This window comes from Hemitrygon akajei, chromosome 8 (assembly GCF_048418815.1).
Source record: "Hemitrygon akajei chromosome 8, sHemAka1.3, whole genome shotgun sequence".
NCBI classification, from domain to species: Eukaryota; Metazoa; Chordata; class Chondrichthyes; order Myliobatiformes; family Dasyatidae; genus Hemitrygon; species Hemitrygon akajei.
Genome location: NC_133131.1, coordinates 81,815,195 through 81,959,373, shown reverse-complemented (window position 1 = coordinate 81,959,373; position 144,179 = coordinate 81,815,195). Strand labels below are relative to the sequence as shown.

Below are 144,179 nucleotides of genomic sequence, written 5' to 3'. Positions count from 1 at the left end.
TCCAGGTTCAGTAATTTTCAGTTTTTTTTGTTGCTTTGAAAGAACTTGGGCGATTGCACTGAAACCACACTCCACTAAATATGATGTTGAAAAGGCACTAAAGAACTTACCTGACCTTTTATTACAGATAGCATTCAGAGATTTCTTTCAACAACCTTGATATGATTTTTAACCTCAGCTTCAGCTCCAATTGAAGATTGATTTATTAAAATTAGCAAATAAATTCTGAAAAATATGCAAATGTCTGATATTCTTGAGTTGATTACTGAATAAAGCATTTGAGTCTTAAAAGAATTTTATCACATTTTCAAAAAGCCCATACAAGCATCTCAGGCAATTTTGTTTTGAGAGCCATCTGACTTCTCTGTGCAACAGCAAGCATTCAAACTGTTGATAATTCTCAATGCAAAGCTCTTGAAATAGTTGAGAATTAAGAGCATGGGACTTGCATTTATTTACCACTGTGATAACAGTATTTAATGACTTGTGCAGTTGATCGCATAGGTTGTTTTTGCAACGAGATGCCTGTGAATTACACAGTGACTGGTAAAAATAGACAATAGACAACAGGTGCAGAAGTAGACCATTCATCCCTTCAAGCCCGCACCGCCATTCTGAGATCATGGCTGATCATCTACTATCAATACCCGGTTCCTGCCTTGTCCCCATATCCCTTGATTCCCTTATCCATAAGATACCTATCTAGCTTCTTCTTGAAAGCATCCAGAGAATTGGCCTCCACTGTCTTCCAAGGCAGTGCATTCCAGACCCCCACATCTCTCTGGGAGAAGAAGTTTTTCCTTAACTCTGTCCTAAATGACCTACCCCTTATTCTCAAACCATGCCCTCTGGTACTGGACTCTCCCAGCATCTGGAACATATTTCCTGCCTCTATCTTGTCCAATCCCTTAATAATCTTATATGTTGCAATCAGATCCCCTCTCAATCTCCTTAATTCCAACGTGTACAAGCCCAGTCTCTCTAACCTCTCTGCGTAAGACAGTCCGGACATCCCAGGAATTAACCTTGTGAATCTACACTGCACTTCCTCTACAGCCAGGATGTACTTCCTTAACCCTGGAGACCAAAACTGTACACAATACTCCAGGTGTGGTCTCACCAGGGCCCTGTACAAATGCAAAAGGATTTCCTTCCTCTTGTACTCAATTCCCTTTGTAATAAAGGCCAACATTCCATTAGCCTTCTTCACTGCCTGCTGCACTTGCTCATTCACCTTCAGTGACTGATGAACAAGGACTCCTAGATTTCTTTGTATTACTCCCTTACCCGACTCTACACTGTTCAGATAATAATCTGCCTTCCTGTTCTTACTCCCAAAGTGGATAACCTCACACTTATTCACATTAAACGTCATCTGCCAAGTATCTACCCACTCACCCAACCTATCCAAGTCACCCTGAATTCTCCTAACATCCTCATCACATGTCACACTGCCACCTAGCTGAGTATCATCAGCAAACTTGCAGATGTTATTCTCAAAGCCTTCATCTAAATCGTTGATGTAAATCGTAAACAGCTGTTAGGTACAGTGGCATCATGTTACTGATGGTACCCCATCTATTGCACAAACAAGATTTTTGGTGAGAGGAATAATTGAATAATTGCTCAACAATGTGAAATATTGAGTCCCCCTTCATCTGTTTTCAATAACCAACTCTTAAATTCTTTTATGGAGCAAACATAACCAAGAAGCAAAGATTTATTGCCTGGCAAAGTCGACTTGTCCAACTGTAGATCAAATTCTGTTGTCCTAAGTATGTTGCTCAATTTGTTTTCCACATTCTCAGATATTCCATTATTTCATCTTTGAATTGATTTGTTGCTGAGCGGCATCACTTTAGTTATTTGGTCTGGGCACTTATGCAATAGAGTTCTCCTGATTTGCTGTCTGGGTTTAACCCCTGTAGCCTTCATCTCTCCGAGGCTGCCCATAAAGTAGTGGAGCTATTTACCCATGGCTGGAGATCCGACTCACAAGCACCAGGGTGTGTCCACACACCGGTGGGTCTGCACCTCCTCCCCGTCCTCTGTAGTTCGGCCTGAGTCCTAAAGGAGTTCAGTTTCTGTGTTTCACCAGTGAGGAGGAACTATATGAGGCTTGCTGTTGGAGAGGTTATGTACTGGCAGGAATAGGCTTACACGTTCAGCTCTCCTTTCCTGAAGACTGCTAGCCAGTGGTGGAAGCTAAAAGTGAGAATGCCAAGCACTACCCACTACACCACCACACTAGATGCATAACAACAAGCATTTTGACATTGAGAAGTGCAGCACAAAAACAGGCCCTTGGGCCTATCTAGTCCATGCTGAAACCATTTAATCTGCCTACTCCGGTTGACTTGCACCAGGATCATATCTCTCCCGTTCCCTACTATTCCTGTACCTATCCAACTTGTCTCCGATGTTGAACTCGAGCTCGCATGCACCAGTTGTGCTGGCAACTCGTTCCACAGTCTCCCGACCCTCTGAGTGAAGAAGTTTCCTCTCATATTCCCCTTAAACTTTTGACCTTCCACCCTTAACTCATGACATCTCATTCTAGTTCCACCCAACCTGGGTGACCAAAACTGCACACAATACTCCAAATTAGGCCTCACTGAAGTCTCAAATAACTTCAGCAGAACATCCCACTTCCTGTACTCAATAAATTACTTTATGAAGATCAATGTGCCAGAAGCTTTCTTTACAACACTATTTTCCTGTGATGCCACTTTCAAAGAATTATTTCCAGATCCCTTTGTTCCACCACACTCCTCAGTGCCCTACCGTTCAAAGTATAAGACCTACCCTGGTTGATCCTATTGAAGTACAAAACCTCACACCTGTCTGCATAAAATTCCATCTGCCATTTTCAGTCAATTTTTCCAGCTGATGCAGATCCCTCTGCCAGACATGACTGCCTTCCTTACTGTCCACTACACTCCCAAACTTGGTGCCATTTGCAAATTTGCTGATCCAGTTAACCACATTATCATTCAGATCATTGATATAGATGACAATCAACAAAGAACCCAGCACCGATCCCAACCTCACTCCACTAGTCACAGGCCTCCAGTAAGAGAGCCAACCCTCTACTACCACTCTCTGGCTTCTCCCACAAAGCCAATGACTAATCCAATTTACTACCTCATCCTGAATGCCAAGCGACTGAACCTTCTTGACCATCCTCCCAGGTGGGACCTTGTTAAATGCCTTACTAAAGTATATGTAGATAACATCCACTCCCTCACCTTCATTCACTTTCCTAGTAGTGTCCTCAAATGAGCAGGAAACTATGCTGACAATCCTTAATCAGTCTCTGTCTATCCAAATACTTATATATCCAGTCCCTTACAATGCCTGCCAATAATGTTCCCATATCAGACTCACTAGCCTATAAATTCTTGGTTTATGTTTACAGCCTTTTTAAAACAGTGGACAACATTGGCTACCCTCCAATCCTCTGGTACCAATCCCGTTGCTGAAGATGTTTTAAATACCTTGATAGGGCCCGGGAATTTCTGCACTTGCCTCCCGTAGGGTCTGAGGGAACACATTGTCAAGCCCTGTGAAATTATCCACCCTGATTTGCCTCAGGGTAGCAAGCACCTCCTCCTCTATAATCCATAGAGGGTCCATGGAGTTGATGCCACTTTGCCTCACTCCTATAGACTCTGTATCTGTCTCCTGAGTAACTACAGATGCAAAGAATTCTCCCTCATCTGTTTCAGTTCCGAACATTGATTACCATTCTGGTCTTCCAGAGAACCCGTTTTGTCCCTTGCAGTTTTGTCCCTTGATATCTTGCTTCTAACATATCTGTAGAATCCCTTAGGATTTTCATTCATGTTGTTTGTAGAGCAGATTCATGCCTTCTTTTATCCTTCCTGATTTCTTTAAGTGTTCTCTTGCATTTCTTATACTCCATAGACACCTCATTTGTCCCTTCTTGCCTATACCTGCTATGCACCTCCTTTTTTTCTTTTAACCTGGATCACAATATCTCTTGGAAACCAAGGTTCTCTATATCTGTAATTTCTACCTTTTATTCTGGCAGCCACAGAGAAGCTTTTTACTCTCAAAATTTGGTTTTTGAAGGCCTCCCATTTGCCAAGGACAATGTTACCAGAAAACAGCCTATCACAATCGACACTAGCCAAATCATCAAAATTGGCCTTTCTCCAAATTAGAATCTCAGCCCACAGACAAGACCTATCTTTCTGCATATTTACTTTGAAAGTAATGGCATTGTGGTCACTAGATGCAAAGTGTTCCTGCACAAAACTTCCTGTCATGTGCCCTGTCTCATTCCCTCATCAAATATCCAGTACTGCATGCTTTCTTTCATTGGTACTTCGAGAATGGTGGGTTAGCAACAGATAGACCAGCCTATTGAACGGTTAGAGGCCCTGATGGAGTGAATGTGGAGAGGATGCTACCTATGGTGGGAAAGTCTAAGAACCGAGGGCATAGCCTCAGAAAGATGGGCATCCTTATAGAATGGAGTTGAGGTTGGATTTCTTTAGCCAGAGAGTGGTGAATCTTTGGAATTCGTTGCCATAGGCAGATGTGGAGGCCAGTCTTTATGTAAATTTAAGAAAGAGCTTTATAGATTCTTAATTGGTCAAGGACATGGAGGGATATGGGGAGAAGGCAGCAGATTGGAGCTGAGAGGAAAATTGGATCAGCCATGATGGAATAGCAGAGCAAACTCAATGGGCCAAATGGCCTAATTCTGCTCCTATATTTTATGGTCTTATAAGGTAATTGCTTGATTATTGTAATCAATTATGAGGCACTGAGGACCACATGCTTATAATATGTAATTCACTTCTTAAATTAAGCCTGTAATCCTTAGGTGCTCCCTTACTAACAAGAGCCCCCCCCCCACCCCACCACCCCTTTTATGTTTATCGTCCCCTTAGAAACTCCCACCAACTCCAGGGCTGGGGTGGGGTAATATCATCCACAGATCTAGATTAACTTCCACCATTTATTTCAGTAACTTGGGATGCATTCAATCAGGACCAGGGATTAATCTACTTCTAGGCCCACTCACTTGTATCATCACATGGGATATATCATTGGGGAAAGAGAAACTGGAGTGATTAGAAGATCCATAAGGGAAGCTGGTGGGCATAAGGACAAATGTTTAAAATCCCAAGCCAGTCAGCAACTTAATATGTTATAAAAGATTCCTGTCAAAACATGAAAGAAAATATTTCCACTATTGCAATTATTAGCTCTAATTAGAATCAGATCTTATGCTGAGATCTGAAATATCTCATTTCTGTAGATGCTGCCTGAGCTGCTGGGTTTTTAAAGCATTGTCTGCTATTTCTGCAGGTTCAGATCCTCTTTGTTATAAATGGCTATCAAAGGGGGAATGAAGGTAAAGTGGCAAATGGAGATGGGAATGGATGATAATTGAAGGCAGCAATAGGTGACATTAAATGAAGGAAGAAAACTGCCACTGAGGTAGAGGAGAAAGACTTATTTTGAATGTGGTAAAAGGAGAGGCAAAGAAATATAAGAGCAAAAGTGAGTTAGGGTGTTCAGCATAGACTTGGTGGCAAAAGAAGATTAACTGGAGAGGGGAGGGGAAGAAAAATAATTAGCTTGAACTAAAGAAAATGACTAGCATTTACATTGAAAATTACCAAGTTGGATTGGTGGGCGAAATTGAAGAATATCGGTTTAAATTCAGAGAACCAGGAAGAGGGCATCTTTTTTAAGGGCTAAATGAAACAAAACTGCAGAAAGTAAATTGGCTTTGCAACTGGGTTTGGAGAAGGTGGAGAACATAAAGGATGGACTATTAAACTAATAACTCAATAGGGAACTTGCACTTGGTTTGTTGAAAATTAAAATTCACTTACACTTTGATTTACCTGTTTTTAGATGAAAAACCTATCAATCTTGAGGAACATAAAGAGAGTGAAAGTAGGTAATTTCAATGCGAATATTATTAGATTTTCAACTAATTACCTGGGATTTATGTATCATCAGAATTTAGATTCCTTCCTTCAGGCTTTCATCCTCCTTTTCCTTCTTCCCTTATAAAAATAAACAATTGAATGTTCTTCTTGCCAGCTGAAGTTGCAGAATCGTTGCACATATTTGTCTCCACAGATCAAAGGCATGCAAGAGCTGCCAATAGTTTTAGGGGCTGTGTCAGTGTTGCTGGACAGCTTTTGTTAATTTCCAAGGCTGCCTTATACATTAGCTAATCAGCAGTATTCAGCTAATCATACTGACATTTTCACTGATTCTGCATTGTATTCCAGCCACCGGGGAAACATGTGGCTGTCACTTTTGTGGTCAATACTGTTTTAATCACTAAACTGTGTTATAAATTTGGAGAGACAAGACAAAATGCAGATGTTGGAATCTGGGGAAAAAAACAACTGCCAGAGGAATTTAATAGGTCAAGCAGCATCTAGGGAGGCAAAGGGATGGTAGTCCTTTCAGGCTGTGACAATATATCAGGAATTAAAAAGTACAGAGAATACAACTGGTATAAAGAGGTGAGGCAGAGGCTGGTGGGTAACAGATGGAGCAAAATTGGGGGTGAGATTTGGTAATGATTCATAGGCCGAAGGAGTGAGATGAGAAAGCAGGACGGTGAGCATGTGGACAGAAGCTGGTGAGAGATAAGTGATAAGAAAAAGAAAGCAGCATCTCCAACACCATCACACTGAGCACGGGGGCCCCCCAGGGTTGTGTGCTCAGTCCACTGCTGTTCACTCTGCTGACCCACGACTGTGCTCCAACACACAGCTCGAACCATATCATCAAGTTCGATGATGATACTACCATGGTGGGTCTCATCAGCAAGAACGACGAGTCAGCATACAGAGAGGAGGTGCAGCGGCTAACAGACTGGTGCAGAGCCAACAACCTGTCTCTGAATGTGAACAAAACAAAAGAGATGGTTGTTGACTTCAGGAGGGCACAGAGCGACCACTCCTCGCTGAACGTCGACGGCTTCTCGGTAGAAATTGTTAAGAGCACCAAATTTCCTGGGGTTCACCTGGCAGAGAATCTCACCTGGTCCCTCAACACCAACTCCATAGCAAAGAAAGCCCAGCAGCGTCTCTACTTTCTGTGGAGTCTGAGGGAAGTCCATCTCCCACCCCCCCATCCTCAGCACATTCTACAGAGTTTGTATTGAGAGTATCCTGAGCAGCTGCGTCACTGCCTGGTTCGGAAATTGCACCATCTCGGATTTCAAGACCCTGCAGCAGATAGTGAGGTCAGCTGAGAAGATCATCGGGTTCTCTCTTCCCGCCATTACAGACATTTACACTACACAATGCATCTGCAAAGCAAACAGCATTATGAAGGACCCCTCGCACCCCCCATACAAATTCTTTTCCTTCCTGTCATCTAGGAAAAGGCACCAAAGTATTCGGGTTCTCACTACCAAACTATGTAACAGTTTCTTCCCCCAAGCCATCAGACTCCTCAATACCCAGAGCCTGGACTGACACCAACTTACTACCTTCTACTGTGCCTATTGTCTTGTTTATTACTTATTGTAATGCCTGCACTGTGTTGTGCACTTTATGCAGTCCTGGGTAGGTTTGTAGTCTAGTGTAGTTTTTTTCTGTGTTGTTTTTACATAATTCAGTGTAGTTTTTGTACTGTTTCACGTAGCATCATTGTCCTGAAAAATGTTGTCTTGTTTTTACTGTGTACTGTACCAGCAGTCATGGTCGAAATGACAGTAAAAAGTGACTTGACTTGACTTGACTTGAAAAGCGGCATATGGAGCCAGGTGGGGAAATGTTGTTCCCTTATTCAAGAAAGGGAGTAGAGATAGCCCAGGAAATTATAGACCAGTGAGTCTTACCTCAGTGGTTGGTAAGTTGATGGAGAAGATCCTGAGAGGCAGGATTTATGAACATTTGGAGAGGTATAATATAATTGGGAATAGTCAGCATGACTTTGTCAAGGGCAAGTCGTGCCTTACAAGCCTGATTGAACTTTTTGAGGATGTGACTAAACACATTGATGAAGGTAGAGCAGTGGATGTAGTGTATATGGAATTCAGCAAGGCATTTGATAAGGTACCCCATGAAAGGCTTATTGAGAAAGTAAGGTGGCATGGGATCCAAGGGGACATTGCTTTGTGGATCCAGAACTGGCTTGCCCACAGAAGGCAAAGAGTGGTTGTAGATGGGTCATATTCTGTATGGAGGTTGGTGACCAGTGGTGTGCCTCAGGGATCTGTTCTGGGACCCTTACTCTTACTCATAAGTGACCTGGATGAGGAAGTGGAGGGATGGGTTAGTTAGTTTGCTGATGACACAAAGGTTGGGGGTGTTGTGGAAAGTGTGGAGGGCATCAGAGCAGGACATTGATAGGATGTAGAACTGGGCTGAGAAGTGGCAGATGGAGTTCAACCCAGATAAGTGTGAAGTGGGTTGTTTTGATAGGTTAAGTATAATGGCAGAATATAGTATTAATGGTAAGACTCTTGGCAGTGTGGAGGATCAGAGGGATCATGGTGTCTGAGTCCATAGGACGCTCAAAGCAGCTGCGCAGGTTGACTCTGTGGTTAAGAAGGTGCACAGTGTATTGGCCTTCATCAATCGTGGAATTGAACTTAGGTAATGTTGCAACTATATAACACCCTGATCAGACCCCACTTGGAGTACTGTGCTCAGTTCTGGTTGCCTCCCTATAGGAAGGATGTGGAAGCCATAGAAAGGGTGCAGAGGAGATTTACAAGGATGTTGCCTGGATTGGGGAGCATGTCTTATGAGAAAAGGTTGAGTGAACTCAGCCTTTTTTCCTTGGAGCAACGGAGGATGAGAGGTGACCTGATAGAGGTGTATAAGATGATGAGAGGCATTGATATTGTGGATAGTCAGAGGCTTTTTCCCAGGGCTGAAATGGCTGCCACAAGAGGACACAGGTTTAAGGTGCTGGGGAGTAGGTACAGAGGAGATGTCATGCATAAGTTTTTTACTCAGAGAGTGGTGAGTGCATGGAATGGGCTGCTGGCAACAGTGGTGGAGGTGGATATGATAGAGTCTTTTAAGAGACTTTTGGATAGGTACATGGAGCTTAGTAAAATAGAGGGCTATAGGTAAGCCTAGTAATTTCTACGGTAGGGACATGTTCGGCACAACTTCGTGGGCCAAAGCACGTGTATTATGCTGTAGGTTTTCTGTGTTTCTATGTTTCTAACTGATAGGAAGTGGGGAAGAAACCAGGCTGTGAGGGCGATGGGCTGACGGAGATGGAAAAGGTCAACAGAAACAGAGAATGTAGGTGGACTGGTAGTAGTAGGAAAGAACACAAGGAGTGAAGGTAGCCTGAAACTGAAAAATTCCTTATCTATACAATTGAATTGGAGACTGCCCAAGTAAATTATTAGGTATTGATCTTTTAATTTGCAATTGGTTGGTGTGGGAAGGGGAAAGGGAGTAGAAGAGAGATGCTTTTAGAAGGTTAAGGTCTTTACCCACAAAATAATCAGCTAGTCTATCCTGGGTCCCTTCAAGGTAGAGCTGGCCTCATCAAGAGCAAGAATACAATAGGTGAGGTTGGAGAAGGTTCATATGAATCTCTACCTCACCTGCTTCAGGTCCCTGGATGTTGGTGAGGGAAGAGGTGTGGGGACAAGATTGAAATGACGACTCTTTTTTCCTTCCCATGGAAGTTGCCTGGCCAAGTGTGTGTTTCTCCAGCATATTATATATGTTACTTCTGTTGCAAGTGAATGTGCCAGGTGACAGGGAAAGGTGGAGGTGTGAGACTAAGGTTGAAGGGACTAAGGAGTCACTGAGATAGTGAGCATGAATGACTCTAAAGTAGCCACTTGGTAAGTTGGTAAACCTCGTTGGTTTGTACAATATAGACCCAAGTTTCATTGCCTATATATTGTGATGCAGTATTATCAGAACATCATGCATCTCTGATATTGACACTCATTTGCTTCACTCTATTGTTCATTCTACTCCAACGTCATAAAGGTAGAAGGGAGCTCTCCATCATGAAGGAAGAGGGAAAATCTCCATCGTGAAGATAGAGGGAAACTCTACATTGGGAAGATAGGGGGAAATTCTCCATAGTGAAGATAGAGGGATACTCCATTGTGAAGATAGGGAGAAACTCTCCATCGTGAAGATAGGGGGAAAATCTCCATCGTGAAGATAGAGGGATACTCCATCGTGAAGATAGGGAGAAACTCTCCATCGGGAAGATAGGGGGAAATTCTCCATAGTGAAGATAGAGGGATACTCCATCGTGAAGATAGGGAGAAACTCTCCATCGTGAAGATAGGGGGAAAATCTCCATCGTGAAGATAGAGGAAAATCTCCATAGTGAAGATAGAGGAAACTCTCCATAGTGAAGATGGGAGAATTCTCCATCGTGAAGATAGGGGGCAAATCTCCATTGTGAAGATAGAGGAAACTCTCTATAGTGAAGATAGAGAGAAATTCTCCATCATGAAGATAGAGGGAATCTCTCCATCGTGAAGATAGAGGGAATCTCTCCATCATGAAGATAGAGGGAAACTCTCCATTGTGCCCTATCAAATATGATGAAGAGAAAATGCCAGCAAAAGGAATAAAGACAACAATAACAAATGAAATGCAAAACAGAGTGGTTTAACTTTGAACTGATATCAATATTTTTTTGCTGTTGTCTTGAAGTATTTATTTTACTTCCTCACTGGTGACTTTATACTCATAGAAACATAGAAATAGAAGGCCATTCGGTCCTTCGAGCCTGCACCGCCATTCAGTATGATCATGGCTGATCATCCAACTCAGAACCCTGTACCTGCTTTCTCTCCATACCCCCTGATCCCTTTAGCCACAAGGGCCATATCTAACTCCTTCTTAAATATAGCTAATGAACCGGCCTCAACTGTTTCCTGTGGCAGAGAATTCCACAGATTCACCACCCTCTGTGTGAAGAAGTTTTTCCTCAACTCAGTCCTAATAGGCTTCCCCTTTATGCTTAAACTGTGACCCCTCGTTCTGGACTCCCCTAACATCGGAAACAATCTTCCTGCATCTAGTCTGTCCAATCCCTTTAGAATTTTATACGTTTCAATAAGATCTCCCCTCAATCTTCTAAATTCCAGTGAGTATAATCCTAGTCAATCCAGTCTTTCTTCATATGAATGTCCTGACATCCCAGGAATCAGTCTGGTGAACCTTCTTTGTACTCCCTCTATGGCAAGAATGTCTTTCCTCAGATTAGGGGACCAAAACTGCACACAATACTCCAGCTGTGGTCTTACCAAGGCCTTGTACAACTGCAGTAGAACCTCCCTGCTCCTGTACTCAAATCCTTTTGCTATGAATGCCAAAATACCATTTGCCTTGTTCACCACCTGCTGTACCTGCATACCCACCTTCGATGACTGGTGTACAATGACACCCAGGTCTCGTTGCATCTCCCTTTTCCTAATCGGCCACCATTCAGATAATAAGCTGTTTTCCTGTTCTTGCAACCAAAGTGGATAACCTCACATTTATCCACATTAAATTGCATCTGCCATGAATTTGCCCACTCACATAACCTATCCAAGTCACCCTGCATCCTCTTAGCATCTTCCTCACAGCTAACACCGCCGCCCAGTTTCGTGTCATCTGAAAACTTGGAGATTCTGCATTTAATTCCCTCGTCTAAATCATTAATATATATTGTAAACAACTGGGGTCCCAGCACTGAATCTTGCGGTAACCAACTAGTCACTGCCTGCCATTCTGAAAAGGTCCCGTTTATTCCTACTTTTTGCTTCCTGTTTGCCAACCAATTCTCTATCCACATCAGTATCATACCCCCAATACCGTGTGCTTTAAGTTTGCACACTAATCTCCTGTGTGGGACCTTGTCAAAAACTTTTTGAAAATCCAAATATACCACATCCACTGGTTCTCCCCTATCCACTCTACTAGTTACATCTTCAAAAAATTCTATAAGATTTGTCAGACATGATTTTCCTTTCACAAATCCATGCTGACTTTGTCCAATGATTTCACCTCTTTCCAAATGTGCTGTTATCACATCTTTGATAACCAACTCTAGCATTTTCTCCACCACCGATGTCGGGCTAACCGGTCTATAATTCCCCAATTTCTCTCTCCTTCCTTTTTTAAAAAGTGAGGTTAATTTAGCCTCCCTCCAATCCTCAGGAATTAATCCAGAATCTAAGGAGTTTTGAAAAACTATCACTAATGCATCCACTATTTCTTGGGCTACTTCCTTAAGCACTCTGGGATGCAGACCATCTGGCCCTGGGGATTTATCTGCCCTTTAATCCCTTCAATTTACCTAACACCACTTCCCTACTAACATGTATTTCCCTCAGTTCCTCCATCTCACTAGACCCTCGGTTCCCTACTATTTCTGGAAGATTATTTATGTCCTCCTCAGTGGAGACAGAACCATTTTCTCTGGGCAGGTCGAGATTCAGTACAATGAGCGACATTGTAGAAATTTTCACTTTAGTGGATATCTGGATTGTCACAGGAATGATAACACAAACAATGGCCCGAACTGCACTTCCCACACCTTCTCTACTTTATCAGAAAATAGAAACATTCCTCTCATTCTCTGACACAAAAGACTTGAGAGTGCATTCGGAAACAGTGAGTCATCGCTTCTTAAACCTTGTGATGTATCTCAATGTCTTATGGGTGGCGTGAGGCTGATTTCATGAATTCTTGACAACCATTATGCACTTCCCTTTTAGCAGCTGTAGGCCTGTTTTCAAGTTGTTCGTTTGTTTTAACAGGTGGTAGGCATTCACGAAGCTGGACTTCTGGTTACACAGTTATGCCAAAGATCAGCACCTCCTGGTGCTGACAGTGCACTGGACAGCACGACTTAGAATTTTCCCCATATACCCAAATCAACATATGAAGTAAGAGTAGCAGGACCACTTAACCCTTAGAGGTGGCTCTGCTATTCAATAAAATATTGACTTACTTCATTATAGCATCTAATCTGCCTTCTCATCTATTCGTGCTGATCTTTTTTAACTACTTGTAATCAAGAACTATCTACTTCCAAAACAACACAAGCAAAATGCTGGGGGAATTCAGCAGATCAGGCTGCATGTATGGAAAAGAGTAAACTGTTGATATTTCAAGCTAATACTCTTCTTCAGGACTGGAAAGGAAGGGGTACTTGGTGAAGCAATTTTCAAATCTATGTCGGTCTCACCGATATACAGGATGCCTCACCGGGAGCACTGGATACAGCAGATGATCCCTACACACTCACCGGTGAAGTGTCGTCTCACCTGGAAGGTCCGTTTGGAGCTCTGAATGGTAGTAAAGGGGGAGGTGGGCACTTGCTCTGGTTGCAAGGGTAAGTACCAGGAGGGAGATCAGTGGGGGGGATGAGTTGAGAGGGAAGTCGGGAGCAATCCCTGCAGAAAGAAGAAAATGGGGGAGGTAAAGATGTGCTTAGTGGTGGGATTCTGTTCGAGATGGCAGAAGTTACAGAGAATTATGTGCTGCAATCTGAGGTTAGTTGGGTGGTAGGTTTGGACAAGAGGAATCCTATCCTTGGTGTGGCTGCAGGAAGTTAGGGTCAGGGCAGATGTGCGTGAAATGGAAGAGATATAGATGAGGGCAGTATTGATGGTGGAGGGAGGGAAGCCCCTTTCTTTGAAGAAGGAGGACATCTCAGTTGGTCTGGAATGAAAAGTCTCATCCTGAGAGCAGATGTGGCAGAGACAGAGAACAGAGAGAAGGGGACGGCATCTTTACAAGTAACAGGGTTGGAAGAGGTATAGTCCAGTTAGCTCTGAGAATCAGTAGGTCTATAAAAGATATAGTAGATGCCCTGTCTCCAGAGGTGGAGACAGAGAGATTGAGAAAGAGGAGAGGTGTGTCAGAAATGGACCAAGCAAATTTGAGGGCAAAGTGAAAGTTGGAGGCAAATTTGAAGAAACTGATGAGCTCAGTATAGGTGCAGGAAGCAGCACCAGTGCAGTCCTTGATGTAGTATTAGGAAGAGTTGAGCTGATGTGCCAGTGTAGGCTTGGAGCATGGGCTGTTCCATGTAACTAACAAAAAGGCAGGTGTAGCTGGGACCCATGTGAATGGCCATGGCTACAGCCTTAGTCTGAAGGAAGTGGGGGTCCCAAAGCAGATATTAAGGAGTGTGAGGACCAGTTCTGCCAGACAGAGAAGAGTGGTGGTGGAGCGAGACTGGTTGGGTCTGTTAGCCGGAACGAAGTGGAGAACTTCATGGCTCTCCTCATGAGAGATGGGGGTGTATAGGGACTGGAAATTCCTAGTGAAAATGAGATGATCATGGCCAGGAAAGTTAAAATCATTGAAAAGATCAAGAATGTGTGAAGTATCACAGATGTAGGTAGGAAGGGACTGAAACAGGGGGGATAAAACAGAATTGAGATTTGCAGACACAAATTCAGTGGGGCAGGAGCAGGCAGAAACAATGTGTCTACCTGGACAGTCAGGGTTATGGATCTTGGGTAGGAGGTAGAAGTGGCAAGTTTGGAGCATGGGATCTATGAGAAGGGTGGCAGTAGATGAGAGACCCCAAAGTCGATAACATTGGAGATGCTGTGGGAGACAATGGCCTTGTGCTCCTTACTGGCACCCTGGTCTGAGAGTTGCCACCTGGCCTCAGCAAGGTAGAGGTCAGTCTGTCACATTACAACAGCACCCCCCCAATCTGAGTGCTTGATGTTGAGGCTGAGTTTAGGGCAGAGAAGAGCTGTGTGTTCAGAGGAAGTAAGGTTACAATTGGAGAGTGAGTGTTATAGTCAAGATGGTTGATCTCTCATCAGTAGTTGGTGATAAAAAGATCCTGAGCAAGCAGAAGACCAGAGAGGGGTGTCCAGGAAGAAGAGGAGATTTCAAAATGGGAGAAGGGCTCTTCAGTGCAGGCTGGAGAGTTCTTGCCAAAGAATTCTGCATAGAGTTGGAGGCAACAGAAGAGGAGCTGGAAATCATGGCAGGCTCAGAACTCACTGAGGCATGGGCACAGGGAAACAAAGGTGAGGCCCTTACTGAGGACAGAGAGGGGAAGATCGGCGGGGTGGTGGATGGGTGGGAATTGTGAAGACTTAGCATGGGTGAGAGTTGTGATCAGAGGTGGGAAGAGGGCTGGTAGTGTTCGAGGAGAGGGGAAGGTTGGGGTGTTCAGGGAAGGTGGGGTGGAGGGGAGATGGAGGCTTCATGGACCCCAGGGTTGACGGTGAGGCCTGAAAGACATGGGATTGCGGGGTGGTGGTGGGGCAAAGGGAGGCTGGGGTTCCAGCATCAGCACCTGAAGACTCAGCCTGGAGGTGCTGTCAGTGAAGATCCTGGCTGAAGCCGAAGTTAGAGGTGGCACAATTAGTATTTGGAGGGCTCTGGGGTCATTGGAACTGCCATTGGCGGCAGTGGAATTGGAACTGGTGTTGGCAATGTTAGGGTCACCATTGGAACCGGGGCTGGATTTGTACTGATTCGTAATCTGGGTGCATCTGATAGTATCGAGGCCGAAGTGGGTGGCATCAGGGATCATGGTCTCCGTACCAGTGACACTAACATCGCCAACATCAGTGCGACACGATGAAGATTGGGAGACCGTTTCACCAAGTAGTTACACTCTCTCTGACACAAAAAGCGGGATCTCCCAGTGGCAACCCATTACAATTCTACTTCTCATTCCCATTCTGACCAGTCAGTCCATGACCTCCTCTACTGTCATGATGAGCCCACACACAGGATGGAGGAGCAACACCTTATATTCCATCTGGGTAGCCTATAACTGGATGGCATGAACATCGATTTCTCGAGCTTTCAGTAATGGCGCTCCCCTTTCACCATTCCCCATTCCTGTTTCCCTCTCTCTCTTTATCTCCTTACCTGCCCATTGCCTCCCTCTGGTGCTTCTCCCCTTCCCTTTCTTCCATGGTCTTTTTGATGCACCATCAGTAACTCTAGGAGACTGGAAGTGAACGATAGGCTTTTATTAACAACGAAAATGGAGCACGACCATGTTGAAGACTGAGGGAGGAGCAGTGCCTCCAATCGCCTTTATACAGGGGTCTGTGGGAGGAGCCACAGGAGCAGTCAGCAGAGGGGCGTGTCCAGACAGGTATACATAGTTTGCCACACTTTTATCCTCTCCTATCAGATTCCTCCTTCTCCAGCCCTTCACCTCTTTCACCAATCAACTTCCCAGCTCTTTACTTCATCCCTCCCCCTTTCCCAGTCTCACCTATCACCTGCTACCTTGTATTTCTTCCTCCCCTCCCCCACCTTCTTACTTTGACTTCTCCCCTTCCTTCCCAGTCCTGATGAAGGGTCTCATCCCGAAACATCAACGGTTTACTCTTTACCATAGATGCCCCTGATGTGCTGAGTTCCTCTGGCATATTGTGTGTGTTACTCTGGATTTCCAGCATCTGCAGGTTTTCTTGTGTTTGTGATACTATCTACTTCTACCTAAAAAATATACACAGACTAATATGAAATTGAAAGAAATATGACACAAAGAGAAAAATGATTTGTGTCATTCCTATCTTTAAATGAGTGATTTTTAAAAAATGGCCTGTAGTTCTAGATTTTCCCACAAGAGGTATAATCATCTCAAGCCCATCTCCATGACTATATACACTAAGTGGCCACTTTATTACTTACAGTATTAGGTTCAAAGGGCATGTAAGGGGTAATTACTTTTTACTCAGAGAGTGGTGGGTATCTGGAATGCACTGCCTGGTATGGTGGTATAGGCAAAAGTATTAGAGGCTTTTAAGAGACGTTTATGGATGTGAGGAAGATATGAACACGGTGTCTGTAGGAGGGATTAGTTTTTGTTTTTTACTTACTTTTTAGCTGGTTCAGAACACCACTGTGGGCCGAAAGATATGTTCCTGTGCTGGACTGCTCAATGTTCTAAAGATTGCATGGAAGTCAAACTGCTATGTATTATTGGAAAGGGTACAGGAATCTTGAGATCAATAATATGACCACATTTTTTTTTTGCAGAGAGCTGAGGAAAGCAGTGAAAAACTTGCTTCATAAAGAATATGCCAATGGTGGAAAAGGGATAACGATTCACAAAAAGGTAGTCATAGAAAGCTGCAATCACAATCCTGAGATCTCCACATAAGCTCTCACTGTGTTAAAGAAAGAAAATATTGCCTGAAAAGCAAGTTGGCTTCACAATCCATCAACTGTTTGTTATGAAACAGATGTTAGAAAGATTTCCAGAACATAATCAATTGTTACAACAGTTGAGCAGCTGTTGACTGTTAGATGAAAGGGGAAAGCTATGTTTTCAAGATGCAGTTTTCATGAGAAACTTGCCAAATTAACAGAAAACATTTAATTTGATTCTTGAACAGCATTAGAGAGAGCAGGAAATGAATGGAATTGCTGAGATCAACAATTAGACAAAGCCAACCATGTGCATTAACAAAAACAAAAACAAGAGAAAATCTGCAGATGCTGGAAATCCAGAGTAACACAGAAAATGCTGCAGGAAATCAACAGGCCATGCAGTATCTATGGAAAAGAGATCCATAGAAGCTGCCTGGCTTGCTGAATTCCTCCAGCATTTTGTGTGATGTACATTATCACATGATTTATTCAACACATTGCTGAAAGCTGTTGTGAACATTTCACTGGTGGTTGATTGAATGGAAATTCAATTGCTCAAAGCTGCTTCTTTCTAGTTTTACACAATCAAAAATTGACTTTATCTAGAGTGAAGAACAATAACCATTGCCACCATCATTCTCGCAGGAGAGTACGTGATTGGCAACATGACTTTCTCTTTGAAGGATTGTGGAGTCATTTGATCCAATTTGTCCCAGAAGCAACCTTCACTGGCACTCCTGGGATAGTAATATTTTACTAATCCACTGTTGGGATTAGAGTGATCGCAGCCACAATCAGCAAGGCAGAGTGGTGTTGCAGATAGATAACGCAGCAGCTGCACATCTCCACCAGAATCAGAATCAGTTTTAATACCATTGGCATTTGTTGTGACATCTGTTCACTTCACAGCAGCAGTACAATCCCCAGCTGCCTGGCGGTCATGTGAAATTTGGCTTATAAAAGACCTCCTTTCTCCAACTTCTGCTTCTGCTCGCCCAGATGTGCTGCCACCAACATCAACAGTTTTTGAAGGAACTGTTGTGCCAGTTTCAGAACCAGTTCCTGATGCTTCACTCATTTTTCAAGATGAAGATGTTGATGATCCTGACAACCCCACACTTGCAGACATGTAACTTTGCCTGAAGGTATATTAAACGTCTCACTTTAGAAGCGGAAGTGCTCAACTGTTCTGTATAAGTTAATTCCTGTACGTTTACCTGTACCCTTTATTTTATCTGTGCCTGTACAGTATATTACTTTATTAAAATTTCACTTGCTACTCATTTGATATTTCTGTTCCATTATTATCTAATGTGCTGATTTACACGATATTTTATAGGTATGATGAGGGGGTTTGCTATTGCTTAATGTGATCCTTCTGTAATTCGGTATTTTCACTAATCCAGCATTCCTCTGGTCCCGATAGTGCCAGATTATAGACCTGTAGGTCGACCTGTATAAAATAGTTAGATTAAATAAGTAGTTCAAAATAAAAGAGGAAAACTACTGAGGTAATGCTTATGGGTTCAATGTCTATTCAGAAGTCCAATGGCAGAGGGGAAGAAGCTGTTCCTGAATTATTGAGTGTGTACCTCCTTCCTGATGGTAGCAATGAGAAGAAAGCATGTCCTGGGTGATGGGGGTCCTCAATGAAAGGTTCTGCCTTTTTGAGTCACCACTCCTTGATGTCCTGGATACTATGAACACTTGTGCCCATGATGGAGCTGACTAATTTTACAACTCTGCAGCTTTGCGTTGCAGCAAATTAGAAATCTCTCCACGGTATATCTGCAGAATTTGCAAGTGCTTTTGGTGACATACCACATCTCCTCAAGCTGCTAATGAAATAAAGCCACTGTCTTGCCTTCTTTATAGCTGCATCGATAAGTTAAATGTAGGTTAAGTCCTCAGAAATATTGACACTCAGGAACTTGAAATTGCTCAATCTCTCCACTTCTGATTCCTCTATGAGGATTGGTTTGTGTTCCCTTGTCTTACACTTTCTGAAATCCACTATTAGTTGTTTGACCTTATTGAAGTTGAGTGCAATGTTGTTGTTGTGACATCAATCAACTTCTTGGTATATCTTGCTCCTGTACGCCATCTCCTCACCATCTGAGATTCTGCCAACAATGGCTGTATTGTCAGCAAATTTGGAGGTGGCATTTGAGTTATGCTTAGCCACACAGTCATGGGTATAGAGAGAGTAGAGCAGTGAGCTAAGCACACATCCCTGTGATGCACCAGTGTTGATTGTCAGGGAGGTGGAGACGTTATTTCCAATCCGTACAGACTGTGGTCTTCCGGTTAAGAAATTGTATATCCAGTTGCAGAGGGAGGTACAGAGGCCCAAGTTCTGGAGCTTTTCAATCATAATTGTAGGAAAGATGGTTTTAAACACTGAGTGTAGTCCATGAACAGCATCCGGACATAGGTATTTGTATTGTCCAGCTGATCCAAGGCTGCATGGAGAGCCATTGAGATCACGTCTGCCGTAGACCTATTGTGGTGATAGGCAAATTGCAGTGGGTCGAAGTCCTTGCTGAGGCAGGAATTGACTCTAGCTATAACCAACCTCTCAAAGTACTTTATCATCGTAGATTCAAAGTGCAATTACTGTCAAAGAATCAAAGAATGTATAAATAATGCAGCTTTGAGATTTGTTTGCTTACAGGCGGTCGCAAAGCAAGAAACCTGAAATAACCCAATTTAAGAAAAAGGCCAATCCCAGTGCCCACAGAGAAAGAGAAAAAACAAATCATGCAAACAATAGAAGCAAACAACAACAGTATTCCAAACCAAATCGAGTCCTTAGATTCGAATCCCTAGAGCCACCTGGAGTAGGCCTTGGTATTCAGTTCATCACATTAGCAAGACAAATCACTGCAAAGTTCACAGGCATGAAGCACAGCAGCCAGGGGCAGTCTCTCAGCCTCAGCGTCACGGAGAGAGCAGCCACCGACTATCTGGGCCGACATTTAACACTAGGACCCAGACCCACCATGCCAAATCGCTCTCGGCCTAGAACCACCTCCCAGTGATTCACTTCGGACCTAGATTTTCCTGCTGAAGAAGCCATTCTTGACCTCAATGCTTAGAAAGTTCCACCCTCACACCCGGGCCAGCTGGAACAGCATTGGAACTCCTCTGTCCCATCTTCTGCCCTCCGATTCCTTCAATCCAACACCATAGCTCCAACCCCAAGTGCATCGATTTTGCAGTGCATCAGCAGGGCGCATCTCATGAATTTGCTTTACCTTCACTCACCTCTTCATTGACTGAGGTGAGAGTTTACCACAATTTACTTCAAATAAAGTGTTTTAATGTCTTAAATCAAATTCCTTTGCTTTTGATCTACCTGTAAACTGTTGCACGTCTTTGTTAGGACCATCTTAATCCAAAAAGATGTGAGGGCTACCGGATGATAGTCATTAAGGCAGCTCACCCTGCTCTTCTTGGGCACTGGTATGCTTGCTTGTTGCCCCTTTTGAAACAGGTGAGAACTTCTGACTGTAGCAATGCGGGATTGAAAATATCTTTAAACACCCCCACTAGTTGTTTGGCAAAGGTTTTCAAGTTCTTCCAAGTTCTTCATCGGGGCATCCCACTTTGCAAGGGCTCACCCTCTTGAAAGACAGCCTGACATCAGCTTGCAAGACAGAGCTCATAGGGTCACCGGGTGCTGGTGAGATCCTCATATTCTCCCTTTCAAAGTGAGCATAAGGGGCATTGAGCTCGTCTGGTCGTGAAGCATCACTGCCATTCATGATGTTGGGTTTCGCTTTGCAGGAAGTAATGGGCTGCAAACACAAACCAGGCTTATTCCTAAACTCCTGTTGTGCCTGTGTCAGATGCTCTGCTTTGCACCTACTTCCCAAAGATGTGCTTGTTTACTGGCGCTGTAAATTATACCCACCGCAGGTTATAGGTGAAGGAGTCAGTGGGATGTTCAAGGCTATCTGCAAGAGAGTAGGTTTTGTGACCATAAGCTATGGAATTGAGAAATAAACCCAAGATGCACCAAATACCATTTGAAATAATGGTGTTATTTCCACTCCCCCCACTACCACCACCAATACTCCTCTCCCCCTCCCCCATCTCTGACCACACTCCCTATCCCAACAAGTCCAATTATCTCTTCCTGTTGCAGACCATGGATTTGAGGACATAATCTGGGCTTGACTCACCATGAGGAGGTGTTGCACAGTTGAAGGACCTGATGCTTACTTCAAGTGGACATAAAAGCTGTGTGGTTCTTTCCTGTGTCCTGAACCCCCGCAAGTTGAATAAAACAGTCTATACGGGTGCTATCACACTCAGCTTGTGGGGTTTGGTTCTGAAATTGATTGCTGTGGTTTTTCTCATTACTATAACGACAACTAAAAAAGTATTACATTGCCAGCTGTCTCAGGATATCCTGAGGTTATATAAATCAAAGCAAACTTGCAAATTAAAAAAATTATTTAATTGTTTATTGAGATACAGCACAGAATGGGCCCTTTGAGAAGAGTAATTTCATGATTTAATCCTTGACTAATCATGGAACAATTTACAATAATCAATTCACCTACCAGCCAGCAAGTCTTTGTACTGTGGGAGGAAACCAGAGCACCTAGAGGAAACCCATGTGGCCACAGGGATTGAAGCATTGTACATTTAGAGCAATGAGGGATGTCCTACAATATATCCTTGCAAAAGAGTGAGCCGTTTCATAATGGCAGTGGTGTTCATTTTTTTTCAAACAAGAGACAGCACAGAACAGGCCCTACTGGTCCAATGAGATGCACCACACAGCAACCCACCTATTCAACACTAGCCTAATCACAGGACAATTTACAATGACCAATTAACCTACCAACCAGTACATCTTTGGACTGTGAGAGGGAAACCGGAGCATCCGGAGGGAACCTACTCGCCTACAGGAGGAACGTACAAACTTCTTACAGAGGATGCCGGAATTGAACACCGAAGTCTGATGCCCCAAGCTGTAAGAGCATTGTGCTATCTGCCACACTACTGTGGTGCCTGTCGTATCTGCAGGGTGAGTTCACTGTTCAGTCAGCAGTGCTATTGCTTACAGTGGAATGGGAAGTGTGCAAGGTTCTAATTAGGGGCAGTTGGAAAGAGAACAAGCAAACCAGAAACGTCATGAAACAGGTACAACCCAAGGAAGAAAATTAACCAGTCAAAAACCAAAAAAAATTAATTAATCAGTCCCTGCCACCACTCAACCTCCATGTTTTTATTAGCCTTACATCAGCCCTGTCCTCCCACATCATTCCTACTCACTCCCACCCCACCTGCCTATCCCCTATTCAGGGGCCTTTTGATCAATTGTTATTTTGTCTGATGAGAGTTGGTGAGAATGCAGAGAGAACAGCAGCATGAAAGAATGAGATTAACATGGGGTTACTTACAGTGTAACACACACAAAATGCTGGAAGAACACTGCAGGTCAGGCAGCATCTATGGAAAGGAATAAAGAGTCAACGTTTCATGCCAAAATCCTTCATCGAGAGGAAAAGAAGAAGGAAGAGGGTCTTTCCAGTCTTGATGAAGAGTATTTCAGATTGTATACTGTATACATTCTCTGAAAATAGATGGAACTATTTGAACCATTTGATACAAAGCTACAGAGGAATAGAAAAATAATCTATCGTATTGATAAGTGTGAACTACGCACCCTGCCCCAAAAAGGCAACCATGTAGGCAAATATTCTACAAGAGGAAGAAAAGCAAGTTAACAAAAATGGAAATTTCATTTATCCTAACATCAATTGAGATAGAACCATAGTTTAAATAACTGTATCCTTGAAATGTAATTGAGAACTTTTGTTTCCTGTGGAAGGCAAACCCTTCAAGAGGGATTGGTTCTAGACTGCCTATTCTAATTCTGCCTTAAAAGTAGCAGTTGTCTTTGATGTGATATAGTACATAATGGTCAGAAATATTAAGCTCCAATGGAAAAATACATTAGCAACTGGAAAAATGAAAAATATGCCCAGAGATATGCTATATACAACTTTGAGATTAGTCATCTTACAGACAGCCTCAAAACAAAGAAACCAATAGAATCCATTACAAAAACACCATCAAACACACAGTGTGCAGAAAAAATACAAATCATGCAAACAGTAAAAGTAAGCAAATAACATTCAGAACTGAAGTTCACAAAAGTGAATCCACAGCCAATGCAGGATCCCATTAAACCACGTGAGCAGCAAGATAAACGCCAGCCTGCCCTTTGCCTCCATCCCTAAAACCTGACCTTCTCAACCTGGCCCAATGCTTAAACCAACCACACAGCGGGTCATTACTCACTTTCAGACACGTGCCTGGAGCCCGCCAGCTCGAGTTGGCTCGTACATGCACACCACAACTGTCCTGCACCTTCAAGACTTCAGTTCACTCTACAAAAATGCCTGGCTGTGCGAGCAGTTGAACAGCTCATCTCCAAAAATGAAGTTATAGGCTATTGATTTCAGTGATCGTTTTCAAGAAAAAAGTGTGAATAGGAAAGCAGTTAATCATTGTATTTCTTTCACAAGCTCCATCTGAAACTATAAAAATATTTTAAAAAGTATATAAGCTTCAAAGGGCATTCCTTTAAAAACATGGCAGGATCTCAAAAGGATGAAAAACGTAATTTCAGTGTCTCGCTAGTTACCTTAACCTATGGGTTCATTCCAGTGTGGTTGTTTTTTTGTAAATTGGAATGATGTATCCAGGGTGATGTTAAAAGTAAATGAAGTGTCAGATTCACCAGCCACCTGATTCTGCTTCTCTGCTGTATCATTGTTAAGATATGTGTGTTCGTTCTCTTCCCCCCTCCCCTTCCTCCTCCCCCTCTCTCCCCCTCCCCGATGGGAGTTGTATACAAGACCCCCAAACAGTAGTAAGGATATGATCTTCAAATTACAATGGGAGATAGAAAATGCATGCCAAAAGGGCAATGCTACAATAGTCATGGGGAACTCCAATATGCAGGTAGATTGGGAAAATCATATTGGTGCTAGATTAGAAGGGGTATTTCTAGAGTGCCTATGAGATGGCTTTTTAGAGCAGTTCGTGGTTGAGCCCACTAGAGAATCAGCTATTCTGGATTGGGTATTGTAATGAACTAAAATTGATTAGAGAGTTTAAGGTTAAAGAACCCTTAGGGGTAAGTGACCATAATATGATTGAATTCACCCTGAAGTTTGAGAAGGAGAAGCTAGAGTCAGATGTATCAATATTACAGTGGAGTAAAGAGAATTACAGAGGCATTAGAGAGGAGTTGGCTAGAATTGACTGGAAAAGAACTCTAGCAGGGATGACAGCAGAGCAGTAATGGCTGGAATTTCTGGCAGCAATTCGGTAGATACAGGATATATACATCCCAAAGAGGAAGACATACTCTAAAAGAAAGATGACACAACCATGGCTAACACGAGAAGTCAAAGCCAAAGAAAGGGCATATGATAGAGCAACAATTAAATGGAAGTTAGGGATTGGGAAGCTTTTAAAAACCAACAGAAGGCAAATAAAAAGGTCATTAAGAAGGCAAAGATGGAAGATGAAAGTAAGCTAGCCATTAATATTAAAGAGGATGCCAAAAGATTCTTCAGATACATAATGTGTAAAAGAGAGGTGAGAGTGTATAGCAGCTTGCTGGAAAATGATGCAGGAGAGCTAATAATAGGGGACATTGAAATGATGGACAAATTCAATAAGTATTTTGCATCAGTCTTCACTGTGGAAGACAGTAGTAGTATGGTGGAAATTCCTGGTGTCAGGGGTCATGAAGTGTGTGAAGTTACCATAACGAGACAGAAGTTTCTTGGGAAACTGAAAGGTCTGAAGGTAGATAAGTCACCTGGACCAGATGGTATACACCTCAGAGTTCTGAACGAAGTGACTGAAGAGATAGTGGAAACATCAGTAATGATCTTTCAAATATCACTAGATTCTGGAATGCTTCTGGAAGACTGGAAAATTGCAAATATCATTCCACTCTTCAAGAAGGAAGAGAGGCAGAAGAAAGGAAACTATAGGCCAGTTAGTCTGACCTCAGTGGATGGGAAGATGTTGGAGTCAATTATTAAGGATGAAGTCTCAGGTTACTTGGAAGCACATGATAAAATCAGCCATAGTCAGCATGGTTTCTTCAAGAGAAAATCTTGCCTAACAGATCTGTCAGATTTCTTTGAAGAAATAAAAAGCAGGACAGTTAAAGGGGAATGTCACATATTTGGATTTTCAGAAGGGCTTTGACGCGGTGCCACACATGAGGCTACTTAAAAAGATAAGAGCCCATAGTATTACAGGATAAAACAGTGGCTAATTAGCAGGAGGTGAAGAGTGGGAATAGAAAGAACCCCTTCAGGTTGACTAGTGGTATTCCACAGGGGTCTGTATTGGGCCTGATTCTTTTTACATTATACATCAGATTTACATGTCAGTCATTTGGATTATGGAATTGATGGCTTTCTTGCAAAGTTTGCAGATGATATGAAGATAGCTGGAGCGGAAGTAAAGAGGCTTCTGAAGGAATTAGACAGGTTAGAAGAATGGGCAAAGAAATGGCAGATGAAATTCAATGTCAGGAAGTGTATGGTCATGCACTTCAGTAGATAAAATGAAAGAGTCGACTATGTTCAAAATGAAGAGAAAATACAAAAAAAATGGGATGCAAAAGGACTTGGGAGTGCTTGTACAGGATTCCCTAAAGGTTACTTTGCAGGTTGAGTCTGTAGTCAGGAAGGCAAATGCAATGTTAGCATTCAGTTCAAGTGGACTAGAATATTAAAGCAAGGATGTAATGTTGAAACTTTATAAAACACTTGTGAGGCCTCACTTGGAGGACTGTGAGCAGTTTTGGGCCCCTTGTCTTAGAAATGATGTGCTTAAAATGGAGAGGGTTCACAAAAATGATTCCAGAATTGAATGGCTTGTCACATGAAGAGTGTTTGATGGTTCTGGGCCTGTATTCACTGGAATTCAGAAGAATAAGGGGTGACCTCATTGAAACCTATCGAATGGTGAAAGGCCATGATAGAGTGGACGTGGAGATGATGTTTCCTATGGACAGAGAACCTAAGACCAGAGGACACAGCCTCAGAGCAGGAGGGCATCCTTTTAGAACAGAGATGAAGAGAGTTTCTTTAGACAGAGTGGTAAATCTGTGGAATTCTTTGCTACAGGCTGCTGTTGATTTTAAATCCTTTTAAAATTTAGGGCAGAGGTTGATAGATTCTTGATTGGTCAGGGCATGAAGGGATATGGGGAGAAGGCAGGAGATTGGGAATGAGAGGAAATTTGGATCAGCCATGATGTAATGGTGGAGTGGACATGATGGGCCAAATGGCCTAATTCTGTTCCTACAACTTAGTCTTATGGTCTTGTCAAGATTTTGCCGATCTTCTGTCACAACATGGAGTGTGGACTATTGCCTTTAAGTCTGTTATATTTACCTTGTTGGTGCACCTGACCAGAGAGTAACCACTGATAGGCACTGCGGAGTTTTAGCTACCAAAAAACAGAGGGATAAAGATGAATGTCAGGCAAATGGCATAGAAATGGCAAAGCTGCATTTCACAGGGATGATCGTGTAGATGTAGATATAGAAAGGGATATGATAGGTAAGTGGGGAAAGGGGTCCAAAGAACAGGGATTTTTTTCTCTTCTATTAAATTAGATCTTCATTTGAGTTTTCCTTTCCTGAAACAAATTTATTTCTCCATGAGGGCCGAAGGAGGGGATGTTGGAGAGTATTCTGGAGATATGCAATATAGTATATATCACTATATTGATACAACGGCTGTACTTCTTTCTATAGACGCTGCCTGGCCTGCTGTGTTTCACCAGCATTTTGTGTGTGTTGCTTGAATTTCCAGCATCTGCAGATTTCCTCGTGTTTGCAATATAGCAAATATTATTTTCAACAACAATCTGTCTTCAAACCTGAATATGGATTGTAGGTTGAATTTAAAATGCAGCTTGGAACTTCTTGAAGCTGCATTTTAGAATAAGTTGCAGGCCAGGAAACATCTATTTAACTGGGATGTCTGCACAAACATGAATATGACTTGGAGACAATAATAACTAACACTCATTTTGGGTGTGTTGCGGGAAGATTCAGGTATTTGAAAAATTACATGTAACTTAATAGAAGCATTATGAAACTATTGTAACTATAGAAATTGTTCCATTACCTTTGTACTCTAACATATAAAAATGTACTGTAATGTTGGGTCATGGTGGTGGGAAGGGGGGAGTCTTTATCTCTCAAGAAGGAGAGAGACTCCAAGGGCTTTCAGCTTGTGCCTGTCCCAAATAAAGTCTTTCTATCTACTGGTTGTATCTCTCTGCATGTTGCAGGCTGTTGATTTCAGTCATCATTTTTTGAGAAAAAGTGTGTGTAATAAATAGTTAATAGCTGCGTTTGCTGCCAGCAGGTCATCACTGTGCTTCACCAGCACCATTTTAAACCAGAAAAATTATAAAAATATATAAAAAGTTTTACGAAGTATAAAAAAACCACAGTATATAAAAAGTATTAAAAAGTATTTAAAAAAGTGTGTAAAAGCCAGAACAGGGCATTGCTTTAAAAGCATGATAAGATCTTGTATGGATGAAAGGTGCAGCTAGTTACCCGTACTTTAACCTATGTGCTCTTTTCAGTGTGGTGGCTGTTCAACTGGAATGTTTTGCATCCAGGGTGATCTTAAAAATAATTGAAGTGGCAGATGCACCAGTCACCTGAGTTTGTTTTGCTGCTGTGTCATTACAAACTGAAAATAGATCCAGTTTAATTTAAATCAGTGACTAAACACATAATTATAAATGGCACAAGTTTTAAAGAAGTGGGGCTGCACAGAAACGTCAAGACACGGCTTGTTTTAAAAATGCTGTTATGTGACAGACATTTGACGTGCATGCTGCAGGCAATGTTAAGCTTGTAGAAGCAAGAATGTTGATCATGCTTTCAAAATATTTTATACTAGTACTTATTAAAGCAAAGTTAACCTTTTCTATAATGAAAGCACTGCAAGACATTCTGGTTTTTGCAGAATGTCATCTTCATGCTCATTTTGACTGTCAGCCATCTCATGTTCTCTTTTAATGATAAACTGTTGAAAAATGTAGAGAGCGTGTAATTCCACTGCAGACTCACAACCACACTTCACTGAATGACTGAACTGTAGTTAACAAGTACCTACAATCAAAAGCCTGTTTGGTTTGACTACATATGCAAATATTCTAAAAATCTGAGCCAATGGTGTTACTCTAAAGCATATATGTCAAACTCAAGGCCCGCGGGCCAAATCCGGCCCGCGGTGGAATTATCTTTGGCCCGCGAGATAATATCTAATTACTATTAAAGCTGGCCCCAGTAATCGAAGCGCCTATGGCGTATGATATGGCTAATGCTGAGTTTATTCAGGTACCAGGTTTTCAGGGTTTTTAGTGTTTATTCGGCAGTCTTCTTCATAAGAAACGGAATTTGTAAAGTGAAACACTTTGTAGTTATAGCAGAGACTGAGACACATGAGAGCAGGCTGAAAAAACGGAGGCAACGAAAGCTGCGTTCGCACGCGTCTGACTGATCCGGCCCGCATGAAGCTGCATTTTGCTCAATCCGGCCCATGACCTAAAATGAGTTTGACACCCCTGCAAGCAACATAGACAGAAAACTGTGAGAATAATGTATCAGAGTTTGTGAACACTTGGATCTAGAAATCCTAGTCTACATTTCCGAAAAGCAGGGCATAACAAGTAATTAGGTAAGCTGGCAGAAGCTTATTGAGGTAAACTGAATACAGAAGCAGAGATGCTATGCTTTAGTTATACAAGACACTGAAAATGCCACATTTGGAACACTTTGCACAGCATGAGAAATTCTGCAGATCCTGGAAATCCAGAACAACACACAGAAAATGCAGGAGAAATTCAGCAGGTCAGGCAGCATCTATGGAAAATGGTAAACAGTCAATGTTTTGGGCCAAGATCTTTCATTTGGACTGGGGGGAAAAAGATAAGATGGGGGAGGGGAGGAAGAAGTACAAGGTGGTAGGTGATAGGTAACACTGGGAGAGGGGTGAAGGAAAGAGCTGGGAAGTTTGTAGGTGAAAGAGATAAAGGGCTGAAGGAGGGGAAATCTGCAAGGAGAGGGTAGAAGACCATGGAAGAAAGGGAGGGAGGACAAGAACTACAGGGAGGTGTTGGGCAGGTAAGAAGATAAGGTGAGAGGGAAACAGGAATGGGGAATGGTGAAGTAGAGGGGGGTGAGCATTTACCAGAACTTCGAGAAATCGATGTTCATACCATCAGGTTGGAGGCTACCCAAATGGAATATAAGGTGTTGCTCTTCCAACCTGAGTGTGGCCACACCACATGAGTAGAGAAGGCCATTACTGACATGTCAGAATGGGAAGTAGAATTGAAATAGATGGCTGCCTGAAGGTCCCACTTTTTCTGGCAGATGGATTGTAGGTGCTTGGTGAAGCGGTCTCCCAATATACGTTTGGTCTTGCTGATCTACAGGAGGCCACAATGGGATCCCTCCACCAACCACAATTTTCTTTCCCCTCTCCCACTTTCCACAGAGATCACTCCTTACATAACTCCCTTGACAACTTGTCCCTCCCTACTGATCTCCCTCCTGGTACTTACCCTTGCAAGCAGAGTAAGTGCTACACCTGACCCTACACCTCCTCCCTCACTACCATTCAGGGTCATAAACAGCCCTTCTAGGTGAGGCAACACTTCACCTGTGAGCATGTTAGGGTCACCTAGTGTACCCAGTACTCTTAGTGTGGCTTCCTGTATATCACTGAGACCCAACATTGACCAAACTGCTTCACCGAGCATTTATGTCCCATCCATCAGAAAAAGCAGGATTTCCCGCTGGCCACCCATTTCAATTCTACTTCCCATCCCATTTCTGACATGTTAGTCCATGGCCTTCTTTACTGATGCAACGAGGCCACACTCAGGTTGGAGGAGCAACATCTTACATTCCATCTGGGTAGCCCCACAACCTAATGACATGAACATCGGTTTCTCAAACTTCCAGTATTTACCCATCCCCCTCTCTGTCACCATTCTCCATTCCTGTTTTCCTCTCTCACTTAATCTCCTTACCTGCCTATTCCCCTCCCTCCAGTTCTCTTCCTCTTTCCCTTTCTCCTGTGGTCTTCTACCCTTTCATTGCAGATTCCCTCTCTTCCTGCCCTTTATCTCTTTTACCAATCAACTTCCAGCTCTTTACTTCAACCCCTCCCATGGTTTCACCTATCACCTACCACTGTACTTCTTCCTCTCCCCCTCCCCACCCCCACCACCCCACACCTTCTAACACTAACTTCTGATCTTTTCTTCCAGTCCTGACTGAAGGGTCTCAGCCCAAAGCACCGACTGCTTACTCTTTTCCATAGATGCTGTCTGGCCTGCTAAGTTCTTCCAGCATTTTGTGTGTGACACTTTGCAGCAGATTTTGTCTTATTTAAGGAGCAATGTTATTGCAGTGGAAGCAGATCAGAGACAGCCAAATATTAAAAATAATGCATGTGCTGCCTTATGAAGAAAGACTGGATGGGCAAGGCTAGCTTTCGCCGGATCTTTGAATAGTGAGAAGTCTTAATTAGAACACATTAGATCCAAGGGGGACTGGACAGGGTGGATGAGGAGAGGGTATTTCTTTTTGTGGTAGAATTGAGAACTAAAGGTCAATGGTTAAAAATAAAGAATTATAATTTATCATCTAATGCAATGATTTCCCTCAGAGGGTGAGGACTATTTGGAATGCTTTACCTCAAAGTTGGTCTTTGAATGTTTTTAGAGTGTAAGTAGATAGACTCCTAAAATCAAAGGGGTGAAAGGTTATCACAGGTAGACAGGATTGCAGATCTGAGGATGTAATCAGATCAGACATGACCTTATTGGCTTGTGAACCAGACATGAAGGGCTGAGTGGTCCACTGCTCTCAGTACACATGCTGGTCTGTTTCCTGGTGCCCTGTCAGTAAGACAGGAATACAGAGTACACACACAACATTAAGGGTGCATGCATCTAAATCTTCAAAAGTCAGAAAACTTAAATTCTTGAACATATCTTGGCCTAATCTCAAATTAAGAATGAGGCAGCCTACAGAGAAGACACAGTGGTGTCAAGAAAACAACCACTCCCTCAATGTTGCAAAAACAAAGGACCTGGTTATGGACTACAGGAGGAATGGAGACAGGCTAACCCCAATTGAGATCAATGGATCTGGGGTTGAGAGAGTAAACAGCATACTCATCACCAAGGATCTCATGTGGTCTATACATACTGGCTGCGTGGTGCAAAAAGCACAACAGCACCTCTTTCACCTCAGTCGGTTAAGGAAGTTTGGTCTGGGTCCCCAAATCCTAAGGACTTTCTACAGAGGTACAATTGAGAGCATCCTGACTGGCTGCGTTATTGCCTGGTATGGGAACTGTATTTCCCTCATTCGCAGGACCCTGCAGAGAGTGGTGCAGACAGCCTAGTGCATCTGTAGTTGTGAACTTCCCATAATTCAGGACATTTACAAAGACAGGTGTGTAAAAAGGACCTAAAGGATCTTTAGGGACCCAAGTCATCCCAACCATAAACTGTTCCAGATGATACCATCCAGGAAATGGTACTGCAGCATAAAAGCCAGGACCAACAGGCTCTGGAACAGCTTCTTCCACCAGGCCATCAGACTGATTAATTCATGTTGATACAATTGTATTTTTATGCTATATTGACTGTCCTGTTGCACGTACTATTTATTACAAATTACTATAAACTGCACATTGCTCATTTAAACAGATGTAATGTAAAGATTTTTGCTCCTCATGTATGTGAAGGATGTAAGAAATAAAGTCAATTCAATTAAATTCTCCTCCTCAAGCTGGACAACAGGGAAGATGTAAATAAGGTTGAAAGTGTACAGAGAAAATTTACAAAAATGTTGCCAGGTATGGAGGCCCTGAGTTACAAGGAAAAATTAAATAAGTTAGGACTTCATTACTTGGAATGTGGAAGATGAGAGGTTATTTGATAGAGGTATACAAAATTATGAAAGGTAGAGATAGGGTTAATGCAAGCAGTCTTTTCACTGAGGTTGTGTGAGTCTACAACTAAAGGTCATTGATTAAAGGAGAAAGGTGAAAACTTTAAGGGTACAGAATGTAACCATTTAGTCCATCATACCTGAATTAGCAATAAAACTAATTTTCCAAAAGACTATCAAGGATGCCTCTATGAATTATGAACCAAAATATTTAAAATTATAATAATTCACTGCAAACTCATAAACAAAGCCTTTGCAAAACTGCAATTTTTTTGCCTTAAGCAATTTGCTGTAAAGAGAAACATAGATTAAAATCTGCTGTTGTCTGGATATTCTGTCATTCCTGCAAATCTCAGCACGGAAACACTAAAGGACATATGATATGCTAAACTAATGTATTTGACAAGGTTAGTTGTCTACACTTGTATAATGTCCAGCAAAGAGCAATGATCATATATTTTACCACTAAAATGTTTCATTTGGGAAACCCTTTCTAAAGCTTTTCGTAATTTTACAGTCTGCAGGATCAAGAGCTCATTTTACATATATCTCATAAACATTAATTTTGTATGTGTGAAATAAAACTTAACCAGGCAACATTTATTTCCTGAGAAATTATTTGATATCAGATTTGGCACATTAACAGATGGTTTGTTGAGGGCTTATTCCTGATTTGTCCAAGACATTGTTCAATCAAGACTCTTCCTTAGAATATTGCACCTGGTAGAGCACAAGAAATAAGTTGGATAGATCCAGTGTAAAGCCAAGTCCAGTCTGCATATTTGCTGTCACAATGGATTTGAAATGGCTATCAGAGATTGGCTGGAAGGGTCTTCGCCATTTGAAGGGAAAGTTGAGACAAGAGTGAGATGCCATGGATCATGATGGATGATGTGATGTGTTGGTTTTCAATGAGTAGGATTGATTGTTAAGAGTTAGGTAAAATAATTAACAATTTGCCAACCAGATGGATAGCTACCCCCTACAGCAGATGTTTCAAATCTTTTTATGCCATGTAACCCCTGGTTTACAGGAACCACCAGATTTAATTTCCTTTTGCTGTAATTGTGGAATTTGTTTTTAAAAAAAACCTCTGTTGCATTAAATCAGCTACCTCTTTATGTACAGTGTCATATGGTTGACTGCCCCCTGGTTTCAAGATGGTTCATTAAAGCTCTGGAGTCCATCAGAAAGATCTACTTGAACAAGCCATTATGTTTTTGGAAGGCATGTGTCTCAATGAGTTTACTCAGCATTTCACACTATAGGTAAGGATCCCAGAAAATACACCATTGAAAATCTGTTGCCTTGAAACTGAGATGCCCAGAATCACACCTTTTCATGATTGTCTTAGAACATTTATGGGGACTTATATTGGGCTGTTTTTGGATGCTTAATTTCTACAGATCTATGTGCAAGTGTCAACATCATGTTTAATGTTAATTGGGGAATCTGTGCCTCTGGCAATGCTGTCATCAAACTCTTTTGCCTAAAGCACTGAAATCTTTATTTGTTTTCTTACCAACACCCTTTGTTATTCTTATTCCCTTGGGGATATCTGAAATTTGGGAAATTTCTATCTGGAAATATATTTTGTCTGAGTAAAAGTACCTACCTGGTTGACACAGTCTCCTAACATAAATAGAAGACATAATTTTGAAATGGCTCTAGGAATTATTGCTAGTATGGTAAATGCATAATTGTGGTCTTGCCTCCATATGTTATATTCTAGCTTTCATGAAAGCCATACTCAAGGACGCACAAGTTCTATCAGTAAAAAAAAGTTTACAATCTGTCAACTAGAAATTGTGTATTTTTCTGAATGGTGCTAAAGAATAAAGATTGATTTCCTCTCACCAGGTAATGCATCTTACATTTCAACCCATTACAAAACTTTATAAAGCACAATATTATGAACTGAGTATCACTGTCAATGTATTAATTTCAAAATTAGCTGCAACAGAAAATAATCACTGGTCACAAATGTTTTCTGAAATCCACTTGTAAAGTTCATATATCTATATCTGCTTTCTTTTATAAAATTAAATAGAAAGTTTTCAAAGCTAAGTTAATTATTGAAAAATACAGACAATGGAAGTTAAAAGCTAGATAACAATTGAAAACTAAATTGGCCTCATTTTTTCTGCTCATTGTTTTAATAAAGACCACATTCTAAAAAAAATGATGAAAAACAATGTTTAAATTCACCTGACATTAATAGGAAAGCACAAAAAAGTGTAAGAAATTATTTTCCAGAATACATTTGTAAAAGATTAATTAATAAATTATTACTGATAGATTTTACTTTGCTCTCTTGGGCTTCACTTGTCAAGTATTATTGACTAATTTTGTGGGTTCTATCAGTCTTAGAAGGTTGTGATGTTGAATTTTAACTGAGCCAATTCGTATTCAAGTTTAGGTTCAAGGTCAAGTTTATTTTCATCTTATTTGTTTATTTATTTATTTATTTATTTATAGCCTATAAAAAGTATTCACCCCCTTGGAAGTTTTGTTGTTCTACAACATTGAAACACAGTGAATTTAATTTGACTTTTGACACTGATCAACAAAAAAGACCCTTTCTTGTCAAAGTAAAAACAGATCTCTACAAAGTGATCAAAATTAATTACAAATATAAAACACAAAATAATTGATTGCATAAGTATTCACCCCTTTCAAGTCATTATTAGTGGATGCATCTTTGACAGTAACTGCAGTTTGTGTGGGTAGGTCTCTATCAGCTTTGCACATCTAGGCACTGCAATTTTTCCTCATTCTTCTTTACAAAACTGCTCAAACTCTGTCAGATTGCGTGGGGATTGTGAGTGAACAGCTCTTTTCAAGTCCAGCCACAAATTCTCAATTGGATTGAGGTCTGGACTCTGACTTGGCCACTCCGGGACATTAACTTTGTCGTTTTTAAGTGAATCTATGCAGCTTTGGCTTTATGCTCGGGGTCAATGTCTTGCTGGAAAACAGATCTTCTCCTAAGTTGCCATTATCTTGTAGACTGCATCAGGTTTTCCTCCAGGATTTCCTTGTATTTTGCTGCATTCATTTTACCCTCAACCTTTACAAGCTTTCTAGGGCCTACTGCTGTGAAGCATCCCCACAACACGATGCAGCCACCACCATGCTTCATGGTAGGGATGGTGTGTTTTTGATGATGTGCAGTGTTTGGTCTAATCCAAATATAACATCTAGTCTGGTGGCCAAAAAGCTCAATTTTGGTTACATCAGACCAGTTGACTTCGGAGTCTCCCACATGCCTCCTGGCAAACTCTAGCAGAGATTTCATGTGATTTTTTTTGACAACGGTGGTTTTCGTTGTGCCACTCTCCCATAAAGCTGCGACTGGTAAGGCACCCGAGCAACAGTTGTATGTGCAGTCTGTCCCATCTCAGTCTCTGAAACTTGTAACTCCTCCAGAGTTCACATAGTTGTCTCCCTCACTAGTCACCTTCTTGCACAGTCACTCAGTTTTGAGGAGGGCCTGCTCGACGCAGATTTACAGCTGTGCCATATTCTTGATGGTTGACTTAACTGTAATCCAAGAAGGATTAAGTGACTTGGAAAATTTCTTGTATCCATCTCCTGACTTGTGCTTTTCAATAACCTTTTCACAAAGTTGTTCAGAGTGATCTCTTGTCTTCATTGTGTAGATGATGATTTGATGTGTCATATTAAAGGGGGGGGGTGCAATCAATTCTTCTGAGTTTTATATGTGCAATTAATTTAGATCAGTTTGTAGAGATCTGTTTCCACTTTGACATGAAAGCGTCTTTTTCTGTTGATCAGTATCAAAAAGCCAAATGACATCCACTGTGATTCAATGTTGTAAAACAATAAAACAAGAAAAATTCTGGGATGAATACTTTTTATAGGCACTGTATATGCATATACATACACAAATACACACATAACCAAACTAAACAATGTTCCTCCGGACCGCACTGCATCCACAAAACATATCAAACACAGCACATTAAACAAAATAGTACCTCAAATAAGTTAATAAAGTATCATTCAGAATGAATGTAGTGAGCAGTAAACAGCTCGCTGTCCTAGTGATGAGACCTCGGTGGTGGCGGAGTATTCATTAGTCTCACAGCCTGAGGAAAGAAGCTGTTACCCAGTCTAGCAGTGCTAGTCCTGATGCTTCTGTGCCCTCTTCCTGACGGTAGTGGGTCAAAGAGATTGTGGGATGGATGGTAGGGATCCTCAGCTATGGGCCCTTTGATCTACAATGCTCCATGTAAATGCCACAAATAGAGGGGAGGAAGACCGCGATGATCCTCTTGGCGATTTTACTGACCTCTGTAAGGTCCTGCCTAGCGGGTTGCATGCAACACAATAATGCAACCAGACAGAAGACTCTTAATTATTCATATTATTAATATATATATACTCCCATTATTTATTCCCCATGCTCAAGTCTATTTAGTTTGATTTTATTTGTTTAGAGATCCTCATCTAATTAATACTGACTTATTTGCACCAAAAATAATAAATGCTGAAAGCTAGAGGCAATGTGTTCAACGATGACAAAAATTATAACAAGTGTAGATTTTGATATTTCTGAGTTCAAATTTTGAGAGACTTGCGCCTGCAGGTGTAGTTTCCCTTCACTTTCAAACCCTTTCAGTAAGCTTGAGTTGTGATGACATGCATTAACATTTACTGTCACCATAGCAAAAAACAGAATTTTACTGCCAATAAGCAACATTATTAAAAAGTACAACAGCTAAAAGGAGTATTGGAGCTGTCTATAACATTGTCACACAACACGTTATGTTAAGCAGTAAATTACTGGGACTTCATCACTGCAAGTGAATTACTCAGATATCCGCCAAGAAATTGCAATCAGCCATTTTTTAAATTTTGTAGTGCAGCAGAAGCAGGAGTTTGAGAATAATTGGTATGTCACCAAAGACACTCACAAATTTCTACAGATGGACCATGGGGAGCACTCTAACTGGTCACATCACTGTCTGGTATGGATGTGCCACTGTACAGGATCGGAAAAAGCTGTAGAAAGTTGTAAACTCTTTCATCTCCATTATGGGTACTAGCCTCCCTAGCATCAAGGACACATTCAAAAGGTGGTATCTAACATTAAGGACCTCTCGTCACTTAGGACGTGCTCTCTTCTCATTACTACCATCAAGGAGGAGGTACAGGAGCCTGAAGACACAAACACAATGTTTCAGGAACAGCTACTTCCCCTCTACCATCAGGTTTCTGAATAGACAACCAACCTATGAAAACTATCTTAGTATTTTTCCTCTTGTTTTTGAACTACTTATTTAATTTAAAAAAATTAAATATACAGAATTTCTAGTTTTAACTTCTAGTTTTTATTATTATGTACAGCTGCCGCAAATCAAGAAATTTCACGACATAACACAGTGATATCAAACCCGAATTTGATTCTGAAGTAAGTAGTCAAAAATACATAGAACGTTGGAGTTACACTGGATAAAGCATTTTTGGGGATGCTTTACTATTAATGGCACTGTCTGACAGTAAACGTGATTTTGCAGATACTGGAAATCTAGAGCAACAGACACAAAATACTGGAGGTACTTAGCAGGTCAGCCAGCATCTATGGAAAGGAATAAACAGTCGATGCTTTGGGCTAAGCACCTGCATATGATTTTCTGATTATCCTTGAGTATTATTATGGAAATTATGAGAGTAAGCATAAGCTACAGTTCTCCAACTTAGATTGATGTTATTTTCTAGGATAGATTGATTTGATAGAACTTAGCTCTTCGCATCATGTTTCTTTAACAAAGCATGCCAACACCAGTGTAATAAGACATAGCAATTACATGTACAGAAGATATTTGATAACTTGGAACCAATAAAATTTGAATTCCACGGAAATTTGATGAGCATGAAATAGTGAACTATGATGTGAAGCCTTGCACAATATTTGGGCCATAATATATTAGTACATTCCAACAATTCACAATCTATTATAGAGAGATTATCAATAATATACTGGCTTCAGAAGAGATCATGATGGTTTTGGATATGAGTGATACAATCCAAGTTACGCTGCCTAACTTTCATGCGATCCACCACATCCTCTCACACTTAATACAGCTTCAAGTCTCAAAAGCGCATATCCATAGGTTTCTCACACTCTCAGCTATTCAGCGATAACAGGTACGCAAGTACACTGCATTACATTTGCAAGGGAATTGTCCCCAGAATCAAAATCAGAATGGTGTTTATTATCACTGAAATGAGTAGAGATATTTGTTGTTTTGCAGCACCAGTACAGTGCAGACATAAAAAAATGACTATAAGTTACAATAAAAATAAATACATAGTGCAAAAGAGGATCAGTGAGCTAATGTCATGGACTGTTCATAAGTGTGATGGCAAGGTGGATGAACCTGTTCTTAAAGTGGCCCATGAGTAATTCTCGTGAAATCAGCTCACAATAAACACACATGACTCATCTCATCTATCTCCACCAGAGGTCACCTGATTAAGATTTTCCTCGGTCATTTTCTGACATATTTTGTTCAATAGAGGTCTCTGAGATGCTTTGGAATATTTTAGTATGCTAATACTGTCATAACATTTAAAGCTGTGATGATAAATGTAATTTGCTACCCCATTCAAGGGCTGCATCTCTCAAGACTTACTGAATTAAACAATTTCAGAGCATTATCAGTTTGGAACATTAACTCTACTTTCTGCACTCCACAGGCACTGCCTGACTGCTGAATAATAATGCTTTCTGGTTTTATATCAGACTTGGTCCATCTCTGATATCTCACTCCCCTTTCTTGATTTCTCTGTGCTCATCTCTAAAGACTTATTGCCTACCAACATCCTTTGCAAACCTACTGACTCCCTTGACTACACCTCTTTCCACCCTGTCACTTTTAGGGATGCTATTCTCTTCTCTCAGTTCTTGTGTCTTTCACATTTGTTCTCATAATGAGGGTTTGCTTTCCAGGACACCCCAGATGTATTCTGTTTTCAGAAAGTGGGATTTCCCCTTCATTGGTATCAACATAGTTCTCACCTGCATTTCATCCTTCTAGATATATTAGCCCTCACCTCAACCATCCCCCACATAGCAAGGGTAGTGTTACTCTTGTCCTCACTTACTACCCCTTGAGCCTCCACATCCAATATACCTTCCTCTATGACATCCACCATCTCCAATGAGATCTCAGCACCATGCACATCTTCCCTTCCCCTTCCATGGAAATCACCTGGCCAAGATAGTGTTCCTGGCTGTTTCCTTAGGTCCTGTGCAGAGCAACTTGCAGAGGTATTTACAGAAATGTTTAACCCCTCCCTGCTTCAAAATGACTGTAACATTTAAGAAAAACAAGGTAGAATGCCTTACTGTCCTGTGGCTCTGACATCTAGCATCATGAAGTGGCTCAAGAGGCCGGTCATGACTGACCTCCCAGACAAACTCGAGCCTTCACAATTCACCCACTGCAGAAACAGTTGGATGCCATCTCCCTGGCCCTAAACTCATCTATGGAGCATCTAGATAGCGAGGACACATACCCCAGACTATTGTTTGTTGATTTCAGCTCCACCTTCAATGCTATCATTCCAATCAAACTCATCTCCAGACTCCTAGACCTGGGACTCCACTCTTCCCCTTGCATCTGGGTCCTCTACTTCCTAACCAGCAGACTGCAATCAATAAAGATAGGCATCAACTCCTCAGCCACAATTATTCTCAACACTGATGCCACACAAGGCTTCATCCTCAGCCCCCTCCCTCTACTCTCTGAACATTCATGACTGTGTGGACAGATTTTGCTTTAACTTCATCTACAGGTTTGCAGAAGATATCACTGCAGTGAATGGGGTGTATCTCAAATAATGATGTGTTGGACTACAGGAAGAACTTAGTAGCACGATGTCATGAAAACAACCTTCCCCGCCATGGCAACAAAAGGGCTGGTGATTGACTCAGCAAGGGGGTGGTGTGCAGGTTCTGGTCTACATCAATGCCTTTGAGGTTGAGGGGCTTGGGAGTTTCAAGTTGACGATTGAACTCACCAGTGGCTTGCCTACGTTGAAGCCATGACCAAGAGAACTCACCAGCGCCTCTAGTTCCACAAAGGGCTAAAGGATTTTGACAGGTGCTCGGTGATCCTTATCAATTTTTATTGATGCACCATAGAATATAGCCTATCTCAAAGGTTTCATAGGTACATTTAATGTCAGAGAAATGTATACAATATACATCCTGAAATGCTTTTACAATATACATCGTGAAATCATCCACGAAAAACACAAGAGTGCCCCCAGAGAATGAATGACAGTTAAATGTTAGAACCCAAATGCTCTCCCCAGCTCCCCCGCCCATGCTTAAGCAGCAACAAAGTAACGATCCCCATTCCCCCACCAGCAAAAAAAAGCATTGGCACCCACCACCAAGCACTCAAGAGTGCAGCAAGCAATTGGAAAGACACAGACTACTCATTCACCAGGTATTCGACATACCACAGGCTCGCTATCTCCCTAAAAAGGGAGAAAGAAATGTCTCCGTTTCACAGCAAGAGGGGAGACATAACAAACAACTCACTGACTTATGATGTTAAAAGTCCGTTGTGTGGCTTTTGCTGAGGTCTGTGCCCAAAGATCTCGGATCTCTGGGCACGCAGCCAGAGATCTTCCCTCTCCCACGACACACCAATTTCCTGCCGGGACACCAACCTTCGGTCCAGAGCAACGAGATCCCAGAACTCTGAAAGTGAACTAATCTCTTAGGCCACATCCTTGGCATATTGAATAACGGCCAGTCGTGAAACCCCGAGAGTGGGTCCCATTCCCGCAAAGAACTGAAGTCAGCGTGTAACTCCAGTTCAGGGTCTTCAAAAGAACCCTGAAAGGGAAAAATAGAGATATTAAAGATGGAAATAGATCTGTTTCTGAAGATGCAAGCAAAGGAGTCACCATTAGGCGCCATTGTCTCCCCCTAAGCTCTGCTTCATCTAGACGCATAATGGCTTGGTATGGCAATTGCTCAGCATGTGCCTGCTTGAATCGCAGAGAGTTGTGGACAGAGCTCAGCACACCACAGAGCCAGCCTCCGCTCTATAGAGTCATCATAATTTTTTTTGCCTAGTAAAGCAGTCAGTATAATCAAAGACCCTACCCACTCTGAACATCACACACAAAATGCTGAAGGAACTCAGCAGGCCATCTATGGAAGAGACCGAACAGTCGACATTTTGGGCTGAGTTCTTCTAGCATTTTCTGTGTGTTGCTTGGATTTCCAGCATCTGCAGATTTTCTCATCTTTGTGCCAATCTGAACATCCTCTCTTCTTCTCTCTCCCATCAGGCAAAAGATACAAAAGGCTGAAAGCACGTAACACCAAACTGAAGGACAGCTTCTACCCCACTGTTCAATGACAATTGAATGGTTCCCTATTATTAGCTGGACTCTTAACCTCACAATCTACCTTGTTATAATCTTATACTTGGTTTGCCTGCACTGCACTTTCTCTGAAGCAGTTATGTTGCGTTCTATTATTGGTTTAGCTCAATGCAGTGTAATGATTTGATCAGCATGGCTAACATGCAAGACAAACTTTTCACTGTATCTCAGTACATGTGACAGTGATAAAAAATTGCAATTCCATTTCCCAATTCCCCTCACCAGTTGTTGTATGGATCATTGTCTCCATGACCTTAACCCTAAGCATTACACTTGCCCCTACCACCATTCATGGCCCTTAATAGTCCTTCCCGGTGAGGTCCCCTCTTCATTGGTAAGGCCTAATGCAGATTGACAGAATGCTTCATCAGTCACCTTTACTCCAACTGCTGTAACAGTCAAAATGGCCACCCATTTCAATTCCACTTCCCAGTCCCACACTGACATATCCATCTATGGTGTAATTTACTATCAAGTTGAGGATAGATGCAAGTTAGAGGGACAACACCTCATATTCCATCTGGTTAACCTCTAACCTGACAGCATGAACATCAGATTTTCTTAGCTTTTAGTAATTATTCATTTCTGTAACCACTCTCCATCTTTGTTTACCCCTACCCTTCTGGCCCCATCATCTCTACTCTTTCCAGCTCACACCAACACTGTCCTCCCTCTTGTTCCCCATTTCCTTCCTTTTATTCCATGGTCCACCATCAAATTCTTTCTTCTTCAGTTTTTTTTCCACTTCCATCTATCACCTTGCAGCTTCTCACATACGTTTCTATCCTTCCCACCTACCTACCTTCCCCCTCTCACTTGGAGATTATGTATCACCTGCCAGCTTGTGCCCCTAAACCTCCATCCTTTTATTCCAGTTTCTTCCCTCTTTCTTTCCAGTCTTGATGAAGAATTTCATTTCATTTCAGTGGTATTGAGTTCCTGCAGCATTTTTATGCATTTCTTTATTCCAATTTCTGCAATCTCTCTTGTGGCTTCTCCATATCATGGGTGCTCGCTATGATCTCTCCACTCCTTGTTCTCCTTTGAAATTTCAAACATGAAGATTTTCTAGTTTTTCTCATTTTTGATGGAAAGTCGATATAAAACACAACCCAGTTTTTCTCTGGGCGTGCTGACTGACCACCTGAGTATTTTATCATTTTCTGCATTTCGTTCAGATTTTCTACATCTATGATTTTAAACAATTCTCGTCCATGTCTTAATTAAAATAAGATTAATTTTCTACTTCTTGTTCTGTGCCTATATCCACCAAAGATGAAGATTTGTTGGCCAAACTCCTATTAAGAACAGCTGAGTGCAGTTGTTGCAATAACAATTAGCATAAAAGATAGCAGCGTTATTAAACTATGTTTCCTTGTCAACATATGTTGGTTCAGAATTCCCATCTGAAGGCTAATGTACATCTGGCTTGTTTACTTTCAAGATATGTCATTCCACAAAACCTTTGTTTTACACAACAGTAACACTTTTCAACATAGTCAATAGCAAAAACGCTTGAACAGCACAGTATAGGTTTTCACAAATAAAAATAGTGGAGGCGTTTTATGCCTAGGAAAATCTGTAGCAACTCATTTATTGAACACCAAAAACTGAACAGAAAGCACGGTAAAAGTCCCTTACATAATTATGTCATCACGTCAGACCAGCCTCTTAAAGTGAACCCCAAGCCAATGTTGGTGGGTGTGAATTATGTATGATTCCACCAATTACATTACCCGAAACAACCCCCCACCCTCATCAGCATTGTGAGCCTGTTCGGAGCTCAGAAAAGCAGCCCAGCTCTGGTCCTATGTTCCATGGGTGGAGGAACTGCAGGTGCCTCTGGCTTGTCCAGAGATGTGCTGACATGTTCATGGTCATGTTGTGATGGCAGGAGCATGATGATTGAATCCTCCAAAACTTGGTGGGCCGGTTTAAGGCGATCTAGAGTCATAGAGAAATACAGCACACAAACAGGCCCCTAGGTCCATCTAGTCCATGCTGAAACCATTTCAACTGCCTACTCCCAACAACCTGCGTGGGACCAAAACCCTCCATATTCCTACTATCTATGTACCTATCCAAACCTCTCTCTGAAATTGAACTCAAATGGACCACTTGTGCTAGCTGTTCATTCCACACTCTCACCACCCTCTGAGTGAAGAAGTTTCCCCTCATGTTCCCCTTAAACTTTTCACCTTTTTCCCTTAACACATGATCTCTGATTGTAGTCCCAGCCATCCTCAGTGGAAAACTCCTGCTTGCATTAACCCTATCTATACCACTCATAATTTTGTATACCTCTATCAAATCTCCTCTCAATCTTCTACATTCTAAGGAATACACTCCTAACCTATTCAATCTTCCCTTATAACCCAGGTCCTCCAGACCAGGCAACATCCATATAAATTTAGTCTGTACTCTTCCAGCCTTGTTTTCATCTTTCCTGTAGGTAGCTGACAAACACTGAACACAATACTCCAAATTAAACCTCACCAACATCTTACACAACTCCAACATAACATCCCATCTCCCGAACTCAGTACATTGATCGATGAAAGCCAATGTGCAAAAAGCTTTCTTTACGACCCTATCTATCTGTGATGCCAGTTTCAACAAATTATGGACCTGTATTCCCAGATCCCCTTGTTCTACCACACTCTTCAGTGGCTCTACCGTTCACAGTGTAAGACCTATCCTGGTTGGTCCAAACAGAGTACAAAACCTTGCACTTAAATTCCATCAGCCATTTTTTAGCCCATTTTTCCAGCTGATCCAGATCCCTCTGAAAGCCATGATAGTCTTCCTCGCTGTAAACAACACCCCAGTCTTGGTGTCATCTGTAAATTTGCTGATCCCGTTCACCACAGTATCATCCACATCATTGATACACAGTAGATGAGAAACAGCAAAGCTGTTGTTCCTCTGACTTCCTTTTTCCAGTCCTGATGAAGGGTCTTGGCCCAAAACATTCACTGCTTACTCTTTTCCATAGATGCTGCCTGCCCTGCTGAGTTCCTCCAGCATTTTGTCTGTGCTGTTAAGGATTTCTCAAACTATCTTAAATTTCATGGTTTGGGCATTTGTGGTGGATTCATGTATATATATATAATTTATAATGATGACAATGGATTGGGAAGAGTGCTTTTCAAGTGGCTGAATTAATAATAATATTATTTCCTTCCCATTGTCAATGTATTAATCTCTGATTACGTGATTATTATGACACCAAATAAGAAAAACATACTTTAATATTGGACAAAATTAAGCTAAGTGGTGGATCATAAAGCAAGAAATATGACTATATAATTTATTAGTAATACTTTCCTGTGGTAAATTGTGGTAAACTACCTTTGCAAACAATGAAGAGGTGTGTGAAGGCAAGGCTATCTTGAAGGTCGAGCCATGTGGGTGTGATGCAGAGTTGGAGTGGGACATGTTCCAGGGGAAGTGGTCAGAGTGAGGTCAAGGCATGTTTAAGACAGTGTCAGAGTTGGAGTGAGTGAATTGGCGAAGAGTCAGAGCGGAGGAGTTTCGGAGCCCATCCGCCTAAACCAGGAGTGAGTTGGATTGATTTAAGTGCTGAGCTGATTCGGAAAGGTTAATTAACAGCAGGCTCAGAGTGTATCGCTGTGGCAGGTCCCAGGTCCTAGTGCAGGGGACAACTTGGTGTTTGGACAATTTAAACACTGGCCCAGATAGACTGGTAAAGGAGTTTCGGGAACGGAGGCGAGGGTCAGGGCAATTCTGCTCACTCTTCCATGACGTTTACTCCTCTCTCCGTGGTGATGAGGCTGTGAAACTCCTCCGGCTGCTCCATACCGTGTCTTTGAGCTTTGCAGCAATGTGCCCTGCTATGTGATGGAGGCAGTGGGCCTACTCAGGCTGCTCTGGGCTCTGGGTCTATGGACTCACTTTAGTTCTGAATGCTGTTGCTTGCTTTTGTCTGGATGATCTGTGCTTTTCCCCCTCTCTGTGCATTGGGGTCTGCTGTTTTTTTTAAAAAGTCAGGTTCTTAGGGGTTTCTTGCTTTGTGGCTGTCTTTAACAGATGAATCTTAAGGTTGTATAATTTACACATACTTGGATAATAAATGTACCTTGAACTTTGAAAATTGTAGCACTACACAATCGAACACTACTGAAAAGATTATGTTTCCTGTCATAACATTTTAATCATATAACATGATAAAGAATGACGATATCATGATTAGTCTTCTGTAACATCGCTACTAAAAAATCTGCCTTGTGCACTTGGTCGTATGGAACTGAGAAGGTCTCTACTGAATTAATGCATGATGAAACTGTTATAATGAGATCACACTTTATATTAAAATGCCACCTTAACATTATATAAAATTCATGTCTAAGCTTTGACATGAATGACTCTGGTAACATTTTTGGATAAAACAGATATCCTGACTGGCAAGCCTATAAATCAGCATGCTTACCTTTAAACTTACCAGATAAGTTATTTATTTATTTTTATTTGTTATTTATTTTTTGATTGATTTATTGAGATGCAGTGTGAAGTAGGCCCTTCTGCCCCTGCGAGCCATGGCCTAATCATGGGACAATTTACAATGATCAATTAACCTACCAACTGGTACATCTTTGGACTGTGGGAGGAAACCGGAGCACCCAGAGGGAACACACACGATCACAGGGAGAACATACAGACTCCTTACAGGCAACAGCAGGAACTGAACCCAGGTCACTGGTACTGTAAAGCATTGTACTAACCACTATACTACCATGCCACCCCAACAAGATTTCTAAAGCAGTGATTCTGAGAAATTAATTCAGCTCCCTCTGAGACAGGAAGGGAACTTAAATTGAAGTAATGAAGTCAGAATCTTGCACACAAGTGCATTTAATTCACGGTAAATGGACAGTGGCCAAAAACTCCTCCTCAGCACTCCATGAGGAATCCATTTGAGTGTGCTGAACTTTCAAGTAGGCTGTAAACCAAGAACAAATGCTGAAGACATTCTTTATACAAACACAATCCTGTTGTTTTGAACCCCCATAGTTTGGTTTGTCACCAGAAATTTACGTCACTGCACAATCAATAAGATGCCTCAGCTTGCGTAGTTCTGACTTTAAACGTGATAAAAGTCAACATTGTTAAATGCTGATAAGCTTAACTTTTCCCTTTTGCTCTGAGAATCGACTATAATAAAATTATTTTATCTAACAATTCAAAGGTCTGCTGCAGGCAAATAGAATGAAGGTGGCAAACTGTTAAAGGAAAAGGAGAGTCAATCAAATTGCCGTGCTCAGGTCAGGAGTGTAATGGAATACTTGCCAGTTGCCTGGATGAGTGCAGCTCCTTCAACACCATCCAGTGCAAGGCAGCACACTTGATTGGTACCCCTTCCACAAGCATCCAATAAATTAAAAAAAATTCAACTTTTGGATTATGAAGCAAGGTGGGTTGAGAACAAACTTGGAAACGCCTGCCGGCAAGACTGATATCTATGATTAAGAACACAGTCTGATTGATCAGTGGGTCAAGTTTGTTCAGCGTCATCTAGTGTTAAAGAGTAAATTTAAAGTGAAAGAACAACTTGCAACGTAATTATGGACTGGGTTCCTTCCTTTTAAAAAGTCAGAGAAAAGTTCATATCAGAGATTACAGTTATCAGAATCAGGTTTATTATCACCGGCATCTGACGTGAAATTTGTTAACTTAGCAGCAGCAGTTCAATGCAATACATAATCTAGCAGAGAGAGAGAAAAATAATAATAAAAAATAAAATAAAATGTAATAATAAGTAAACAAGTAAATCAATTATATGTATTGAATAGATTTTTTTTTAAATGTGCAAAAACAGGAATACTGTGTATTAAAAAAAGTGAGGTAGAGTCTAAAGCTTCAAAGTCTATTTAGGAATCGGATGGCAGAGGAGAAGAAGCTGTTCCTGAATCGCTGAGTGTGTGCCTTCAGGTTTCTATACCTCCTACCTGATGGTAACAGTGAGAAAAGGGCATGCCCTGGGTGCTGGAGGTCCTTAATAATAGAAGCTGCCTTTCTGAGACACCACTCCCTAAAGATGTCTTGGGTACTTTGTGGGCTAGTGCCCAAGATGGAGCTGACTAGATTTACAACCCTCTGCAGCTTCTTTCGGTCCTGTGCAGTAGCCCCTCCACACCAGACAGTGATGCAGCCTGTCAGAATGCTCTCCACGGTACAACTATAGAAGTTTTTGAGTGTATTTGTTGCCATGCCAAATCTCTTCAAATCCCTAATAAAGTATAAAGTTTAAGTTAAACAGAGTACAAAAGTTATAATATTTTATACCTTATGATGCCTGCTAATTCTCTACAAATTGTTTTATCTGTAGCTGTCATATTGTCATGCCTGCTAAATGACAAGATGCTTAGACAAAAACAAAATATTGCAGGTATTGGAAAATAACATAACTGAAAATTTAGGGTTTTCTATTGGCATTGGCAGGGGAGAGAAAATCTTTCCACTGATTGTTATTTATTCTTGTCATTATGGTTGTAACAGAATTAAACTAAGTTGTAATTAAATTAATCTGTTTATATTTTCTGCTTGGTAAATAACCTGCTTGCTTTTACTACTTGGGCTCAAATATAGTTTAAGATGTCGACCTCAATAAAGCACTAAAAGACTACTGAGTCTATAATGTAGTTCAGTATGAGTTAATGTATTGTGGGGATAAATGTGAGAATGTGGGTAAAACATCTTGTAATGAAGGATGGGGGGAACTTCTGCTTAGTTGCCCAACTACTGTTGGAATTTATTTGTGCATTATTGTAGAAGTCTTCCATAGTTCTTTGCAAATGCTAGTTCAAACTGACAGCTGAATCTTCTCTACTGTTGCCTGCTGTTTCTCTAGTTGGGACTCATTCGTCACCAGGTTAACTGAGGCAAGAACAGCAGGGTAGCGTAGTGGTCAGTACAAAGTTTTACAATACAGAGGAGCAGGGTTCGGTTCCCGCCTCTGCCTGTAAGGAATTTTCACGTTCTCCCAGAGACAGCATGGGTTTCCTCCGGGTGTCCCGGTTTTTTTCCACAGTCCAAAGACGTACTGGTTGATAGGTTAATTAGTCATTGTTATTTGTCCCGTAATTAGCATGGGATAAAATTGAGGGTTCGCTAGGTGGTGCAATTCAAAGTGCCTGAAAGTTCTATTTTGTGCTGTATCCCACTAAATAAAAGTCCCTTTAAAAGTAATGGCAAAAAAGAACTATTATGTAGAAGTAAAGTATATTTTTAATTTAATTCAGTTCCTTTTAATATTTCTCGTTGTTTTAATATTTAAACAATATTATTTTATTTTTACTTTATACTGTTGGAGAAATTTTTGAATATTTGAATGCTACAAACATAAAATCTGAATGATTATTTGAATGCTGGTAAGTGGGATAGGTTTCAATGCATGTCAAGATCATTCTTTAAGTGTGGTCAGATCTTATGTTGAAAGAGGCCTCATTCTACATTACACTCTGCTGGACCATGCTGGCTAACTGGGAGCCAGTCTCAGTAGAATATCACCCACAACCAGGCAGCAGTAAACAAAGGTCCAAGGGAATGCAAACACGAGGAAATCTGCAGATGTTGGAAATTCAAGCAACACATGCAAAATGCTGGTGGAACACAGCATGCCAGGCAGCATCTATAGGGAGAATCACTGTCGACATTTTGGGCTGAGACCCTTCATCAGGACTAACTGAAAGGAAAGATAGTAAGAGATTTGAAAGTAGGAGGGGGAGGGGAAAATGCGAAATGATAGGAGAAGACCGGAGGGGGTGGGATGAAGCTGAGAGCCGGAAAGGTGATTGGCAACAGGGATACAGAGCTGGAGAAGGGAAAGGATCATGGAACGGGAGGCCTCAGGAGAAAGAAGGAGGGAGGGGAGCACCAGAGGGGGATGGAGAACAGGCAGAGTGATGGGCAGAAAGAGAGAAAAAAAAGGAGGGGGGAAAATGCTAAATATATCAGGGATGAGGTAAGAAGGGGAGGAGGGGCATTAACGGAAGTTAGAGAAGTCAATGTTCATGCCATCAGTTTGGAGGCTACCCAGCCGGTATATAAGGTGTTGTTCCTCCAATCTGAGTGTGGCTTCATCTTGACAGTAGAGGAGGCCATGGATAGACATATCAGAATGGGAATGGGACGTGGAATTAAAATGTGTGGCCACTGGGAGATCCTGCTTTCTCTGACAGACAGAGTGTAGATGTTCAGTAAAACGGTCTCCCAGTCTGCGTTGGGTCTCACCAATATAGAAAAGGCCACACTGGAAGGACCGGACGCAGTATACCACACTAGCCGACTCACAGGTGAAGTGTCACCTCACCTGGAAGGACTGTCTGGGGCCCTGAATGGTGGTGAGGGAGGAAGTGTAAGGGCAGGTGTAGCACTTGTTCCGTTTACAAGGATAAGTGCCAGGAGGGAGATCGGTGGGAAGGGATGGGGGGAATGAGTGGACAAGGGAGTCACATAGGGAGTGATCCCTGCAAAAAGCAGAAAGGGGGGGGAGGGAAAGATGAGCTTGGTGGTGGGATCCCGTTGGAGGTGGTGGAAGTTATGGAGAATTATATGTTGGACCCGGAGGCTGGTGGGGTGGTAGGTGAGGACAAGGGGAACCCTATCCCGAGTGGGGTGGCGGGCGGATGGGGTGAAAGCAGATGTCCGGGAAATGGGAGAGATGCGTTTGAGAGCAGAGTTGATGGTGGAAGAAGGGAAGCCCCTTTGTTTAAAGAAGAAAGACATCTCCTTCGTCCTGGAATGAAAAGCCTCATCCTGAGAGCAGATGCAGCGGAGATGGAGGAATTGTGAGAACCTTTTGCCAATCACCTTTCCGGCTCTCAGCTTCACCCCACCCCCTCCGGTCTTCTCCTATCATTTCTCATTTTCCCCTCCCCCTCCTACTTTCAAATCTCTTACTATCTTTCCTTTCAGTTAGTCCTGGCGAAGGGCCTTGGCCCAAAACATCGACAGTGCTTCTCCCTATAGATGCTGCCTGACCTGCTGTGTTCCACCAGCATTTTGTGTGTGTTTCTCCAAGAGAATGCAGCTGGCAGTCTCAGACATGGCAGAAGATCTGACACACTGGCCCAGATTTTTGAGTCATTGTTGAAGAAATGAACAAAGACCCAGCTTTCCACCATCCTTGTCAAGTGGTTTCTCCTTTGCCCGCATCAGTTGTCGTCAACCAGCAAATGGACAGTACTGATTGGTTAAAACGCTGAAAGCGATAGGTAGCCTAAGGAGTCAATCACACTGGCAAATTGCCACAGAATTTAAAGCAAGGAATTTAATTAAAAGCAAATTTTTAACAAATGGCTTAAACATACTACAGAAAGTATAATAATGATAGGTTCATGCACAAGAGATTGAGGTAGAAATTGAAACACCATAAGCTATGAACGTTAAAAAATATGAAACAAAGCAAAATGATATTCGTATTCAGAACAAAGGGGAATTTAGCAGGAAGGTTTTCCAGAGACCTTAGCTAAATTCATGTACGTGTGGACACCAATAAGGAGAGAATAAGATAACAAATATAGTTAAAAACCTGCTTTTAACCATTGTCAAGCTATCTTACCTGGTAGTGTAGCTGGAAGTACCAATGCCACTCACTGCTTTACCTGAACAACAATTCTTCAGAAAAGCTTTATACTTGTTGAAAAATGGGTTTAAAATAAAATAAACATAATATGCTGGTTAACAAGTTTGACATTTTAATTTATTCACTAACCTGTCCAAGTAAACAGACTCTTGGGTTTGTGAAAGTGAATCTGATACAAATATCCACTGGTGTACAGAAAGTCATGAAATAATTCAGCATCTCTAAGAAGATAAATCAGCAGTTTGGTGACAGGTCTTTGAAAATAATAGTTTCAATAAGGACCTTATTTCCATGCTATATGTAAAAAAAATTGCAATTAGAGTTATAGAATATTAAAATTCGGGTAATATAAAGAAAACAACTCACACAGTTCTAGGTAAAATTATCCCAGAAAATGGATGCTTTTTTGGTTTCTCCTAAAACCTACTGCATCTGTACAGATGTTCCCTTATGTTCAACCACAGAAGCTCCCATGAAAAAATAATCAAGGTGCCCTAGCAATTCTACTGAGAATTTCACCAAGTATTACCCTCTCCTTTAATGGGCAACAAAATATAACATAACTGCATTTATTAATTTGTCAAACAAAATGCATCATAAAACATTACATTTCAGATACAAATTTAAGAAAAGAAGTAGTCACGTGTCCTTTTTTTTGTCAGCTCCATTAAATAAAGCATTCTCTTAGAATTAATTATAGATTCTTGACAGGTATGTACACACAATTAAACATGAAATTTGAGGAATCAATTTAGCCAAACTAAGTATTCAGGGCTTAAAATGTTTCAAAGTGAATACTTGTCATTAATCTGATCTTTATTACATTGCCTTATGTCTAATTTCTTACTGAGAGCAAGCAATTATGTTGCATTTTAAAGCAAAGTTCAAACCCCTCCACTTAATCAAACATTCTAACCAAAAACCTTTCTCCTTCAGATTCCCCTCCTCCTACCCTTTATTCCCTGGTTTACAGTCCACTTCTCTCAGCTTCTATCTTCTCCAGTTCTTTGCCTCTTCCACCTGTCATCTCCACACTTCTCACATAAAACTCACTTTCTCCCCTGCCTTGCTTCCACCCCCCCAAATGGATTCACCTGTCACCTGCCAACTTGTGATCCTTCCCTTCCCCTATCCTTTTATTTTGACCTCTGCTCTTTCTTTTCTGTCTTAACCCAAAATATTCACTGGTCTTCTCTCTCCACAGATGCTGCCTGACTCCGCGGAGTTCTGCATTTCCCAATAAAAAAAAAGAATTCTCCAGGTTTCCAGTGCCACCAGTCTCTCTTGTGTCTATGTTTAATTTTTGTTTAACCATGTGTATCTGTCAAGTATGAGCTTCGATTCTGGATCCTTTTTATGTTATTGGCTGCACTACATAAAGTACAGTTTCCCAGATTTTCATGTCTATGATGAAGCAAAGGCATTGTTGTCCACCTCAGTGTCCGCTTCCCATGGAGATATTACAGCCTTTCAAATAATATACATTTATGGCACAGAGGAAGCCATTTGAATCTATATGCCAGGCTGGTCAATGGAAATATACTGAAGCTACTACCACATCATGGGCTAGGATTTAGCCTCATCAATCAAATACATCAAGTGCTCCTCCAGGTACATTCTAAATTGGATAAATTTTTGACTTCACTTTCCATTAGAGGCAGTACATTTTAGATTTGTATCATTCTGTATAAAAATTCTATCTCAACTTCTGTCAATTTCCTTAAATCTATATGTTTTTTTTTACTGAAATAGACCTTCTGAAGAACAGTACACCAGAGAAGCAGCCTCTCTTATGCAAAGGGCATTCACTGGGAGAAATTATCCAGCAGGGGTCTGTGGCGAACTACATATACCTGTCTGGACAGGCGCCCCCCCACCGGTGACTGCTCCCGTGGCTCCTCCCACAGACACCTGTATAAAGGCGATTGGAGGCACTGCTCCTCCCTCAGTCACCAGGATGTTGTGTGATGGTCTCTTGCTGCTGACTGTGCTTTCTTCCAGCCAATAAAAGCCTATCTCGCCTCACGTCTCCGAGAGTTATTGATGGTGCATCAGGGTCCGTAAGGACAGAAGTGTTTTACATGATCTTGTACATTTGAAACTTTACATTGCGCCCAACTGCTGCTTTTGGGATGAGTACATAGGTGGAATTGATCAAAAATGTAAGGTTTCTCCACTTGTCAATTATACTCTGACATACTCCTGAAACACAGGAGCGTGCAGCCAATACCTTTTGTGGCGGAGGCAGACTGAGGCCCCACAGCAGGTTTTTCAGTCAGGGAGCACACTGGAACACATGAAGTTCTTGCAATAAATAAAATTCTCAAATACCAAACTGACATCAACTCCTACTGAGATGTGTTTAAACATTTAATACTAGGTCAGGATAAAATTAATCTGAATAATAACAGGAGTCTATTGGGTATTGTAGAGATACATTTTTAAAACATGGTTCCTTCCTGTTCATTTTGTCTAGGCCTCTAGGTCATCATATAACCCAAATTCCACCTGTAACCCCCACTCCATTTCCCCTCACCCTGTTGTCGGCTTTAATCCAAAGAATTAAATCCCAGCCGAGCCACTTTTCCTGATACCTAAATTTCTTGTTTCTTGACAAAATTCCTGTCGATTTCCTCTATTTCCTTGGAAGCATCACATTGTGCTACTAGTAAAGAGAGCTGCTTTCTGTATAATATCTGTGACCTTAATACAGCTTTTTCAGCAGTTATAACTTGAGCTCCCACATCTTATATGCTTCGGCAAGCCCCTTATCTGCCTTCTGTTTCTGTATCAACAGGATGTACGTATGTGTGTCAGACCAAAGTCATATAAAAATCAGAGATACAAGAGACCGCAGAAGCTGGAATGATCTCCCCTCCCCCCTGATATACTTCCTCCTGTTCACCCAGCTGACACCACTGTCTCCCAACACCACCCTTGCCCATCCACCTGGCTCCTTATACCCATCACGTCACCTACCAGCTCTGACTCATTCCTCCCCCCACTCCTCTTTTTACTGACTGTCTTCCTTCTCCACTCAGTCCTGATGGAAGGCCTCAACCCAAAATGCGACAGCTCTTTCCCCTCCACAGACACTGCTCGACCAGCTGGAACACAGAACAGTACATTACAGCACTGGACCGGACACTTGGCCAATGGTGCTGTGCCAACCTTGGTGCCAATTTATACTAAGTGTTCTCCTCGTGTATCAAGTGTATCCTTCCATTTGCTTCATATTCATGTGTCAATCTAAAATCACCTTAAACTCCACTGGACAGGTTCTTCCCTTACCACTGCTGATAACTCATTCCAGACACCTAGCCCTCTCTGCATAAAAAATCTTGCTTCTCACCTTGCCTTTGTACTTCTCCCCCTCAAACCTTAAAAGTCTGCCCTCCAGTTGTTGACATTTTGTACTCCCATGAAAGGATTATATCTATCATATCTATGCCTCTTGTAATAAAAAAACCTACCCTCCCCCATCAGTCTCCAAAACCTCAGTGAGAACAATCCAAGTTTGTCCAACGTTTTTTATGTAGCTCATTCCCTCTAATCCAAGGAACATCATGGTTAACCTATTCACCATTTTCACAATCTCCATATCCTTCCTATAGTGATGTCCTCCATCACAGGCATAATCCTTCCCACCATCAACGACATCTTTATGAGGCGGTGCCTCAATGATTTTCACCATCTGGAACATGCTTTCGTCTTGTTAGTACTGTCAGCAAGAAGGTACAGTGGTCTGAGAGACCCGACGCAGGCTGGGGGACCGCTTCGTCGAGCACTCCGCTCCGTCCGCCACAACAGACAGGATCTCCCGGTTGCCACCCACTTCAACTCTGCTTCACATTCCCATTCGGATATGTCCATACATGCCTCCTCTACTGCCATGATGAGGCCAAACTCAGGTTGGAGGAGCAACACCTCATATACCATCTGGGTAGTCTCCAGCCCCTTGGCATGAACGTTGAATTCTCCAGCTTCCAGTAATTCCCTCCCTCTCCCTTCCCCTATCACACTTTCACTCTGCCTCCTCTTCTAGCTGCCTATCACCTCTCTCATGACTCTGCCTTCTTCTACTACCCATAGTGCTTTGCCCTTATATTCCTTCTTCACCTCTCCGACATATCCCCTCCCTGCTTCCCCTCCCCCACCCCTTGATCTTTCCTCTGATTGGTTTTTCACCTGCACCTTTCCCTCCCCCCACCTTCTTTACAGGGCCCCTGCCCCCTCCTTCTTCAGTCCTGACGAAGGGTCTCGGCCCGAAACGTTGACTGCTCATTTCAACAGATGCTGCCCGACCTGCTGAGTTCGTCCAGCTTGTTTGTACACGTTGCTCTGAGAACCCATGTGCAATGATTTAAGGCCAGAATCGTCCTCTCTGTTATCAGATTTCTGAAAGGTCTATGAACATGCTTTCATTATTCTTTTCACGTGACACTATTTATTTATTTTGTAATTGCTGATAATTTTATGTCCTTGTATTCTACTGCTTCCCCAAAACCACAAAATTCTCATCATCTCCAGACAGTGATAATAAACCCGACTTTGATGGGGAGACCAGAACTTCCGATAAGATAGTGGTGTGTAGACACCAAAAATGATGTTTTCCTTGGTAAATGTGTTTTTTTTAAATTGTATGTCTATACTGGAGTCCACTAACAATGAGTACAGCAGGCCTACCGCATCGGTAAGCTGCTTATTGCTCAGAGTAGCTGGCCAGGATCTCGTAAAAGCCCGAGAAGGGGAGTCAGGTTGGTGGGCCTCGACAGGAGAGTCGAATTGGATTCGGAGGAGCTGACTCGAAGGCACCGGAGTTGGTGCACGATGGCGGTGTGCAGAGAAATCGTGAGTGACTGTCTTGGACATTTCTTCTGTGATCAAAAGACCCTGTTGGACATTGATTACTACAGACCTGTTTCCCTTCTTTGGTGGGTAGACAGGAGGCGAGGCAGCAATGTCGCCTCTGTTGTAGCGAGGACTAGGCCTCAAGCCGTGGGCTTGCCTGTGGCTGAAGTGCAGGTGAGGGGGAGATGCTGAAGACAGTGTAACGTGCCATCTGTGCTCAGTTGGGGATAGCCGCACCTGTTGGTGCTGCCGTCCAGTGTTGGATCTGTGGAATTACAGGCTAGACTGCCAAGAACCATCAATTCACTGGACTTGTCTCTCAGAGTCTTGGACTGAAAAGGTGTTTTCTTGTGTGACTACATTCTTTTTTTCTCTTTAATTACTTTCAGTGCATGTGTATGTTTTTTGCACCTTGGCACCAGAGGAACGCTCTCTCGCTCAGCTGTATCTGTGTCTGGCTTGAATGGTAATTAAACTTGATTTGATTTTTTGATGTTGAAGTAGAGTGTCCTGTAGGATTATGCTGTATTCTGATTGTCAAAAGTTGCTTCTGTTGTGATTGATTAGTTTAGAAGCTACAGCTGTTTTCCCCACTGGATAACTGCTTGGTGTCCTGTTTCAAATATCCTGGGTGTATAAAATAGAACAATGGTAAGGGCTTGCTCTCTTCTTCGTTTGTTTAAGGCATTGAGAAGGTATGCTGTATGTGCACTTTTAACTAAGTATGATTGTTGAATATATGCATGTTTTTGAATATTCAGCTTTGTAGTGTCTGTAACTTGGGGAACATGAATGTTCAGTCAAATCTTTACCGTTCGTAAATAAATGATTAATATACCTATTCAAAGTCAGTGTATTTCCTATCATACTTACCAGTCCCATGAATCTAATGCAACAGTTGGTCATTCTATAAGCACAGCAATTCAACTATTACAAGGTTTAGAGAATGTAGCCAAGTACAGAATGTAGATAAGCAGTCGGGGAGTGGGGGATCCTGCAAAATCCATAAAGAAATGTTTTTAGTGTTGCTTAAAGCTGGGGTTCCGGGGGAGCAGGTAAATGGGGTTCCTACCTCCACCCACTATGAAATGTGGAGGAAGTTCTGTACGGAAAAGCAAAACGGGGAAGATTGCTGAGGGGGAAGGGTCTTTCTTCAAGTCCTGTGCAGAAAAAGGATTTTTTTGTCCTCTGCCAGATTCCTGGCATTCCGTTCAGGGTTCCCTGCAAAGGATTTTGGCTAGTGTTTGCCAGCAGTGTGAATCAGGAGACTGAATCAGGAATCAGTGTGTGTGTGTGTGTGTGTGTGTGTGTGTGTGTGTGTGTGTGTGTGTGTGTGTGTGTGTGTGTGTGTGTGTGTGTGTGTGTGTGTGTGTGTGTGTGTGTGTGTGTGTGTGTGTGTGTGTGTGTGTGTGAGAGAGAGAGAGAGAGAGAGGACTTTGCCTTTAAGAGACTCTGTGAATGTGTTGAGTCCTGCCCAGTTGCTTGTTCCTATCAGCTGTTCCCTGATAAGCACTGTTTCTCTGTGAAATTTTAACTGTCTGTTTTAAGTGTTTGTAGTTCCATGGGAAGCTATAAAGAAGAGGATTTTGCCCAGGCTTTGTGATTTGTGTTTTATGTTTAATCTGTTCCTTTGTTTCTTATGATCGTTTAGTCAGTTACTTTGTTTCTCGTTTTCTAAATCTGTTACGTGTTTATTGTGTCTGAACATGTTACTTTGTTACTTACTTCCCATATAACTTAATTAGGGATGACTCATTTCATACTGACAATATGAAATTTGAGTTGCACTTTGGTAGAAATTTATTCCGATCTGGGATGCCCACATTTCAGAGGGAATTGAGCATTTGGAGAGCAATTCTTGTAAGTTCTGTTGTTTCTGTGTGTTCTAAATGTACAGTAAGCAATCAGGCGCGAGTGCGTCTGTATCTCCCTGCATTACAGAATAGCAAAACAGAGACACTGATTTGTGGTGGGATACCCTGTGATACATTCCTGGAGATAATGTTGAAACTTGCACACTGAAACAATGGGTCAGATTGCTGAATTTGACTTCTTGCTACATCACAGAAGGGAAGCCACTGATATTGGTCCCTTTGATGACAAGAAAAGACAGTTGGGGGAAATTATCCGGCTTCTCAGGATTGCCTTTCTGTTTTGGGGGACCTGGGAGGGAGTAGTCTATTCCAGCCAACCTTGACCCAGAGGATGATAACAACCTTAAGGGACTTGAGTCTGAATAGCCCTGGTGGAGTCAGTACTTTAAGGGCTGGTATTTCCCTACGTATCATTTTTTTAATTGGAAAGTCCTGACTCCTGGCAATTTCCCCACCTGACAGTGTGTTGGTGTAGGTGGTCTGTGGAGTACAGGTACAAGGTGCAAGGTCGATGGCAAGTGTGAACAGGACAGCATCCTGGGATGGCTGTGTCTATGCCAAATGTTGTTGTGAAGCTGGGCAGTTATTAGATGCTGAATCGCACTTACTGGATGTGCATTTCCTAAGCCTAGCTGTGGTTTCACAGAGAGGTGGGATGGTTATGTGGTGCCATTAGTATGCCACCCGAGTGCCCTGGATGAGCACCTCGACCATGCTGGAAAGTAAAAGGGCTATTACAAAGGAAGGACATCTTAAATGACAGCCTTTCTCAGGATGGTATGGTCAGATTGTCCCAGGACCTGATGCCTTGGATTACCTACTCACCAAGGAAGGTGGCACTTGTACTGTTATTGGTTAAGAATGCTGCACCTACATTGCTGATGGCTTGGTGAACATCAGTCAACTGATTGAACACATCTGAGTCAGTGTATAAAATTAAGCGGGGGACCAGCTCATTGGCTATTATACTGCAGGGTGGGGCTGGTGTCCGTTTGGGGCACAGGGAGGCTGGTGGACTGCTGGGAGGAGACTATTGGGTTTACAGTACTGGGTATTGTATTTATGTATACACAATGTCCTGTGATTTATGTATAACTTAGTTGGGAATTCGCGAGAATCATACCAGTCTGAGGGTTAGATCATCACGTAGGCAACTTTTGAGGTGTTAAGTGTCCTTATTCTGAATGTCAAAAGTCACTTCCAATCTGATTGGTCAGTTTAGAAGCTGCAGCTGCTTTTCCCATTGGATAACTGCCTGGTGACCAGTTTCAAATATCCTTGGGTATTTAGCATGTGGTAGAGACTTGCTCTCTTCTTCCTTTGTTTAAGGCAACACCATTGGGAAGGCAATTTTAACTAAGTATGCTTATTGAATTATGTATTTTTGTTGAGTATTCAGCTCTGTAGTGTCTGTAACTTGGGAAACCTGAATGTCTGGTTGAATTTTTACTGTTTATAAATAAATGTTTAATATACCTATTCAAAGTCAGTGCATTTCCTGTCTCACTTGCCAGTCCCACGAACCTGATTCAACATCACATAGGGTCTGTCTAAATTTTCTATATAGTCTTGACACAACTTCCCCACTCTAATACTCAATTGCGCCTACCAAAGATGGCAGACATCCCATATGCCTTCTTTACCACCTTAACCACTTGCATAACCATTTTCAGTGGACGTGAACCCTGGTTCCTTCTATACCTATCATTAAATATATATATATCTTCTTTCATTTGACCTCCCACTTGCCTCGATTGAACTCCATCTACCACTTCTCTCCACATGTCTGTAAATATATAATGTATATTTATATACAGTATTGTGCAAAAATCTTCGACACCATGTAAAAAATTCAGTGAAGCGAAAATGCTTTCAAAAATAATGAGAAGTTACTAAATATCAAAAAAGTTGACTATAAAGAGCAGTAAACAGTAAAAATACTAAAGCAAATCAATATATATTTTGATTCTTTTACAAATTTCCGGTTCAGTTAATCAGTTTAGTTCATTCAACTCATTTTGTCGTTAATCATTTGCACCTGTTTGTAACCTGTTTAATCACGCACACTGGGCCATATACCTATAAAGTAATCAAGTTTTTATCTGAAAAGTGTTCCATTACTTAACTTACTTTCTTTAATGAAATACAAAAAAATTCTCTGTGACTTTTTTGAAAATGAATATTTGGAAATCTAAAATTTGCTCTTTTCTGCCGACCCACTAATGCAGAAGACAAAAAATAAACATCTAAAACAAAATTTATAAAATACCTAGTATGCCTAAGACTTCTGCACAGAGCTGTATATACACACGACGTTTCTAAACCAAACTTGTATTTCATTCTGGAATGCATGTGTCTTTACTTTCTGAATCAACCTACCATGAGCATCCTTATCAAATGATGTTCTGAAGTCCACATAGTTAACACATCTACTGCCTTATTAAGCACCATTGTCACTTCCTGGAAAAACTCAGAGCAACACGCACAGAAAGCTGGAGGAACTCAGCAGGCTGGGCAGCATCTAGGAAAAAGAGCACAGTCGAGGTTTCAGGGTGAAACCCTTTAGCAGGACTGGAGAAAAAAAAACTGAAAAGTAGACTTAAAAGCTGGGGAGGGGGGGCGCAGTGGTGGGGGAGAGAGAGAAACACAAGGTGATAGGTGAAACCTGAGGGAGGAGGGGTTAAAGAACATAGAACATAGAATTCTACAGCCATCACAGGATCTTCGGCCCACAATGTTGTGCCGACCATATAAGCTACTCTAGAAATTCCCTAGCACATAGCCCTCTATTTTACTAAGCTCCATGTACCTATCTAACAGGCTCTTAAAATACGCTATCATATCTGCTTCCACCACCGCCACCAGCAGTGCATTCCACGCACCCACCACTCTCTGTGTGAAAAACTTACCCCTGACACCCTCCCGGCCATTTCAGCTTCTGGCTATGTACGTGATCAATGCCTCTCATCAACTCATAACCTCTATCAGGTTACCTCTCATCCTCTGTTGCTCCAAGGAGAAAAGGCCAAGTTCACTCAACCTGTTCTCGTAAGGTATGCCCTCCAATCCAGGCAACATCCTTGTAAATCTCCTCTGTACTCTTTCTATAGATTCCACATTCTTCCTGTAGTAAGGTGACCAGAACTGAACACAGAACACCAAATGGGGTCTGAACGAGGTCTTGTATAGCTGTAACATAAAAAAGCGGCCAGTGAAGCAGTGGAGATTTGAGGCTTTGACGAGAAGAGGCTGAGGACGAGCTTCACTCCAAGTGAGGTAACGCCGTGTAAGTTCCTTTCAAAGGAGAAAGTTTCAAAAGTTGAGGCAAGTATTGGGTAGGTCATGGCAGCTGAGACTGGCCCCATGGTTTGTTCATCCTGCAGCATGTGGGAAATCAGGGATACTTCCAGTGTCCCTGACAACTATGTGTGCAGGAAGTGTGTCCAACTGTAGCTTCTGGCAGACCGCATTGAGCGTCTGGAGCTGCGATTGGATTCATACTGGAGCATCCGCAATGCTGAGAAAGTTGTGAATAGCACGTTCAGTGAGTTGGCCACACCGCAGGTAAAGGCTACACAGGCAGAAAGGGAAGGGGTGGCCACTAGACAGCGTGGCAGTAGGCAGGTAGTGCAGGAGTCCCCTGAGCTCATCTCCCTCCTAAACAGATATACTGTTTTGGATACTGTTGGGGGAGATGTCTCATCAGGGGAAGGCAGCAGCAGCTGAGTTCATGGCACCATGGGTGGCTCTGCGGCACAGGAGGGAAGGAAAAGGAGTGGGAGAGCTATAGTGATAGGGGATTCGATTGTAAGGGGAATAGACAGGTGTTTCTGCGGCCGCAAGCGAGACTCCAGGATGGTATGTTGCCTCCCTGGTGCAAGGGTCAAGGATGTCTCTGAGCAGCTGCAGGACATTCTGGAATGGGAGGGTGAACAGCCAGTGGTCGTGGTGCACGTAGTTACCAACGATATAGGTAAAAAATGGGATGAGGTCCTACAAGGTGAATTTAGGGAGTTAGGAGATAAACTAAAAAGTAGGACCACAAAGGTAATAATCTCTGGATTACTACCAGTGCCACGTGCTAGTCAGAGTAGAAATAGGAGGATATTTCAGATGAATACGTGCTTGAAAAATGGTGCAAGGAGGAGGGATTCAAATTTCTGGGGCATTGGAACCAGTTCTGGGGGAGGTGGGACCGGTATAAACAGGACAGTCTGCACCTGGGCTGGACTGGAACCAATGTCCTAGAGGGAGCGTTTGCTACTGCTGTTCAGGAGGATTTAAACTAATGTGGCAGGGGGATGGGAACAAATGCAGAGAGACAGAGGGGTATAAAATGAGGGTAGAAGCAAAAAGTAGTAAGGTGAAAAGTAAAAGTGACAGGCAGGCAAATCCAGGGCCAAAATCAAAAAGGGCCACTTTTCAACATAATTGTATAAGGGCTAAGAGTGTTGTAAAAACAAGCCTGAAGGCTTTGTGTGTCAATGTGAGGAGCATTCGTAACAAGGTGGATGAATTGAATGTGCAGATAGTTATTAATGAATATGATATGGTTGGGATCACAGAGACATGGCTCCAGGGTGACCAAGGATGGGAGCTCAACATCCAGGGATATTCAATATTCAGGAAGGATAGACAGGAAAGAAAAGGAGGTCAGGTAGCAATGCTGGTTATAGAGGAGATTAACGCAATAGAAAGGAAGGACATTAGCCTGGAGGATGTGGAATCGACATGGGTACAGCTGCATAACACTAAGGGGCAGAAAACGCTGGTGGGAGTTGTCTACAGGCCACCTAACAGTAGTAGTGAGGTTGGGGATGGCATTAAACAAGAAATTAGAAATGCGTGCAATAAAGGAACAGTAGTTATAATGGGTGACTTCAATCTACATATAGATTGGGTTGCAAATTGGTAAGGGTGCTGAGGAAGAGGATTTCTTGGAATGTATGCGGGATGGTTTTCTGAACCAACATGTCGAGGAACCAACTAGAGAGCAGGCCATTCTAGATTGGGTATTGAGCAATGAGGAAGGGTTAGTTAGCAATCTTGTTGTGCGAGGCCCCTTGAGTAAGAGTGACCATAATATGGTGGAATTCTTCATTAAGATGGAGAGTGACATAGTTAATTCAGAAACAAAGGTTCAGAACTTAAAGAAGGGTAACTTTGAAGGTATGAGACGTGAATTAGCTAAGATAGATTGGCAAATGATACTTAAAGGGTTGACGGTGGATATGCAATGGCAAGCATTTAAAGATCACATGGATGAACTGCAACAATTGTTCATCCCAGTTTGGCAAAAGAATAAACCAAGGAAGGTAGTGCACCCGTGGCTGACAAGGGAAATTAAGGATAGTATCAAGTCCAAAGAAGAAACATATAAATTAGCAAAAAAAAGCGGCACACCTGAGGACTGGGAGAAATTCAGGGATCAGCAGAGGAGGGCAAAGGGCTTAATTAGGAAAGGGAAAAAAGATTATGAGAGAAAGCTGGCAGGGAACATAAAAACTGACTGTAAAAGCTTTTATAGATACGTGAAAAGAAAAAGATTGGTCAAGACAAATGTAGGTCCTTTACAGTCAGAAACAGTTGAATTGATCATAGGGAACAAAGACATGGCAGACCAATTGAATAACTACTTTGGTTCTGTCTTCACTAAGGAGGACATAAATAATCTTCCAGAAATAGTAAGGGACCGAGGGTCTAGTGAGATGGAGGAATTGAGGGAAATACATGTTAGTAGGGAAGTGGTGTTAGGTAAATTGAAGGGATTAAAGGCAGATAAATCCCCAGGGCCAGATGGTCTGCATCCCAGAGTGCTTAAGGAAGTAGTCCAAGAAATAGTGGATGCATTAGTGATAATTTTTCAAAATTCCTTAGATTCTGGATTAGCTCCTGAGGATTGGAGGGTGGCTAATGTAACCCCACTTTTTGAAAAAGGAGTGAGTGAGAAACTGGGGAATTATAGACCGGTTAGTCTGACATCGGTGGTGGGGAAAATGCTAGAGTCGGTTATCAAAGATGTGATAACAGCACATTTGGAAAGAGGTGAAATCATCGGACAAAGTCAGCATGGATTTGTGAAAGGAAAAACATGTCTGACGAATCTTATAGAATTTTTTGAAGATGTAACTAGTAGAGTGGATAGGGGAGAGCCAGTGGATGTGGTATATTTAGATTTTCAAAAGGCCTTTGACAAGGTCCCACACAGGAGATCAGTGTGCAAACTTAAAGCACACGGCATTGGGGGTATGGTATTGATGTGGATAGAGAATTGGTTGGCAGACAGGAAGCAAAGAGTGGGAGTAAACAGGACCTTTTCAGAATGGCAGACAGTGACTTGTGGGGTACTGCAAGGCTCAGTGCTGGGACCCCAGTTGTTTACAATATATATTAATGATTTAAATGAGGGAATTAAATGCAGCATCTCCAAGTTTGTGGATGACATGAAGCTGGGCGGCGGTGTTAGCTGTGAGGAGGATGCTAAGAGGATGCAGGGTGACTTGGATAGGTTAGGTGAGTGGGCAAATTCATGGCGGATGCAATTTAATGCGGATAAATGTGAGGTTATCCACTTTGGTTGCAAGAACAGGAAAACAGATTATTATCTGAATGGTGGCCGATTAGGAAAAGGGGAGATGCAACGAGACCTGGGTGTCATTGTACATCAGTCATTGAAGGTGGGCATGCAGGTACAGCAGGCAGTGAAAAAGGCAAATGGTATGTTGGCATTCATAGCAAAAGGATTTGAGTACAGGAGCAAGGAGGTTCTACTGCAGTTGTACAAGGCCTTGGTGAGACCGCACTTAGAATATTGTGTGCAGTTTTGGTCCCCTAATCTGAGGAAAGACATTCTTGCCATAGAGAGAGTGCAGAGAAGGTTCACCAGATTGATTCCTGGGATGGCAGGACTTACATATGAAGAAAGATTGGATCGACTAGGCTTATACTCACTGGAATTTAGAAGATTGAGGGGGGATCTTATTGAAACGTATAAAATTCTAAAGGCATTGGACAGACTAGATGCAGGAAGATTGTTTCCGATGTTAGGGAAGTCCAGAACGAGGGGTCACAGTTTAAGGATAAAGGGGAAACCTTTTAGGACCGAAATGAGGAAAAACTTCTTCACACAGAGAGTGGTGAATCTGTGGAATTCTCTGCCACAGGAAACAGTTGAGGCCGGTTCGTTGGCTATATTTAAGAGGAAGTTAGATATGGCCCTTGTGGCTAAAGGGATCAGGGGGTATGGAGAGAAAGCAGGTACAGGGTTCTGAGTTGGATGATCAGCCATGATCATACTGAATGGCGGTGCAGGCTCGAAGGGCCAAATGGCCTACTCCTGCACCTATTTTCTATGTTTCTATGTTTCGAACATTACCTCACGACTCTGGAATTCAATTAACAGTTGATGAATGCCAATACACCATACGCCTTTTTAACAACACTGTCAACCTGCGTAGCAGCTTTGAGTGTCCTATCGACACGGACCCCAAGATCTCTCAGATCCTCCACACTGCCAAGAGTCTTACCATTAATATTATATTGTCTTCAAATTTGTCCCACCAAAATGAACCCACACTTCTCTGGGTTGAAGTCCATCTGCCTCTTCTCAGCCCAAGTTCCTGCCTAATAGTATCATATTTCTCCCAACCCCAATTAAATGTTTTTCCTCATTGTTTGCTCCTATCCGTCTCCAGCGCTATGGTTAAGGATAAGGAATTGTGGACACTACCTCCAAAATGCTCTCTCACTGAGAGATCTGACACCTGACCAGGTTCATTTCCTATTACCAGATCAAATATAACCTTTCCTCTTGTTGGCCTATCTACATATTGCATCATTACCGTCCTGAGCACACCTAACAAACTCTACCCCATCTAAACCCCTTGCACTAATGTGAAGCCAATCAATATTAGGAAAGTTAAAATCCCCCGTCACAACCACCCTATTATTATTCTAGAATCTGCCTCCCTATCTGCTCCTTGATATCCCTGTTACTATTGTGGAGGGGTCTATATAAACACCCAGTAGAGTTATTGCCCCTTTCCTGTTTCTGACTTCTACCCACACTGACTCAGTAGACAATCCCTCCATGACTTCCTCCTTTTGTGCAGCCGTGACACTATCCCTAATTAGCAATGTCACGTCCCCACCTCTTTTGCCTTCCTCTCTGTTCTTTTTGAATCATCTAAAACCTGGCACACTCAGCAGCCATTCCTACTCCTGCGACATCCAAGTCTCTGTAATGACCACAACATCAAGGTTCCACATATTGATCTGTGCTCTAAGTTCGCCTGCCTTGTTTATGACACTCCTTGCATTAAAATAGACATCTCAAACCATTAAGCTGAGAGCATCTTTGCCCTTTCATCTGCCTATCCTTCTTCACAAACTCCCTACAAGCTGTCTCTACTTGTGCGTAAACTTCCCCATCCTCTGCCTCTTCACTTAGGTTCCCACACCTCTGCAAATCTAGTTTAAACCCTCCCCAATAGAATTAGCAAACCTCCCCGCCAGGATGTTGGTCCCCCTGGGATTCAAGTGCAACCCGTCCTTTTTGTACAAGTCACACCTGCCCCAAAAGAGGTCCCAATGATCCAGAAATCTGAATCCCTGCCCCCCTGCTTCAATCCCTCAGCCATGCATTTATCCTCCACCTCACTCTATTCCTATATTCACTGTCACGTGGCACAGGCAGTAATCCCGAGATTACTCCCTTTGCAGTCCTGCTTCTCAACTTCCTTCCTAACTCCCTGTGGTCTTTTTTCAGGACCACTTCCCTATTTCTACCTATGTCATTGGTACCAATATGTACCTCGACCTATTCTCCTTCCCACTGCAGGATGTCGTTGACGTAATCTGAAACATCCTGGACCCTGACACCTGCGAGCAAACTACCATCCGAGTTTCTTTCCTGCGTCCACAGAATTGCCTGTCTGACCCCCTAACTATAGAGTCCCCTATCACTACTGCCTTTCTTTCCCTTTCCCTACCCTTCTGAGCCACAGGGCTGGACTCAGTCAAGATGAAGTCACACTGAGGTTGGAGGAACAACACCTTATATACCGGCTGGGTAGCCTCCAACCTGATGGCATGAACATTGACTTCTCTAACTTCCGTTAATGCCCCTCCTCCCCTTCTTACCCCATCCCTGACATATTTAGTTGTTTGCCTGTTCTCCATCTCCCTCTGGTGCTCCCCTCCCCCTTTCTTTCTCCCGAGGCCTCCCGTCCCATGATCCTTTCCCTTCTCCAGCTCTGTATCACTTTCGCCAATCACCTTTCCAGCTCTTAGCTTCATCCCACCCCCTCCGGTCTTCTCCTATCATTTGGTATTTCCCCCTCCCCCTGCTACTTTCAAATCTCTTAGTATCTCTCCTTTCAGTTAGACCTGATGAAGCGTCTCGACAGAGGCCCAGGTTCCTGAGCTTTTCAATCCAAACTGTAGGAATGATTGCGTTAAACACTGAGCTGTAGTCAATAAACAGCATCCTGACATAGATATTGTCCAGGTGATCCAAGACTGTGAGAAGAGTTGGAAATGAACATTTCGCTCAATATTTCACCGTTTTTACTGAATCGAACATTTTATGATCAAGTGTCATCCATTTTATCTGCCGCGGCAGTTTGGGCCATCATCTTGCTAGTGGTGTACACCTCGTCTCAGGTCTGTGTCAAACCGGCTCTAGACAGACTGAGTGACATAATCAACATGCATGGAACAGCCCATCCTGATGCCTTCCCCATTGTTTTAGGGGTTTTAACCAGGCCAGTTTGAAAAAAAATCTCTCAATAATTATTACCAATAAATCATTGTAGTATCAGAGGAAATAACACACTGGACCGCTGTTACACCACAATCAAGAGAGTTCACCGTGTTATCCCACACCCACACTATGGAAAGTCTGCTCACTTGACTGTACTTCCACTCCCTGAGTACAGGCAGAGACTGAAGAGTGCAGCACCAGTAGTAAGGACCAAGAAGGTATAGACAAGGGAGGAGCAAGAGCATTTACAAGACTGCTGTGAATCGGTGTACTGAACTGTATTCAGGGATTCATCTTCGAGTCTGAATGAGTTCACCTGTCACTGACTTCATTAAAACCTGTGTGGATGAGTGTGTGCCTAGAACATACTGTACATACCCAAATCAAAAGCTGTGAATGAACCTGGTGGTTCACAGTCTGCCAAGTGCTAGATCTGTGGCATTCAAGTCTGGTGACCCAGGTCTGCACAAGAAAACCAGGTACGATTTGCAGATGGCTATTTCAAGAGCAATGTAACAATTCCGAACGAGCTTGGAGGCCGTTTTGGATGTACGCCAACTCTGCCAGGGTTTGCAGTCAATTACTTCCTGCAAAGCAAAACCTAACATCGTAAATAGCAGAGATGCCTCAGCTCTAGACGAACTGAACACCCTCTATGCACGCTTTGAAAGGGAGAAAATGCTACAGGTATGAGGATCCAGTGACCCTGTGATCTCTGTCAGGCTGCCTTTTGAGAGGGAGAACCGTTGCAAGGTGACAGGCTTCAATGGAGTACCTGGCAGGGGTGTTCAAAGACATTTTCAATCTCTGATTGCTAGTCAGACGTGCAAAGGGCATCAATTATACTGTTGCCCAAGAAGATTAGGGTGAGCTGCCTTAACAACTATCGCCCAGTAGCACTCAAATCTACAGTGAGGAAGTATTTCAGAGGTTGGTTATGTCTAGAATTAACTTCTGTCTCAAGAAAGATCTGGACCCCCTGCGACTTGCCTACTGCCACAATAGCTCTACAGCTGCCCATCTGTTTGTTCCAGCTACCCCTGTCTGGTATCTGCCCTGTGGAGTCTCATTACCTTTCTTGCTCCAGGGCCATGCCACTGTTTTCACCTGCGACCTGTCCCACAGAGTTCCCAATTGGCCTAGGCTCTGACTCACCCTTTTCCGTACACAAAGGTCAACCCAAACTAATCTCTGATCCTTTGAGAAGCTAACAGAGGCTCTGATTGCCATCCACTCTCCCCAGTCACACAATCGCTCACCTGAGTCCCTGATGCCAATTACCAGTAAAATTCTGCTTGGTGAGTTGACCTTACCACATATCTTAAATGAACTTACAGCCAATGGAGTTCTCCACAATGCCAACACCTACACATTTTCTGGACACAGGTACAGCTCCGGTTTGTAGCTGTTTGTTGGTAAAATTTGGTACACCTACTTAGTAGAGTGAAAGTTTGCAGTGGAAAACATTATAGAAAATAGCTGTCAAGTCTTTCCAATAAGCATAGAGTACAGATATTAGGACAGATTAAGATCTCTACAAAACTGCAGAGTTAAAATGGGAAGCTGTCTCCATCTAAAAGGTGTCCATCTCGACTTTTAAACAGAGAATGCATGTATTGGAACTAGATTAAGAGAGGTAAGTGTAACAAGGCATTTCAACTGCTAGCACCCCTTTTTGTACCAGGCTGGCAACGAAGGCCAAAATGGAATTGAGGGTTGGAAATCCTTCCAGTATCATTTACCAAATATATTGTTTACATGACTTGTTATTGCATGTCTACTATCCGATCCTAAATTAGAAAAGAAGGATTTTTAAAATACTGAGTTATTTACTTTTAAATGATCAAAATGTTAAGAACATACAGTACATATAAGAGAACTTGGCACTTTTTGTAACTTATATTTTGTGATTGATGGAGTTTTTACTGGCTCTAGTTGGAGAATGGGGTTGAGAGGGACAATAAATCAGCAATGATCAAATGGTGGAGCAGATTTGATGGGCTAAATGGCCTAATTCTGCTCCTCTGTCTTATGGTCGAATGGAACACTAACTATTAAATTGTCCCATTTTTCAATTGTCATTTTCTTATTTGGCAGTAGTACAAACTCTTCAACTTGTGAGGTCCAAATATTATCCATGTATATAAACTAAAATTAGCATATCAATAACATATGAATATGTTGATTCAGGTGCATTCTTCATGTAACAGGAAGTTCTAGAAAATTAACACCACCCAAGGGATCACATCTGAAACAGCTCAGTCAAGTTCATCTAGCATACTTGCAGCTGTCACTACAGAAGAAACATGACACTCAATCGTGTTAACACATTACAGAGCCACTATGTGTACGACCCATTGGATAAAGAGCAATTTGATGGCATTTGAAGGAACCAAATTAAATAATTGCTAGTAACACTGCTGATACTATTTTCATTTACGATTGTCCGAAAGCTTTTCACAATTATACAAAGAAACATAAACACCACCACTAATTTTCTTGAAAAAAAGGTGCAAGCTATGCAGAAAGCTGTCTCTATTCGATTTAAAATGCAAGACTTCCTTCATTGGTTTTGGATATTTGATTTGGAATTAAGGAAGATACCTTAATTGTAAATGAAGAAAGATCCCACGATTTATGTTGATAAACATAATGGTAAAAGATGTTATGAATATAAAAATTGTGTTCAGTTAATCCCATCAACGTTTTGTGCTGAAATCACTTAATTATAATGTTAAATGCTTACTATTTGTGGAGTTATACAGCAGGGAAACAGGCCATTTGGCCCATCACATGCATGACAAGCTGTGTGCAATCAAGTATTTTAATTCCATCTTCCACTCCTTGGCTCATGGCCCTCATTTTCAAGTGCCACCTGGACACTTCTTAAGTGATTCTGCTTCCACCAGTGTCTCCAAAGATATATTCCAGCAATTCACCACTCTCAGGGTGAGAAAGGTTATTCTCAGATCCCTCTACACCTGATTTTCAATCCCCCTCCTATATGCTGATTCATCACCACCTTTGATTTAGCCAGCGACACAGGTGTCATCAGCGGACATAAATATGGCACTGGTGCTGCACTTAGCCTCACAGTCATAAGTATAATGTGACTAGAGCAGTGGTTAAGCACACATCTTTGTGGTGCACCTGTGCTGATCGTGATTCTGGAGATTTTGCCAATCTGTACTGACTGGGGTTTCCAAGTGAGTAAATTGAGGATCCAATTGCACAAGGAGGTATTGGAGGTTTAGGGGAGCTTCTTTATTAGTTTTGAGGGGACGAGAGTGTTGAATGCAGAAATATAGTCAATGAAGAGCATCTTGCTGCTTTGAGGAGCTTGTGTTCTGGCCCAGTTTATTTTGGGAGGGTGTGTGTCCTGGTGGAGTCTTCAGGGCGCCGTCAAGACAAGCTTTTTGCAATGAACTTTTTTGGCGATTGCTTATCGCACGGTGTGTCTTGGGCATCTGAAATCCGGTGGAGCCCATCCCTCTCCAGGTTTTTTTTTTAAACGAGGTTGAGTTGCTAGCTCGACACTCAACGGATGGAGAACGTGCAAGGGAGCCGGCCGGATTCGAACACGGGACCTCTCGCCCTGAAGTCCAGCACTGATGCCACTACGCCACCAGCCAGCAACTTCCTGTATGTAAGCTATATTTTCATATCATTTCCTGTGTGGGAAATGTTTTTGATTCGATTCGAAACGCAGTGGACAGACATCTCCACCCCCTCTTTATTTGCCCTTGAAACAGCAACATCTATGGGTCATAAGCTTTTGGTAATATTGGTAAACATTTAGTAGATATATTTTGAAGTTTTTATATTTATCATCTGTCCTCAAGATATTGTTGAACCCACGTTTACTCCTGTCCACATGACAGTTATGCATGTGTGTATTACCTTAGTTAACACTGATTTACTAGAATAATCAACAGTATTAATAGATTCAGGCACACGATTCTGTATTGAATTTAACACACATTTTACTGAACTTTCTTCAGTTTCACAAGATCTCATTAAAACCCTGAAGTCAGCTTCCAGCAGCTTTATACATACACATTGAGGGCAATAGAGCTTGTGTGTCCCTGTATATTAATCAGTACAAGCTAACTGGGTATGTAGAGTGAGGAGGAATATATGTTGATCTTTACTGCAGGAAATTTTAATACAAGGGCACCAGTTGTAGAGCCCTGGCAAGACCACATGTGAAACATTGTACATCTGATAGATCTGAGAAGTTAGAGGTTTTCTCATTAAACCATACACTATTCTTACAAGGCATGACAGAGTAAATGCTAGCTCATGTTTCTTTCTGGATAAACTCTATAGAAGCAGGAGCCAGAGTTGACCCTTTAGGGTCATCATTTGGAGAGGAGTGAATATTTGGAATTGTGTACTCAAATAGAATTCCAAGAATGCTGTGGTGGTGTAATCAGTAGATTCAAGAAACAAATCAGTATATTTAGAATATGAAGGCAAGGGTGGTTAATGCAAGGAAGTGATCAGACATGTATGAAGAACAGTGGAGTAGAAATACAAGCCTATGGGACTGCTCCTACTTCTATGTTCTAAATTCCATTAAACAGTTTACCTGGACAGCTTTGTCTAATTCTTGTCCTGATTGCATAAGCGGTAAAAAAAAATCTGCTCAAAGGCATGGGCAGAATATTTCTTCTTTGTGAACTGGTGTCATTTCTGATTGTCACTTGCTGACAATAACCCAGTCTCCTGATTCAGCACTATGGCTGGCCAGTACTAGTGCAACCCTCATACCATTTCCAAAATCTGATGATGCGGTGGCAATTTCTATCAGCATCTGAAATTTACATTGGTGTTTTATTATTACAGTCTATACACTGTTTCTACCCTTAATTTAAGTTGTATATTTTTTCTAACCTTTTGTGACTGACAGCAGCTGTGAGGAAAAAGGAATTATCAACATTTCTGGCCAAGACCTTGCAGTAGACATCTCCCTCCCACTCCTCCCACCGCACCCCCCCCCCCTCCCCCATCAACCACCTGGAACAGAAGGTTATCTATGACTGGAAATTCTGGATTTTCACATTTAGAAACATAGAAAACCTACAGCACAATACAGGCCCTTCAGCCCACAAAGCTGTGCTGAACATGGAGTTATTTTAGAAATTACCTAGGGTTACCCATAGCCCTCTCTTTTTCTAAGCTCCATGTACTTATCCAGGAGTCTCTTAAAAGACCCTATCATTTCTGCCTCCACCATTGTTGCCCGCAGCTCATTCCACACACTCACCACACTCTGCATAAACAACTTGCCCCTGACATCTCTTCTGTACCTACTTCCAAGCACCTTAAAACTGTGCCCTCTCATGTTAGCCATTACAGACCTGGGAAAAAGCCTCAACTATTCACACAATCAATGCCTCTCATCATCTTGTACACTTCTATCAGATCACCTCTCATCCTCCGCCGCTCCAAGGAGAAAAGGCCAAGTTCACTCAACCTATTCTCATAAGGCATACTCCCAAATCCAGGCAACATCCTTGTAAATCTCCTCTGCACCCTTTCTATGGCTTCCACATCCTTCCTGTAGTGATGCAACCAGAACTGAGCACAGTACTCCAAGTGGGGTCTGACCAGGGTCCTATGCAGCTGTAACTTTACCTCTCAGCTCTTAAACTCAATCCCACAGTTGATGAAAACCAATAAACCATATGTCTTCTTAACCATAGAGTCAACCTGTGCAGTAGCTTTGAGTGTCCTATGGACTCAGACCCCAAAATCCCTCTGATCCTCCACACTGCCAAGAGTCTTACCATTAATACTATATTCTGCCATCATATTTGACCTACCAAAATGAACCACCTCACACTTACCTGGATTGAACTCCATCTGTCACTTCTCAGCCCATTTTTGCATCCTGTCGATATCCCGCTGTAACCTCTGACAGCCCTCCACCCTATCCACAATCTTTGTGTCATCAGCAAATTTACTAAACCATCTCTCCACTTCCTCATCCAGGTCATTTATAAAAATCACAAAGAGAAGGGGTACCAGAACAGATCCCTGAGGCACTCCATTGGTCACTGACCTCCATGCAGAATATGATCCATCTACAACCACTCTTTGCCTTCTGTGGGCAAGCCAGTTCTTGATCCACAAAACAATTTCCCTTAGGATCCCATGCCTCCTTACTTTCTCAATAAGGCTTGCATGGGGTACCTTTATCAAATTCCTTGCTGAAATCCATATACACTACATCTACTGCTCTACCTTCAATTTGTTTAGTTACATCCTCAAAAAATTCTATCAGGCTTATAAGGCACAACCTGCCTTTGACAAAGCCATACTGACTATTCCTAATCATGTTATGCCTCTCCAAATGTTAATAAGTCCTGCCTCTCAGGATCTTCATCATCTCACCAACCACTGAAATAACACGCGCTGGTCTATAATTTCCTGGGCTATCTCTACTCCCTTTCTTGAATAAGGGAACATGTGTATTTAATCACCAGATGTTATTGTAGAATTCACCCCAATAATCATTAGCATGGTGAGATGCTAGCTGCTGTTTAATCTGGACAATTATAGAAAAATCTCATTTGTAAAACTTTTATTGATAAACAACACTTAAATATTACAATTGCCCCATAACATTGTTGCACAATACTTGCATGAAAAATGGTTTCATTCATAACCCCACTAAGTCCTGTTATACCTAGTATTATAAGATGCAGTTTGTGTATGCTGTGCTTCAAAATAGCTTTTACATATTACAAAAATGAGACATTTCTGATATTCATATTTTCTAGTAATAAGATACATTATATTTATTAAACTCAAAAGTAGAAGATCCAGTCCTAAAGTACAACCTGGAATAAGGGAAAATGAATAAAATAGGTGAACACAAAAATGAATACAATATTATCTTTCACAAATTATTTTGAAAAGATTTTAAGCCATTCTCCTACATATTTGTTAATGGAAGTCAGCATAGCCAATTGGCAGACAACTTTTCAGTTAGAAATGCCACAAAGCAAGCATGTCAGTAAAGGTGGAAGCAGTTACAAAAAATAAATTGTCAAATGTCCTCCACAACTCCATTTTCCCTGTAGTTAAATTTGCATTTTATTTCTACTTTAGTAAAGGCAAGTTCTGGGAAATAACTTAAAACCACTATTCACTTGTTTGTATGTTTCATTCATCACATTAGATATTTTGGCAGTAATCATCTGGATGCAATGGAGAAAACAAGGGGATTATCATGGTAATTCATGACCCAAAGATTTATTACAAGTTCAGATAGAGGCCTAGTTGGGAATAGGTATCAAAATGAATACATACAGTAGTAATAATTGCACATATAAATCCATACTCACACACACATATAAAGCCAGCATATTAGTAATACCAAGTAAAATTGCAAAAAAACAAACTTGAGTTAGGTGGATTAGGTGATCACCCTGTTTTAGACCAGTATGCATGTACAATAAAAAATCTTTGTATGCTTCCATTACTTTAAACATTAGGAACATTAATGTTTAATTTGAATGCGATAGTAATTTTCTGAATTTAAATGTAAATTTTAAAGAGCAAATCTGACCCAAAAGAAAAGTGAAACTGAATTGCACATAGTCACTTTTCCCTTGTGTTTTCCAAAGCATGGTAAAATGCTTCCTTAATAAAAAGTCATCCTACATGAAAGTTGAATTGGAAATTGTTAAGAATATGATTTAACTAAATTTTTAAAACTGATGACTTTCAGCTGTTCATTCAAGTCCCAGGAGGCATAAATCATAAATCTCAACCATATTCATATTCTAAATCTAAATCATGTTCATCAACCAAGCAATTACATAAACTTTCTCATTCTCCAGAGGTTAAGAACTGATATTGTTTGTATTTCATAATGATTTAAATAAATAATTTATTCCTCTTCATGTCTGGGGAATGCACTGGCCCTTAATATTTCCAAACAATTCACCAAAATGAGCACTCCAGTTAAATGTCTCCAATGCCTTGTAATCGGGCTTCTCATTTTATCGAGAGCATTTTGTAGTTCTTGTAGTACATCTTGGTATCCATCTCCAAACTTTATGCTCCATGTGTAAAGAAAGTCATGTGCAGGTTTCCACATGGTCTAAAAAAATAAACAAATAGTGTATGAAATTTTTTTGAAGAAATAATAACAGTTGTACAATCTATAGCATGGAATTGCAAAAATCAGCATCCCACCTCCTGACCGACTTCTCCACTTCTAGTTCTGTGAGGCGCTTCATATGCATCTATTTGATGTTTTGAGAGTTTGGCTAGTTTTTCTGCCAGCTCCCTCCAACGAACACCGAGCTCCACGGCTGCAGAGAGCATAACAACATCCTGTAGAAGACGAACCACTATCCCTTGGTGATCTAGTTTTAACAATCCCTAAACAAAAGAGTATCAATCAGCAAAATAAGTTAGCACAAAGTTTAAGTCTGTTTATCTTTGTGATTTCTAGATCGAAAACTTTGTTTATAATCACAACCATTGGTTAGCAAGGAAAGTGCATCTAGCTGAAAACATCACAGCAACATAGTCTAATTCCACATTCAAATCAAATTAGTTTAGCTTATTGAACTCCGAACAGATTCGTAGAGTTTGGAGGTGGAAAGGAATGCAATTATTAATTTGCATATGGATATTTCTACAGCATGTGTTATCAATCACAGTCTCTTGGGACTCCCTACCCCCTCCCCACCAATATTTTCTCTACAACTGATGCAAACTCACTGGCCTGACGTTTCTGTCCATTTCTCTCTATTTGTCTATTAGTGCCTGGCTGCATTTATGAGAATGGATCCCAGGTCAATGCATGCTCCTTATGCAAGGTGTGCTAGATGCAGGAGAACTATGGTCTCCCCAATAGCTGCACCTGAGAGAAGTGCACTTGGATGCAGCTCCTTACAGAGTGAGCAAGGAACTGGGGCTGGATGACCTTCCCCTCATTCAGAAGGATGTGGAAATGATAGATTTGTTTACCACAGTTCCTGGGGAGAGGGAGACAGTGAGTTCTAAGGAAGCGAAAGGGGACAGTTGGGACATTCTGCACACCATAGTTCTCAAGATGTTGGATTGTGCATAATTAGGCTCTTGGCAAGGGCCAACAGAAAGTTAGGTTTAAGTGGAGGGACAATTGTTTGAGTGGGCCAGTGCTACAGTGGAGAGTTCAAGCTTCGGCGAGAAGGCTGTAGGTAGATTTTTTTTCCTCATTACAGAGTTAAGAGCAGTAGGGATGCCAGGCAGGAGAGTGGAATGCTCCTCTTGCAGGATGTGGAAAGACAGGTGTCCCTGATATTTGCACCTGCAAGAAGTGCATCCAGTTGCAGCTTCTTTCAGGCCACGTTAAGGAAAGGGAGCTGGAACTGGATGAACTCCACAATCAGTAGAAGCTGAAGGGTTTATCAACAGGACACACAGGGAGGTAGGTACACAGCAAAATGGGTGACCACGAGCTCAGGGAAGGGGATAGGCAGCCAGTGCAGAGTAGCCCCGTGTCCAGTGCCCTCACAACCACTTTGGACCTGTTGGGGTTGGGTGAGTGGGGTGAAGAAAGATGACCTAGCAGAGGAAAGCCACAGCGGTTAGGTCTATGTCAGAGTCTGATTCCGTGGCTCAAAAGGGAAGGTGGGAGAAGAGGCTAGCTGGAGTGATAGGGGAGTCACTGGTTAGGGGAACAGACAGGCAGTTCTGTGGACAAGAACGAGATTCCAGGATGGTACATCACGGATCAAGCCCACAGCATGCTTAAGTAGAGGGTGAGCAGCCAGAGGTTATGTTACATATCAGTATCTAATTCATAGGTAGGAAGGTTGATGAGGTTCTGTAAAGTGAGTTCAGGGAGTTAGGTGCTTAGTTAAAGGACAGATTGTCCAGAGATGCCACCCATGCCACGTGCTAGTGAAGCCATAAATAGAAAGATCATACAATTGTACATGTGGCTAAGGAGGCGGTGCAGGAGGGAAGGGTTCAGATTTTTGGATCATTGGGCTCTGCTAAGGAAAGTAGGACCTAAATTTAAAAAAAAGCTGTTTGCACCTGAACTGGAGGGGGACAAATATCCTTGCAGAAACATTTACTGGTGCTGCACAGAATCAGAATTAATATCACCGGCATATGTCGTGAAATTCATTAACTTTACGGCAGCAGTACATGGATCAGCATGTGGAATTATGACACCATAGCCATTAAATAGACGGTTGCAGGAGGGGGTGGATTGGCAGCTTAAAGTTCCAGGGTTCGGTTGTTTTAGACACAAGAGTGGGAGGGACTAAATGGGGAAGGGTGACATTACTAATCAGGTCATGGGAGTGCTCAGACAGGAGAACTGGGTAGAACTATAGAATAAGAAAGGGATAACCATGTTAATGGAATTTTATTATAGACCACCCAGCAGTCTGTGGGATTTAGAGGAGCAAACTTGTAGAGAGATCACAGACTACTGCAAGAAACAAAAGTCTGGGAGAACACAAGTTTAACAAAATCCCCACTTCAGAGCACCAATGAAAGTTTATAAAACACACATCTTTCCAAATCAGCATTTCAGTCCATTCTGTAAATTGAGATTTCTTCTGCTTTGACTGCTGAAACTGGCGTAGCTAGAGAATGCCATGCTTCAATAAAGTATACAATAGACAGGCTTGTAGCGGTGTGCTACACGCAGCGCTGAAATAACGGCACAGAGTCGATGAGGTGCAGTTGCGGAAGAGATTTATTCAAACTTCGCGGCCTCGCTTTAAAGCCTTCCTGATCCCGCCCTCCCTGGGCGGGAATGCTGTAGGGGGCACATATTCACAGTCCCGTCCCGCACGCAGGCTTTTACCCTTGCTGGTGAAGCAGACTTGGTGCCCTGTTTGCGACCGGCCTCAATGCCGGCGTGCACCGCTTTGTGAGCCGGTTCGAGTGCGCAGAAAGTGGGTCGCCACATAACCCCCCCCCCCCCCCCGAACTGGCGATACACCCCCCAATGTCCACAGTCTGGGTCGGACTCTGTTTGGGAGGTCTGCCTCTACGCCGCGGTGCTGGAATCTCGACCGTCTGCGCCAAGTGCACATGGGCCGGTTTGAGTCGGTCCACTGTGAAAACCTCCTCTTTCCCCCCAATGTCTAGCACGAATGTGGACCCGTTGTTTCTGATCACTGGAAACGGCCCCTTGTAGGGCCGCTGTAGCGGTGCCCGATGTCCGCCCTGCCGTACAAAAACGAACACAGTTTTGCAGGTCTTTGGGTACGCGTGTCAGGTTCTGCCCATGCTGCAAAGTGGGTATGGGGGCCAGGTCACCGAGCCTCTCACGTAGTCTGCCCAGGACTGCTGCGGGTTCTTCCTCTTGCCCCCATGGGGCTGGTATGAACTCCCCTGGGACGACCAGGGGTGCGCCGTACACTAACTCGGCCGACGAGGTGTGCAGATCCTCTTTGGGGGCCGTGCGGATTCCGAGCAGGACCCAGGGGAGCTCGTCCACCCAGTTAGGCCCTTTGAGGCGGGCCATGAGAGCCAACTTCAGGTGACGGTGGAAACGCTCCACTAGTCCGTTCGACTGTGGGTGGTAGGCAGTTGTGTGGTGTAGCTGTGTCCCCAAAAGGCTGGCCATAGCTGACCACAGGCTGGAGGTGAACTGGGCGCCTCTGTCGGAGGTAATGTGGGCTGGTACACCAAAGCGAGATACCCAGGTTGCAATTAGTGCCCGGGTGCAAGATTTGGAGGTGGTGTCGGCGAGCGGGACCACCTCTGGCCATCTTGTGAACCGGTCCACGATAGTCAGGAGGTGCCGCACACCTCGCGACACTGGCAGGGGGCCCACGATATCCACATGAATGTGGTCGAAACGCCGGTGGGTGGGGTGGAACTGCTGCGGCAGAGCTTTGGTGTGCCGCTGCACCTTCGCTGTTTGGCAGTGCATGCACGTTTTCGCCCATTCACTGACCTGCTTGCGGAGTCCGAGCCAAACGAACCTGTTGGCTACCATCCAGACGGTTGTCCTGATGGAGGGGTGCGCTAAGTTATGAATGGAGTCGAAAACGTGCCGCCGCCAGGCTGCCGGGACAAGGGGACAGGGTTGGCTAGTGGTGACGTCACAGAGTAGGGTCCTCTCACCTGGGCCTACGGGGAGGTCCTGGAGCTGCAAACCGGAGACTGCAGTCCTGTAACTAGGGATCTCCTCGTCTGTCTGCTGCGCCTCCGCCAGCGCCTCAAAGTCCACCCCTTGGGAAAGAGCATGAATGGTAGGGCGGGAGAGGGCGACCGCCACGACATTGTCCTTTCCTGAGACGTGCCGGACGTCCGTCATGTATTCGGAGATGTAGGACAGATGTTGCTGCTGGCGGGACGACCAGGGGTCGGATGCTTTCGTGAACGCAAAGGTAAGAGGTTTGTGGTCCGTGAGCGCGGTGAAAGGCCTACCTTCTAAGAAGTACCTGAAATGCCGGATTGCCAGGTATAGCGCCAACAATTCCCGGTCAAAAGCACTGTATTTGAGCTCAGGTGGTCGTAGGTGTTTGCTGAAAAACGCCAGGGGTTGCCAGCGACCCTCGATGAGTTGTTCCAGCACTCCACCGACTGCCGTGTTAGATGCGTCCACTGTGAGGGCGGTAGGGACGTCCGTTCTGGGGTGCACTAGCATCGCGGCGTTTGCTAAGGCTTCTTTGGTTTTAATGAAAGCGGCGGCGGACTCCTCGTCCCAGGTAATGTCCTTGCCCTTACCCGACATCAGGGCAAACAGGGGGCGCATGATTCGGGCAGCTGAAGGGAGGAAGCGGTGGTAGAAATTCACCATACCCACGAATTCCTGAAGGCCTCTGATTGTGTTGGGTTGGGGGAAATGGCGGACCGCGTCTACCTTGGTGGGCAGAGGGGTTGCCCTGTCTTTAGTAATCCTGTGGCCCAGGAAGTCGATGGTGTCGAGCCCGAACTGGCATTTGGTCGGGTTGATTGTCAGGCCGTATTCACTCAGTCGGGCGTAGAGTTGACGGAGGTGGGACAGATGCTCCTGACGACTACTGCTGGCTAGGAGGATGTCATCCAAATAGATGAAAGCGAAGTCCAGGTCACGTCCCACTGCGTCCATTAACCGCTGAAACGTCTGTGCGGCATTCTTTAGGCCGAACTGCATGCCGAGGAACTCGAAAAGACTGAAAGGGGTGATGAGTGCCGTTTTGGGGACGTCGTCCGGATGCATCGGGGTTTGATGGTATCCCCGGACAAGGTCTACCTTGGAGAAGATCCGTGCGCCATGCAGGTTTGCTGCAAAGTCCTGAATGTGCGGCACAGGGTAGCGGTCCGGTGTTGTAGCCTCGTTCAGCCTGCGGTAGTCGCTGCATGGTCTCCAGCCCCCTGTTGCTTTGGGCACCATGTGCAGGGGGGAGGCCCATGGGCTGTCGGACTGCCATATGATCCCCAATTCCTCCATCCTCTTGAACTCCTCCTTCATCAGTCGGAGCTTGTCCGGGGGAAGCCTTCGAGCACGGGCATGGAGGGATGGTCCCTGTGTCGGGATGTGGTGCTGTACACCGTATCTGGGCATGGCTGCCGTGAACTGCAGTGCCAGAATCGACGGGAAATCCACCAGGACTCTAGTGAAGTCGTTGTCGGACAGCGTGATGGAGTCTAGGTGTGGGGCTGGCAACTGGGCTTCACCCAGGGAGAACATTTGAAAGGTCTTGGCGTGGACCAGTCTCTTCCTTGGCAGGTCGACCAGTAGGCTGTGAGCCCGCAAAAAATCCGCTCCCTGGCAGCCAGTGTGAATTCCCACGTGAACCAGCTGGAGCCGAACTGTAGCCGCACTGTACGGGTGCCGTAGGTCCTTACTGTGCTGCCATTCGCGGCCCTCAGGGTGGGACCCGGTGCTCTGTTGCGGGTGTCGTAACTTGGAGGTAAGATGCTAATCTTGGCTCCGGTGTCGACCAAACCGCTTGTCCCACACATACAGGAGGCTATCCTGATGGCCAGCCGCCGTAGCCATCAGCGGCTGCCGGCCCTGGCGTTTACCGGGAACTTGAAGGGCGGGCTACATTGCCGGGCTTCTGCGCCCCACCGCTGGTGGTAGAAGCACCATTGTTCGTTGGTCTCCTCACCCCTCCCTCTGGGGTTAGTGGGCTCTGCTGCTGGGCCTGATCTGGTTTGCTGCTGGGAGCGTGGCCTGGTGATCTGTGCGACGGACGCCCCACTCTGCTTCTTGGCTTTCCACAGCAAGTCCGCCCGGGCCGCCACCTTCTGGGGGCCGCTGAAATCTGCGTCGGACAATCGCAGGTGTACGTCCTCGGGCAGCTGCTCTAGGAACACCTGCTCAAACATGAGGCAGGGCTTGTGACCTCCGGCCAGGGAGAGCATCTCGTTCATCAAAGCCGATGGTGGCCTGTCTCCCAAACCATTCAGGTGCAGTAAGTGGGCAGCTCGCTCACGCCGTGAGAGTCCTAAAGTCCTTATGAGCAAGGCTTTGAATTCTGTGTATCTGCCGTCCGCTGGGGGCGACTGTATGAGCTCCTCAACCTGGGCCGCTGTTTCCTGGTCGAGGGAGCTCACCACGTAGTAGTAACGTGTGTCCTCCGAGGTTATCTGCCGAATGTGGAATTGGGCTTCTGCTTGCTGGAACCATAGGTGAGGTCGCAGCGTCCAGAAGCTTGGCAGTTTTAACGAAACTGCATGAACAGATGCGGCGTCGGTCATCTTCGGCCCAAATATCGTTTGGGCCGTCAGGGTCACCATTTGTAGCGGTGTGCTATACGCAGCGCTGAAATAACGACACGTAGTCGATGAGCTGCAGTTGCAAAAAGAGATTTATTCAAACTTCGCGGCCTCGCTTTAAAGCCTTCCTGATCCCGCCCTCCCCGGGCAGGAATGCTGTAGGGGGCACGTATTCACAGTCCCGTCCTGCGCGCGGGCTTTTCCCCTTGCTGGTGAAGCAGGCTTGGCGCCCTGTTTGCGACCGGCCTCAATGCCGGCGCACACCGTTTTGTGAGCCGGTTCGAGTGCACTGGGAAGTGGGTCGCCACAGGCTCTCTGTTCTCTTCAATAGAGTAGTCTTGCTCTCAGGTCCTCAATTTTGTTCTCCAGTGTCTGCACGTTTTCCAACAAGACCCTGTGTGGAATGCCTCATTTCTCTGTTTCAGCCAGGCTTGGCATTCCACCCCGCCTCAACCCACCTCCTGTCTCACTTTCAGCCATGGCGATAATCCTTAAAGATGGTGTGCCTGATTGGTCAGGTTTGCTCAGCCCATCATTAGCTATGAAGATCATTGAGTTGATTTACCAGTACCAGGAAGTACCATGCTGCAGACTGCAGTGAAATTAATTCCAGAGACGAATAAACTCCTCGGGCTTCCAACCGGGTACAGGTATCGATTATAATTGATATTTTGATGAAAAATTATCTTTTTTAGGGATGTCACCTGGGCAAGTCTAGTCCTGTGGAATTTATACTCCTGTATTCCATCCTTCTTGATAGGTTACTCCTCATCTAATCAGGTTTCCGCTCTCCTATCTTGTTTACAATCGAATTCTACTTCTGAATTAGAGCGAGACCTTCGCCTTTGTTAATTCTTTTTCTCTAATTTTACTTCAATGGCTTCCTTAACCTGGTGGACCCAAAAGCCATTGGCACGGCACAGTAGTTTTGTGCCATCAAAGTCAATCCTATAGCCATTGCAAAGACAGTGTTCTGCCACTGCAAATTTCTCCAGGTAACCCAAACGGTTAGACCTCCTGTGCTCCTTGAAGCGGGTTTCCACCGTGCACCCTGTCTGGCCAATATGCGCTGTTCTGCATTCACAGGGAATCCCATAAACGCCAACCAACCTGAGTCCCAGGTCATTTTTGACCCGCGTAAGCTGTGACTTGAACTTCCTTATGGGTTTGTAGCTGGTATTAATCCAGTATTTCTTCATGACCCTGACGATCCTTACTGAAACCATGGAAATATAGGGAAGGCAGGCAGCAGTGATGTGTTCCTCCTCGTTAGGAGGTTTCCTGGTTTTTCCGAAAGAGGTATATTGAAGAGAATTTTTGGAACAATTTCCTGCAACCAGCAGAACATCAATGCTCGCCTGTGCCATCTTGTCCTGTGTCTAACCAATTTTATATAGAGTTTTCCAAGAAGGTTATCAGGAAAGTGGATGAAGGCAAGTAGTGGATGTTGTATAAATGGACTTCAGCAAGGTGCTTGACAAAGTCCTGGATGGAAGTTTGGTCTAGAAAATTTAGTCGCAAGGCATTCAAAATGTGGTACTAAATTGGATTAGACACTGGCTTCATGAGAGAAGCCACAGAGTAGCAGCAGAATAGTTGCCTCTCTGACTGGAGGCTCGTGACTCATGGTGTGCTACATGGAGCAGTTCTGGGGCTGGTCTGTTGTTTGTAATCTATATCAATGATCTGGATGATAATGTAGTAAGCTGGCTAACATGAGAGGGCACAGTTTTAAGGTGCTTGGAAGTAGGTACAGAGGAGATGTCGGGGCAAGTTGTTTTTTTTTTAAAAAACGCAAAGAGTGGTGAGTACGTGGAATGGGCTGCCGGCGACAGTGGTGGAGGGGAGATACAATAGGGTCTTTTCAGAGACTCCTGGATAAGTACATGGAGCTTAGAAAAATAGAGGGCTATGGGTAACCCTAGGTAATTTCTAAAGTACATGTTTGGTACAGCATTGTGGGCTGAAGGGCCTGTATTGTGCTGTAGGTTTTCTATGCTCTATGTTTCTATAGAAAAGCAAACATCCCTCTTTCTAGATCAACTTCAGTCTATATGCATGCAAATATTGCAATGAATGTTTTCTTGATAGAGTTTTGAACTCATGTTGGAATGTTACTTTCTTTAGATCAACATAGGTATGTCTGTAATGGAGAATCTTTGTTTGGTGAATATATTCATGGTCCAGGTAGAGTCATCAGTACTGGCACACCCACCACCAAGATCAATTCTCAAATGGAAAATCACGCTTAGTTTGGTTTAACGAAGTACTGACAACAATCAATGTCAAATTGCACATTATCCAACACCGTCATTTGTCTAAAAATCTATTCATTTAGTAATACATTTCCAGATTACTCAGTATTTGTTTTTGTGGCTGAACATATATATAAACCCGAACAAATCATAGAAACAAAGTACAATTGATTAATACCCAACATGCAACTTTGGAAGCTGAGAAAGGAAATCTATCACGCTAACCCGAATTAGCTACAGTATCTACACTTAGTCCATAATAATTTTCCAGTCCTCCTTTTAACTTTTGCTTACAAATCAAACATTGCCCTCCTACTTGCCTGTGACTGGATCAAGTGAAACAGAGTACATCAACTGCCACCAATTCATCAAGTCTCATGTCCAAACATCAACACAAAATAAATTATAAACATAACACTGCCGGTTGCAAGAAGTAGAAGATAAACATTTCTTGTTGCAGTATTAACAGTGAACTCATTAAAAAGATGTGAGTACTTCTGTATAAAATTAAGTTTTCTCTTGAACATTGCTCGCTTAAGATGCAGGACCTAGAGTTGCAAATCAAAATACTGCACTTGGAAAGTTATTCTTTAAATCAGATTTGTACAGTAGATAAATGGATCCTTTGGCCTACTACATCTATGCTAACCTTTATACTCACCTTGACTAATCCCACGAGCAGCCTGAATTGGATCCATTTGGCTCTATGACTTGTCCATTCAAGTACTTGCCTAAATGTCCCTTAAACATAGTGATTGTATCACCATCTCCTCTGGCAACAAATTAGTTAGCAACCACTTTTTGAAGGAACTTTCCCCTCAAGTCAGCTTTAAATCTCATTCCTCCCACTTTATATCAATGCTCCCCATTTTTGATACTCTTAGAATGGGCAAAGATTCTGGTTACTTACCTGTTGATGCCTATTATAATTTTATACATGTCATCCAGTCACCCCACCACCTCCTTGGTTCCAGGGAAAGCAAGCCCGCCTATCTAATCTCCCCCCCAAAACTGAAGCCATCTAATCCAGGCTACATCCTGCTGATCATCTCTAAACTCTCTCCAGCACAAGCACATTTTTCTTCTGATATAGTGAGCAGTACCATACAGGTGTCCCATTTTTTGAAAGTTCACTTTACAACAACTTGCTGTTACAAAAGACCTACATTAGTACCTGTTTTTGCTAACCAAAGAGGATTTTCACTTTTATGAAGACGCTCGCTTTATACGTGTTTACCCCGAGAAAGACTACAATGACCATGAAGCCTTGTGTGGGCAGTTGTTTGCGCATGTGTGTACGTGTGTATGCGTGTATGTGCATACGCATGCATGTACATGCACATGCGTGTACGTGCCGACTTTTTTCTCCAAATCCATTTTGGCTTGCTGTCTTTCCGATTCTGATAAGTGAAACTACACGTACCTACAATATTTCTACTTTATATAGGGTGTATATTTATCATATAATTCCTGCTTTTACTATATGTTAGTGTTATTTTAGGTTTTATGTGTTATTTGGTATGATTTGGTAGGTTATTTATTGGGTCTGGGAAAGCTGAAAAACTTTTCCCATATAAATTAATGGTAATTGCTTCTTCGCTTTACGACATTTCGGTTTACAAATGGTTTCATTGGAACGGTCTACCTTCGGATTGCGGGGGAAACCTGTATACAATTCAGTGCTTCCAATGGTTGCATTCCTTTTCTCTTTTAAAACTTTATTAAAACAAATTTGCTCCAATGAATTGCTTTGGAATGTATTAAATGTTAAGGGCTTTTATTATTAAAGAAATCCAGGTTGTTGTGATTGTGATTGACAGATACAGACCAAGACAATGTTTGGAAACTGCAACATGGTTAAAATTAGTTGAATCCACTCATATATTAATTACCTTTCATTACTATTTTTGAAATATCTGAAAGGAACTCAGTCCTCATGCAAGCTCATTTTGAAAGTTGAACAATCAAGCCTTGTTAATGCAGGTAAAATGCCAATGTTCAGATACTGTTTAAAATCTCAATACTTGCAAATTTGCTGTTGGCAACTAGTCCGTCAGAAGTTATGCAAATTTTAGAATTTAGCAATTTTCCGAGGTGATACAGAAAGTTCTATTGGAGTATATGGCTTTTCTGGGGGGGGGGGAATCATCTTGATTAAGATATATTAACGTTAGATTTCTGATACCAAGCAAATCATAAGGCATTAAGCAAAACATTACTATGGGCACACCAAACTAACCAAATCTTGAGCCTAGACAGGTTCTTCACTTGCATCAAGAACTAAGTACAGAATTCTCTCATATTTATCATCAGATGGTATTTTTCACCAGCTCCGTGATTATTGTGTTTGAAATGCACGGCTACATTATTGCATGAAAGAATTCATCATATATTAAACCAAATTAAACTGTGACACTGAGCAAAATTAAAATATGCACATGTTCAAACACCAACAACTCTAAGACATGAACGAACAGTTTCCTTTCTCAACAATTTTCATTCGCAAATTTAGTGTACTGTATATTTTGAAATATACACTATATTTGGGAAGTGTTGTTGGTAAAACAGAGCCCAGCAAAGCCCTAGTGATACAGTAAATAACAGAATATGGAACCCAAAGGTTGCTAGGTCAAAGTAATTTTACTGCATAGTGAACAAATCGCACGGACCGAATAGCATGAATACAAAGTGCAAGAATGCAAAAAGGTTAAAGCTCTCACTCAAAGGATAACCATTCACAGAATTTCAAATCTTTCAGCTCAGAAGTCCATTTGGCCTAATGTCTCTATCAACTCTGTGCACAGTCATCTGCCCTCTTCCACAGCACTGCAAATTCTAACTTCACAGATACCAATCCAGATTCTTTACAAATTTCATAATTGAATGTGCCTTCATTACCACATCTGGCAGAACGTTGTAGACTTCAATCATTCATTTTTTTAAAAAGATATCCCACATTAGTTTAAAGGATAATAGTAGTATTACATTCATTTGCAATCATTTCAATTATGGTTACTTAAATATGTCACCATTTAAATCTACTTTCTATTTCCACTAATTCATTTTCAAGCTAATTATCAGCAGAGATACCAACATGACATTATATATCTTTGAGTTAAGGATATCTTAGGGACAAAAAAGCAAGGGTGGAAAGCTAAGACTTCCCAAGGTATTGGTCACATGGCACTGGAGTATTGAGAGCAGTTTTTGGCCTCTTATCTAAGAAATAACGGCACTGGAGAGGATTCAGAGGAGGTTCATGAGAATGATTCTGGGAATGAAAGGGACGAGGAACATTTGATAGCTCTGGGCCTGTATTCACTGGATTTTAGAAGAATGAGGAGAGAGTCTAGGACCAGAGGGCACAGGGGAATTTCTTTTAGCCAGACGGTGGTGAATCTGACAACTCGCTGCCACATACAGCTCTGAGTATGCATAAAGCAGAGGTTGATAGGTTCTTGATTAGTAAAAGTGTCAAAAGTTATGGGGAGAAGGCAAAAGTTATGGGGGGGGGGGGGGGTTGAGAGGGATAAATAAATCAACCATGATTGAAATCCAAAGCAGACTCAAGGGGGTAAGTGGCCTAACTCTGTCCCTATGTCTTATGGTCTTATCCACCTTCCTCTGACACAAAGATAAGAGAATTAGGAATGGCAGGCTATCTTATCTTTCAGTCTCTGTCGCCATTTAATATTATGGCTGATAGACATGTTGGTCTCAATTCCAGTGACCTGACACATGTTCATAACATTTAATTTATTCTGCAGTCCAAAACATCTCTGAACCATGAACATACTACTTAGTGATTCAACAACTCTCTAGTTTTAAATAGGTAATTTTTTATCCTTTGAAATGTTGAAATGTTTCTATTAAGTGAATCTTTAACACATCTCAAGTTACACCAATTGGATGAATGTGAATGCCATTTCCCCACATAACAATGTACCACAAGCAGCAATAAGATTAATAAGCAAACCGGTTACTTTTGTGAATTTGTTTTGCGGGGAAAAATTTGGATAGCCACAAAATGCCATATCATGCAACCTTTACCGCTGCTTGAACAACGTAAGTATTTCCATCTAAAGTTGCACCTAATATGCTGCCAGCTGCAACGAAGTGACAGACTTATTAAAAATACTTACCAGAACAATTTCATGCAGAAACTTTCTCTTTATCTTGTTACCACCAGCATGGCAGTCTTCTTTTAAGTTCTCCAGTATACATGCAACTCTTTCCGATTCGCTCACAGCTGGAGTCCTGGATACTGTATCCAATGGGAGATCAGTGTATCCAAGCACTTCTGCAAATGGCTTCCAACTAGTAATATTCTCTGTGATGATTTCACGGACAGACGCATACATATATGTCAATCTTTTCATCGGAATGGTAATTTGATCAAGGAGAATCTTGGTTGTAACCTTCACTTCTGAATAGTCCATGACCTGCTCCTTAGAAATCACCTTCACATTTTTGCAATGCACAAGGCCAATCTTTCCACGCAAGAAACCAACATACCATTCCTTGATCCTGGTTTGACCTATTACTTTGACTTTGTCCAACCCAAGAAGTGCTATAGTGTCACCTTTAAAATATTCCAGTAAGTATTCAATTTTTGGTTGTCTCAACACAGATTTCAGTGCCACTCCATAATTAATAATATTTATCTCTCTGTCCTTAAACACAGGATGCTTGACAGGTGAAGGTTCACGTGAAGTGATGTGCGTCAGTGACTCTTTCCGTTTTTGATAACGTCTTTTCATATTTGATTTGCCTGTTGGCATGGGTGTCTGGATACTGAATTGTGTTATAACATCATGGTTGGCATCTTTAACCTGAATAACAAGTTGAAATGAATTAACTTCTCCGGCTTTGGACATAGACAACGAGAATGGCTGTCGAATTGTCTTGCCCATTGTTAGCAAAGTTTTATCAATTTGCATGGTCTGATCAGTTTCCTGTACATCATACTTTGTCTCGGTGGGAATAACAGAAATTTGAAGATCTTGTGGTCTCTCTAAATGAAATTGATGTTTTCCCCAAAGTTGAAGAACAACTGGAGGTAAATTTTTATTGTTTCTTTTCATATCTGCAAGTCTCTGTGGAATTTCATTGTGACAAGAGATTGTGCAAACTGCAGTAAAAACTGGATGAATGTGTTTGGGGCCATAAACACCAACAGTAATCATTTTGTCAAGATAATCCCATACTGACAATGCTGGAGGCTGAATACATTTTGCTTCAACTGCTGGTACAACATACATACAAGGACTCAATTTTTCAAGTTTTACTTGCATAACATCTTTGTATATATAAATATTGTGCAATTTCTCAAAAGGGCCCTCTTTAGCATCACTACAAAGACATACAACGTCAGTCATAACTTGACTCATCGGATCAGTTTTCACTTCAGCCGTCACCCTCATTTCTAAAGAAATACAACCTTTAGTGTTGAAATTGCTTAGTTTCATCTCCAGTAATGGCCCAATTGTTGTACAAAAATCATTATTAAGCAACTGAGGTGGTTCAAGCAAGGCCTGTATTGCCAATTCTTGGACTTCACCAGGTGGAACATGACCTTCAGGTACATGGACACTTACATCTGATTCAGGCAAATGAAGTGATCCCCCGTTCTGGTCCATCTTACAGACAATAAGTGTTTCAATAGCCTGAGTCTGTCCCCATCCAGGATTTTGACTTACCATGTCCAAATCAAGGCATGATCTAGTTAATTGTCTATGGTTCAACCATGCCGCTTTGTAAGCTTCTCTGTCATTTTGAAAAGATTCTAAATTCGGGGCGATAAATTCACTCAATGGACGATTATTCTGAGGAACATCTTCTTTGTTTGAAAAATCCAAAATATCTGAAGCACTTTTCCACCTTCCATGCTGCTTTGCAAATGGTCTTCCAATATAGATCAGGTTGTCAACATCCAATTCATCAGCTGAGGAGCCAATGGACTCTGCAGTCCTTGGGTTTTCAAAAACCAGTGCATTCTCATTTAATGCAGATGATGGCTTTACGACATTATCATCACTTTCTTTGGCAATATCATCTAAAAATGGGTTTGATCCTGACAGACCATTCCAAAAAGGATTTGTGCTCTGATTAACAGTGTGGTTGGGCTGGTCAAATACTAGCAAATCCCAGTCTTGCAATAGATTAGATTCTTGTCCTTTTGAAATTCCTGGAAGATTGTTATTTTCTACAGAGGATAAGATTGGAAATAAAATGTAGAAGAAAAACATGAATGAGTAATAAAGTGCCAGATGCCAAAAGAAAAATGTGAATGCAAACAAGACAATCATTTATTTAAAAAAACATTAAACCCTAATTCTTTATTACAAAGACTGCATTTTGATCCTTACCCAGGGTACAGAAAGGTAACCACCCTGATCAGGATGAATAGACCATACATTTTTTATATTTATATATATATGCACACACACACACACACACACACACACACACACACACACACACACACACAAGAACTACATTAATAAATTATGATATAGTGTAATTATTTCAGTACCTTTTACAAATAAGTGAGTAGTTGATGGGCTCTCATCCAGGTCAATTAGCGTTCCTTCAGACTTACTGCGTGTATGTCTAGGAGAATGTGTTCTGACAGCCATTTTGATTGGTTCTGTTAACAAAGGGTAAACTAATAAGCATTTTTATTGCAACAGAAAAAAAATGGGTATTTAGCCAAATTATATTCCTGAAAATATTTAGCAGAATAATCTACTTTTAATATAACAAATTTGCCATTAAGTTACTTTTTTATGAAAACAGTCAAAAATTTCAAACCATACAACCAGAGATCAATTAAACTGACGCACATGACGATTCACACAATATTTACCATTAACGTATCTGTTAAGTACATGAGCAAACAGCTGGAACAAAATGGCATAACTTCTGATTTGTGCATGTACCAGTATTTATACCAGAGATTAAAACATGACCTCACCAAATCTATATGCTGTGCAGCAAGTCAAGATAGTTGTGAATGAACGACTAGGCACGGAAACAGGGCAGCTAACAATCTTCTGGCTTTCCCACTTATTATAGTCTTGGACTTAAGTTACCTGTAGAGCAGATTCAAGATCTGTTTGATTATTTTATGGTATTTTATTAAATATTTTAAAAGTACACAACACATCTAAATGGAAAAACCCTGCATTTCAATAAACTAAAAGCAAACTTTTCAAAACATTAAATAAACACTTTAGGCTGTATACAATATACTCTACATTTATTCATTCCTCTTGAAAATGACTATAACCTCTTCCCACCCTGTCACTCGTAAAAATGCTATTCCTGTCTCCACCACACCCATTCTCAGAATGAGGCTTTCAGTTTTAGAGATGTCCTTCTCGCCCTCCCCCAAAGAATACAGTTTTCCCTCATTGAAGATGCCCTCGCCTCCATTCACCACACATCTGCCCTTAACCCAAACTTATAACAGAGATAGGGTTTCCCTTGTCTTTACCTAGCACCCCACAACTCTCCATATCCAGTATGTCACTCTCCATAACTTCTACAGCCTTCCTATAATGAGGTGACCAGACTGAACACAGTAACCCACGTGTGGTCCAACCATGGTTTTATAAAATTCCAACATTACCTCATGGGTCCTGAACCCAATCAAGTTGATAAACTTAAGTACTGAAGACTAACACACCATACACCTTCACAACCCTATCACCTTCCATGGCAATCTTGAGGGATCAGTGGATGTGGATTCCAAGATTTTACTGTTCTACTTTGTCATCCAAGTAATTTATAAAATCTCAAACTGCAGAGGTCACAGAACAAATCTCTGCAGAACACCACTGGTCATCAGGAAAAACATGCTCCACCTACAACTACCCTCTACTTTCCATTGTTGCTTTTACCCAAGAGACTGACGGACGAAAGAGGAAATTGCTAGGGCTTTGAGAGACATTGTAGCGATGTGCTACACACAGCGCTGAAATAATGACACGCAGTCGGTAAGTCGTTTCAAGACTAGTTTATTCAAACTTCGCGGCGCTGGCACTTAATCCCTAGCGCCCGGAAATGACGTCAGGGGTGTATTACCAAAGTCTCCCCCCCGCGCGCTGGCTATTCATGAGCCAGTTCGCCTGCGCAGAAAGTGGGTCGCCACATAACACCCCCCCCCCCAGAAATGGCGATACACCCCCCAATGTCCACAGTCTGGATCAGCCTCTGTTTGGGAGGTCTGCCTCTGCGCCGTGGTGTCTGAACCTTGACCGGCTGCGCCAAGTCCACAGGGGTTGGTTTGAGTCGGTCCACCATGAAAACCTCCTCTCTCCCCCCAATGTCCAGAACGTACGTGGACCCGTTGTTGCTGATCACCTTGAATGGCCCCTTGTAAACACAACTGTAGCGGTGCCCGGTGTCCGCCCTTCGTACAAATACAAACTTACAGTTCTGCAGGTCTTTGGGTACATGGGTCGGGGTCCGTCCGTGCTGTGAAGTCGGTACGGGGGCCAGGTTGCCGAGCCTCTCGCGTAGTCTATCCAGTACTGCTGTGGGTTCTTCCTCTTGCCCCCTTGGGGCTGGTATGAACTCTCCTGGGACGGCCAGGGGTGCGCCGTACACCAACTTGGCCGACGAGGCGTACAGATCCTCTTTGGGCGCTGTGCGAATTCCATGCAGGACCCAGGAAGCTCGTCCACCCAGTTAGGTCCTCTCAGGCAGGACACGACAGCCGACTTCAAGTGACGGTGGAAACGCTCCACTAGTCCATTCGACTGTGGGTGGTAGGCAGTTGTGTGGTGTAGCAGCGTTCCCAACAGGCTGGCCACAGCCGACCACAGGCTGGAGGTGAACTGGGCGCCTTTGTCGGAGGTGATGTGGGCCGGTACCCCAAAGTGTGCTACCCAGGTTGCGATCAGTGCTCGGGCGCAGGAATTGGCAGATGTGTCGGTGAGCGGGACCGCCTCTGGCCACCTCGTGAACCGGTCTACCATAGTTAGGAGGTACCGCGCTCCTCAGGACACTGGTAGGGTCCCACGATATCCACATGAATGTGGTCGAACCTCCGGTGGGTGGGTTTGAACTGCTGTGGCGGGGCTTTAGTGTGCCGCTGCACCTTGGCTGTTTGGCACTGCGCGCACATTCTGGCCCATTCACTGACCTGCTTGCAAAGTCTGTGCCACGTGAACTTGTTGGAGACCAGCCAGACAGTTGTTCTGATAGATGGGTGCGCCAAACCGTGTATGGAGGCGAAAACTCGCCACCTCCAGGCTGCCGGGACGATGGGGCGAGGTTGGCCAGTAGCTACGTCACACAGGAAGGTCCTCTCACCTGGGCCTACGAGAAAGTCCTGTAGCTGCAAACCCAAGACTGCGGTCCTGTAACTGGGCATCTCGTCATCTGCCTGCTGCACCTCCACCAGTGCTGCATAGTCGCCCAGGGACAGGGCCTGGACAGCTGGTCTGGAGAGTGCGTCCGCCACGACGTTGTCCTTTCCCGAGACATGCTGGATGTCCATCGTGTACTCAGAGATGTAGGACAGATGTCGCTGCTGGCGAGCCGACCAGGGATCAGACACCTTCATGAACGCGAAGGTCAACGTTTGTGGTCCGTGAACGCGGTGTACGGCCTGCCTTCTAAGAAGTACCTGAAATGTTGGATTGCCAGATACAGTGCCAACAGCTCCCGGTCGAAAGCACTGTACTTGAGTTCGGGTGGTCGTAGGTGCTTGCTGAAGAACGCCAAGGGTTGCCAGCGCCCCTCGATGAGCTGCTCCAGCACCCCGCCGACTGCTGTGTCGGATGCGTCCACCGTGAGTGCGGTCGGAATGTCCGTTCTGGGGTGCACCAGCATCGCGGCATTTGCCAAGGCTTCCTTGGCTTTAATGAAAGCGGCCGCAGCCTCCTCGTCCCAAGTAATGTCCTTGCCTTTACCCGACATCAGGGTGTACTTGGACACACGATAAAATAACAGTCATAATTATCTTAAGGGGAACTCTTGCCTGACATATCTATTGGAATTCCTTGAGGAAACAACAGACAGGATAGACAAAATAGAGTCAGTGGGTGCTGTTTGCTCGGATTTTCAGATGACCTTTGACAAGGTGCAGAACATGAGGCTGACAAACAAGGTAAGAGCCACTGCTATTACAGGAAAAATACTAGCATGAATAGAACATTGGCTGGATGGTAGGAAGCAAAAGAGTGGGAATTAAGGGAGACTTTTCTGCTTGGCTGTCGGTGACTAGTGGTGATCGGTAGGAGTTGATGTTGGGACCGCTGCTTTTCATGTTATAGGTCAATGATTTAGATGATGAAATTAATTGCTTTATGGCCAATTTTCAGACAGGACAAAATTGGTGGAAAGGCAGGTGGTGTTGAGAAGTAGGGAGTCTGAAGAAGGAGAGTTTTGGGTCCCTTATCAAAGAAAGAATGTGCTAGCATTGGACAGAATTCAGAGGAAGTTCATGAGAATGATTCCATAAATTAAAGGGTTAACGAATGAGGAGTGTTTGATGGCTCAAGGGCTGTACTCACTGGAGTTTAGAGGAATGGTGGGGGGGCAGTGTGGAGAATGTGATTGAATCCTATTGAATATGAGAAATTTCTTTAATCAAAAGGTGATAAATCTATGGAATTCATTACCACATACAGCTGTGGAGGCCAAGTTATTACATATATTTAAAGTGGGGTCTGAAAGGCTCTTGACTGGTAAGGGCAGCAAATGTTATAAGGAGAAGGCAGGAGAATGGAGTGAAGGGGAATTTAAAAAAAAACACCAAGATGGAATAGTGGAGCAGATTCAATGGGTCTGCCTCTGCTCCTATGACTTATGGCTTGTCCTTGCTGCCCATCATATACAACAGAACAACCTTAACTATCTTCAAGTCTTCAGAAAATTGAGCAGTGGCTAACAACGAAGCAAATATCTCCAAAGGCCTGCACTTTCTTCTTTACCCTCTCACAAAGTCTAAAAATGCACACGGTCAGGCCTCGAAGATTATGCACCTTAATTTACTGTAAGGCTGCCAAAATCTCCTCCCTTGTAATATGAATGCCCTCCAAAGCACTGAGGAGAAACATTCCTTAAATACCAGGCCTTTCACTATGAAATATAAAGTAGAGGTTAATCATTGTGGCAGAGATTTAATGGCTTGTATGGACTTGAATAGTATTAAAAAAACTCATGTGGAAACACATATAGATGTCCATTATACTAAGTATCAACAAATAATACTTGCATATCTTGTGTTCGGAAAAAAAAAGCCATACTGGTAATCTCTTAATTTGCTTCTCTTCATCAATCTGTTGTGTAGTTTGTTTCTTGTTTTTTGGTGCAAGCATTGAAGCCACTTGATTTCATCTTTAAGCTTCAATAAGTGTGACTAATGGGAAAAATAGGGGCTGCGTGCATGATGTTGAAATAAATACATGGAAAGACTTGCAACATCATTCAGATATTTGTGGCTTTTTGCAACTGGCTTCCCTCACTGCAATTACCTTTCATGCTTGGTTCCAGTCAGGTCACAATAACGTATATAAAGTAATAAGAGGAACAGAATCAAGTAAAGGGCACGAGGACTACAAGAGCCCTAGATTCAAGAAAGGTGGAAGCTTAGAGAAATGAAATATAGATAATTAATTTGTTAGATCACTAAATTAAGACACCTTCCAAGCAAATCCTGAACTTTGTTTTGTGTCTTTCCCTGAGCTGTACTCTCAGATTCCCTTTCAAAACCTGCCCTCATCATTTCTTTGCTAAAATCCTTTGGTTAATCACCTCTGAAGCCTTTTTTCCAGTGTCCTTCAGTACGATTTTGTATCTTCCTATCACTCTACTCCTTCATAGCCAGTACTCTATCTACCTTGTCATTTCCCATCAACAATTTCAATCACTCCTAACTTCTTCCAATACTTCTTCCTACATCCATCAAAAATCTACACTTTCACAATATTATCTGTTTATCCTTTGGTCACAAATTGAGAATCAACATCAGATTTATTATCACTGACATATGTCATGAAGTTTGTTTTATGGTAGCAGTAATGTGCAAGACAAAAACTACTCAACATTTATGCAGCTGTTGACGTGTATAATATTTCCTCACCTACACCTGTCCCAAGTAAACTGCACATACTCGATTCTTCTTTAAGCATGGTCTGCTTTTCTCCTCGAAGAATGGAAATATTAGAATTTAGATTTTGCCATCAAGCACAACATCTTTAAAAATACTCCTGTTGTACTGGCATCATATTGTGAATACACTGCGATCTTCTTCAGTTCCATATCACTGTAACCAAAGCCACTTATAGTCTTCTGCCTCAGACCCTCAAGGCTATGTTTCCAGAACTTTGCTTCAGTGCTTCTAGTTAATTCAAAGATGATATGGTTCAGAACATTCATTTCCAACCATAGTGAGTGAGGTTCTGCTTCAGCTGAAAAGGCTAAAAGTTAATAAATATCTACGGCCAGACAACATATATCCAAGGTTCCTCAAAGAGCTCTCGGATTATATATACAAACTCATAACTTGTATTTTTCAGAAGTCAGTGAAAACTGGTGCAATCTCCAAGGACTGGAAATGGGCTAGCATTTTCCCAGTATACAAGGGTGGCCACACTGACTCTAGTGGACTAGTAAGCTTAATGTGTATTGTAGGTAAGATAATGGAAACGTTAATAATGAGGTGGAAAAGCAGTTGATAAGAACAGACATGTTAGCAGAAAGCCAGTATGGGATCAGAAAGGGAAAATCATGTTTTACTAATGTTCTGGAATTCCATGAGGTAACTAAAATTCATGAAAACAATAACCATATAACAATTACAGCACAGAAACAAGCTATCTCAGCCCTTCTAGTCTGTGCTGAATGCTTACTCTCACCTGCACTCAGCCCATAATCCTCCCTTCCTTTTCTGTCCATATACCTATCTAATTTTACTTTAAATAACAATATCGAACCTGCCTCTACCAATTCTACTGGAAGCTCTTTCCACACAGCTACCACTCTGAGTAAAGAAATTCCCCCTCGTGATACCCCTAAACTTTTGCCCCCTAACTCTCAACTCATGTCCTTGTTTGAATCTCCTCTACTCTCAATGGAAAAAGCCTATCCACGTCAACTCTATCTATACCCCTCATAATTATAAATACCTCTATCAAGTCCCCCCCAACCTTCTATGCTCCAAAGAATAAAGAACTAATTTGTTCAGCCTTTCTCTGTAACTTAGGTGCTGAAACCCAGGTAACATTCTAGTAAATCTCCTCTGTACTCTCTCTGTTTTGTGGATATCTTTCCTATAATTCAGTGATCAGAACTGTACACAATACTCCAAATTTGGCCTCACCAATGCCTTGTACAATGTTAACATTACATTCCAACTCCTATACTCAATGCTCTGATTTATAAAGGCCAGCATACCAAAAGCTTTCTTCACCACCCTATCCACATGAGATTCCACCTTCAGGGAACTATGCGCCATTATTCCTAGATCACTCTGTTCTACTGCATTCCTCAATGCCCTACAATAGAGATTGATACCATTTACTTGGGCTTTCAGAAGGCTTTGACAAGGTACCTTACAAGAGCTTAATAATCAAATTACAGGAGATAGGGATTCAACGTAAGGAGTACAAATGGGTGGAGAATCAGCTTAAAAGCAGAAAACCAGTTATGGTGAGAGGATCATTTTCACACCTAGAAGATGTGAAAAGTGGGGCTCCGCAGTTCTAGGGCTGCTGCTGTTTTTAATCTGCATTATTTATTTGGATAAGCTCATAACAAATAAATTAGTAAAGGTTGCAGATGATGCAAAATTGGGGGAATGGGCTGATAACATTCAGGCAGCAGAAGCTATACAGTTAGATCTAGACAAAATCCAGATGCGGGCAGATAAATGGCAGATGAAATTTAATGTAAGTAAATGTAAAGTATTACATATGGGAAGTAGAAATATAGATATAAATATACAATTGGAAGTCTTGAGTTGGAAAGGGCACTGTATGAGAAAGATTTGGGTATCTTGGCAGACTCATCACTATCAACATCTAGACAATGCACACAAATGATTAGGAAGACCAATAGAATTTTGGACCATGTAATGCGCTCACTAGAGTTCAAGTTTACAGACATTGGCCTTAAGCTGAATAATCCACTTGTGAGGACGCACCTTGATACTGCATCCAGTTTTGGTCTCCATATTTTGTGAGGGATATAAAGGCACTGGAGAGAGTTCAGAGAAGGACTAGAGTCATTCCAGGTCTACAAAGTATAAGTCATGAAGAAAGGTTAAAAGAATTTAATATTTTTAGCCCAAGTAGACATAAAATGAGAGGCGACATGGTAGAAGTGTTCAAAATCATTAGGGGTACAAGTAAGGAGGATGCCAGCAGCTACTTCAAAATTAATCCCATCAACAAGGTCTTGGGGCCAGAGGTGGAGACTGGTTAAAGGGAGATTACACAGAAAGTTGTGGACACGTGAAACAAACTACCTAGTAATGTTGTTGAGAGTAGTACCTTAAAGACTTTCAAATCTAAACTTGATTGTTATTTCAACACACTATGTGAACAGGAATTTGGCAAGCTTTGTTGGGCCAAAGGGCGTGTTCATGTCAAAATTTTTCTAATGTTCTAATACTGGGAACCCAACAGTCCTTCCAAGTAAAGCACTGGTTCACTTGATCTTTTGCCTTGCTTTTGAACAATGCTGCTTCAACACAATCCCATGGTAACCTTTGTCCATAGTTGGTAACCTCAGGACTCAATTCCAGCATTCTGATTTCCCCTATCCTTTTAAACTCAACATTTGCCTGATCTCTAGCACTCTATCTAGCTGCAACTTTTCTGGTCTAACCACCATAATTTTTGCTTCACACACCACCTTCCTCACATATTCTTCCTGCCATTTAAAAACATTAAGTTCCTCACTCAATACACTCACATCTCAAGGATGCATAGTTGGCCCACTGCTCAACTCTCTATACTCATGGCTGTGCGGCTAGGCATGGCTCAAATACCATCTATAAATTCGGCAATGACACAACTGTGGTTGGCTGAATCTCAGATGGTGATGTGGAAGTGCATAGGAGTGACATAGATCGGCTGTGTGGGTGGCGTTGCTGTAAATAGCCCTGCACTCGATGCCAGCAAGACCAAAAGACTGATTGTGAGCTTCAGGAAGAAAAAGTCATGAAAACACACACCTATCCTCACTGAGGAGTCAGTAGTGAAAAGAGTGATCAGCTTTAAGTTCCTTGGTGTCAACATCTGACAGGATCAATCCTGGACCAAGCATAATGATGCAATACGGAAGGCATGTTAGTGGCTATACTTCATTCAGTGTTTGAGGAGATTTGGTATGTCAAAGGCTCCAGCAAATTTCTACAGACGTACCACGGAGAGCATTCCAACAAAGTTACATCACCACCAGGTATAGTGGCTTCCACGCACAAAAATCGGAAGAGGCTGTAGAGCAGAGGTTCCCATCCTGGGGTCCACAGACCACTTCCTTAATGGTATTGGTCAAAGGCATAATAAAGGATGGAAAGCCCTGCTGTAGAGGGTTTTTAGTCTCAGCCAGTTCCATAATGGGCACAAGCCTCCTCACACCCAGGATATCTTCAAAGGGCAGTGCCTCAAGAAGTGCCAACCATCATTAAGGACCCTCACCATCTGAGACATGTTCTCTTCATCTTACTACCAATAGGGAGGAGTTACAGGAGCCTAAAGATGAACACTCAATGTTTCTGGTTCAGCTTACCCCACCCCCCCCCCCACTCCCACCATTAGATTTCTGAACAGTCCATGAACTCATGAACACTACATCACTATTCCACTTCTGCACTGTATTATTTTTACTGTAACATAGTAATTTTATATATTGCACTATACTACCTACCGCAAAACAATAAATTTCACAACATAGATCAGTGATAATAAACCTGATTCTGACTTTGCTCAATATGCTTTACCTCTTTATCCTTCCCTTACCTTCATCGACCACTTATCCCTTTCCTAGACATAAAACGCATTCCAAGTTTCATGCATGCAAGACATTGGAAGCCAGTTTGCTCTGACTAACTGGTCAATGTGCAGCACAATGCACAAAGATATAGTTGACAGCAATGTCTACTCACGTTGCTTGTAAGCCCAAGGACCAGTCTGCACCTGTTCAATTCAACAGTCGAGTAATCAAACATTCATGCAATTTTAGTACAAGGGAATTTGAAACTGTTAAAGATTCACTTGGATGTTGAAGAACTGCGTTTTCTCACTGCAGTATAGGAGTGATCCTGGAGAAGGTTCTGCTAGATAGTTAAAATTATGTACAGTTGCACTTTAGAACCTTCTGCCGTGTTTATCTTGGACTCTCCTGTTAGCCAGTTGCAAAAGAACAATGGTATTTCCACTAGACTTTCTGCTTGTGGCATTATGGCTTATTTTTGAATAATAAGCCAAAAATTGTAATGCTCAGATTCGTTCAGCTCACCAGAAATCCTTACAGTTGATACATTCTCATTAAATTGAAGAAAATTCAACTACGTTAAACACTCAAGCAAAATTTATGCTACCACTTTTCCATACTTTTAATCATATTTGTCCAATGATTTTTACCAGTACCAATTCACCATGAAATACTCAAATTAAAAAGAAATATCATGACTAATATTTTTACTTTCATATATTGTCATTTCATAACCTCCAAGCATTTTGCTCCATGCAGAGACTGATGGCTGGTTACAGAATGGAATCTTAAATCTAAATAATAGCTACGTAATTAGCAGAAATTTGGGGTAAACTATTTAATTTTTTAACTGGGGATAAGTCTGCAATAAAATTGCCACTGGCATAGTATGAAGATCACATTTTTAAAAAGTCTATGACTATCCCAAGATAAACAAAAATTCATTCAAATTTTGCAGATGATGTAAGATTTTGCTACATTACCAGCCATAACTTTCTGTATGGCAAACCACAGACATCAGATTCTAACTTGCATAGCTGTCTTATAGATCGATTCTTTCCCCATCTATAGGTACATGTACCTGAGAGGTGGGACTTGGACTGATCTGATGGCACCAAGTGTCCAGCATACACATGCACACAAGTCCTTGCCATAAAACATTCAATAATCTCTGGCAGGACGTTTAAGCCATGGCCTCATTCCCAGATACTCAAAAGTACTGAACTGATAAACTTTTCTGATGCTGTGCCTGATATAAAGTAGCAGAGGTTCAGTACTCATAAAAAACAAACTACCCCGGTATTGCAGCAAAAGGATTCTGTAGTTAAACTTCATACAGAATCTATGGAACACAGTCAGCACACCATTGAAAAGGCAGCAGCAATATTTACATTAAAATTCTGTTCTTGAGTGTAGTTGTGCAGAGAGATAATTGCAGATGGCAGTAAGTGTCTTTATTTCCCAGTAAATTTTAGCTTTGTAAGTACTGCACTGAACTGCTGGATATTTCAAAGAAACAGATGATCAGTTAATATTTCAAGTTGAAGACAAGCGGTCTTGATCCTGAAATTAACTATTGATTCTGTTTCCACAGGTGCTGCCTGACCTTCTGTTTCAAATGCATTCAAAATTTACATGGCATTATTTTGAGCAAGATGGGGAACAGAGGAATCACACACTGCACATTCAAAAATCTTCAAAATTACTGGAGCAAGATGATAAAGAACTTCAAAAAGATACATATTTGATTTAAATACAGGAAATTGAATGAAATAAAATAGTTATCCTGCTAAACTAAGTCAATCAGTCATTTGTTTCAGTGGCACCATTCCTTGCATCACAACTTGGGAAGGAAAAGTGATCTTGAAGTTTTCATCTGAGTAAATTTCCTATTTACATTCGATGAGAGCCTCCATTATGGGGAGAAATCGAAGAATTTAGGTTGTTCTCTTTAAAACTCGAGCAGAGTGGCAGACGGCAGGGATTTGAGTGGCTGTAGTAGTAGTAGTGAGGACTAGGCCTCAGGCCATGGCATCGCCATGGTTACAGCTGTCCAGGACAGCCAGAGGCAGAGTTGGTGCATTCCACCGAAGTGCCGGAGGCAATGTGGCATAGCCTTCACGGAGTCAAGGCTGTTCTCTGTGTTGGATCATCAGGAGATAAGCTGTATTGTGATTGGCTGTAGACCAGGGCCTTGGGATTTCAATTTTGTTCATGTGTGACTGCATTTTACTGATATTGTGCTATATATACCTTGTGTTGCTACTGTGTTTTGCACCTTGGCCGTGGAGTGACACTCTCTCATCTGGCCATATTCATGGGTACTTATGTATGGTTGAATGATAATTAAACTTGAAAATCATACAACACAAATTATGACTTTTGTTTTTATCCCAGCAAAGAGGTAAGTGCACAATACAATTTAAAGAACAAGTATTTTGTTACATATTTCAAATGCCTCTACTCAAAAAAACTCATACATATTAGAACTGCTACAGTAATGTTTCAAAAAGCTTTAATGTTCCGCATCATTTGTTTCTCTCCAAACCAAAATTTAGTTAAAGTACTAATACTACCAATGGAGGGAAAATGCTAATACTGCTTCAAATTATTTTGTCTGATTTCCAAAGTAGGCATTACAAAACGTGCACCATGATTATGTTGGGAGCATCCACATTTGCTGTCTGCCACGTCGCCTCTGAACTAGTCCCATTTGTAACTATCAAGATTCAGATTTATCACTTGTACTATACATCAAAACATACAGTGAGCTGTTTTGTTTGCATTCAACACAACCCAAGGAGGTGTTGGCAGCAGCCTGCAAGTACCATCACACATTCTGGCACCAACATAGCAAGCCCTCAATTTTCAGCAAAACACCACACACAACTAAACAACAAAACAAGTCCCTTATCTCCCTCCTGCCCAGTGATGCACACAGAGACAGGCTGCCTCCAGCAGACTTGCAGTGATTGGCCCTCTGACTTCCCCAGTGGACCTGCAGCCACAGGACTTTTGCCATCAACTGCCGGACTTGTGATCAACCTTCGTCTTCAATCTTAATGACCCCAGGACCCAAAACTCCAGACTTCAAACACCTGACTTGCCTACTTGTACACTTAGGTGGTTATGGCCCTTATGCCTTCTGCCCGAATGGACCACTTGGACCCACCGACCTGGGGGTCTCACTGACCAGCCCTCATCCTCACTTTTCTCTGTCCACAGCACTTGCCAGCCTGACATTCACCTATGGATATCCTTTGCCCCGTGTCTACATTACTGGCTTTCTAATGTGGAGTGCGAAGTGGAGGCCTAGACTCCAGCCGAACCTCTACCTTCCTCACATCCCTGTTCCTAAACTTTAACCTAACTCTCCTCTATACCCCCAAAATCATCCCTACAAGCCAGCAAACAATTAAGTCTAAGCCATGACCTTGACAGAGTCTGCAGCTCAGCACCATCTTGCCCAAAACAATATTATTATACATTTGGAACACATGAAATCCTGCAGATGCTGGAAATATGAACACGAACACACACACAGGTGCTGTGGAACTCAGCAAGCCAGGCAGCATCTATGGAGGGGAATAAACAGTCAACGTTTCAGGCTGAGTCTCTTCATCAGGACTGGAAAAGAAGGGGGAAGGATTCATTAACTTGTATAATTTCAGATCTCCAGCATTGTTTGTATAATCAAATTGGTATCAGCGTTTTTTTTTAAAAAGTGGAAAAGCATTTCTAAAAACATGCTGCTGATTTTGTACATTCCATTTATGTAACTCAGCATTTCAGTATTGAAATTAGAAGCTGTTGCTTGCTTGCATAAAAGATAGTGGCATTCAGTATGTAGTTACATGGGCATGGATTTGGAGAACACATTGAAAAGTTAACAGCTGCGGGGGAGAGAAAAAAGGACAGATAAATCAGTCGACTGAATTTCGATGTAAAGAGTATTCAGTGAGAAATACTCAATGTCTTGTTAAAGGACTAGATGTACCATGATTAATTTGATTCCCATATCTTTTGTCTGAATGAATCTATGACAATGACACATCTGCTGCACACAATTATAGGAATTTGAAAAATGTTGGTTTCTGAATAAAGAACAGCTAAATCAATATAGACTGTTTTTAAGCCTGTTGCTTCACTTTCTGCTTTATTTCCCAGACTTAACAAGCTATGTAATACATTCCACTTCATTTAAATCATCGAAACACTTAGTCTACAGAAAGCTAGTTTTAATAACATGTAGAATTTACCTGAAAAGATAAATATACAATTTCTCATTGTTTCTAAAAACATTTGAGTCAAATCTCTGAAATAATCACTGAATTAATTCATGTAAAATTAACAGTTTCTTCAAGGCCACAATAGGATACATTGTTATATCAAGATTTTAGCCACAAAGCAACTATATAGACTTCTTACTCTTTTCAAAAAAAAGTAATGCATGCAAGTGCAAAGAATGAATACAATAATTGTCTAAAAATACATTGTCTATATTGAAGAAGCACATAAACACTTAACTTCTTTCTCCAAGCACGGACAAAAAAATTCACTTGATCACTACTTACCTGACTGTGATAAGGCAATTAATATCAGAAATTTTATTAAAATTGACAGCTAACTAAAATAAAGACTGATCTCTGCAGATTTATGTAGGCAATGTCTGAGAATGCACTTTTCCTTTGTCTACAGCTACCTAACGTGGATCTCAGAAATAGAGGTGTATTGTGACTGAGTGAAACAACCCTGCAAGTGACAATCCAAAATCAGATTAAAGATCGGCCTGTTTCAATGAAACCATCAGTTTCAATGAAACCATCATGCAACATGTCCTTCTGACAATGTTACAGATAACGAATTCTCAAATCTGAAATTGAATGTACAAAGATTAAAGCATCCAAGTCAATACTCTCCCCCTATTACAATCATACCAGGTTAGAGCTTTTAACAATGTTAACATCCCAGATCTCTTAAGGAAAGCTATACATAGTCAGCACGTTCGAAAATAAATGCAAGATCCAGGGGATTTTGTAAAATTTTGCAAATAATGCAACTCCTGCACATGTATAGTCATACATTTTACTAACCTCAAAGACCACTGATTTCCTTAAGAATTACATTAATGAGTTGCACTTGAATTTGAGTCATTGGTATGAAGCTTTCTAAATCCTTAAAATATGCCAATCACACAAAATGTGGAAAAATAGGGAGGATAGTAGTTGATCTCAAGGGGTTTTACACCTGGTAGAATTAGCAAACACATGGTAGAAGATTAACAGAGACAATACAATGTTACATTTTGGTAAGAATGAGATAAAATATAGAGGGGGAAAAAGACAACATCTGGGATACTGATCTTTTTATTATAAATAGTCATAAAACAGAACAAAAGCTCTGATGACCTTTCATGAGTGGTACCCAGGTGGCATAGAACGATAAAGGAGGAAAAAAAACAGGAAAGTCAGAAAATGATGGGGGAAATGGAAAACTCTGCAGGGAAGAAGATACAGTAGACATGGAGCTCATAAAGTGCTTTTGAGAAATTTTTTAATTCAAGGCAGTCTGGAGAAAAGCAAAGAGCAGGCTATACCAGATCTTGTGCTGTGCATTGTTGATGAATGGCTTCATTGTGAAGGTTTTCTTGAGTGATTGAGCAAGGCCTCCATTGGTCAGGGTCGACCATGGATGCTGCGTCTTAACTGTTTAGATATGCAAGCCTGGGCAGTACGATATGGAGAGCAAGCTGTTGCCCATGTTGCAAGCTCCTCCTCTCCACTCTTCAGCTGAATCCAAAAGAACAGCAGAGCCTATACAGTTTGGCACAGGCAGCATGGCAGGAGTTGCCAGTCAGCATTGAACACAACGTAGGACTGCCTTAGGGACTTCAGCTCCAGATTTTTCCCCAGAGTTTATCCCGGAAGCCTTCCCCATGAGTGGGTATAGCCGCAAGGCCTCGGAGATTTGAGATCAGAGCTTTCCTGCTTCTAGTTCAGCTGCCAACCACGGTTGACGAGCTCCATCAGTCTGAAAGTCTTTTTTAGATAGCAAGGATCTGATTGGAAAGGGGCAATCCAAGAGCAGTATTTTAAAAATAATAAAGGCATTCTCAGTAACGTGAAAGCAGACCTCAGTAAAGTGATCATTCCAATTAGGTTAAGGGATCAGTCACTGGAAATGCACTGGAAAAACATTTAGAGTGGATCTTTCAGAATAGATTAAATTCCATCAAAAAAGAAAAAATCCTATCATGACATTAATGAATATTAAAATACTTCCAATATCTGCAACCCTGCAAGGTCATCACATTTCCAAGGTAAAATGAAAATAATTAATATAGTGCAATTATGCATATAATTGCACCAAAGCAGGTGGCAAGTCATAAGATTGGAGTGAATACAAAAAACACACCAGCAAATGATTATAAGATTAATAATAAAAATCGAATGATATAAAGCTACACAGAAATAGAAAAACAGATGGGAATCTACGGACATTAAAAAATAAACAAAATGAATGGTGGTCATATATAAAGTGAATATGGATTGTATTGGAAAATAAGGAAATGGCAAATGAAGTATAGATACTTTGTATTCATTTTCACTACAGAGGATATACAATCTTAGAAATAAATATAATACAAGAATTGGAAGGAAGGATGAAGGAGAAGTTACAATCAAAGAGGAAGTGGTACTGAGAAAATTACTGAAGCTCTGAACTGAGAAGTTCCAAATTTTAATGCATATCATCCAGGTGCCTTAACAGTAAAAGTTAATTAGTTGATTAGTTGTCTTTAATCTTCTAAAATTCCCTACAATTGGAGTAAGCTCCTTTTGATTGGAAAACAGCAAATTATAATAATTCAGAATGGGCAAGGGCAGAAAGCAGCAAACTATAGACCATTAGAATAATATCAGCATGAGGAAATTTACTGGAGGCATTATATCTTGATTAATTCTTATAAGATGGTTTTAACAGAATGGAGCGAGAAAGGATTATTGCTCTTGCAGGAAAATAGAGAACGTAAGACAACTTGGTGGGCTGAGGCATCACATGTCTTAAAAAGAGCTGAGGGCCTTTTGGGACTTTTTGGCAGCCTGGAATCATAATGATATACGAGTGGTGTGTTAGCAGAAGCCACTGTGGGAGTGGACAATATTAGAGTGTTCAGGCTTAGGCCCAACAGGCTTGGGCAATAACAGGCAGAGGGTCTAAGTTTCTAATAAGCTTTTTTCCCCTCCTTCTTTGTCTTTCAGTACATAGCTAGTGCTAGTGAGAATAAGTCCATGGTTTGTGGCATGTTCTTTGAGTGAGATGTGGAAACTCAGAGAAACCTCCAGAGTTCATCTGCATGAAATGCATTGAGCTGCAGCTCCTTCAAGAATGCTAAGGAACTGGAGCCATAGCTCAATGATATTCAGTTCATACAGGAGAATAGACAGAAGCTACAGGGAGGTAGTCATCCCTAAGTTGTAGGAAGCAAGTACCTGGATGACTGTCAGGAGGGGAAAAAGGTATACAGGTAACCAGTGCAGAGTACCTGTATCCAGAGATACCGGCCATGTGACAGACGCACTGCCACCTGGCTGGTCGGAGGACACACCACATGTCAATCGACATTTGGTCCCTCCCAACTAATCAATGCACACCTAAATTATTGGTCACCTTAATTGGATTATCTCGCCCAGCCCCATGCTATAAAAGGTGAGACTTGTGCCTGGCTCGCTCTCTCTTACAGACCACCTCATTGAAGGTAAGTGCATTGATTTATGTTTGGAAAGGTTTATCGTTTATCCTGGTAAGGGAGCCGCAGCTATCCAAGGTCAAGGGGGATAGCTGTTGTAGTGCTTTTCCCTTGTTCTTTGTATGTGTAACCATACCCTGTCCCCACACCACTTCCTGTGTATTGCAGTTGCTTGCGTTGACCCGATTTCCCCTTTAATAATAAATTCCTTATTATTAAAACTGTGTGTGTCCATGCCTCTACTGTTGAGACTCAAAGAACCAGTTATTTCCATCACAACAGTAGCCGTGGCCATTTCCCTCAATAAGTATGCCATTTTAGATACAGATGGGGGGGAATGTATATGCTGGCACAAAGTTTGGCTCTGTGACTCAGAACTGAAGGGGGAAGAGGAGTGCAACAGTGATAGGGGATTCTACAGTTTTTGTGTTTTTTGTGGATATGGAAGAGACAACTGGATGGCATGCTGCCTTCCAAATGTCAGAGCCAGGGATGTCTCAGATCAGGTCCACAGCACACTAAAGGCAGAGAGTGAGCTACTGAAAGTGATAGCACATAGGGGTACCACTGATATTGGTAGGGAAAAGGAGGAGGTCCTGAAGAGAGAATATAGGGTAGTATTAACTGAACTGCTCCCTGTGCCACACACCAGTGAGGGTAAGAATAGGATGATTGGGCAAATGAACGCTGGCTGGATTTGATGCAAGGGGCAGGGATTCAGATTTCTGGATCATTGTGATCTCTTTTGGGGAAGGTATGACCGATATCCCTGTAGGCAGGTTTGCTAGAGCTGTAGGCGATGGGATAAATTAATTCGGCAGGTTGATGGAAACTGAAGTGATAGGACTGAGGATGGGCAGTTGGTGTACAAGCAGATGCACTAAGACTGTGGAAGGATAGGCAGACAACAGGGCAATACTGCAGCCAGTGCAATGAATTGAAGTTTAACATGGGTCAAAATTGAAGAGGCTGATGAATATATGATCAAAGGTATATTTAAATGCACACAGTATATAGAATAAGGTAGATGATTTTGTAGCACAGTTAGAGATTAACAAGACAAAAGTCTACCAAAAAAAAGGTACTAGAATGGATGGAAAATTGATTGACAGACAGGAGGCAAGGGGCCTTTTCTGGTTGGCTGCTAGTGACTAAAGGTGTTCCACAAGGGTCAGAGTTAGGACCCCTTCTTTTCACATTATATTTCAATGCCTTGGATGTCAGATTTGATGGCTTTGTGGCCAAGTGTGCAGATGATTGGTGGAGGGGTAGGTAATGTTGAGGAAGCAGGGAGTCTGCAGAAGAACTGAAACAGATTGGGATAATGGGCAAAGTAGTGGCAGATGAAATATAGTGCAGGGGCGTGTACGGTGTTGCACTATGGTAGAAGAAATAAAGGTGTAGTCTTTTTTCTAAATGGGGATAAAATTCAGAAATCACAGGCGCAAATGGACTTGGGTGCAGGATTCATGCAGGATTCCCTAAAATTAACTTGCAGGTTAAGTTGGTGGTAAGTAAGGCAAATGCAATGTAAGCATTCATTTCTTGAAGACTAGAATCTAAAAGCAAGAATGTAATGCTGAGGCTTTATAAGACATTGGTGATCCTATTGAAACCTATCGAATACTGAAAGGCCTAAACAGAGTGGATGTGGAGAGAGGGTGTTTCCTATGATGGGAGAGTCTAGGATCATGGGGCACAGCCTCAGAATAGAGGGACCTCCATTTAAAACAGAGATGAGGAGGAATTTCTTTAGCCAGAGGATCTGTGGAATTCATTTCTACATATGTCTGTTGAGGCCAGGTCATTGGGTCAATTTAAGGTGGAGGCTGATAGGTTCTTGATCAGTCAAGGGCATGAAAGGGTCTGGGGAGAAGACAGGAGAAAGGTGTTGATGGGATACTAACTCAGCCTCAAAGGGTCAAATGGCTTAATTCTGCTCACACGTAAACAATCAACATCTCTGGTCAGCAACTCTGTGCCAGAATTGGAAAAGTTAGAAATTAATTTCCAGTAAAAGAGAAGGTAGAGGAGGGGCATGTAGAACGAAAAGTGAATGTTTCTGGTGAGGTGAGTAGAAATTGCTTAAATGCAGAAGTTACCAACACTAAATTTTTTGGTCTATTAATGTTAAGGTTTTTGAACCTGCCTGGTTAGCCTAACAATCATGCTAAGAAAAATTGAGACAGCATGATATAAATGCAGAAAATGGAAAATTGGAAACAATGGGAAAATAATTCAAGATAGGGAGCATCTGCATGAATCTACTGGAATTTAGAATGAGGAAAATGAGTGGAGTTTTTTCATTTAAATATTAAAGTTTGAGAAATCATGACAAGCTGAATGTGGAGAGGATGTTTACGCTTTAAACATGAACATTGCACCACAAGCCTTACAGCCCACGATATTATGCCAACATTTAAACTACTCTAATCTAACCCTTCCCTCCTACATAGCACGCAATTTTTCTATCATTCATGTGGGTATCTAAGAGTTTCTTAAATGTTCCTAATATATTTACCTCTACTACCACATTTGGTAGGAAGCTAGACCCACAAACCACTGTTAAAAACTGAACTCTGCCATTTCCCCTATACTTTTTTTGAATCACTTTAAAATTATGCATCCTTGCATTAACCACTTTCGCCCTGGAAGAAGTCTCTGGCTATCTACTTGATCTATGCCTCTTATCTTGTACACCTCTATCAAGTCACTTCTCATCTTCCTTCACTCCAAAGGAAAGCCTTAGCTCACTCAACCTATCATTAGATATGCTGTCTAGTTCAGGCAGCATCCTGGTAAATCTCTTTATAGCTACTACATCTTTCCTATAATGAGGTGATCAAAACTGAACACAATTCCAAGTGTGATCTAACCAGGTTTTATAGGGCAGTAACATTACTTTGCTGCTCTTGAACTCAATCCCCTGACTAATGAAAGGCATCACATTGTACGCCCTCTTAATAACACTAACAACTTCTGTGGTATCTTTGAGGGATCTATAGACGTGGAGCCCAAGATTCCACAGTTCCTCCACATTGTCAAAGATTCTGCAACTAGCCTTGTATTCTGCCTTCAAATTCATCCTTCCAAAATGAATCACTTCACACTTTTCTGGGTTGAATGGCACCTGCAACTTCTCAGCACAGCTATGCATCCTGTCAATGTCCCACTGCAATTTACAACAACCTTCCACACTATGAACAACTCCACCAACCTTAAATGTCATTCGGAAACGTAATCACCCTTCCACTTTCTCATTCAAAACATTTGTAACAACCACAAAGAACAGGGGTCCCAGAACAGATGCCTGTGGAACACCACTAGTCAAGAATTCAAACCTGGCTTGACCTGCCTCTATGCTTCTCCAAATCCTCACAGGTCTACAATTCCCAGGCTTTTCTTGAAGAAAGGAATCAACACTGGACACACTCCAATCATCTGGTACAATGCCGGTGGTCAATGAGGAAGTAAAGATCATCGCCAAAAGTGAGGCAATCTCTTCCTTTGTTCTCGTTGTAACTTGGGGTATATCCTGTCTGGCCCCAGGGATTTTTCCAAAAGTCCCCACACTTCGTCTTTCTTAATGTCAATGTGGTCTAACATATCAGCCTGCTTTATGCTGATCTCACAAACATCAAGGATCCCTTCACTGGTGAATTCTGAAGTATTCATCAAGGACCACCCCACCTCCTCCGACTCCGGGCACACGTTTCTTCCACTATTGCTGATCAGCCTTCCTCTTGTTCTTCAGGTACCTATTTTAAAAGCCTTGGCATTTTCCTTATTTGTACTAGCCATGGCCTTCTCATGCCCCCTTCTAGCTCAAGACCCATTAGTCAGCTGCTTCCTGGCTACCTTGTAACTCTCCAGAGCCCTGCCTGATCCTCGCTTCCTAAAACTTAAGCAAGCTTCCTTCTTCCAGATATTCAAGATCTCTTGTCAACCATGGTTCCTTAACCCTTCCACCTTCTTCCTTCCACAATTGGACAAACGTATTCAGAACCCCATAAGCAATCTCCACATTTCTAACGTGCATTTCCCCAATTACATCCATTCTCTATTTATGCTCCCAAGTTCCTGCCTTATAGCATTATAATTCCTCCTCCTCCTCCAATTAAACATTTTCCATACCTCTGTTCCTTTCCCTCTCCAAGTCTGTGTTAAAGGTTAGGGAGTCTCCAAAACACTAACCCAACAGATCTGACACCTGACCTGGTTAATTTTGCAGCACCAGAACCAGTATGGCCTTGCCTCTAGTCGGCCTGTCTACATACTGTGTCAAGAAACCTTCCTTCTCCTGGAAAATCTAGAACTTGGGAGTCACCACCTAAAAATAAAGGATCATCTGTTTATGACAGAAAAGGTGAATTTTCTTTTTTCTCTCAGAGATTTAAGAGTATAATGAACCCTTCCTCAAAGGATAGAGGAATCAGGAGTTTTAGGATATTACAAAAGCAAAAGGTAGATAGTTGATTATTTGAAACTTTCCCATGGATAAACAGGCATGTAGAGATGATGTGACAATCAGATTACTCATGATCTTAACTCAATTTTGTATGTTTGGCCTTAAAATATTAGTTTAGCCACAAATGAATTCTGTTTTGCTTGCCAAAGCTCTGGATGGATGTGAAGGTCATATAAAAGGTGTAGAAGAGGCTTTTTAAAATTAATCCAGAGATGAGGAACTTGTCACAAACAAGAGAAGATCTGCAGATGCTGGAAATCTGAACAACACACACTAAAAACTAGAGGAACTCAGCAGGCCAGGCAGCATCTATGACTCTCCTGGCCTGCTGAGTTCCTCCAGCCAGCACTTTGTGTGTATTGATGAAGAAATTGTACTTGTTTGGTGCAGAGAAGCTGGGCTTGTTTTTTCTTGGAACAAAGCAGGGTAAACAGGAATTGCTGATGCATGTGAAACTATGAAGGATCTATGAAGAGTAGAATCCATAAAGTTTAAAATAATGGGTGTCCAAGATGTGAAACGCATCATCAGGTGGAGCCATGGAGGCAGATTCAATTGTGCTGTTCAAAAGGGTATGGGAAAGGTATTAGAACAGAAACATTTGCAGCACCACGAGGAGAGTTACATTGCTCCTGTCCAGAGCCAGTGAGGCTTTCATGTGTTAATTGGCTTTCTTTCATGCTGTAATGTTTAAAAAAAATGATTGCTTTATTGGATGGATGCACTTTAATAGAGCTAACCCTGCAAAATACAGGCAATAGGGGTTAACCCTAAAATTATCACAGAAGCAGTCAAATAAAATGATAAGGCAAACCAACAACAGAAAGGAAAAGCAAATAGCCAATCACCGTTTGATTCAATTTAAAATTATTCACCGTTATTATTTAACAAAGGAGAGACTATCCAAAATAGTTCTTAACATAGACAATTACTGCGATCAGTGTAAAACTGAAGTAGAAACTTTGTCACAAATGTTCTGGTCATGTCCTTCATTAAAATCCTTTTGTAAATCTTTATTTTCTACAATTTCTAAAGCTCTGAAAATTAATTTACAACCTAATACATTGACTGCTCTATTTGTAATATTTCCGCATCATATTCAGTGTATTTCATCTTCAGATCAACATGTAATTGCATTCGTTATATTGTTGGTAAGAAGGGTTATTTTATTAAAATGGAAAGATACCTCTGTCCCTACATTAATTCAATGGTTTTCTCAAGCAATGTTATGTCTTAGTTTGGAAAAAATTAGAAGCAGAACTTTTGATCCTCGATTTGATTTTGAGAGAAGATGGGGCTCTTTTGGCAGATTTTATCATTTAATTTGAATTATTTTATAGGGTTTCCTTCCAATTTTATCTTATATTAACATGAACTGGTGGTTGATTATTCTTTTTTTATATAGCTAGATGATGGTAAGTCGTATTGCTCCAGGAGTTGATTTCTAATGGTTTTTCTTCTTTTTTTTCCCCTTTCTCTTGTAGTTAGTGGGGTTTTTCTTAGTAAGTTGGGGTTCTCTTTTTTTCCTTTCCTTTATTAAAAAATATTTTTATCATCATATATTACCCTTTTTTGATAAGATTTTTTCTTCAGCTTTATTAATTGTATATAAATATCAACTAGAAGTTTTGTATCATTTTAACTGTAGAAGATTATATATCAATAAAAAGATTCTAAAAATGCAAATAGTCAATGTGTCAGACAATACCAGCAAATTTGAATATAATGCAAAATTAAATTGACTAATAAATCCAATTTGTAGTCCTGCATACTTGAGGTTGGCTCCTGTATCTACCTCAAACAAAGATTTGTCATCATGTACACATTCTGTCTAAATATGGTGGTGACTGGTTTCCAGACCACTTTCGTCAAGTGGCTTCCTTCCAATAGAAACTAGTTTTTGTTTATACAGCTGCACCTTAAAATCACAACCACTGCCTTTGAACTAAACTTCACTCCAAGCAGTTGGTTAGTGAGTTTCATTTGTTTTTAGGCCTTTCAATGCTTTAATATGTTTATTAATACTTCTAAGTGCCCTTGGGACAAGATAGGATACACTAACACTTGGAAGTACAAAAGAGAAGCAGTTAGCAGTGTCCACATTTTTGTTATCTAGGGAAGCATCTTATCCTTCACAGATAACAAGGACTCAGTGTATTAACCTTATTCACATTTCTCCTTGGCATCTGCCTAGACAGGGAAAATAGCACTGGTTATCTGGCTTCATATCAAATTACAAAAAACACACCATACACACCAGCAAGTTTAGACAATTCAAACAGCTGTCTGCTCATTCTATTTAACTTACCTGTGACTCTTAAAACCATTTACATCAGTTTAAAATACATGGCAGCTGCCCTACCCATTTGAGTCTCTCTGAACCTCCAGAACTCCTAAGTACTACTTGCCAACTGAAAGCACTTTCTGTTAACTCCAATTTAGTGATAAAACAACAATGGATTTTTGTAGAGCGAAATCCAGTGAGGAAATTTCTCAAAAAGGATGATGGTTATTTCAAACTTCCCAATATTAACATCTGAAGCAAATAAATTCCTGCTAAAATATCAAAAATGATATCCTAATCTGGAATTCTGGGGGGGGAAATCTCAAAGGACCCCAAAAACTGACATCAAAGGACACGAAGGCACTGAAGTGAGCCCAGAGAAGAATTATAAAAGTGTAATTCCTGTGGTGAAAAACTACAGTTCCAGGGATAAATTGGACAGGCTGAACTATTTTCTATGGAGAGGAGAAAGCTGACAAAAGAGCCAATGGAACAACTTGTGATCTAGTGAAATAATGAGGTTGAACCAACTGGAGCAGCTGAATACGAGGTAACATGGGACTAAAGGAAAGAGATAAGCCTGTTGTAAAGGAATACCTTTTTACCTCCCAATGTATACTTTCTGATCTGCTGAAGGCAGAATGCAATGCAACCTTAAAGAGGGAATGGGATAAATACCTGGAGGAAAAAAGTGATAAGGTTATGAAAAATACACTAGTGTGCGGAACTATAAATTTGCTCTTATAAAGACCCTGCGTGGGTATGAATGGTCTCTTGGGTTGTAACTATTAATTGAAGAATGTGGAAGATCAGCAGTGGACAGATGAAAGAAAGCAACCACAAAAGTTATAAATTGGAAATAAAAGCAGAAATTGCCGAGAATACTCAGCAAGTTAGGTGGCACCAGTTTTGATCAAAAGCCTTTGACTGGTTCACACTCCTTCAGCGTTGCCTAACCGAGAGTATTTCTAGAATAACAGAACAGGAAAAACAGAAGCCTCAACCATTTGATGATAAAATTTCATTGAAATAGTTTGCTATAGACTTCAGCCCAGCAAATGAGTGAATTACCCAATCTGTATTTTGGGAGAATAACCAAGTGGTATGAGGCAACCAATGGCACGATAACAAGTGTGGTTTCTGTGGTACGATTTTGTGAGTGACAGGATAAAAAGGTGATTTCAGCAAAAGACTGAAAGCTTCCTTGTGGAGCTTGTGATAAACACTCCTACGTCACACAAGCTGTGCTGAAAGAACCAATTACCCTCTGAATTAGAATCAGGTTTATTATCACTGACATATGTCATGAAATTTGTTGTTTTGCAGTGGTAACTCAGACCATGGAGCTGTCAGTTAATGACAGATTTCTCTTTGCTTTGTATTTTAAAACAGACAAGACTCTGTCCTTCAATTGCAAAGTTTTAAGTCTTGCTCTTAACCAGACTGTTTTCAGGAATCAGTCATGACTGAATGGACAGCCTCATGCCCAACTGAATATTGGTTTAATCTCCCTTTTACAGATATGAACAAGCTGTTGGAGGACATTCCTATATAGTATAGGACTCTCTGACGGTGGTGTCTGAAAAGAGGATGCTGTCCAAGTTGCATGCCATCTTGGACAATGACTCCTATCCACTCCATAATGTACTGGTTAGGCACAGGAGTACATTCAGCCAGAGACTCATTTCACCGAGATGCAACACTGAGCACCATAGGAAGTCATTCCTTCCTGTGGCCATCAAACTTTACAACTCCTCCCTCAGAGTGTCAGACACACTGAGCCAATAAGCTGGTCCTGGACTTATTTCCACTTGGCATGATTTGCTTATTATTTTTAATTATTTATGATTTTATATTTTATATTGGTTTTCTACACTATTCTTGGTTGGTGCGGCTATTACGAAACCCAATTTCCCTCGGGATCAATAAAGTATGTCTGTCTGTATTAAAGGAGTATGACATTGCCAGAAGTGCTACCATTTGTTCCAAGTTAAAATGTAGACATCATTTATCCTTAATCACCGTGCTGACGAACTGAAGAGATATCTGCAGCGCATAACCAATATTTTTGCCTTGTTCAATACCACATATACGTTACCTGTCATTGTGATGTTGATACTCTTTGACCTTTGATATGCATATTTGATGCACAAATTTTACTTGAAACATCCTTTACCACACTGTACTCCAGATTATCAGGAACGCAATGCTGCAAAGGACATAAACCAAATGTACTGGAACTACTCATAACATTTGTAGCAATCTGCACTGTTATCATCAGGTAGGAGGTATTGTACAGAAGCCTGAAGGCACACACTCAGCAATTCAGGAACAGCTTCTTCCCCTCTGCCATCTGATTCCTAAATGGACATTGAACCTATGAACACTACCTCACTTTTTAAATATACTATTTCTGTTTTTGCATGACTTTTAATCTATTCAATATATGTATACTGTAATTGATTTACTCATTTATTTATTGTTATTATTCTGTTATGTATTGCATTGAACTGTTGCTGGTGAGTTAACAAATTTCACAACACATGCCGGTGATAACAAGCCTGATTCAGATTTCTCCAATTACCACTGTTGTTCAACATGCCAAATATTTCCTGCAAATTCTTTACATTTCAGATTCCGTAGTATTTCAGTTTGCAGTACAGTATATTGTTTGTTGTAGGATATTGACTTTCTTTATACAATGCAAGTTATGAATGCGAACACTGACTTTTACTACTAATTATTTCACCACTCTAATATTACGCTGGTTAAACTGTTTATTGCTACAATCAATCAGCGGGGGATGAATGGCCTGGAAGAACTCTCAAATACCTTCAATGTGTTTATCATTTTGTCACTAGTCCAAGTATTTTTATTTTTATGCTATTATTAGTCTTCCCTATCACTGCTGACAGTCCCAGAATTGTAACCATATACAGGTGTCCCCGCTTTACGAATGTTCGATTTTATGCCACTTCGTTTTTACAAAAGACCTACATTGGTAACCTGTTTTCGCATTACAAAGAGGGTTTTCACTTTTAAGAAAATTTTTCCCATATATCTTGATGGTTCTTCGCTTTACGCCATTTCGGCTTAAGAAAGGTTTCATAGGAACACACTACCTTTGTAAAGGGGGGGGGGGAGGAGACACCTGTATTGGTCAATTCAAGTTATACGATACAAAATAGTTACTACTGTTGAGTTTTTAGGCTGTATTATCAATGTGATTATGGTAACAATACTTTAGAAATTACTGATCCAGTCCTGCTGCTCATCAGTACTGGTGAGCTAAACTTCCAATCCCAAATCATTCATGCAAGCTTTTAAGTGTCAAAATCCATTTTTTGACATAGACACATTTTAAAATAATTTAAGTACCCTATTTATTGATTGAAAAATATTTTAAAAGTTTGGCAAAAATACAGAGTATAAAGAACCCTGCCTTCAGCTTTGCTACATAGAGCGCCATTCTTGATTTCCACAGCAAGAAAGTGGACTGATAAAATTGGAGGTATCTGTCCTTCATTAAGTTTCTGACTTGTGTATTTAACTCTGCATGTGTCAAATCCTAGATTTTCTGCTATTCAGAAATACCTGCAGTTCCCTTTGAAACTATTGATAACTATCTGGGAGCAAGATGCAGTTCAATATTTCAGTTAATTCTGACAGTTTCTTCTAATGGATAATTTGTTACTAAACAAAAATATTTCTAAAACTTCTCTCTATATAAAGAGCACCTTAGAATCTTCCTTAACTCAATTTCACTATCAGAAAAGTGAAAAGTATAACTAAAAATGATTGCAAGAGCCTAAGTCAGACGGAGTTATATCAAGGTAAAATTTTATTTGGTCAATAGGGAATCAACTTGTCAACAAGCAATGGGACAGGGACCAAGGTAATCTTCCCCCTTCATTCTCAGTCCTGAAGAAGGGTCTCGGCCCAAAATGTCAACTACCTATTCATTTCCATAGACGCTGCCGACCTACTGAGTTCCTCCAGCATTTTGTCTGTGTTGCTGTGTGTGCGTGTGCACGCGTGCGCTTAACTCCTGGTGGAGTTGTTCGGGTGTCGTCATGACAAGCTTTTTGCACCGATCTTTTTGGTGATTGCTCATCATACGACGTGTCTTGGGCATCTGAAACCTGGCGGAGCCCATCCCTCTCCAGGTTTTTTTTTTAAACGAGGTCGAGTTGCTAGCTCGACACTCAACCCAGGCACGGATGGAGAGCGTGCAAGGGAGCTGGCCAGAATCGAACTCGGGACCTCTCGCCCCAGAGTCCTGCACTGATGCCACTATGCCACCAACCAGCAAATTTATATTTTTATGGATGATTAAACATACAGTTCGTCCTAAGACATTTTAACTGAGACAAAAGATCAAGATGGGGAACAGACAGGTTTAAGAAGTGTTATAAAAATGGAATTAGGGCCAAGGCTTTGAGAATTACTGTGGGATGGAGATAGCTGAAGATTCTGCAACTACTGATGACACACATAAAAAAGTGAAGAGGACCAAAACATATGGTTGAAATTCAAGGTTAGGGCAAAATTCAATGATGTGAAGGAAACACATAGATAGAGTTGAAGACATAGCACTCTTTGTAAAAAAAACACGTCTCCCCTCAAGTTCTTATTAAATATTTCCCTTCTTGCTTTAAACCAATGCCTTCTAGTTCTTGAATCCCAAACCCTTGGAAAAAAACAAAGTACATTCACCCCATCTTTACCCCTCATGATCTTATACACCTCTATAAACCGCTACCAGTCTCCTACAATCCAAGAGAAAAATAAAGTCCTTGCCTGTCCAACAACCCTATAACCCAGTCTCTCTAGTTCCAGCAATACCCTCAAATCTTTTCCGCACTCGTTCCAGTTTAATGCCTCTTTCCTATAGTAATAATTCAGTGACAATGTGTCTTTAAATATCAAGGGTCAATGCCTGAACTCTCTTGTTATAGTGGTCATTGTTTGGCATCTTTTGTGGCAAGAAAGATATTTGCCCTTTGTCAGACCACGTCTTTTCAATATGGCCTGGCTCCACCACACAGGAATACATGACTATTTCACCCCTAAATATGCCATTAGCCTTTGGTGATTGTGTTTCACTCATTAAAAAAAAAATCTTGCAAGCCACATTGAAAATCTATTCTCCTTTTATGCCGTGTACATGTTAGGTTTCCAGCACCAGTTGAGCATCACTTGTCCAAAGTGCTCGAGGCCGGAAGCGTTTCAGATTTTGGAGTATTTCTGTCTATATAATGCGATACCTTGGGAACGAGACCCCAGTCTAAACACAAAACCAATTTATATTACATATATAGCTTATGTGCAGCAGGTGTGTGTCTCTCTCTCTGAGTGAACAGTCTGCAGGCAGAGCACAGTCATATGTGATGGGGCTGGGTCCTCCACAGACAGGGTTGAACGGCCAACCCCAACTGTATCTATTACCAAGTTCCAAAATAGCAATTGAAATCAATGTCTGATATGAAGCCAAACAGCCACCTGTTCCACAGTACCTACGATCGGAGGAGGGGTAGCCTTGTATAATATTCTTAATAATTTTGTGCATGAAATAATTACCTCATTGTCAGCTCATCATGAGAGATCTTTGCTTGTTTCATGATCACTGTACAGTTAAGCAGCTTATGATCACTGACGAATTCACTTTCAGTACAAGACTGAGATCTTCATTTTTCGCTCTGTGTGATTCTTTTCTATTTTTTTCATTAATTTCTGGTTGTTACAGACTTGGGGTCATCTCTCAGAACTGTGCATTGCCTGGGATGCTCAGCGCTCAGCGCCTTGTGGAATTTTACATTTGTGACATCATGTCAGCACTTTAAAAAAAAAATCTGGATTTTGCAGGTTTTCGGATTTTGGAATTACAGATCAGGGGTACTCAACCTATACTAACAAATCCCAACATTCTAATCTGATGCTAATAATGTTCAAATGAAGAACATACATTTCCAAATAACTAGGTATGTGAATTTTTTGATCATGAAATGTAGATACAAGTAGAACAAGGTTGTTTGGGCTTTGTGGGTTTGGGTGCCAGAGCTCACAAGTCCTTCTGTGACAGATGTCCATGCTATTTAATATGTATATTTTTTGTTAGTAAATATTGATATTTGTGTTACTAGTGTGTGAGCCATTGTTTGAGGTATATGGTACTTTTGTTGCATTTACACTGGTAAGAATGTTCTACAAACCAAAACAAACAGAATTATAAAATAAATGATAAAAAGATATCGGTGCTGAACATTGACTTTCTCACGCACAACATATACATTTCCAAACAAAAATGCTGAATTCTGACAAAGTGCTTATGAACTGCAACATGAACTCTCTCTTTCCACAGATCTTGCCTGCCCTCTATTTCTAGTATTCTCCACTTTTTGCTCCAGTTTTCTAATACTTGCAGTTTGATTTTCTTGTTACATAGTCATCAAAATGACACTGCAAACTATTAACTTGACAGTCTAGATGTTTATATTCTGTAAATAGTCTCAAAATAGATAAAGTACAAAATCAAATAATGTTATTTGAACATTTTGCATTTTAACAAAAATGACAAATGAAATGCTCTGTGCACTTAATTAATCAAGAGTAATTAGCAAAATTTTATAAGTTGATGTTTCAAGTGTTATGACAGAATTTCTTCCTTAAAATACTAAACCCTCAAATACAGAATGTGCATTGCAAAATGAAGGTAGGTGCACAATTCTAACTGGTTATACCTTTTTACATGAAAGTTTGTGAAACCATTTAGTGGATAATCAATTTGCCAGATTCCTGTGTTATGGCATCTCAACAGTAGCAAGTAAATGAGCAAATATCAAATCTGAATAATATGTCTTAAATAATCAGATTTTTCAGAAAACCGATTATAAAAATAATTGTTATATTACCAACTTTGCATACATTTCTATCTTAAGATACAAAAAATGAAATGTTTGCTTTTGTAAGCAATTTTTTTAACAGCTGTTCAATTCTCTGGCTCAGAACAACTTAATTTAATAAAAATAAGTGACTTAAAGGCTTGACAAAACCCTCTTTTCCCGATTAATGTACAATATTCACTTTCTTAGAAACCAATTTCTAAGAAACTCAACTATTTCGAAGTTTCTCTAAGAAACTCAATTATTTAATTGTACCTCCTAACATCTGAGAACAACTTCAAGAATCAAGCATAATCTGACAACTTTGACTGAGGGGCTTGACCAATTTATCAATGTCTAATCCCAACAAAATAAATCTGAAATCAGTATTGCTTTTGTGTTCAGTTCATTAACATTTAAAAATTCATAATCACTTTGTTCACTCAATTGATTTAGTAGGATCTGCCAAATACGTCTGCTGGAAGCAAGGAAAAATGAGACCACAAAGTATTTATAGTCATAGAGCACTACAGCACAGAAACAGGCCTTTCAGCCCATCTAGTCTGTGCTGAACTATAATTCTGCCTCATTCCATTGAGCTGCCATTCATACCCCTCTCATCTATAGTTATCCATACTTTTTAAATTTTGAAAATGAACCTGCATCCACTACTTCTGCTGGCAGCTTGTTCCAGCACTGTCCCCCATGCTTCCCTTAAACATTTCCCCTTTCACCCTTAATCCATGACCTCTAGTTCTCACCTCACCCAATTTCAGTGGGAAAAAAACTCACTTGCATTATCCCAACTATAATTCAAAAATAATTTAATTATCATTAAGCCACAATTTGCTTCCTCCTATAATCAGTGAAACAAATATATTAATGCAAACAATTTCAAGCACAAAAATTTTCAAAATACAGGTACACGGCCTATAAAAAATATTTAATCCCCTTGGAGGTTTTCATGTTTTATTGCTTTACAACATTGAATTACAGTGGATTTCATTTGGCTTTTTTTTGATATTGATCAACAGAAAAAGACTTTCATGTCAAAGTGAAAACAGATCTTTACAAAGTGATCTAAATTAATTACAAATATACAACACAAAATAATTGATTGCATAAGTATTCACCCCCCCCCTTTAATATGACATACCAAATCATCACTGGTGTAGCCAATTGATTTTCAAAGTCAAATTAGTTAAATGAAGATCACCTATGTGCAGTCAAGGTGTTTCAATTGATTGTAATAAAAATATACCACAACTGGTGAGTCAGTATCCTGTCAAAACTACACCACAAGGTCAAAAAAAACACTTGAAGCAACTCTGTGAAATGGGTGTTGAAAAGCACAAGTCAGGAGATGGATACAAGAAAATTTCCTAGTCCCGGAATAGCCCTTGAAGTACAGTTAATTGAATCATCAAGAAATGGAAAGATATGACACCGATGTACTGAGCAACCATGCAAGGAGGGACTAGTGAGGGAGGCCACCAAGAGACCTATGACAACTCTGGAGGTGTTACAAGCTTCAGAGGCAGAGGTGGCAGAGACTGCGCATACAACCATTGTCTGGGTGCTTCACCAGTCACAGCTTTATGGGAGAGTGGCAAAGAGAAAGCAACTGTTGAAAAAAAAGTCACATGTAATCTCAGCTAGAGTTTGCCAGAATGCACATAGGAGACTCTGATGTCAGCTGATAGAAGGTTCTCTGGTCTGACAAAACCGACGTTAAGCTTTTTGAATATCAACTAAACGCTATGTTTAGTGTAAGCTGAGCACTGCACATCAAAAACACACCATCCCCACTCTGAAGCATGCTGGTGGCTGCATCATGCTGTGGGGATGCTTCTCTGCAGCAGGCCCTGGAAAGCTTGTGGAGGGTAGGAAAACCTGATGCAGTCTGCAAGAGAACTACGACTTGGAAGAAGATCTGTTTTCCAGCAAGAAAGCCCCAAGCATAAAGCCAAAGCTACACAGAAATAGTTTAAAACAACTAAGTTAATGCCCTGGAGTGGCCAAGTCAGAGTTTAGACCTCAATCCAACTGAGAATTTATGGCTGGACTTGAAAAGTGTTATTCACTTACGATCACCATGCAATCTGACAACTTGAACAGTTTTGTAAAGAATGGGAAAACTTGCAATGTTCAGTTGTGCAAAACTAATAGCCACTTATCTACACAGACTCAAGGCTGTAATAGCTGCCCAAGGTGCACCTACTAAATATAAGCGGGTGAGCAATTATGCAATCAATTTTTGTTTAATAATTATAATAAATTTAGACCCATTTGTAGAAATTTGTTTTCACTTTGCCATGAAAGAGTCTTTTCTATTGATCAGTGTAGGAAAAAAAGATAAGGAACACAATTATTAGAATTGTAAACAAGAAAACTAATTCCTTTGACAGGCAGGTCAATATCCATGGGTCACAGACAAAAATTAATTGGAAGAAGCATATGAAAGTTTTTTTTCCCACCCAAAGATTAGCATCATCTGAAAGGAGAGAAAAACCAAAACCATTAAAAGAAAATCTGAACAAGCAGTGGGGAAAAAAAAACACACTAGCTTGAGCAGCAACAGACTAACACCTGGAAAGTAGACCATGTAAAAGCTCTTGCAGATCTAATTCTTTGTTCGGCACTTTTGCCTATTGTCTGCAATAACTTCACAGTGTTCGGAGTTAACCCTCCGAATGGTTTCTTTCAACTTTCCCCTTAGATTTCAATGCCATTCAAGAAATGGATGTGAATGTTTTGATTTCAAATATGGCAAATATTTTGAAATTAATTTATCTATTTCTCAATCGTTGACCCACGCAAATATACAAATGAACATTTCCTTTCCTTATAATGTAACGTAGACAGTGTAAAGTTGGGAATCAAGCTAAGTTCTACATTTGCCTGAAAACTTAATAACTTTGTCTTCCATGTAGAATTTTACCAGTTATTTTACGAGGTAACACAATGTCAACATTCCTGGTCTAGTACTAAAATAACTATGATAACTATACCAGCAGTAATAAACACAGAATGATTCAGAATTACGTCATGAATTTCAAATCACCCTTGCTCCTCCTTTCTGTAGCACAAAACAAACCAAGGAGAAGGGATTAAGTACAAGTTTACCCATCTTTTTGGACAATACCTCTACCCTTGCATCACATCCCGATTGATAAATAGACACATACAACTTAAGAAATAAAGTCAGACGACATCTGTACCGCTAGAAACAAAAGCCTAACAGTTGATGGACTTTCTGAAATTTTCCTTTCAATGCAAATGTTTAAAATCTCCGGTTATTTAATTGTCAACTCTAGCACGATTAAAGTGAACTCCAATATTAGCCTATCCTCACTTACTAACTTCACGGCAAAAGCAAAAAGCGACTTGGCCTGTTGTTAACAGAACGTTCCATGTTGTAATAACCTGAAAAACTAAGTACGAGATTTGTTTTCGACTAACACACTAATATAGCAGTCTTTCATTTGTATTTCAGATCTTAAAAACACCCAAATCATTTTAAACCATCTTGGCAACATACAAGAAAGGAAAGTTTGGGAAACTGGCTGAAAACCCAGACGTCCAAAAAAAAACAGGGGAACTGATTAGTTCACAACTAATCGCCCCCTTGTTACCATTACAGCTGTCATTAATCCGAAGTAATTTTCACTTCAAATTTACATAGAATATTTTAAAATTAACTTCCGATCACAAACACAACGTTAAAAACATAGAACTGACGAGAAGCATGCTACAATATCGCAGTTCGCCATTCTCTTTACTACAAAGAGTTCTTTATAGACTAACTTTAATCTCAGTGTTCTGGTAAATTAAACACCAGTATGCCGCGCGGAGACTGCTTCCCGGGACTCACCTCACATCTGAAACCCCATTGTTCACCCCCACCCCCTCTCACTCGCGATGTTTTCCCACTTCAAAGAGGAAGAGACCCTCAAGGTGTGGTATCCGCCATGGTGATTTCCTCGTGGTAGGCAGATTTTCGCTTCACCCCAGTGCTGACAACAATGAACCACACCCAAGTGTAGGTGAATATGCCAGCCGCACCCAGCTCCCAGCGCCTGCCTACCTGCATCGCGCCCAGATGCATTGTGGAACTTAGAGTTCATTCACAATGATCCGCTGAGCGGAACCGCATCGCCATTCGTCGGATATAAACTGCAAATCCCAGGATCCTCTGCGCGACGCAGCTACACACCTGGAAATGGGATGGTCGTCGAAGTTTTGTTACGTGCAGTACATTAGCGGCTCTAGTCAGTTATGGTCAGGAGGAACAAGGATGAATCATACGCTCTACTATATGAAATACGTCCTTCCGTCTGGGAGAAGGGATAATAGTAGTTTGGATTTAAAAAAAAGAAATATCTTTATTTTCACTCCAGCAGTGACCACACTAAAGTAATTCACTTTGTTACTCTTTATACTTCACTGCATATGTGATCTCAGCCAGGCTTTGAGGAGTTGTGCAAAGTTTATTAATTTTTGTTCAGATTTCTCATCCACACGTCCATTAGTTCGAAACTTTAAAACATTAATGTAATCTTCCTCCCTCACAAGCCTATTCAAAATTCGGCATCATGATTTCAGCATCTATTTTTCTTTTGCCTTAAAGACAAAACAATATAAACAATACAGCACAGTACAGGCCCTTCGGCCCACAATGTTGTGCCAAGCCTTAAACCCTGCCTCCCATATAACCGTCCACCTTAAATTCCTCCATATACCTGTCCAGTACTCTCTTAAATTTCACCAGTGTATCTGCCTCCGCCACTGACTTAGGCAGTGCATTCCACGCACCAACCACACTCTGAGTAAAAAACCTTCCTCTACTACCCCCTTGAATTTTCCACCCCTTACCTTAAAGCCATGTCCTCTTGTACTGAGCAGTGGTGCCCTGGGGAAGAGGCGCCGGCTGTCCACTCTACTTGTTCCTCTTAATATCTTATATACCTCTATCATGTCTCTTCTCATCCTCCTCTCCAGAGAGTAAAGCCCTAGCTCCCTTAATCGCTGATCATAATGCATACTCTCTAAGCCAGGCAACATCCTGGTAAATCTCCTCCATACCCTTTCCAATGCTTCCACATCCTTCCTATAGTGAGGCAACCAGAACTGGACACAGTACTCCACGTGTGGCCTAACCAGAGTTTTATAGAGCTGCATTATTACCCCGCGACTCTTAAACTCTATCCCTCGACTTATGAAAGCTAACACTCCGTAAGCTTTCTTAACTACCCTATCTACCTGTGAGGCAACTTTCAGGAATCTGTGGACATGTACCCCCAGATCCCTCTGCTCCTCCACACTTCCAAGTATCCTTCCATTTACTTTGTACTCTGCCTTGGACTTTGCCCTTCCAAAGTGTACCACCTCACTGAACTCCATCTGCCACTTGTCAGCCCACTTCTGCATCCTATCAATGTCTCTCTGCAATCTTCGACACATATCTAGACTATCCACAACACCACCAACCTTTGTTTCATCTGCAAACTTGCCAACCCACCCTTCTACCCCCACATCCAGGTTGTTAATAAAAATCACAAAAAGTAGAGGTCCCAGAACCGATCCTTGTGGGACACCACTAGTCACAACCCTCCAATCTGAATGTACTCCCTCCACCACAACCCTCTGCTTTCTACAGGCAAGCCAATTCTGAATCCACCTGGCCAAACTTCCCTGGATCCCATGCCTTCTGACTTTCTGAATAAGCCTACCGTGTGGTAAGGAACATCTTTGGAGGCAGGAAAGCAAAGCAAAAGGTAAGATCTGAAGTTGTGGTTAAAAATGAGCAAATTTTATTTTATACTGTAATGCCAACTCATTTAGATCTTGTGCAAAGCCCCTGAGGAGCAATCAGCTCATGTAAGTTGTTGCAATAATTGTAAATTAATTGTGAACAACCTCAGATGTACTCATTAACTCTATATTTTCCATTATCAGAAAAGTTAGCAAGCAATATTTGTTCTTATATCTGAAGTATGAGGGGAGTCATTTTGGGAGGGGAAACGAGCATAGTAGATACACAGTAAATGACTAGGCCCTAGGTAGTGTTGATGAACAGAGAGACTGTTTAAGTTTACTGTTAAAGTTTACTGATCTCTGAAAGTGGAAAAACAGGTTCATAGTATGCTTGTCTTCATGTGGTATAGGACATAATCTTATGACTTTATTAAACATAGCTGAGGCTGCAACTGGAGTATTATGAGTTCTGGTTCCCACAATATAGAAAGCATGTGATTGTGTTGGAGGATATGTAGTGGGCACTCTCTGGGACATCTGCCCAGATTGGTAATTTCTCAGTCAAGACTGGATAAACAAGAGAAAATCTGCAGATGCTGGAAATCCAAGCAACACACAAAATGCTGGAGGAACTCAGCATGCCCGGTAGCATCTACAGAAAAGAGTACAGTCAACATTTCAGGCCTAGACCCTTCAGCAGGGCTGGAGAAAAAAATGATGAGGAGCAGAGTTAAAAGATGGGGGAAGGGGAGGAAGAAACACCGGGTGGTAAGTGAGACTGGGAGGGGGAAGGGTGAAGTAAAGAGCTGGGAAATTGGTGAAAGAGCTACAGGGCTGGAGAAGGGGGAATCTAAGATAAGGAGGGTAGGTGCACCAGAGAGGTGTAGGCAAGAAGATAAGGTGAGAGAGGAAAAAGGGGATGAGGATTGGTGAAGGAGAGGAGGGGCATTACCAGAAGTTCGAGTAATTGATGATTTACAGACTAAGTTTGTTTTCCCTATAGAAAGGAGACTGTAAAGGAACTGATAGAGGTATATAAAATTATTTTTCTTAAATGGAAGGACCCTAACCCTCCTACCGCCTTTTATTGGCTTTTCTCTATCATGTCCTATTTACGTTTAAAGAAAATAAGAAGTCGGACATTGGACACATCCTTTAAATTTGAAGAAATCTGGTGACCTTTTATTCAATATTTTCATATGATCTGATTTTTGTACTGATTCACTTCCGGCTATTTTTTTCAGAACCTTGGATTTGATCAGAGAGTCTTTCTCCTCTTGGTCTTTCTCTCAGGATGGACTGCCCAGTCCTTTTCTTTCTGTTCAGAATAGTGTTTTTTTCTCTTCTACATAAAAATTTCTAATAGTCCTTCCTTTCTTCATAAATTGATAAGAGGAGAATTATACATTCTATATCAAATTTATACTTTGTAGATGAACACAATGTGTGATTCTGATATTGTATGTTTTACCTTCTGTATGTACTGCTATTGACATATATACCAGAGATATTCTCCTCCTCTTTGTATACACACTATTTTTAAAAAATCAATAAAAAGATTAAAAAAAAGAAAGAAAGAAAGAAAGAAAATTATTTGTCCTGCGGACATGGAAGGCTTTAAAAAGTCTCTTTGTAATGGCGGTGGTGTCCAAGTGGGCAAATGTACAAGGTAAGAGGTAGGAAGGTTAGTGATGTCTGAGGGATTTTTTTTCACACAAGGGTATTTGGAGTCTGGATTGTGTTCCCTAAAGAGGGGATGGAGGCAGGTACTCCTACAATGTTAAAGAAGCATATGGACAAGTAACGGAACGACAAAGCTATTGAAGGCTTCAGACCTAGTGTAAGTATGAGAATAATGTAGATGGCCTTGGTTTTTGTGCTGTTCCATATGACTTTGTGACAGAAGTAACTTGACACTATTTGTGCTGTAAAACATGTTTTCCAGGAGAGATTCTGTACACTATCCAAAATAAAATAAATGTTTTGCTACCTCAAGAGAAATAAATTTTGACTTTGGTTTGTTGAAGACATTTATTCAGTTATTGAGGAGATTCTAGAGTAATGCATTTCTATCACTGTGTCAATTCAACAAAAAGAAGCTCAAAACTGTTCCTGAATAAATTAGTTCCCAAGGCTGATGCTTCCAGTATGTCCTTCCCATATTACTTAACTAGAATGTGGTTAATCACACTATCATTTCTGTCTTTTCATCTCAATAGGTTCCAATAGGTACATTTAATGTCAGAGAAATGTATACAATCTACATCCTGAAATTCTTTATTTTCACAAACATCCACAAAAATGGAGGAGTGCCCCAAAGACACCAAAATGGTGCTCAAATATTTTAACTCAGCATTGTCTGGTCTTCCAATTAAATGTGGTCCAGGGTTCTTAGGAGCCTACTGTTCAGAGCTGAATTTTAAACTTAATCTACAGACTATATTTATATTTGAAGATTGTTGGCTGAAGTCTGTTGCTTAAGTTATTTGCTCTATGTGCTAACCCCATAAACACTCTGACATGGGTGTGTACTTGGGCATTGGTGTTTCTATACCAGGCCATGATGCAACTGTTAAAGATACACTCTACAGTGCATCTCTAGGAATTTGGCAAATTTTAGGTGAAATGCTTAATCTGCACAAACTTCTAATACAGCAGAAGTACTGTCTTGCTTGCTTTGTAATAGTGCTTACTTGCTGGTCACAGGAAGGATCGTCTGAGAAGATAATGCCAAGAAATTTAAAGTTACTGACCCATTCCACCTCTGATCCCCTGATGAGTGTGGCTCAGGGACCTCCAGACTTTGCCTCCTTATTAGTCAATAACTAGCTCTTTAGTTTTGCTGACATAGAGAGAGAGAAGTTGCTGTTGTGGCACCATTCAACCAGATTTTCAGTGGCCCTTTATACCATAGTGTTGCCTAAATTATTGTTGACTCAGGAGGCATAGGCCTGCACAGATACAAAGTTGCACCAAGAGCTCTGGATAATTGTGGGATTAAATTTATAATGAACTGTTTGTATTATTAGCATGTTGGTTATTTTGAACCATTTCTTAATTAGTTTAGATCACTAAATTAAATATAGTTTATATTTTCATATGTGTTTATATATTAGATTCCCAGAAAAGGAAACTAATGCCTTGCCATATAATTATATTACCACAGACTTGGAAATGATTTTATTACTGTCATACCAGTTGGGAGACTTCTTTCTCATTGGAAAAAATATACAGAAGACAATATGTCTCTTACAGCTTGTAAAAGACTCTGATTTTTATTTTCCAGTCTCCTTTAATATCCAGCCAAATTATTATTTAAAAAGTCATTGATAGAAGAAAATATTCTTAGGAAACAAAGAAATTGAGGCTTGTATCATAGCCCATTGCATTGATAATTGGAGTTTGGCACATATTTACTGTTATATTTTACTGTTAGGAAATGGAGCAAAGGACAAGTTTTTGCCCAGTCATGATTGCTCCACTTTGTCACTATTGTGCCCCAACCATCAGCCTCATCTAATCCTTTGGCAACTAAATGAGGCAGATCCAGATCATATACAGTTTTGAATTTTATTTGACCGTGATAAAATTTTGGATCCTGTAACCAGGTCATCATTAAAATCATCCACATTTTCCTCGGTAACCTTACTCCCATTATGCACTTTCTGAGATAATTTGCTATTTAAGCAATCATCCATACCTTATGAGCAGACTTGTTTATTCCATTTCATTACTTGTTGAGTTTCCATTCTATTTCTCATAAACCTACGCTATCCAAAATTGTACTGTTCATGTCCTAACTCACACCAGTATCCTTTTGCTGACATACGTTAATTATTAGTTAACCACTGACTTAATTTTAAAATTCTTATCCTTGTTTTCACCTCCTTCTAGGCTATAGGCTCTCATCCCTCCATATTAGTGTAATCTCCACCACCCTCAAAACCCTCTGGGATGTCTGCACTTAGCTCTGACCGTTGTTATCTTAAAAGTAATTGCTTCAGCACTGTGGTACTTCAGTGTTGTGGTGTTGGGACCTGTCTCCTGCCCTTACGGATGTACTTGGACTTGAAATGTGAGTACCCCCAGTGTTGCAGAAATCCTGATGAGAGAATATTTTGTAAGTGCCCACAGGCCAGAATTCTGGATTCTGAAGTGAAATGTCTTTACTTAAAGTTAACAGATTATATCAAACAACTGTGCATTTTGTAGCCTCCAGGACTCTATATCAAATTCTCCAACTCCAGATAACTTGCTCTTTCTTTCTTTTGGTCTGACAACTGACCAGTTTTGCCATCTTTTTTTTTTCCTTTCCACCTATTTTCTACAGTCAGTCTGTATAACATCAAACAGACAAAGGAGCCAAGTTTTATCTTCACTGCCCCCTTATTTCATTCTGTAAGAGAAATTCCTCCTGTTCCACGGAACACCCTTCTTTGTTTTCTCTGCTATCTTGATTCATATTAACCAGACATGGAAACATAGAAATCTACAGCACATTACAGGCCCTTCAGCCCACAATGTTGTGCCGACCATGTAACCTACTATGGAAACAGTTTAGAATTTCCCTATTGCATAGCCCTCTATTTTTCTAAGCTCTATGTACCTGTCTAAAAGTCTCTTAAAAGACCCTATTGTATCTATCTCCACCAGCTTCGCTGGCAGTGCATTGCACACTGGCAGGCCATGTCCTGGCTGATGGAGGTTCTTAATGATGGATGCTGCCTTTTTGAGGCATGGCCTTTTGAAGGGTGTTCTCAAGGATCCATTTGCTGAGGGAGCGACATGGGTGCAGGATTTGGAGCTTGTTGGTTAGAACTGTGGGCATGATTGTGTTGAATGCCAAGCTGTAATCAATAAACAGCAGCCTGAGACAGGTATTGCCTAATGACCAGGAGATCCAAGGCCAAGTAGAGAGACAGTGAGATTGCATCTTCTGTAGACCTATTGTGAGGATAGGCAAATTGCAGAGAGTCCACGTCCGTGCTTAAGGAAGAGTTGATTCTGGCTATCACTAACCTCTCAGCACTTCATCACATTTGATGTGAGTACCGCTGGGCGATAGTCATTGAGACAGCTCACCCTGCTCTTCAGGCACTGGTATAATTGTTGCCCTTTTGAAGCAGGTGGGAACATTCAACTGCAGCAGTAAGCAATTGAAGCCTGAAAATATCTCGGAAGACTACAACGAGAACAACAAGAAGGTAGTGGCTCAGTAGAGCAAAGGGTAAGCATGCATGCTCAGGATTGGACTCCTTGATGAAGTTCTGATGAAGGGTTTCAGCCCAAAACGTAAGCTCTTTATTCCTCTCCGTACATGCTGCCTGACTTGCTAAGTTCCTCCAGCATTTTGTGTTTATTACTCTAGATTTCCATCATTTGCAGGACCTCTTGCTCTATGAATGGTTATCCGTACTGACTTTTTTTGAACAATGGGACAACATTTGCTATCCTCCAATCCTCTGGTACCACTTAGGTGGCCAGGGAGGACACAAGGATCAATGTCAATACCTCAGCAATCCCTTCCCTCTCTTCCCATAGTAACCTGGGGTATATCCCATTGAGCCCTGTGGGCTTATCTATCCTTATGTTTTTCAGTAACTCCAACACTGCCTCTTTCTTAACCTCAACAGGCTCCAGCACATTAGTCTGTTTTACACTGATCTCCCATTCATCAAAGTCCTTCTCACTGGTGAAGTATTCATTAGGAATCTACCCCAACTCCTCTGTCTCCAAACACGTTTTTCCCTTTATCTCTGAGTTTCCCTACATTCCCTCTCGTCATCCTCCTATTTTCTGCATATGTGTAGAACAGGTTGAGGTTTTTCTTTATCCTACTCACCAAGGCTTGCTCAAGTCCCCTTCTAGCTCTCACAAGCTCCTTCTATATTTCTTAAGTATGCTTCCTTCTTCCTCTTGACTAAATGTTTGAAGTTCTCTTGTCAACCATGGTTCCTTCACTCTACCATTCTGTCATTATCTAAGTGGGACAATCATATTCATACCCCAATGCAAGTATTCCTTAAGTACCCTTCACATTGCTGCAGTGAATTTGGCTGAGAACTTCTGTCTCCAGTTTATGCTTCCAAATTCCTGCCTAATGCTTCTTGGATCCCCCCTCCCCAATTAAAGTCTTAAATGTCTACTGTCCAGTGGACCTTACCTCACTCATCAAGAGGACCCTAAAGAGGCTTGTCCTGGCTGACTGCCAACCCCTGATCAGATCAGCCCTCAATCCTCTGCAGTTTGCCTACCGGGAGCACATTGGAGTTGAAGATGTTGTCATCTACCTGCTGAACAGAGCCTACTCCCATTTGGATAAGCAGGGCAGCTCTGTGAGGATTGTGTTTTTTTGATTTCTCAAGTGCCCTCAAGTGCCATACAGCCCACATTGCTGGGGGAAATGCTCCATTCAGTGCAGGTTGGCACTTCCATTGTATCCTAGGTAATGGACTACCTGACTGTCAGACCACAATATGTGCAGTTTCAGAGATGTGTGTCATGCATGGCTATAAGCAGCACTGGGAGTGTATTGGTTCCCTTCCTGTTTACCCTGTATACCTTGGACGTTAGATACAATATTGAGTCATGTCATCTGCAGAAATTCTCTGATGACTCAGCAATAGTTGAGTGTATAAAGAGAGGACAGGAGGATGAGTTCAGGACCCTGGTGGAGGTCTTTGTCAAATGGTGCAAACTGAATCATCTGCAGCTCACCATCATGAGAAAAAGGAGACGGTGATGGACTTTAGGAAGACTAAGTCTGCACTGCTCCCTGTTACTATTGATGGTGAGGATGTGGATGTGGTGAGGACCTACAAGTACCTGGGCATGCACCTGGATGACAGACGAGTGGAACGCCAATATAGGCTGTGTACAAGAACGGCTAGAGTTGCCTCTGCTTCCTGAGGAGATTGGGGTCCTTTGGAGTATGCAGGCACCAACATGGGTCACAGTGACACCAACCCTGTTATTTTTGCACCTTTCCAAAAGCTGCCTACTTACCTGTTCTTCAATGTCCTGGTTGCTGTGGGGTGGGGGGAGGCAGTCTATAGAGTACTCACAATCGGGTGTTTGCTTCCTTCCAGTTTCTGATTGCAGCCACACTAACTCAGTTGTCAGTCACTCCATGGTTTCCTCTCTTTCTGCACTGATCCATTCTCAGTTCATCAGTCTTATTCTTAATACTTAATACATGAAAGTAGGTATACTTCAATTCATCCAACTGACTACATTTATGTCTATCCACTGTCTATCCTTCCTCGCCTTCTCTCTGAATGGATCTACATTTGCTCCAGTGACTCCATTGTCTATCCTAATATCCCCTTGCCGACATAGCTTAAACCCTCCTCAAATGCTGTTGACAAGGATTTCTCAAACTTCTGGTAACCACTTCCTCTGATCACCCTCCCTCCCCCCCACACACACACACACACTTCGTTTTAACTTATTCCTGTGGCCCCCTCATCCCTTCTTTTCCCCTTTCCCCATCTTCACAGCTGCCGGAGGATTCACTTCCTCTTTATTCCATAGTCTACTTTCCTCTCTCACCAGATTCCTCCACCTTCGATTCTTTGCCGCTTCCACCTATCACCTCCTAGCTATTCACGGCATTTCCTTCATGCATCCCCAACCACACACCCACACCTCCTCCCCTCAGCTGGATTCACCTATAACCTGCAACCCTGTGTGCCTCCCACTCTCCTTACCTTCTTATTCTGGCTACTAATCTCTTTCTTTCCAATCCTGCTGAAAGGTCTCAGCCCGAAATACCAACTGTTGATTCCCCTCCACAGAAGCTGCCCGACCTACTGAGTTCCTCCAGCACTTTGTGTGTGTGTGTGTTGCACCAGTTTTTGTACCAGCAATGTTTTTAATATTGCATATTTGTATACAGCTTTTCCATTAAGTTTGAGGATTTTTTTTGGGCAGACCTGCTTTGACACTATTGTTTTAACTGGGAATTAAAAATGATTACTCATATTAATTCCTAATAGATTTGTATTTGTTTAAATACAATTCCATTAAGAATGTTACTTCTGTAATAAAAACAAGAATGGTTCCCAGTATCAAAAACATCAAGCATCCAATTTTGTTTATTTAACAAATTCTGGATTGCAGTTAGATTATTTACAAGAGAGGTCATAAATTCTCATTGATTGAAAACAAGGGAATCAGGAAGTGAATGTTTCTGAAATGCTCACATCATCTTGTGATACTAGAAGTTTTTTTTATAAACAACATTCCAATGTGAATTCTAAGGAAAAAATAATGCATGTTTTCTCCTAAAATAAAATAACCACTATTTTAATACAACTACGCACAGCATGGTAAATAAACTTCTGATGTTGTGTTAAAATTATTGTTGTTAATATTATTTATGGTAGTTTACCATTACACAACCAACAGCAAGGAGAGATTTACAGTCGCACAAACTGAAGTAAAAGGATGGTTTTTACCAATTCCCTTTTCATTTCAATAGTTTCTGATTAGGTAAATTTAAACACTTCCAAATTAAAAAAAAAACAGTATTTTCTCAATATAAGAAGATATTTTGACAATACAGTGGATTCTAGTTAACTGGGACACATCAAAAGCAGTATATTTTAGCCAAATTAAGCTATTGCCCCAATTATTTGAAGTTTCATGGAAATAGTTAAAAAGGCATAGAAAAATTGCTGTTTTACTGATTAACAAATTATGTATTTAAATGAAACACAAATTAGAGCACTGCCTATACAACCTAATACTATAAAACTGTGTATTAGTTCCTAATAGTTATCAACAAAGGAATTCATGCAGTGTATGCTGCTATGTTCTTTTTATTGACAGTAAATGAACAAAATTAGCGTAGGCACCTAATGTAGATAATGGACTGCCTTCATACAATTCGTTCAATGATTGCATTCTCCAAATCTTAATTTCCATTGTAATATTCAACACCTTCCAATTCTTTGTAGTTCCAAACTGCATTCCAGGTGGAATGCAGGGATTTAGGTGAAGCTCAGAGTCATACTGTATGGAAACGAATCCTTCAACCTAACTCCATCCAGACCAAGATGCCAGTACAAGCTCATCCCATTTGCTGTGTTGGTCTATTTCTCTCTGAACCATTCCTGTCCATGTACCAGTCCAAATGTTATCTAAACATTGTAATTTACCCTTCTCTACCAGCTCATTCCATATACCTACCACTGTCTGTGTTGTCCCTCAGATCTTGCCCCACCCACCTTCAACCTATGCCTCTAGTTTTAGACTCTCCTACTCCAGGAAAAAGACTGTGACTATCTACCCTATTTATGCCTGCCGTAATTTTAAAATATTCCATAAGATTCCCCCCCACCCCCCCCCCAGCTTTCCTTCAATCCAGAGAAAAAAGTCCCAGGCTATCCAATTGCTCCTTATAGCTCAAGATCCAGGCAACATTCCTGTGTTTATTTTTCTGCACCACTCTAGCTTTATCATATCCTCCCTTAGCACAGCGACCAGAATTGCACGTGATACTTACTACAAGTGCTGCCAACTCTTATGATTTGTTCACTGTAAAATGGCATCCCTGCTTTTGTACTTAGTGCCTTGGCCAATGAAGGCAAACAAATAATGTTCCATCTTCACAACTCTATCTACCTGTATCATAAGACCATAAGATATAGGAGCAGAATTAGAACATTTGGCCCATTGAGTCTACTCTGCTATTTCATCCTGGCTGATCCCATTTTCAGCCCCAATCTCCTGTCTTCTCCTCATATCCCTTTATGTACTGACCAAACAAGAATCTATCAAACTCTGCCTTAGATCTACAGAATGACTCAGCTGCCCGTGGCAAAGAATCCACAGATTCACCACACTCTGGCTAAAGAAATTCCTCCTCATCTCCATTTGAACAGGATGCCCCTCTATTCTGAGGCTGTGTCCTCTGGTTTTGGACTCTCCCACCACAGGGAGCATTCACTCCACATCCACTCTATCAAGGCCTTTCACTATGAAAATTGTTTCAATTCAGTCACTCCTCATTCTTTTGAATTCTAGTGAATACAGGCTCAGAGCAATTAAACGCTCCTCATATGATAAGCCTTTCAATCCCTGAATCATTTTCGTGAAACTCCTTTAAACCCTCTCCAATGTCAGCACATCCTTTCTTACAAAAGGGGGCCAAAACTGCCCAAAAGGCCCCCTCCAAATGGGGCCTCACCAGTGCCTCAAAAAGCCTCAATATCACATCCTTGCTTTTATATTCCAGTCCTCTCAAAATGAATCCTAACGTTGCATTTCCCTTCCTCACCACCAACTCAACCTACAAAGTAACCTTTAGGGAGTGCTGCACAAGAGCTCCCAAGTCTTTTTGCACCTCTGATTTTTGAACTTTCTCACTATTTAGAAAATAGACTATGCTTTCTTTCTTCTAGCAAAGTGTATGACCATACACTTCCCAACACTATTCCATTAGCCACTTTTTTGCCCATTCTCCTGATCTGTCTAAGTCCTTCTGTAATCTCTCTGCTTCCTCCACACTACTTGCTCCTCTACCTATCTTCATATCATCCACAAACTTGGCCACAAAGCCATCAATTCCATCATCCAAATCAATGACATATAACATTAAAAATATACTTAACATATCATTACTTTCGTGGAACTATGTAATTGTAACCTAAGGTCTTGCTGTTCCATAACACTCCCTCGTGCCCTGCATTCATTGTGTATGTGCTAGCCTGGTTTAACTTTCCAAAGAGCATCACGGTGCCCTCCACAGAGATAATCGGACATTCCCTTGCCAGTTTTCCCAGTTGACGTAAATCTGGGTAATATGATGATGTGGATCAGCTTTTGTTATTGAAAAGAATAAATGGATTTTCCTTCAGTTGGCAAAATGTCAGCCAATGCAGGGATCAGTACTTGCACCCCAGCAATGTTGTGTTTATTTTGTGACCTACGACGCCACCTTACAGTCAAAACTGTAATTATACCTCAGAGATTGGTATTTGACTTTCATTGGGACTACTTTCTTTTGCTTAATGTAGTAGACTTTTTACCATAACAAATTTAATATTCCCAATTTAAAAGCTGAAGTTTTATGTTAAACTGCAGAAAAAACATTTTCTAATTATTGCTAATCTGTTCTATTTTATCATCTGGTACATGTAAATCTTGTTACTTCAAAGACTAATGTTAAAACATTTTTAAAAAATTAGATACTTCTGGCAAACAAACACTTTCAAACAAAAAGCCAAAGATACATTTGATCATTAGATTCAGAGTAAAGTCTAGATGTTGTGAGCTTAATAAGAACTAGGAGCAGCAGTAGGCAATCTGGCCTGTCGAGCATGCTCCACCATTTGATATCATGGCTGATCTGGCCATGGACTAAACTCAATCTGCCTTTTCCTCATAACCCTTAGTTCCTCTGCTATGCAAAAATCTATCTAACTGTTTTAAGCGTGTTTAATGTCATAGCCTCAACTGCTTCTCTGGGTAGGGTCGAGAATTCCAAAGATTTACTACTCTCTGAGAAAAGAAGTTTCTCCTCATCTCTGACCTAAATCTTGAGTCTATGTTCCCTTAACCTCCGGTAAGATGGACTGCGCACTTGGTCACAGTGGCTCTTTCGGGTCCAACAAATGGTGCAAATGTTTATCTGATATGTTTCTTTTGTCATTGCAAGACCCTGTTGGACACTGTAATTCAAAATACTACAAGTCTGGCTCATTGCTTCATTGGGAAGACCAACGATGGGGGAGTTGCATGGCCTTTGGTTGTTATATGGGCCAGGAACTCATGCCGCAGCATCACTCAGAGGAGGAGGCAGTGTGAGAGTGAAAAGAGGTGCAGCCGGAGCATTGAAATCTGGGCGCTGTTGGGGCTGGCCCCTGCAGGCTATCTCTTCTGTCATTGTTGCTCTCCAGTTTTCACTCCCTGGAGAACAAGCTGGACTGCCTTTGTCTACAACTGACCCAGCACAAGACGAGGAACTGCTGCATGCTTGTTCATGCAGAAGCATGGCTCCAAAGCAAGGTCCCATGCACCATCAATCTTCAGGCCATGCCATTAAGAGGATCGTAACTGTGTGCTGTGGATGACTGTATGTACTGTGTTTTGTACCTTGGCCCTGGAGGAACACTGTTCTGCTTTGCTGTACACATGCATATGGTTGAATGACAATTAAAGTTGAATTTTAACTTGTTCTAGTTTCACTTACCAGTGGGAGCAACTTTCCTGCCTCTATCTTATCTATTATTTTCATAACTCTATATGTTTCTATATGATTCCCTCTCAGTCTGCAGAACTCCTGTGAGTATAGTCCAGAAAACTCAATCTCTCCTCATTGGTTAAATCCATCTTCTGCAGAATCAACCTTGTGAACCTCCTCTGCACTGACTCCAGAGCCAGTAGGTCTTTCCTCAAGTAAGGAGACCGGAGCTGCACACCATACTCCAGGTACAGCTTCACTGGTGTTCTGTAGAATTGCAGCATAACCTCCCTGCTCCTAGGTACAATCCCTCTGGCAATGAAGACAGACATTTTATTTGTTTTCTTGATAACCTTTTGTACCTGCAAACAAACCTTTTGCAATTCATTCACAACAGCATGCTGCAATCTTTCACTATTTAAACAATAATCTGATCTTTTATTTTTTATTCCAAAATGGAAGACCTCCCTTTTACCTGCAACGTACCCCATCTTCCAACGTCTCGCCCACTCACTTAATCTACCTATATCTCCCTCCAGACTCCATATCTTCTGCACAATTCTTTATTCTATTCAATTCAGTTTTGTCAGCAACATTAGATAACACTACACTCGGTCCCCCTTTCCAAAGCATTAACATATATTGTAAACAGTTGCAGGCCCAGCAACAAACCTGTAGCACTCCACTTACTACTAGCTGCCATTCTTTCTCTGCCTTCTAATGGTTAACCAATCCTCTATCCATGTCCCCAACACCATTCCTTATCTCATATATGCAGCACCTATCTGGAAATCCAAGTATACAGCATCCACCCTGTTCCTCTGCATCCACTGTGCTCATTATACCCTCAAAGAACTCAGTTTATCAAACAGGACTTGCCTTTTATGAATCCGTGCTGTGTCTGACAGATGGAATGACTTAGAAACATAGAAAACATACAGCACAATACAGGCCCTTCGACCCACAAAGCTGTGCCGAACATGTCCCTGCCTTAGAACTACCTAGGCTTTACCTATAGCTCTCTATGTTTCTAAGCTCCATGTAGCCATCCAGGAGTCTCTTAAAAGACCCTATTGTTCCCGCCTCCACCACAGCCCATTCCATGCACTCACCACTCTCTGCGTAAAAAACTTAACGCTAACATCTCCTCTGTATCTACTTCCAAGCACCTTAAAACTATGCACTCTCATGCTAGCCATTTCAGCCCTGGGGAAAAGCCTCTGACTATCCACACGATCAATGCCTTTCATTACCTTGTACAACTCTATCAGGTCACCTCTCATCCTCCGTCGCTCCAAGGAGAAAAGGTCAAGTTCACTCAACCTATTCTCATAAGGCATGCTCCCCAATCCAGGCAACATCCTTGTAAATCTCCTCTGCACCCTTTCTGTGGTTTCCATGCCCTTCCTGTAGTAAGGCGACCAGAATTGAGGACTTTTATCCAGATTTTCGAAAGCTAGCACAGTACACCAAAAGAAAGAAAACTTTGACATGCTTTATATCACTTGGTTTGGGAATTGACAGAATCATCATGAAACTGATTAAAATACTATTGTTGCCATAGAATTAACCTCATTATTATCTTTAGTCCAAACTAATAATGAATTGAGGAATTATTATATTAATAATAATATTGAGGAAGAGTTGATGACCACTGCCAATGGAGAAAAATGACATGAATGAAGCACGCCTGGAGAAAATAATCACTGCCAGGGGTAGTGAAGACTGAGTATATCAAGGAAGACCTGAGTAAATTATTAAACTTAGTAGTCAGTATCAACAATGAAAAGACCCAAATTTCATGTAGAAAATCTGGTACAGTATACATGAATGTTGAATAAATAATAATTTGAAGTTAAAGGGAAATTATATATGAGACACCAAGAGTGAAGGTGAGACAGCCAAAGTCCATTATCTGAAATGGATTATCATTAGTGCAGTAAGTGCCTTTCTCTGCTTGAGATACAACTTAACATGTCTGAGTTTGAGAAGCAGCAGGAATTACCGAATGACATAAAGGAGACTTGAATGTTGCGGGTATACAGTAGCATGCAAAAGTTTGGGCACCCCTGGTCAAAATTTCTGTTACAGTGAATAGTTAAGTGAGTAGAAGATGAACTGATGTCCAAAAGTCATACAGTTAAAGATGAAACATTCTTTTCAACATTTTAAGCAAGATTAGTGTATTATTTTTGTTTTGTACAATTTTAGAGTGGGGGAAAAAAGGAAAGGAGCTCCATGCAAAAGTTTGGGCACCCCAAGAGATTTGAGCTCTCAGATAACTTTTACCAAGGTCTCAGACCTTAATTACCTTGTTAGGGCTATGGCTTGTTCACAGTCATCCTTAGGAATGGCCAGGTGATGCAAATTTCAAAGCTTTATAAATACCCTGAGTCCTCAAACCTTGTCCTGTTATGACCCCAGCCCCCTCCTTTGTGAGAATTGCCAGAGCCCTAGTGAAGGGGGGGTCAATGACCCAAGAGAAGAGAGAGATACGTGCGGTGTCCCTCGTTTCACGGCGAGGCAAAAGCTGGCGACTGTGGTCATTGTCTCGTGGAGACACCTTTGTGAATTGGGAACTGTACTACGTGTATACCCTCAGGGCAACGTGGGTGGAGAGAGACGGAGAGAGATTGCATCATCCCAACCTGATTGACATCTGAGACCCCGTGAGCTCAGATAAAAGAGGGGTTGTAAAGACGGCCCCCCAGATGCACCAGAAGACACGCTAGAAATTCTGTGACAGCGTTTAATAGCGACAGCCGGTGGGGGGGGGTTCGTGTGCGTCTTTTCCTTGCCTGGGATTGGCGACCTCACCACGGAAGAACGGCTTAGCTACAGGAGAGGCCACAAGTGAGCGGCCATTCCCCAACGAGACTCCGACGGATCGAACTCATAAAGGTTGGAAAAACCCGCCGGGTAACTGTTCCATGCAATCTCTATCTCTCTCTCTCCAACAAAGTGCACCACCGCGACACCCCAAAAGACGGCAGCTGGTGGAACTGCAGTGACCGCAAGAGACTTTTAGATATACATTGGACGATATATATATTACCCCTAGACAACGATAGAGCTTATTTCTTATTGATTATTACTATACCTGCGCTTTAGATTGAGTATTGACGATGTATGTTATCTGATGTTTGTATTAACCTTACTTTTGTGCCCCTTTATAAATAAAAACGTTTAAAAATGGTACCATCAGACTTCAGCGGACCTCTCTATCTTTGCTGGTAAGTGATCCAGTTACGGGATACGTAACAGTCCCAACAATCAGCAGCCATGGGCTCCTCTAAGCAGCTGCTTAGCACTCTGAAAATTAAAATAATTGATGCCCACAAAGCAGGAGAAGGCTGTAAGAAGATAGCAAAGCATTTTCAGGTGGACATACACTCAGTTCATAATGTAATTAAGAAATGGCAGTTAACAGGAACGGTGGAGGTCAAGTTGAGGTCTGGAAGACCAAGAAAGCTTACCGAGAGAACTGCTTGTAGGATTGCTAGAAAGGCAAATCAAAACCCCTGTTTGATTGCAAAAGACCTTCAGGAAGAGTTAGCAGACTCTGGAGTGGTGATGCACTGTTCTACTGTGCAGCAACACCTGCACAAATATGACCTTCATAGAAGAGTCATCAGAAGAAAACCTTTCCTGCATCCTCACCACAAAATTCAGCGTCCAAAGTTTGCAAAGGAACATCTAAACAAGCCTGATGCATTTTGGAAACCAGTCCTATGGACTGATGAAGTTAAAATAGAACTTTTTGGCTGCAATGAGCAAAGGTATGTTTGGAGAAAAAGGGGGGCAGAATTTCATGAAAAGAACACCTCTCCAACTATTAAGCACGGGGGTGGATCGATCATGCTTTGGGCTTGTGTTGCAGCCAGTGGCCCGGGGAATATTTTACTGGTAGAGGGAAGAATGAATTCAATTAAATACCAGCAAATTCTGGAAGCAAACATCACACTGTCTGTAAAAAAGCTGAAGATGAAAAGAGGATGGCTTCTACAACAGGATAATGATCCTAAATACACATCAAAATCCACAATGGACTACCTCAAGAGGCACAAGCTGAATGTTTTGTCATGGCCCTCACAGTCCCCTGACCTAAATATCATCAAAAATCTGTGGATAGACCTCAAAAGAGCAGTGCAAGCAAGATGGCCCAAGACTCTCACAGAACTAGAAGCCTTTTGCAAGGAAGAATGGCCAAAGGTCCCCCAAACAAGAACTGAAAGACTCTACAGAAAGCGTTTACAAGCTGTGAT

General features: G+C 41.7%; 1 protein-coding gene and 1 long non-coding RNA gene across 7 annotated transcripts; one reads left to right on the top strand and one right to left on the bottom strand.

Annotated features, from left to right (window-relative positions):
* Positions 1-68,020: 68,020 nt before the first annotated feature.
* Positions 68,021-102,384, top strand: LOC140732019 (uncharacterized). The gene is made up of 2 exons (XR_012099962.1): positions 68,021-68,377; positions 102,185-102,384. It is a non-coding gene; the product is annotated as an uncharacterized lncRNA (long non-coding RNA).
* macc1 (MET transcriptional regulator MACC1) lies at positions 74,265-126,130 on the bottom strand. 6 transcript variants are annotated; one of them, XM_073054095.1, is made up of 6 exons: positions 126,058-126,130; positions 91,613-91,730; positions 91,172-91,285; positions 88,779-90,841; positions 75,902-76,090; positions 74,265-75,806 (listed from the first exon to the last, which is right to left on the bottom strand). In XM_073054095.1, exons 3-6 carry the CDS (start codon positions 91,272-91,274, stop codon positions 75,594-75,596), a joined length of 2,568 nt encoding a protein of 855 aa, XP_072910196.1. In that variant the 5' UTR covers positions 91,275-91,285; positions 91,613-91,730; positions 126,058-126,130; the 3' UTR covers positions 74,265-75,593. The 6 variants fall into 6 exon arrangements, with proteins under 6 accessions (XP_072910196.1, XP_072910195.1, XP_072910201.1 ...); XM_073054094.1 differs by lacking the exon at positions 126,058-126,130 and adding an exon at positions 125,845-126,048; XM_073054100.1 differs by lacking the exon at positions 126,058-126,130 and adding an exon at positions 125,845-126,047 and having other exon boundaries at positions 90,336-90,841.
* Positions 126,131-144,179: the final 18,049 nt, after the last annotated feature.

Bases quoted from the DNA above. Each gene is read 5' to 3' on its own strand.
- macc1 (XM_073054095.1), bottom strand. From the start codon at position 91,274: ATGGCTGTCAGAACACATTCTCCTAGACATACACGCAGTAAGTCTGAA. The intron at 76,091-88,778 runs GTAAGTATTTTT...TCTTTTGTTTAG, and splicing joins TTCTGCATGAAATTGTTCTG to GGATTGTTAAAACTAGATCA. The intron at 75,807-75,901 runs GTGGGATGCTGA...TTATTTTTTTAG, and splicing joins GTGGAGAAGTCGGTCAGGAG to ACCATGTGGAAACCTGCACA.